The sequence below is a fragment of the Oenanthe melanoleuca genome, chromosome 2 (genome assembly GCF_029582105.1).
Source record: "Oenanthe melanoleuca isolate GR-GAL-2019-014 chromosome 2, OMel1.0, whole genome shotgun sequence".
NCBI classification, from domain to species: Eukaryota; Metazoa; Chordata; class Aves; order Passeriformes; family Muscicapidae; genus Oenanthe; species Oenanthe melanoleuca.
Window position 1 is genome coordinate 44,907,059 of NC_079335.1, and position 137,441 is coordinate 45,044,499.

Genomic DNA, 137,441 nt, shown 5'->3' on the forward strand with positions numbered 1-137,441 from the left:
AATCTTATGGCCCCACATGACCCATCTTGCACGGTCTCACCTAAAAAGTAAGGGCTGTGCCACGTTCCCCTTCAAGCAGCTTTCCCTGGCTGTGGGCCACAGTGAAGGGAGCAGAACCACCAATGTGACTGCTGTGTCCATTCAGTTCTGTCCATGGCAATACCAGCAGACCTCTGTTCCAGCCCCCAGCCCCCTTCCTCTCCCCACCTGCTGGGTACTGTGAGCGAGGGAAAGGCAAGCTGGGGGTATTTCCTTTGCCAAAGCACGTGGGAAGCAGCAGCAGACTGCAGCACCAGCATTCACAGCCTCCCAGGCTGCTCTTTGGATACCACAGCCATGTGCCCCTGACCTGGGGCAAAGTCATGGTTGAGCCCTTATTTCCCTTATTATTAATTAAAACATTGGAGGAGATCCTCAGCTGCAGTAAATATTCATTGCTCCTGGCTCTCGCCCACTGGTTTCTGAAAGCACACAGAAGTAGTCACATTTATGCTCTTAACACTGATCTTGGCTCACATTTCTGTGGTCAAATAAATAAATATCACTGCATCCCATTTAGCTCTGTTAATGCCACATTAAGAATGGCATGTGTTTTGACATAACCACCCCTTCCCACATTTTTTTAAACACCATAAATGAAGCATTAAAACTCCCAATCCATCACAGTGACATCAGAGCAGTGGACTGTGACTTTTATGACATCAGAACAATTGATTATGTGACTCTTTTATGTGTAGCTTGCTATGTGATGATTGCTCTTCTCTCCATATATTACATCCTAACATCTTGGAAAAATCTCAAGAGATAAAAAGGAATCACTGTGAAGCAGTGATGTACAGTAGTTACAGAATTGCCATAAAACTGTCATAAAAATTGTAGAAACAAAAATGCCTTTAAAGATGGCACTTTTCCATTATGGGTCCCTAGCTAATGGTCTGCAGTTGCCCTATGCATTCCTTACCATATTTACTCCTTTTGGATACTTCTGTACCTTTCTCCCAGAAGCTTATATAGTTATCAAGACATGCTGGTTTCCCTGAATACTTTAAGTCTCTTTACCTATATCACCTCTACCAAATCAAGTGATGTTTTTACCAGGCAAAATTCAGGGTTTCTTTTCAAGTAGCCCAAAAAATGAATGAAAAATAAGAAAAAAAAAAACTGAAAAGGAAAGGGAGGTATAGCCTGCTTGTTTTTACAAGATTGCTGAAAGAAAACAGATATTCTGTAGTGCTTATAAAGAAAGGTATTGTTAAAATTAGAATCAAGGTACAGAATAAGCAGCTCTCTCCTGCTGAGGGGTGACACAGAAAGCTCTGCCCAGAAGAAAGACATCCAATTGGATTTTTGATTTTTACTGTAAACCCACAGGTGCCTGGGTCCAGTTAACATGCAGGGTGCTGTGCCATGTAGCTGTAGGTTTTCTTGTGCTCTCCAGATTATCCACACAATGCTGCTACCAGGATGAGCAAGCCAGTGCTTCTCTTTTTCAGATACAGATGTGGCTTCTGTTGCTCCGTGGGATGATAAGCCAAATGGGCAAAAGCAAAATGTTTGGGGTTTTTTTTTATTTTATCTTTTGTTTTAATTTCAAGGCAATTCAATGTAAACAGAAAGGTGCTACAGTCATAAGTAAGATGTAAGTCATAGTAGAAGTTAGTGCCTTGGGGCCCTGAATGATGAGCTCCAGCAAACCTCATCCCTGCTGCTGCAGATTTGCATGTTCCTGTCCCTCCTCTAGCAGGGTCACAGAAAGCATCATGTGCCAGTGCCCTCCCTGATCCATCTCTCTGTGCTTTCCTGGAGGACCAGGATGGAAGTGCACCATTGCTCCAGCACCCACAGGAGCCACAGACACAAGGGCAGGCATCTGTCTCACTACCTCTGCTGCTGCAAGGGGTGACTTCTGGTAGGGGAGATGGGCCACCAGCCAGAGCAAGGCTGCTCCACCTGTGAGTGGGCACCCATAGCTCCTCCCCAGGGTGTCTGCCTCACTAGAACAGTACAGCAGCTTCAAGAAACACCTTAACATCTTTAAAATACTTTGGCATCCTTACACAGAAGGCACTAGAGAAAAATTCCTAGTAAAGTCTTGATGGGGAGCCAGGTGTGCCAACACCTTCTAGTCACTCTCAGAAATTATGCAGTGGAAGAAAAGCAGCTCTCCAGCTGGGTTTTTTTTCAGCCCCTCCAGCACACCTACACACAGAGACATACACACACCTGGGAGCTCCAAACCACAGCTGGACAGGACATTTGCCATGGGGAGTAAACACAGACTGTTGGCCCTCCAGTCAAAATTGCCAAGCAAGCAAAGCTGCAGAGTTCAGCAGCCTAAAAACCAGCCTCCAGGTATGATGGCACCTCTGGGAAAACCCTGGTACTGTGCAGGGAGGGGAGCTTCACCAGACACTCCCAGCCTGGCTTGGTACTCACATGAAGCAGAGACCTGGATAAATTTAACCCTGGATAAATTATGCCTTTTTTCTTTTTCTTCCTCTGTCCCTCCCAAACCAGCATATTCTGGGAGGCTGAGAGAAACTCTAAGCTATCTAGGATGATGAGTGATTACTACTTATCCCTCTTTCAAGGATCTGCACTCCCTTTTATGGGGGTGAGAGGGGAAGAGATGTGTGCCTGGGACCTTTACAAGGGCCCTTTGCAGACTCCAGGGTGATTTCAAGGGCAGCTTATGGCACAGGATATTGACAACAACAGAGCCCATCTTGAACACACACCCTTAACTCATTCTTAATTTATATGCAGACCAAGCAGCAACGTTATTGTTCAGCTGGGGGCATATTTAATTGCTGAATGTTCTGCAGATGTCTTGCAGGCTGTATAGATAAAGGCATTTTAAGTTGCTGACTTATAACAGCACATCTTTCTTCTTTTAACATAAAAATTCCTACCTTCTTTGATGGATGTGGAATTTTTAAGACTGAAATCCTGTGCTAGTCCTTGAGAATATTTTAGCAAGTGTTAAAGTCCCTGACACTGGTAGAGAGCAGCACAACACTGATGCCTTTTCACTGGGGAAAAAATTATCTTCATTACTGTAAAAGCAGTGTTTTCCCATGAAATGAAATTGAGGAAGGCCCATTATTGTTTCCTTAAACCCAGCAGTGTGACTTGCCAGGCTCTAGCCAGACGCTGGAGTGATGGCAGTTTGAGTGCAAGCAGCCTGCTCAGTGCTCAATAAGGCACAAAGGAGCCCAGAGCCCTGCCCCAAGGTGGCTGTAACCCAAGGGCAGCTCTGCAAAGCACTGCTGGTGCCAATGGTCCAGCACAGATGCAGGGTCAGCCCCATGAACTTAAGGCCCTTGCCTGTTGTGAGTTCCTACCTTACACTTAAGGACTAAACTGCATATCGTGTCTGGGTTTTGGGGTGTTTTAAACCTCCCCCAACCTCCAAGACTAATCAGACTTACAAAGGGCTGTCCCATATAAATTTTTTAATCATACCTGCAATGTCCTTTTTGGCTTGTGCTACACTAGGACACCTCTGTCCTAGTGACATAGGTGTCTGACAATTTGTCAAGGAGATAGCCATAAATTAGGCAGAAAACCGGACTCCATTAAAAAAAAAAAAAAAAAAAAAAAAGGAAAAGCTGGGAGGAGGCAACTTGATGTGGCATGGCTCCTGGCAATGAGGAAGCATGAGTGCATACTGAAGCTTAGAAATAGAAAGTGATGTCCTCATAAAAATATGGCTCTAGGCTGGTGTGCCACTAGAAATTCTTCTGTCAGTTTAGAATATTTAGCTCTAAGGGATCTCTACTTTCAAATGGATCTTTTGATGCAAAATAGGCTGCACAGACAGAGATAGTGTTGAAGAAGGGAGAGTTGCATTTGCTCCCAGTTATGCTTGGTAAACTGGAGATTTTTAGATAGGCTTTTTGATCCCAAAGTATTGAAAGGGCAGGTGGGTTACCTTACCAGTGCATTGGGTCTCTGGGTTCTTCTGACTGAAAACTGATACTGATACCAGGGCAGCTAAATAATACTGAAAGCTTCAACACTGCTGGTTATCAGGGGAACCTCTTTAGCCTAATTTGAAAGCTCAAAGCTTCAGGCAACTGCTTTTTTTCTCGTTACAGGCTCTTTTGTGTGATGTTCCAATGCAGTATATCCAATCAATGATGCCATATCACGCATGGTACCATCATGTGGATGTTTACTCCCCCTGTGTTTTGTATTTGACTTGTTAAACTGCAAGAAGAGTTCAGGGAACAAACGGGGGAAAAAAAAATAAAATAAAAAGCAAACTCCTCAGCTCCCCTACTGCAGAAATTTGAAACTGGTGAATACACAAGGCTCAGCGCTCCAAGAGAAATGAAAAGAAGCGGAAAGTGAAAATATATACATATGTATACACATGAACAAAACATGAGCCACAGTCATGGCAATCTGGGCTCCAATGTGCCAAACAAAAAGGGGTTATTCCTTCAAGCAATCTTTGTGTCGTAAAATTTAGGACACGGCAAGGCTGGTTTGTGATCACACTGTAGATTCCACTATAAAACTACAGTTCCTGTACAGTAAATTCCACTGGATAATTAGAGCAGGCTGCTTTGGAAGATTTTAATATTGCATCTTCTAAAAAAGGGATGTTAAGGATAGTCTGGCTGAAGAGAAGGGGACAAGACTGATTATTAAGATATTCGTTCTTCCTTTCTTCTGTACTTTTTTTCACACACACACACTTCATTATTTAGGTTCACTTGAGGAAATGACAAGAATTGTGAGGATTCTTTCCACATAGAGTCTCTTAATGTAAATAATAATGGGCCAGATCTTCAGATTAAATAAATCAGACTATTTCATTTACAGTGTGCCTGTGTAAATAATGTTAAATTGATTTTACTTATAAGGATGCCCAAAATAAAAATAAAAGCAGGCTCCATGATGAGTGATTAATTTGCAGAGGGTGCTGATGCCTTCTGAGGTTTTGGCCTGGAAGACCTTAAAGAAACTCCATTGTTTCATAACACTTTTGATTTAATTTCTTGTGAGCTTGCTCACTTTGGAACAAAGATCTCAGCTCAAGTAAAACCAGTGCTTATATTAACTGCATTTTTTACTGTGTTTTCAAGACTTGACTTTCAATCTTGTTTCTCTTTCCCCTCTGTTCTGAAGCAAGCCACAATTCTGCATTGTTGGTGCTGTAGTCCCTGGTCAGTGAGATAACTATGAGACAGCCATTTTCTCATTGTCTTTTCACACAATTACTCTCAATTAGGAACTAATATTTGTATCTTAATATCAGCAACAATGGGACAAGCAGGCAATCAAAAGTGTCAGGCATCCAACAGAGATACACTGAGCTGTTTTCTTAGACCAGGAGAAGAATCTCTTCTTTCATTGGCTTGATGGTGCTCAGTGATAGAGCTGATGGTGCTGATAACCTTGTGCTGTCATTGACACAAGCCAGGCATGAGGCTGCTCCATCCTGCAGGAACATCCTGAATTTGCCTTTACCCTGAAGCACTTACCAGGTAGCTGGATCTTGCTTTTTTTTTTTTTTTTAATGTGAAATATAAGATCATCTAACCACTATTTATACATTTCCATGAATGCAGAGTGTCTGTGGACACACACTGGCCTTGAGTTCAACCAGTGCTGCTGTCCCTTTCCTACATTTCCTCAACCCTGCCATATGAATCTCCACGGTAAATCCAAGATGATTTTTGTTGATTCCTGGAAGATGTCATCAATGCAGTTGTGACAGTGAGAGATGAAGCAACACTTACACATTCACAGTGGGTGTATTAATCTCATTTACAAGAGAGGTGTTATCCAAAATTAAAGGAATTGTCAATTTAGTAAACAAATCACTGCTGGAGTCAGCTGGGTGTAATTAGACGAGACCTCTTTTCTTCCTTAAAGGCTTTGGTGTCAGAATAACAAATCAAACAGCAAATTGATCAAATTCATGAAAGAAGAGCATAATTTTCCTTCTTACACCTACCTGTCTTACTCTGTATCCACACAGTTCTGATGTGTTTGCCCACCTTTCAGTATTTTCAGTTCGTATCATTTGTAAGCAGGAGTTAAGAAGGTCAACCAAAGGAGAAGGCTATGTCTGCCACTCAGGATAAATAGTTAAATAGTGAGGATAAATAGTTAAAGAGTGAGAAAATAGCACTCCAGCTAGGAAGCACAGCAGAAAAGCAAAGAAATGCATTATTAGGAAGCAAGGTAAGCCAACACCTAAGCTCTCAATCCTCTCAATCTGCCAGTGAGGCAGAAACAATGGAAAGGCCCTCCCATGTCTGCAGGGGAACTGCAGTCCCCTGGAAATTGTGCCAGCACCTGCCAAAATGTGCCTGGGGTGGCACAACATCACCTACCTTCTGGAGTTCTCTCAAATCTGAAATGAAGCTCAGCAAACCAAAGCCAAATACAACTATAGGGTTTGGGCATTTACCCTGTGTAAAATGAATGCACAGGGAATAATCTTGCATTGAGAAACTGAAAAAAAAACAAAACAAACTCCCAAGAAACCAAACCAACAACAACAAAACCCTTGAATGTGTAGGGACTGTGTTTATTTAAACATCATGGGTAAGAGATGTAAGAACCCAGGTGTGTTACAAACATTATGCTCAAATGATGTAGCAAGTGACATTAGAAGGAATGCTTACCACACAGGCAAAGGCAACCAGGTACAGAATTACCTGAAGAATTCAGCATGGCAAGGACAGAAACTATTTTACCTATTGCTAGCTTATTTTGTACGACTGGCTGGGAGCAGCTTTTTTCTGAAATATCATGACTCAGACATTCTGGAAGCACCAGCATCCCCACAAGCAAGGGTTTTCCCTTTTGGTCCTGTTTATTTTCACTTTGTGCTGGAAGAACAAAACATGCATTTCTGTCAAGTCATACGGTAGTAAATATGCTTAAATGATTGTCCATTCTAACAGTAATGTCAAAGACAACCCATTTTTCAAACACCAAATTGCCACCTCAATCAGTATAATAATCTGTGCAATACGGAGAGTTTAGGCCCCAGTTCATCAAAGCATTTAAACATGTGCTAAGTATCATTGCACTTGTGCAGAGTGCAAGAGGATAAGCAGGGCTGAAGGATGAAATGCAACTCTTAAAACCAGTGAATGAACTTGTTGCTATTATAGAATCATGGAACAGAATCATTTTGGTTGGAAAAGACCTTTAAGAGCATTGAGTCCAACAAATTATCCAAGTCCACCACTAAACCCTATGTGCCACATCTATACATCTCTTAAACACCTCCAGGGATGGTGATTCAACTGCTTCCCTGGACTACCTGCTCCAGTGTTTGGCAACCCTTTTGGTGAAGAAATTTTTCCTAGAATCCAATCTAATCCTCCCCTGGTGCAACTTGAGATAAGGTCTCCCTTTTTTAATCTCCTTTTCTCCAGACACCCCAGTTCTCTCAGCTACTCCTCATCAGAGTGCTGCTCTAAACTCTCCATCAGCTCCATTGCCCTTCTCTGGACACACTCCAGCACCTCAATGTCTTGTAGTGAGGGGCCCAACACTGAGCACAGCATTCAGGTATTGTAAGGAATCTCTCTAAGGAGGATCCGATTGGCACTTCCACAATAAAAAGGATTAGTAAAAAGAAATCAAATTTTAGTACCCTGCAGAACGCAGCAAGTCAAATTCAGAAAAGACCCTTTGAAAAGGTAAGATCATGTCCAAATAGTGATCAGGGAACAGGTCCCCTGCCATGACTGGTGATCCCATTGTGTGCAGGGGTGGCTGCCATCTGCAGTCACCCAGGAGCACCCAGGGGCTGAGCAGGGTAATGAGCACCTGGACCTCGAGAGAGCCTCCAGGCAGCCTGAGATCCAGCTCAGCAGTTTAAGACTATGGTATTTACACTTCTTCCTGGTGTGGGATTCTGCTGGGAACCAGGGAGAAAGCAGCCTTGAAGACTTGGGTTTCTTAGGCTGCACAAGGATAAGAAATTATAACAATGGTTATACACCTGCAAGGTGTGTGAGAGCTGTATGAGGGTCTTGTGAAATTTTGCAGAAAGCATGTTTTCAAAGAGGTGTTGCCTTCTAGGATCAATGAGCCTTTTCTATTCTGTTTTCCACATATTACCCTATATATATGTGTAGTGTTTCTTTAAATAAAGCTCTCTTCTCTTTTGCTTCTCCATTGCATGAGGAACTATGTTGCATTATCCTATTCGCCACTCACCTATAACCTAAAATGCAACATCTTCCTGCAATTCATTACACAGTCTGCCCAGCAGAATTTCTGATTGTCTCATCTTTCTTTAAAAATATTTTACAGAATTCAGTTGGAAAAAGCCATTATGAATAAAGCATTGAGAGTATAACTCATAATTTTAAAAATTAGGAAATGAAGGGTGTTGGTTCATAGCTTTGACTCTGCTGCTCTCAGATAGATATGTGTGTGTTTATACACACATACAGATATACAGATACAGAAGAGTATTCAGTATTACAACTCCTCTAAAGGACTTCTCATAAGCCAAGTAATTTCTAAAACCTGAAAGAAAAGGTAACACAACATATTTGTTCCCAGTGCCAAAAGTAATATGAAATTGCAGTATGTTTGTTTCCACAAGCTTACACAGTGGATCTGTGAAATGATCCCCACAGTAAAATTCATTTAGAGATCAAGATAGGAATGAGAAGTACAAACCTGGGGTATTTAAATCCACAGGAACTTTTCTATTTACTTCAGTTTGACAAGGAGTACAGTTGCCGTTAAAATTATTTTTTCTTGGGATATACAAAGCCCTGAAGAACCAAGTATCCAAAAAATCCAGAAGGGTATTGTGTAGTACACATCTATTTGTAAGTTACTCATTCCCTGAAGTGCTGTGATAAAAGGAAGTTTGCAACTTACATCTTTTACTTAGTAAAGTTTTGCAACTAAGTTAGTTAAGAAGACTGAAAACGCATACATAAAAAGAAATCCTGCAGCTGTATAGCCAAGACCATAGAGGGAAGTTGTTGTATTAATTTTACTTGAGAAATAAATTGTTCCTTTGTGATCTTACAACATCATTTCTCACTGAACTCTGGCAAGTACGTAAATTCCTTTCACAAACAGAAGTCATCCACACCAATATAGTAGAATTAAGATGATTTATTTGGATTTCCGTCAAGCTTTTGACAAGATCCTTTCCTTAAAAAAAATCCTGTGAAAGCTATACAGTAGAAAAGTAGTGTTGTTCTCTGTTGTGAAAAGCAGACTGGGAGACAGGAACTCCTGAGTGCTCATTGTATTTCCTTTGATCTGTATGCCCTGTTCATAATACGCCTGACACTTATTCCTCCTGTGGCTTTGGGCAAGTCATATAATCTCTCTGCCTCGTTTTCCTATCTCCAGGGGTATTGCATGGATTAGTTAGTCAATGTTTGCAAAGCAGCTGAAAGAGTATTCACCGGATTCTCACAGGGAAGCAAGGACACTTCGCTTCTTGGGAAGTCGTGACCAATAAATTCTAAGGCATGCTACAGAAAATAAAAACCAGAAATAAAACGAACCCAGATTTGACACAGACTCCACCTAGTTTAATTCAGCTTGTTCCTGAAAAAGTCTGTACACACCAACTCCCTTTCCCTTAAGAGATCCCAGGTCATGCCCAGGTCCTTCAGGTTTTGAGCGTGGCTGCTGTTGAGAAAGGACAGTGAAGGGCTCCCAAAGGGGACACCAAAACCTCTATCAGTGGGTGTTTGCACTAGTGAGCTGGCAGAGGAGAGTAAATAACGAGTGAGTGGCACTTGCTGATACTCGTTGTCCTATGCCATTGAAGAGAACTGTGAGAATACTGAGAGGAATTGAAAAGCACTGCTGCATCCTGGATTTGGGGATGACTGATGATGAAATGAAATTTATCTTGGATGACTATAAGGGAATAAACATTGGCAGGGTTTTCTCATAGCTTTTTTTGGCAGGAGATCTCATAGCTTTTACTTTGATTTAAGTTTGGCTTGAATTTGCTGCACAGTCACAACCAGTAGATTTTAATGTCTATCTGCATGATAGCACAGAGAAATAACTGAGGATCATTCCTAGACATCAGTGTGGATGGTTTAGCTGACCACTGAATTTAAAAGGCAAATTGAAAACAAAGCTAGGAGAGAAATCAAAAGAGACAATATCACAGCCAAGCCATTGATAAGTGGCAGGAAATCACCAGGCATTGGCAAATGAGTATTTTCTCAACATTTGTTATCCTTCCTGATCATTTTGGGAACTGCTTTCCTCTGCTGGCTGTCATAAGAGCAAAGGTGGCTGCCACTGCACTAGCAGCATTTTCTCCCACAGAAGATAAGCTCAGAACACGGAGAGATAAGCCACCTTTGGCAGTGTGGGTGCATCTGCAGTAGTTGTTTTCCACTTTGGAGTAGCTATCAGTGCACACAGGTAGTGTTACTGCAGGGAGAGGAGAAGGCAATCAGCTGCCTTGGCACAAGCCCTTCTCCTTTCCTTGCACCAGCAACTAAGCCAACCACAACAAGCCACTGACTCTTTGCCAGCACCATTTGCTTTTATATTTGTCAGGTGACTGTTCCTAGCATAGATGTCACCTTGGCAGCAATGCTTTCCTGCTGATGTGTTCTTACTTTCGAGATGCCTCTTTTGTGCCACCTTCCTTGAATTGTCTCTGGATTTATATTTGGTAATCATCATGTTCTTTCTCTTCTAGAGCGCCCCTTACCTGTGTAGTCTCTATGGTTCTGCTGCTCACTGGAAGGCTGAAGACTGGAAGAAATACCACAAAAAACAAACAAACAAAAAAAAATAATAATAAAAAAAAAAACAGAGCAGCCTAGCAGGAGGGACTTCTCTCAACATCTGTCTTCTGCTGGTCTGGATGGAGAAAGGTTGCCTGAAGGTATGTATGGCAGTATTGCCTTTGCATGAACTAGCACAGCAATTTTCATTGACTGTGGCATGAGAGGGAAAGTTTTGCCAGATGGACATTTTTCCCTGGCAGACATTTTCAGCCTCTGCCTTAGGAGATGTGACTGTGTTTATTTTCACAGGCAGTCAACTAAAATCCTCTTTAACTTCTCTTCATGTAGGTCTCTTCATGTCCCTCTAGCAGCTGTGATAGGACCAGCAGGGCATGGATTAAAATATCGACGTGCTTCTGGTAAGCCACTGGTTTTGACCAAGAAATTAACAAATATGGATTGTGATGAGGCCTCAAGGTTCATAACCCTGACTGCTATCATTATCCAAAAAACTACTGTTGTCTATCACCACTACTATATATTTTTTCTTATATAAAAAGAGGTAGTGAGATATCAATAAAACATGAAAATTACTCTTATAACTGCAGCTGGGATATATACACTATATATGGAACCAAGAAGGAGACACACAGTACCTTAGCATTTAAGCAGCTTCCCTCCCTTGCATAAACTCCTCCACCAAATATGGCCAGAGTAGCCCAGGACCTGAATCTCCCTGCAAACCCAGAAAATTACAGTGATATAAAATCAGTATGTGGAAAACTGTTGCTTTTCAGGAAGTGGCTGGGAGAAAAACAGTATTGATTTAAAAGTGGATTTCTCCAAGTTATTCGAACCAGAAAAGTACCACTGCTTTCCACAGATTCTTGTTTCTACGAAGAAGTAACAGGAGGTGCTAGCAATATCAGTTTTTCAAAGCTCACGTATAATTTTGAAAGCATAACATAGTTTCTGTCACACATAAATATAATACAAATAATAACATGCTTTTGCTTTGGAAAGGGATTTTTTCAGACACTTGCTGCTTCTTTAGTATCTCCTTCAAATATCCTTGTAATAAGATACACTTACTCTACAATGAGTCTAGAAAATTAATCTGGTTCCAAAGTCTGCAGGTCACTACTTACAAGCAGTAATTGTAAGTCTAAAGCCTTGCTGCTTTTAAACACTTTTCTGAAGGGTGGATGAAGCAACAGCCCTGTTCACATTCCGTGATCTGCCCCTTTCTTTATCCAGATCAGCTCCTTGAAAATCCCAGATCATAATACCCACTCCCAGACTTTGGGCTATTCAAAACATAGACACAAATCCAGATTTCACAGCCTGAGTTTCTCTTGCAGCTGTATTGTGAATCACTCTGAAATACTTCCCCCGTTCAGTAGGATGGTTTCTTGGGTCGAAATTCATACTTCAAATAATGATCTCAATGTATTTCCATATTATGCTGAATCACACATTTTCTGGAAGAGAGTGTTCAGAAATATATCTCTGTTAAAAAACTGCAACATCAACGTCAATTTCCTTTCTGAAATCTCAAGGTACAGTTGAGTAACACTTCTGAGAATGGTGGTTTTAATGTTAAAAATCCACAAGGGAAGGTTGTTGGTGTGTTTTATTATTTAACAACACCAAATACCTCTGCTCATTGTGTCTGTGTATATAGGTGTGCTCAGGGAATCATTTTTGTAGGTAGGAATGCAGAGAGATTGTGACACCCAAAGGATGCACAAAGAGATACACTAACATAAATTCCTATGGTGCCCTGAAGGTACTTCCATTGTATTATAGGGCTTCTCATGAGCAGTTCTGGCTCAAGCAATAGGATCACAAAGTAAAACTGAGTGGTTTTAGACTAGATGAACTGAGAATGAGGCAGATTATACTACCTGTAGAAACCATGTTTTCTGTTACAGGCTAATGAAATATGAAACAGCAAAACAATTTAATCAAATGCTTATTTTTCTCCTTACCAATTTCCCTTCTCCCCCAACATACACACACATACCCACCAAAGTACATTTTACCCATTTTTCCTCAGTGTAGTCTTTAATTAGAACGAGTTGAGCAGTTAAATTGGAATGATCTTGGAGCAATTTGTACAATCTCAGGAGACACATTATCAGTTATGCCCTGAATTCTGCACGGTCTCTCTGAACAGGGAGACCAACTGAAGCTCCTTCCACGTTCAACCCTGCTGGTGTTTCACATGATCCAGCCCAGAAAAGCTTACAGTAACCATAAGAGTGCATTAATCCTTTTGCAAAAGGGTATTGACTAATCTGCCTTGCAGTGAGGGGTAGAGGTTTCCAATGTGTGTTGGGGAAATCCAGTCAGAGTAAAAGACAGCAGAAGCAGAGGTAAACTTTAACTTGCCTCTGCCTTCAGAAGTCTTACAGAATGGGTCCTTTCTCACCTACTTTGCAGAAGAGAGAGGTTTTCTGAACAGAAATGTCTGAAAGCAGGAAACTGAACCAGAGTGGCACTATCCTATTGTGACCCCCAGAAAGCCTCTGCAATCACCAAGCAAGCAGAGGAGCTGCTTCTCAGGGGAAAGAATAACTGGGGAGGGAAGAGAAATACAGAGAACATAACAGAAATGCAAAGAATTCCCCAAAGTTAATTATAAATGCATATGCACATAGGAGGCAATGACACCAGGGTTCACATTTTCAACCCTACAGGCTCAAAGGCAATACTCTAACCTTTTTAATCCATCGACACTGTGATTTGCTAGAAGTTTTAGCACCTCTAGCCCCTATTGCTGGCAGAAGGATTTAGAGGTGCTGAAGGCTTTCAAAAGACACTTACAGAGCAGCCCCCAAAACCTGAAGAGAGGCTTTCTGTGAAACTACTCTGTGATCCCTTGATGACCCATCCAGGCTGTAAGATTATCCATAGCTTCATAAGGGAGCAAGAAGCTCCCAGGAGAGTTTTGTACACTCCTTCTGTAAAAATTTATGTTTCTGGAGAAGGGAGTTCACTCTGGTAGTTTTCATACCAATGATAAAATTTTAAAAATTGAGCTTCATGTCCCATTCTAGTGATGCTATTTAAAACACCTTAAAACAGTGATTCAACAAGTCTGTGATATTCTCAGACAACTGAAGGAGCTTGCAGCACAAGAGATTTTGGTGCTGGGATGCAGAGAGAGATATCATCCCCTCTCACAGTGACTGGCAGGCAGAACTGCCATATCTGGTCATGACATGAGGCCAGAGCTAAGGGATTCACAAGGAAATTCACCACTCCTGTTTCTGTATGGATTTGCATTTCCTAACAGAGGTTCAACCACATAACCAGGAAGTGTAGTGAAAGTAGTTTTGTTCAAGTTCATCTTTTTTAACAAGCAGCAAAAGGACATAAGTGCAAGCAGTACACAAGGACTATGTAGAAATATGGTAAATGTAAATATGTAGAAACTTGTTGCTGTTCAGTTCCCTTCCTAGAAGATCTAACACCCCCTCATTCTCACAAATGCAGAAGGGATGATGTTGCTTAGGCTACTTCACTGTTTGAGAGTGTTCATACTGTTCAATCCATTTCATGGCTAAATAACAAAATCTATTTCTTCAAATACTGCATTAAAATGTTACTGGTAATAAAGAAAAAGATATGTTATTTTTAACACTCCTTGGGGAAAACAAATCTAGGAAAACTGTGTTTATAAATCTCCCCGGTTCAAATGCAATGTAATCTTTCTATTTCTATATGTAAATGTATCTTTCTATTTTTCTCAAAGGAAAAAAGAGCCACTGACAAAATATCTAGTGCAGGCAACAGTTGCTAGCTTTATATTTCCACACTAATCTGCTCGTCACAGTATTTTTGAAACAAGACTGCAGCACACATGAAGTCCATGAACTGCAGGAGGGAACTTTTAAAAGAAGGTCAAGCTGACAAGAGGGCCTTCCTGAAAAAGCCAATGTACTTGTTTCCAGATAGGATTATAGCTAAATCAGAAATAATGCCCTTTAGCAAGTGAACACATATGATCTGCAGCCGTTGGAAAACTTGCCTGTTCAAAAGCTGCAATTTTCCAAACTGTTAACATTGACAATGATATGGAAAAACTACTGCAGTTTTCCAGAGGCTAATTATGAACAGGTGATGATTTGGGGAAAAATTCAGAAGTCAAATATTGAGCTCAGTTTGAGCTCATTAAGGTTGCTATTCAGCATCAGTAAAATATTCATAATGCACAAACATGCTGTAGTTTATATAAATCTGTTTAAAAAAAGATAACTCCAAGTAAAATGGAACATAATTTGGTTTAATGTGTTCTCCTTTGTATGCAAATTACCTCTCAGCAGTTAATAAAGGTAAACACTGCTATCTTATTTAGATATATGTGGCAGCCTGTATGGGTTATATTTATAGCTAGTGAACATTACCAATGTCAAAATACAACCCTAGATCAGAGTTTGGCCTCATCAGTAGCAAACTCAGGCCTGAGTTTAGACAGTGAAGGCTGAGGATACTTCAAACTGTGAGAAGAAAGAATAACCAGAGCCAGGGTCTCTCTCCTCTTCTGGGGACTTACAATGGAAATGTTTAATTTGCATGTGAAAAGAGATGCAGATAGTACTTCAGTGGAGCAGTCACTTCTTTGAGCAAATCTCCATTTTATTCATGTGCCTTTATATTTTGGATTCCCGTGTAGAGGGGAAGAACCGAGCTGCAGTCCCATCTTGGTGTGATAGTGGACAAACTGAGGCAGCAATATCTACCCAAAAGGCCTGCAGCTGTCCCTGTGGGCATTTATCCTATCCCATTTCAACCCATGATTTTCTGTCTTGGAGAAGAAAGTTTTACCAAATAAGCCTCCTTAAGATAAAAAATAAAATGATTTTTTATATAATGAGAAAATATACCTTTTCTTATCTAGTGCTGACATCATTTGATAAACATTTTGCTGCAGGTAAAATAAGGTACAAGGATATTTTTCATATTTTTAAAGGATGCTATATTGCTGTATTTCTTCACCTTTCACCATAATAGCCATTTGCTAGCTTGGAATTAAAGTTGGTTCCTTTACTGATTATTTTTCTCTGTGTTATGCAGGTCGCTAATGAGTGCCAGGCTGCTGGCATGGCTTTATTTATTTATTAGAAAGAGAAGAGCAGTGAAGCATTTAAAAGTCACATACACAGGCCATAAAAATTTTTTTGTGTTGACACATTGTAATACAGGAATAAAGTTAGGTCATGACACAGGTGTATTGGACTTTATGTAAGGTTTTATTTCATCTGGATGGAAAACTGAAATTTTTCTTTACTGTGAACTGACAAACCATGAGAACCTTTAAATTGTTGAACCAGCTTTAAGTACTTAAAAATGACTGTGCTCAAGCTGCATAACATTAGTAAGGGTTGCAATGATCCTGTTTCATACAAACCCAGTTGGGGAAGGCGCACATGGCTGAGGGGAGTTTTTCCTCCTGTGTGCTACTAGTTTTTGGAAAAATATTAAAAATAGTATTTGAAGATGAAGCCACGTTTCTTGGGGCATGTAAGCGTGTGATTACTCTAGCTTTTCCTTTTAATTTCTGTCAGCCATTCCTGGTTAATTTACCTATTTGTTCTCATTGCAACAGAATGACAAAGCATTCGCAAATTGTGTGAGATTCCTACACGAGAAGTCCTACCATGTTATTAGGCTTATCACTTAAAGAAAAGAGGAAAACCAAAAAGAATGCATTGGGTTGTGTGTGTTTTTAAGCAAGAGAATTAGTCATTCCTTAGGCTGCAACAGCTGCCGTAGGAGAAAAGGCGATTGTTATATTTTGCATTACTTTCTCTAAAATACTAAGAACATATTAAAAAAAAAAAAAAAAAAAAAAAAAAAAAAAAAAAAAAAAAAAAAGCTAATTGCAGATATTCTCTGGAAATGTCTGGTTCTATTCAGGGGATTTTACTGGGCAGTTTTGGCCTCGTAGCCTGGTCTTTCTCCTAAGAAATGTCAGCAAAGTCCCTGAATTAATGGACTGTGAAGTGCTTAGAAACATACCGTTTCACAAAAGTATACAGCGAGGATGTGACACTAATGGGAGGTGACCCGTGGGTTTATGACAAAATAGTCCACTCTAACAAGAACAACAACAAATTAATACAGCTTCTATGCACAGTAGCTTTGAACAAAGCAATATACAGTGGAGTGGGAGGCGAAGAAAGGTAGAATCAGGGAAAAGTGACCAAGAATAAGATTTGTGAATTATTTGTCTGTTCACGGTTTCGTTATCTTCAGGAGAACGCAGCTGCAAACTGCAGGGTAAAGAAAATTAAAAAGGCAAGGCTCCATTGTAATTGGGTAATTGGAGAAGGAAAGTTAGTAGCATTTAGGAGATGTCACATGAACCTAAGTGGTGAATTCCTGGATTTGCTTACACGGATTTGTTTTCTTTTAATTTTGCTGCTTAAAAAAAATAAATATAGATAGACACATATATAAAAATTTTAAAAATGCAGTGCAACTCCCTCAATCTTTTTGCAATTCTGCATGGTTGAACATTTGAAATGAGTTTGTGTATCACCCCCAGGCACTGATTCAGACTTGACTGGGGCAAAGCAGACTCCATGTGCTTATTTTTATACACGTCATTTGGGAAGTTATATAGCCAAGGGAACAGAAAATGTGTTGCTCCACTGCCAAATTATCCCATATCCCTCGATCAAAACGGGAGGTGATCCTAATCAACAAGTTGTGCGACCTTAGTGCAATGGCAATGTCAGGTCATCTCGGGAAAGTGAAGAGACTGATCTAAGTACAAATAAAACGAAAGAGAGAGACAGAAAGAAAGAAAGAAACAACCAACAATCCTTATAATTATCATCATCTGCTGCTTTTCCCTCTTCTGGCAAAGAAACACTCCATCCATTTGCAGAAATCGCCCGCGGAAACGTTACATCAAAACTAATCACAACGATTAAAATCAGCTTTTCTGTGCAAGAGGAGAGTAAAAAGCAAGTTGTAGGCTGGAATGAGACTGTTTTTTCCACCAAAAAAATCCGAAAAAAATTACACGCGATATATATATATATCTTTCTATATGCACGTTTCGAAGGAGATCAATTTTATGCCCGTGTGATCAGTTAATTTAATTTAACTTTTATTTCGGAGATTGATTCAGACTGGAGGTAGAGACATGAGCTAATTGTATCCTGATCCTTGCCTTGAGGGGTTTCAAAGCCCTGGAGCAACTATTCTCTGTATTTTGCTCTGTCTACCTTAGCCAAGCTATTGCATTTCTCTCTGGTGTAGCGAGGAGAGCAGACCGCTGCCGGGAGAGAGAAATATCGGAAGTGTGAGTTGTGGGGGGGAAAAGGGGAAAAAGAAGGGGGGAAGGAGAAAAAAAAAAAAAAAAAAGGAAGGGGGGGAAAAAAAATAGAAAAAAAAATAGAGGGACACTTTGTCGGCTCGGATGTTCCAGGTAAGGGCTGCTCGGGATTGTTGTTGTTTGCAGGGGGTGCGGAGGGAGTCGGGCGCTTCTCTTCCACGCATGTGCCGGGCGCTCGCAGCCCGCGCGGGGACGCGGCCGCTCCCGCTCCGCTCCCGCTCCGCTCCCGCTCCCGCTCCCGCTCCCGCTCCGCTCCCGCTCCCGCACCCGCGCAGCGCCGCGGGGAGGCGGCGGGGAGCGGCGCCGGCCGGGGCGAGGGAGCGAGCGGAGCGGGGAGGGAGCGGGGAGGGAGGGAGGGAGGGATGGAGAGAGGGGGCGCCTCCTCTCCGCGCCGCTGCCATGGGGGGACTCGAGCGGCGGCGTGTGCGGGGCGGGGGATGTTTGATGCAAACGGGAGTGTTTCCGCGCTGGGCTGCGCGCCTGGCATTGTTCTCCTGGGCTGCAGGAGGGGGCCGCCATTGTGTGTGTGTGTGTGTGTGTGTGTGCGAGGGCGGGAGGCGCCTTCCCCCGTGCCCGCGCCCCCTCCGGAGCCCCCCGCGGCGCCCTTTGTTACAGGGAAGGGAAGGGAAGGGAAGGGAAGGGAAGGGAAGGGAAGGGAAGGGAAGGGTTCGGTTCCGTTCTCCCCCCCGGGGCAGCAGCGGCCGCGCTCCGTCCGCGCCAGCACCGCGGGTTCCCCCCGGGGCCGGCAGCGCTGCCCCGTCCCCCGTGTCCGATGCCGGCCCAGATGAGGGAGCCGGTCTGCCGGCTAAAAAAAAAAAAAAAAAATTAAAGAAAAAGGAAGAAGAAAGCGAGCTCCCGCCGCCTGTTTCCAATCAGCGCGGTACAAGTTTATGTGAGCGTGCCCCGCGGGCACCGAGCGTGCTTGGACTGCTCGGGAGAATTAAAGATGGGCGAAACGCTTCCCTCTGCCGAGCGGCGGGGCTGCCGGGGAGCGCGGCTCCTCCCGGGAAGGGAAGGGAAGGGAAGGGAAGGGAAGGGAAGGGAAGGGAAGGGAAGGGGCAGCACCCCCAGGTGCCTGCGGGCAGTGCCCGGTGCGGGGGGGGCGCGGTGCGACTGGCGGCTCCCGTAATTGTTGTTCCCGATCACGAGCCCGGAGGAAAGGCTGGGGCTGGATCGCAACTTTCCAGCTTCAGCTGCCCCCGAGCGCCGGGGGCGGTGGGCCGGGGGCCGTGAAGGGGAGCGGGGCGCTGCGGGAATGGGGAAACTCCGGGGTGACATGGGGAAGTTGGTTCCTGGCGCACGCCGAGCCTGGCTTGTAAAAAAAAAAAAAAAAAAAAAAAAAAAAAAAAAAAAAAAAAAAAAAAAGAGGAAAAAAAGTGTCAGTTTAATAGTTGCGAGTGGGGTTCGGCAGCGCCCGAGAAGGATGCTCGCCCGCGGAAGGATGCAGGCCCCGAGGGTCGGAGGCACTTGGCGAAACTTCCCTTTTCCTATTCAAAATGACTGCGGTGATTTTGGTGTATTAATTGCGCCCGAAGCACGACACAAAATGTTCTAGCACACGCTAGAGGTCCCTCTCAGAGCTGTCAGACGTTTGGGTGTTTCAGGTTGGGTTGTTCTTCGTTATTTATTTTTCCCCGCTTTAACTGTTTGAACAAAACCGGCTGTCCCTTCAAATGCCAGCGCAGCGTGCCTTGCTCAAATAAGGGTGAAGTAGGATTTGCGGTTTTCTTGTTGGTACCCTGGTTGTTTGGGCATCAGGTAATAAACTGCAGTCTTGAAAAAATGATCCTGAACAGTATTAATTTCATGCTGTGATTTACAAGTTTTGTTTGAAATAGCCTCAGCGTTTGTTGCTGGGGCCAATTCCAAATTTTGCTCTCGGTTTTCTCACGTGAATCCTGCCATGGAAGTAAACAGCATAAAACTTGAATAAGGATACCAGGCTATGGCTTGTGGTTTTTAAGAGAGAAACATGCAAGCAAGCGAAAAGCCAAGTATTATGATTATAAAGAGTCAATAAAGATGATGGAGGTGACTAAAAATCATTGATCCTGAGAAATTTCCATATCTAGACCGTGTTAGAGAACTAATTGTGTGTCGTCCCCGCCCCCAATCTTCATGTATTACAGCAATATTATCACCATTTTACGGATGGAGAAACTGAGAAATAAAAAGAAGGTCACTGACTTGCCTGAAGCCATATAGCAAATAAAAGATAGATCAGGAATCAGCTAGGACAGATTTAGATCTCTTGCTGATTTGCTCTGCTGTAACCATTGATTTCAGTGGAATTCTTCTGGATTTAAGTCAAGTTTGGGCCTTATATGTTCCTCTGTCCCTTAGAAACACTGGCTTAATGTAAATTCCATTTTGACCATGAGTGAATCAGATGCAAGATTTTAGGGGGATTATTTGATGTACATCCACATTTTGGAAGACAAATTACTGTGAAACTTTGGGATTCAGTTGGGTTTATTCTTATTTTTTTCCCCATGACAATTTCATTTGTCACCTCAGCGTAATTCCTTAGTTGAGTTTTGATATAGTGGGGGTTTTTAAATGAGTGATTTCCTCATGTCTAGTGCAGGGGATTTTTTTGCTGGATTCTGAAAAGCATTTCTTGCTAGCTGTCTCTGAATTAAACCTTTAGTTTTATGTTGGAACACTCTAAGATTTTGTGTGAGGAAAGCTTCCATTCATTGCAGATCTCACTCAGGAAGAAATGAAAAATTGCATGAACATTGTATGCAAAAACAGCCAGGCTTTCCCCTGCATAGTGGAAAGGCTGCATGTAGAAAACTTGCACTCATAGGCTCTTTATTGGATTATGGTAAGTTTATGTATGAAGAAAATGCGATGTGAGGGGAAATATTCACTGATCATAACAAATGTTTGTACATTATTCAAAGTGGGGTCTCTCACAATTAACAAAATACCAAATCTGCCAGTCACAGTCAGATAGCATTTCACATGATTCTAGCTGGGAAAGAATGATAATTTCTGCTTTCTGTATTCCAACAACTTTAGAAATATTTTCAGGATGCCATAAAGCAGACACAGATGTACAGATTGTGGTTGTGGTGCTTTACTCTTCATTTTTTAATGTGTGTTGGTATATACAAACTACCACCACTAAAGCACAAGATAAAGTTCCTGCTTTCATGTCATCAGATGAATTTAGTAAGGTGCAGGTTACTTCAGGGAGCTGACAGTGCCTCGGTGTTGCTGCAGTGAGGGTCTGACCTGACATCCTCATGTGTGGGGAAGCAGGCATAGAATTTGGGTGCAATTAGGACTATTCCACCCCCCTCCAATTTGAATTTATATGTCTGAAATAGAAAGCATTTAGTTGGGAATTAGCTCCACAGAGTGCATATGGTTTGTTTAAGACCTTGTACTGTCTCCCTGGCCGAGCAGAGTTTTGAATGCCAGAGCTTTAGCCTCCTTTCTCATGTTCTGTGCAGTGAACTACTGTGCCTCATTTGCAGTACGTGTTCAACCCTTCTCTTGTACCAGAGGAAAAATAATGTTGATCAGAAGCAAATTTTAGTGGAGATGCCTGCTGTTACTTATTTTGGATCCTTTTACGCTGTTGCAGCGGAGCCAAGTTGGATCTCCTTCCAGGAAATAAATTTAGTTAGTTGATGGTTTTTTTCTGACAGAAACATAATTCTTACTCTAAATGGAATCTTTTCTGTTGGTCTGTGTTGCATTTATGTTTTCTTTTTACAGCCTGGGTAAAATTCATCTCTGGTATAGTGCCATTGACTTCTGTGTTGTTTCACAAAGCATTAATTTGTTTTTTCTGTGTTAAAATACAGATTTCTGTTGTCCCACTTTCCACAGAACACGTTTTTATTATAAGAAAGAAGTTTGGTTCTAGAAGGAGACAAATATAAAATGTACATATTTATTTTTATTTTACCCACCTTTACTACTCGTGCAGGCAGAGATTTCTTCTTTCTCTATTTCTTTGGTAAATTAAGTTGAGTATGTATGTTTAGAGAATGTTTAGCAGCAGGAGAAGGGAGTAGCTACCATCTTCCTAGCTGATAACACCTTAAAAAAAAAAAAATCTTGAATTGAAAGCCATTAGCACATTCCATATTGATGATGTATGCTGTAGCTTTAATAATCTTGGGTTCTCTAATGTTTTAATCATGCTTTTAATCCAAAAATCAAGTGAACAACATCCCATATGCGAACGAGCCAAAGCTGATGCTGTGGGAAGTTCAGCTGTAATCCCGTGTTTATGGAGTGAGTGGCTCACCTGATAACCTCTTCCTGACAGCTCCTCATCTGGCTGCCTTCCCCCAGTGGCTGTGGAAGTCAGGGTTTGATGTTTGATGTGGTTGGCAGGTTTGTGCAGACTTTGCAGGTGGTTTCTAGCAGCCGAAGTCTGAGGGTGAGGGATACAAAGTTTGGGAGTGCTTGCTGGGGCAAAGGACAGCTCATCCTGACAAACTATTTAGTGGCTTTTACTCAACTAGTCTTCTTTGCCCAGTGTGCTCATGGATAAGAAACAGCCTTAAAAAAAAAACAAAACTAAAAAAACACCTCTCAACAGCAGGGTTGCTCAATGATGCTCAAGGAAGAAGAGTTCTGTCTCACACAGGTTAATGGCTCTCTTTCTGCTTCTCGTTCTCAAACAAGATCTTTACATCTGTGCTTGTTCCCCCTCAGCCAGTGTTTATGACTCAGTTCTGCCTCAAACCTCATGTTCAGTATGGGCATCTATGGGTTTTCCCTGATTTTCCCTGGTATAATTCAGGATGATTTGCTGGACAGAGTCACAGGCATGTGCATTCCACTTCTGACTCTGTGATTGTGGCTGCCTCTCTTAATCGGCTGCTGGTGTGGGAACAAAACTGCTGTCCTAGGCTTTGTCACACCTCACCTGCCAGCTTTTAGTTCTCACAGGTGATCTCTGAAGCCACATCATGATTGGATCAGGAAGAAATGATGAGTGGTTGTCTCAGGGAAAATGTCTCCAGCAGACATGAGGAAATGTTTAATATTTCTCCGTCACAGGTGAAACAATCTATAGCACAGTGTGCATCTTCATCTTTGAGGAAGGTGAGCTTAAGCTGGAACCACAGCTAGAAGGATGGCTGGGGAATGGACAGTCTGTCTTTTGAAAGGAAGAGGCTTGAATGTCTTTTTTAGCAATGTGTAGTCTGTAAAGTGATATGAAAATTCCCTGTGAAGTCACACATGTAGTGAATCCCAGAGAGGAGAGAAGCAGCTATTCAAGCTAAATGACAATAAGCATGGATATCAACTGGGCCTGTTTAGGCAGTAGTTTCCAAGAACACTTCTGGATGCATTATCTAGAAGATGCAGCATTGAAAGTGAGACCTTAAATTTGATAATACCATGTTCTGTACATGCCTTTAAAATCTGGGCTACTTGGAGAATATTTCCAAAAAGGTACCTTAGATGTGACCAATGGGCTATGAGTAAGTGTTTTTCATCAACATTTCTGGCAGTGGATAAAATAGTTTACTTTTTTTTAAGAATATACACGTTTATATGTGTGTGTGTGTGTGTGATCAATCAATTTCCATTTACCTGAAAACCACTATTTATTTTGAATGTTCCTTAGAAATTTGAAAAACGCTGACAGAAACATTTTTAAAAACAATGAATTTTTCACAGAAAAAAAAAAAATCAGTATCTGTTTTTATAATCAGTGAAAATTTTGCATAAGTTTTGTCAATGGGAGGAATTTCTGATTTTCTCTTCACATAGGATCCTTAGTTTATTTTAGTTCCAGCTGCAAAACTATTTATCTTTCTATAGTTCTTGAGTTTTTGGAGGGGAGAGGAATTAGGAGGAAGAGAGGATGATAGAGCTGGCAAGGGAAGGATGGAGGAGCACCCGGTTTGCCAGGACCTAGGGAACAGGATGAAATGGGGGTCTCTAGCTAAAACACCAATGAGGTTCTCCCTGAGATGTACTGCTTTCTAAAGAAAGCAAGACTCACCTCGAGGTTTAGTTAAGTTGCCCTTAACAGAGATTGATGGGCCATTCGTTCAGCACGGGGGACCAGTGCTGAATAATTCACAGATCGTTATCATTTCTGTAGCCCATTATGTACCCATTACACCAAATCCTTTCTAAACACTAAAGAGAGATAATCCCTGCGCTAAGGACCACTCACACAAAGTAAACAGATATTCCTGGCTTGCAACAGGCAGGTTTGACCCATTTATCTATAGCAGCCTGTTCTGCTCTAAGGGGATGGCAGGAAAGGGGTTTGACAGGCTTAACATCTGTATGAGAGAGGGCCTGTAGTGATGCCAGGGCAGCTGTCCCAGCTGGTGGCTGTAGGTGAAGGCATGAAGAGCATTACAGGAGAAAATGAGGAAAAGGCTGGCTGAATCAGCAGAGGACAATCACCCTGGTTAGCAAAGGGGGCTCACAGAAGCTAAAAAAAGCCTTCAAGACTGGTGGACCATTGGAGGAATTCAGAGTCCTACCTGGGGCAGGTAGGACTCCATTCTGTGTGGACAAACAAAAGGCCAGTGTGTTTTCTCTAGGCTTTCAAGAGATGGTCACTGATGAGATCCAGGTGGAATCAATCTCTCTTGGATCTGCAGCTTGGCTCTGGAGAAGGGGGAAAGAAGCAGTGGAGTTCAAGATGTCTGCAGATGTGAGCTGAGAGACAAAATGAGAAAGTTCAACCTTCCATATCCTCCAGCTTTTCCTTACAGTGGCCTCTGTAGTACAAAAATAGCTTGGGATTCCTGGAGGCAAAATGAGGACATGATTTTTGCTATTAGCAGAAAACTGAATTTCTAAGGCTGGTAATGCTGCTTCAAGGAAGAGATTTCCTGAGAAACAAGTAGGCAGGAGAGTTCCTGTTGATTATGTTGATTTATTCCTGATCAGTTAGCTCTTTCTCAGGGAGAGAGTTGTTTCTTTCAGGGTAAACTGTGGCTTTGAAGAAGCATTTTCTTTAACTCAAAAATCTGTATTTATTACTGGCTGCATACAGTCTTTCCTTTTTTCTTTCATCTTCCTCAAGTATTTGCATCAATGTCCTGCAACTGAGAGTTCCACAGGTTGCTGAGACATACCCTTATTCATTTGTAAGCTAATGCCTTTTTTAATTCCATTAGGTGCCTTCTTGTTTTCTGAAGGGCATCTGATTTCTCCTTCACACCATTCATTATTTTATACACCTCAATTCTATCGTCTTTTACTGTTTTCCTTTCTAAATGAAATAGTTCTGGTTTTAATCTTTTTGTTTAGAAATACCCCCACATGTCTCTAATCTTTTTCGTTGCCTTTGGCTATCTGGTGTAGCTATCTATCACTCCCATCTTGCTTCTCACTGGATCTTTTAAAGCTAGTTCCAAAGTCATCAGCGTGAAAGAGACTGAAGGATGGTCTTGTGGTTAAAGTCTATTACCGAGACTCCAAAGTTCTCCTTCCAGATCTGCTGCCCTATGACCTTAGACTAATCACTTGGCTGCAGACTTTCACAGTTTCCCTTTTAGTTCCAGAAAATATAAGGGGGAAATCTCAACAAAATATGCTAAGTGTTTCTCCATGTCTAGATGGAAATTATTCTAGATGCATAGCCATATTAAATGTAGTGGTTTTGATTGCTTTTCCACAGGGCAGCTGCATGTGTGTTGAAATTTGTAACTTCTCTCTAACTCTTTGATTGTATGGTGCTTGGCTGTTTCCTATTTGTTACACTCCTCTGATATTAAGTTCCAAATATATTCAATTAAGTAATTTATTTTTGTTATTTTATGGTGAGCTTCATATGGAAAGTATGAGTTGCTAACAGTTTGAGTCAAACAGACTTTCATGTATCCTTGAGGACTTGGAAAGTCAGCACAGTCCTCATGAAAGTAAAAAACAGCAACAAATTCTGACTTTTTACATGTAGGACACAGCCTGCTCCTGGGAGACACAAGGTACCCCTAGCTCCCACTCATACTTCCCACAAGTGGGATCTAGACCAAGGTATTGCTGGCTTGCCTCCAGTCTACACGAACTAATTATCCACAACCTGTCAAGGCTCTTAGAAGGAGCATAAGACTCGCCCATCTGCTTCCCTCCTCTGACATTTTCAGCAAGGCCTGGCTGTTACATATTTCCAGCACCTCCATCACTCTCCAAAAGCCCACGTCAGGTCTGGGGCACCTTGCTGCCTGGGTGTGTCATTTGGTGCCTCATTTCTGGCACACAGGAGCCAGGAGCACTCTGGCTGTGTGTACACTGCTGTCACAGCCCCACACTCCAAGGACTCTCCCAAGCACACACCTTCCCAAGTGTTATTGCTTGCTGCAGAAAGGTCATGTGGGAGGAGAGATCTATGAGGTGTCTGAACTATAAAGCCTTTCTTTTTAAATCTTCGTGTGCCACAAGAGATGTTGGAAAAATACACTTTAGTAGGATGCTATTCTAGCAGAATGACAAAAGCAAGCTACTTAGATACTTGTAAAAAAAAACTAAAGAAAACTACATTGTCCTTTAAACTGCTTTTTTTTTTTTTTTTTTTTTTTTTTTTGCCTGCTTGTTTTCCCCCTAGCTCCATAGCTCCTTTTTTTTGCCTTGATGTCTTTTTTTCCCTTTGTAAACAGAGAGTCAGCTCTTGGTTTCTTGAGACCCTCAGACAACACTGTCTGCTCCTGCCACTGGAGCTCAAGCCTCTGTACATATTCCTGTGCAAGCCCCAGGAAATTTGGTGCTCTTCTGGTCTCTGTGAAAAGAGGGCAAATCCTGGAAGGCTCCTGATAACCCCAGTCAGGTCAATAGGCTTGTTTGTGTGATTAAGGATTACACATAAGGATACTCAGGGGTGTTGAGACATCAAGAATGTTTGCAGCTTTAAAAGAGAAAAAGGATGGTTTGGATTTTAGTGGGGTTTGGAGTGTTTTGTTTCTCTTATGCCTTATAGCTGGCATTTTGTCATAGCCTGCTGCTCACTAGCATGCCCATGACACATGAACATGCTAAAAAAAATTTCCTGTGAGAAGTCAGTGGGCTTCGTTAAATTTTCAAAGTTTAGAGCTGTGATCCTCTTTGCCCCTCTCCATGGGCAGCTGGCCCTGCCAGATTCTGATTGCTTATGTGAACATTTGATAAATCTCACTGTGGACTACATTTGCTCTTTCACCCAAGCAGTCATCACACACATTTTCCTAACACTTTAAAATTACGCCTGCCAAACATTTTCTGATGTAAAGTTAAAAGCCATCTATTACTGAAGTGATTTTTCAGCCCTTGTGGGCATGTTTTTCTTTCTTTTTTTTTCTTGTGTAGTTCAGATAGTTTCAAGCTCTTTTAAACAGTCTGCCAAGGGTCAGTTTCAAAAAAAGTGCTCTCCTTTCATTTTCTCCTAAAAAGTATGGTGGTGCTATTACTTTCTTTTATGCAACTCCTTTCAAAGCTGAATTCCAGTGAATGTAATGTTGTCTTACTGCCATGGCCACAGAGAACTTAATATAAAGCTGGATATTTCTGTTTCTTCTCTGTAAAGGTGTCAGTCCTGCAGTTACATCAGGAAGATTTTCCCATTGACTCCAGCCAGCCACAGCCAAAGAGCCCCACCCCACTGTGCTGAAGTCAGTGACACTCTCTGGAGTGGCCTCCACCGTGTGCAGTGACATTTATGCCCTGCTGTGCTCCTGGGACACCCAAACTGGTGATGTGGCTGGAAGGGTGCACAGCTCCCACCAGGCTGCCATGCTCACTCACAGGGGAGGGAGCTGGGATGGAGCTGGATCAGTCATCCAGACCTGGAACACTCCCAGGCCCCCCATCTAAGCTGGACCTGTGTGGGTTTGGTTGTATTTTTGCAGTCCTGTGATCTGGTGTCATTATAGCCATGCAAACCATTTGTTCATATTCAGAGCTTTGCCTGACCCTTCCCTAATTTTTGCTTCCTGTACAGATCATATTCCTCCTGACAGTGTGTGAGCAGAAGGCAATATGTCACTTCTTTCCTCCCTGATCCTCTTTCCTCCCCTTCTCAGTGCTCTGGGCATTTTCCTTTAAATGCCTCTATTTTTCCTCTGGGTCCCAGAGCTGTGCATGGTTTTTTGAAACTGATTAAAGCTGTTTGTCCTACCATGGCAGAGAGATGCTAAAACAAAGCATGTGTGTCTCTTGGTCTTAAACCAGGATTTTTCTTACTCATTTTTTTCCCCAGTTTCTTGTTTAACAAAAATGGTTAAACAGGATCATGGTGTTTAAAAAAAAAAAAAAAAAAAAAAAAAGCAACTCTTACCTTTCTAGAGAGCACCAGCCTGATAACACACTCAGTTTTTTCAAAAGCCTGCCAGTGCCCTTGAGCTCTCTGAAGCCTGCTCCAGCATCAAATGGTCTGACCAGTCTGAATTTATCATTTCCCTTCAAAGCGCCTTGGCAGGACCTTTATTTGAAATTGTATTTGTTGCTTGTTTGTGTCACAACTGCAGTTCATGCAGTTTCTAGAAGTGTAGAGACTTGGGTCTGGGCCAGTCCTAAATAAAGAAGCTAATATACAATTGCCCCCCCAGCCTGGTGAAACATAAGAAATACAAAACATCATATAAAGCCTCCTGGGGTGCAGATAGAAGCCTAATAACAATACAACCCTTAAGCTGTACTGCAATTAAAATATAATCCTTTAAATTTCTTGCATTTGGAGGGAGGAGAGGGGTTGGAAAGAAGTGCAGAGAGTGAGTCAGAATTGCAGGCATTACAATCTTTACCCTCAACATGGAACTACTTAAACATACCATAATTGCATCACAGAAGGTATGCATACCCTGAAACCAAAAAGGAAGCAGGAAGGCTAGAAAAAACAAACACAGCATGATGAACCAAACAGGTAACCTTCAGGAAAAGGAAATCAAGCCCTGACTAACCCAAAAGACAGGAACATAGTAAACTGGCAAAGGGAACGGGAGGACTGAGGGGATATTTCAAATGCAAAGAGACACATTTCTATAAACAAATGAGAAATTTAAATATCTAAAACAGAATTAGTGGATTTGCTGGATCAAAGGGGTAGTTAAAAATGACAAGATACAATTACAGGGACTACATTATATCCTCCCATCAGTCTTTACCAATTGAAAATACAGTCAGTCTCTAGCTATTCTATTTAATTACTGTAGATGGGTGCCTGTCAAACACTGAGGTATCAGAAGAGAAACTGCAGGATTGACATGCTAAAGTAACAAACCTCCCAGAGCAGATGGCATCAATCAAGACTGATAGCTGTTAAAAAAATCATGCAAGTTTCCCTTAAAAATAGGCTATTCTGCTATACCAAAGCAATGGAACGTTGCATGTATTTTCCTTTAAAATCAAGATCATCTCAACCAAATGAAAATGAAAGAAATACTGAAATATAAGCTAGCAAACTAAAAAATCTGCTTAATATTAAGCATGGCTGATCGTGTAACAGTGACACATGCCTTTTATAACTTCCTAAAAAAATCTTGAAGATCTCAGTGATTACAAAGAACCAATTAGTATACATTTTTAAGGAAATTTCAGAAAGTCTTTGATAATTTATCTCAAAAGATGTTAAGAAAATCTAGTAATCATGAAGTGAGATGTGCAATTCTGCCCTAGATCTGTTTTACAAAACAAAGCTAGTGTTGCAGGAATGAAGCATAAAAGGTTGGCAGGGCAGGCAGTAGAATCCTTTGATGAATTATCAGAACAATAAGGTGGGACATATAAATGTAACAACACTGGGAAAATTACCTGGCTCCTTGGTCACCAGGGTGAGACGACTCTGAAAAACTTGGGAACCCAAATAAACTGTGATGAAGAGGAAGGTGACATTAATTTTATTGCTTTGCCAACACAGAAAGTGCCAAATAAGAGAGGAAATATTTTGTGTTCTCTGTAAACACTCTCAGTTTATGAAAAACCTCTATAAAAAAACCTCTTAAACCCTGTTATTTTTTAATTATGTAATTAATACAGTTGGGGAAATAAATTCAATCTTTCACTCTGCCACAGTATTAGGAAATTTTTTGTGTAGCAGTGTTAGTTTGTAGAAAAGAAACCAGTGTTATTCCTGGAGGACAGCTTTTCTAAATTCTTGGCTAGAACTAGCTGTAGATCACTCCTGCCTATTTCCATGTTGATTTCCCTGCCTTTGCATTCTGAGGCAGCCAGGGCAATGGTCTCACAAAGATCAGAAATGCAAAAGGAAACACAAAGCCAGAAAGTCTAAAGCTGATAAGAGGAATTATATTTTTATGCTAAGTGGAAACTCCCTGGTGCAGGATGAACCAGATTATCTTTAATGGTCCCTTCCAACCCAAACCATTCTATGATTTGAAGATTCTACAACTTACAGCAAATATCATTCAGCTCAGCATGGGCTGGCACAGTGAGGTTCACCCAGGGCTGATCCCTGGGAGAGAGACAGAAGAGAAGACTGTACAAAAATGGGGCTTAGTGCCTTACAACAAAGCTGTGATCCAGTTTTAAGGAGAGCTGTACTGGAGCTTTCAAATTGTTTTTCTATAAAAATTACTGAATTTTGTAATCAAAAGGTTCCTTTCACTGCTCCTGTGCATTTTCCTTCCCTTACTCCTGCAGTGATCATGTTCTGCTGCAAAAAGTGTTCAGTTTGCTATGAGTTATTTAAAATTTTGTCAGTCCTGGAGTGGGTAAGAAAGAAGTGGAGAGATACTTGAATAAAGTGAAATCCTAGTTTAGAGAAATGAATAGGACATGATTAAAGCAGTGAATAAGTTCCTTTCATCTCATACCAAATACAGTATTTGTGGGATGTCAAGATTATGAATTTCTTGTGAATGACTGAAGTTCAAAATACTCCTATCTGTAATTTTGCAGCTAGTGGCACTTCAGGGTCCAGGAGTCACCAGAGGAAATTACAGAGAGGGAAATAATTTAGAGAAGAAACTTAAAGTTTATTATGACACAAATCACAGTAGAGAAATGAAGATGAATTTAGTTCTAACATACAGTACATGCTTTAGTCTTCAAGCTAAGAAATAATAATATGAAACTTCTCTGCCTAACCTGATCTTCAAATAAAATCCATTTAATTCCTCCTTCTTTCCCTGGCAAAGAGTAACATTACAGGTGAAATGGTAGATACCTTCAGGGTGATATTACCAACACTGAGTTTTTTTACTATCCAAAACAAAACAAAACAAAACAAAACAAAACAAAACAAAACAAAACAAATTGCATTTCATTCTTCTTAATTAGTGTCCCCAGTGGATGCTTCTGATCTCTCTAACAGAGCATTTTAGAAGAAACTGCATTTGAAAACCCAGGATTTGACTTCTGTTTTTTGTAACAGGACTGATAATCTGAGGTGCAAAGTTGTGAAACTCTGAGAGTGCTGAGATTCCAGGCTTTAGAGGCCACCAGAAAATACAAAGCTTTCAATATCCAATGCCCAAACTCTTTTACTCCACTCCTAGGCTAACACCTCTCACTGTGCATACACCAGAAGGGGAAGGAGGAAAGTGAAAAGCCACATCACACAAGTACAGACTATGTAATCTCCATAGCTCAGTGCACATCTTTAAATGTATTCTGGGATTAATGAATGTGGCATTCAGATCTGCCTGTCACAAAATAGCAATTTGCAAGCTGCTCCAAGCATCTCTGCCTGTGCCAGGTTTTCATGGAGGTGGTCAGAACCTCACAGGATTAGACATGCTGGACAAAAATTACTATATTTAGCTATGCATAGGGAATTCCCCTGTTTCCTTGGTTATCTAGTACATTTGCAAATAGATGTTCCACTGAAAGCATTTTCCAGTGTCATCAATAACTTCATTCAATCCATAAACTGATCACAGAGCAGGGTAAAACTGATTTCTAAATAGAAAGCACAACTACATCCTACCAGACTGGCAAACAGAACAGCAGGAGTCACTGTCCCAAGGCAAAGAAATGAATAGCAAGATCTGTCCAGAACTTAAAACAGAGCAGGTGGAACATTCCCTACTCACTCACAAGGAAGGACGTGGTTGCTTGGTGCACCATGCATTTGTGAATGGTGGGAAGATTATGACCAGGCAGTTAAATGAGGAGAAGAATTTTCATTGCTCTGGTCTGAGTGAAATGAGAGAAACAAATTCCCAAAAGACACAGAGAGTCAGCCATAGAAGTTGTGGATTTGTTTTCACTGTGCTCAGATCCCTTCTTTTGCTATGAGCAGATGACAGCAGAGGTTAATTTAAAATTATGATTATTTGAATAGAATAACCACAAGTTAATATAATGGCAGTAATGATGTTGGCCACCTGTCTTACTGCATTTTTTATCAGCAAATTTCAAAGTTTATGAAAAAGAGGTGTTTTACTTTGGATGCATTTTCCAGAGAGGGAAACTGCTGCACAAAAGATGGAATGACCTATTCAAATTCAGCCAGGAGGCAATTGGCTGAGTCAGGAGTAGAAACCAAAGTGCCAGCCCAATGGAGAAGGCATCCTAAAACAAAAGGAACCAAGCAGAAATGGGAGCAATGGCCCCACATTTCAGCAGTGAGAAGTGCCAGCTGCCTTATTTACCATTTCTTTAGAATATTAGCACACACTTTTTTCTTTTTTTTTTTTTTTTTTTGTTTTAGATGAGTATTTAATTAAATACTGAACTGGCTCTGCCATTCCTCTACAGGATAAAAACAAACACTTAAACAAATCTCTCCTGCCAACCCCACCCAACACCTACTCAGTTACAACAGATGGATGAATGCCACAGACCAAATGATCCCAAATTTGACGCTGCACAAGAGACTGTAGCATGCTGCAGAAAAAAACCTCTCCCACGGTAATATTACTAAAATGCCAGGTTGCACTGATCCCTGTTAGAAGTGATGTGCACAAAACCCAGACAGCAAAGGCTGTTGTTGCTGCCACAGCCTCCTGAAATCTCTCCATCTCTTTTAGTAGTGTTGCCTAAATTTTGTTGTCTTCTGAGAGTGGGAAGGTTTGCTGGAAAAGGATATAGAAATACCTGGCTGGAGTCCAAGAGGGATGAGATGAGTGTCTCCTCTCCTTGGAGCAGCTTTGATTACACCTGCTTTTGTAGTGCCTAGTAAATAGGCTGCTTAGGATGCTTCTTGCTGCCCTTGGACATCAGCCTTGGGTGGACAGGTGACCTCTCTTCTGAGACACTGTCTTCTCCTTAGAGATTAAGAGATTCAGATGTGGTGTGGACAGGAATGTATGTATGAGAAGAAGGTATAAAGCTTTGATATTTACACAGGTACCAGCTTCATTCAAATGGTTTACATAATGTTGTATCCATTGACTACTTTAAGCCTGAAGCAGTGTAGCCTTCTGGGCAAACCTGAGGGCCTTAAGGTTGGATAGACTGCCCAGAGTTACCAAGGAAGTTACCACTGGACTTACCAAGGAAATTGGTCACCCTCTGTGTCTGTAGCATGGCATGATGACCTGAGCCAGGAGAGGCTCCCCTGGAACTGTGGAGCATCTGTAGCTGATACAGAAGAGTTCAGATGAACTTCAGACATGCCTTTGCAAGCCTAGTTTGACTTTTCCCAGGGCAACAACTCTGGAAAACAAAGAACTTGTACAGTGGGACTGGCACACTCATCCCAGAGTCCTGCCATAGTCTCAGCAGTTCAGACAATGAAATATGTACAAAACAGTTGTCTGACAAGGAAAGGTCTGTCAAAACTGAAAGGTTTTGCTGGAATTTTTCAGTTTTAATTAAATCATGAAGGTCAAAGCCTTCTTGGTTAAACTGAGTGGACAAATGATGTAGAAGTACCAAAAGTCTGCTAATTTGAGCATCTACATAGGAGAGCCTAAACACCTGGAACCTGTATGAGACAGAGGTCCAGCCTTCTGAGCTGAGAATGGTTTTCCTTTTGTCCTAATGGGGATTTGAAACCTCAAAACTACCATTTCCCAGATATGTTCTTGTCACTGTCACACTGTTCCTGTGCTGGAAGAAGTATTTTAGATACAGGAAAGGGAGTCCAGGAAGATCATGGGTGACACTGTTTTTGAACCTCTGAGTGTCTCTCTCTTTTTCAGAGTATTTAGCATTTTGCAGCATTATGCTCCAGTTGCATGTAATGAGCACTTACCTCTTTCACAAATGAGATCTCAAGTCATTACAGTCAGACACCCACAGCAAAAAAAAAAAAAAAAAAAAAAAAAAAAAAAAAAAAAGAGGGTTTTTGTGCCCGCTTTGTTTGGTTTAAGTGACTCGTCCAGCACCCTAACACAGAAACTTTGCAGCAGAGCCAGGGATATAATCAAAGGATGTATCTTCAGCTCCAGGCAAATCTGAGACAAACTGTCAGACTACAGATGCCTATTCAATGAGTCGCATCCATCCTGGGCACTGAATGAGGCAAAGCCCTGTAGAAAAAGGAGGATGTGATTAGATCATTAAGTGCAAAAGGAAATGTGGCACTAGGAGAAGCAACATAGCTATGCTGGCTTTAAGCTAATTAGTGGGTAAACAGATTTATTTTAGCTGTGGTTGTATGGAAGACTCTAGTGTTGGGTAACTTGTATTAATGTCACACCTCTAGTTTGCTGAGCAGACTTACCATATTCTCTTTGGTGCCCACAAACTCTCAGCAGCATAAGAGTCAGGATTCTTTTTCAGATCAAAGCTTAATGATGTTTCTGCTGCCTTATCACGTTCTCTTTGTTTCCAGCACATGTGTGGGATCACACAAGGCAGGCATGGCCTGAAATACCAAGGCACTACATGTAAAATGATGGCTGATTCTTGGCAGCAGAGTCAGGAATTCAACACATTTCTAATATTCTGTGAGATCTCTGCTTTCCAACACTATGTAATCTTAAAGAATAGAATCTATTCCAAAATCCCTACAGTGTCTCTGTGTACCCTTACATTTTTGAGAAACCCTGATATTATGTCCATAAGGCAGAAATGAATCCATGTTAATCATTGACAGACTCCAGAACAATAACTTGTGAGTGCAAGTTCTTTGTGGATATTGGACCTCATTACTGTGCTCCTTTTGGAGCAGTGACCTCACCATTTTGGCTTGTATTGCATCAACACCATCCAACACTGTAGCAATGGAAGTACCAGAGGGTTATATACATGGTTATTGAATTCTGTGTGCTTTAGTAGGGGTTTTTTATGTCACATAATTTTGCAAGACAAAATTTTGCAGCTCTGATCCCCAAGATGGAAAGCAGTTTCTGTGATCTAACCAAGATCAAAGAGGTGATGCCTACATGTATCTTCACATCAATGCAACTGTGCTAAGAGTGATGAGACTCTATCAGTACAATTGTTGGTCAAAATAAAATGAAAACTTCCCCATTAATCAGCCACATTAGTAAAACTGTCAACAGTGAGGTCCTGATATTGTGAAGGAAGCCTAGTAACAGATGACAGTAAGGGACATGGAAGATCTTTTAGAGTTCTGTAGTTGATTATTTTGTACTAGTTGATTAGCAGATCCCTGAAACTTTTTTGGAACAAATATTTTCTTTGTGACAATTATGTTTGATAAAGTGTTGGAGAGAGCAAGCAATAGTAAAGAAGAGCACCAAGCAACACATATAAGCTCTCTAGGTGAGGATGAAAGAGGAGTCAGAGAAGAAAGGATGTCTGAAAAAGAAAGAAGGAAGAAAAGGCAATGGAAATGTGAAGCATAAGAGAGCAATTGAGGGAGTTACTTGACAGCTGAAAAGTGCCAAATACGTGTCTCTGGACTGCTCTGAGTTCCCAGTGAAGCCCCCAAGTAAGGGTGCAAACCAGAGCTTGAAATGTTTTCCATCAATGCACTTTCCATCCCATAGTGGGTTACCAGACCCAGTTACCTACCCCTAAACATCCAACAGCCCTTCAGGAGCCCTGGCTGAAGGCAAAGGGAAGGAGCAGCTGAGGCCATGGTTTCTGTGGCTCAGAAGGCTGATTTCCCTTCATTTGAGGATTAATGTTTTTCACAGTTCTAAGGATGACTGCTCAAATGTCCTTAATCGTGTGTGTGCTTGCGTGATGGGAAATGTGCAAGAGCATTTGGGGACTGTGGCATTGGTACATGGCAAATGGCAATTAACAGAACAAACTCTGCCTCTGGCAAATTAACTTTGCCCAGAATTCTAGAGGGGTTTTGTAGTGGTGGTGGTGGTAGTGGGTTTGTTTCAAAGTGAACTTATTTGATGAAATAAAGGAAATTGAAGTTATAATTTCAAAAATTTTGTGAGGATGGAATCCTTCTTCCCTGACACGTGCAATTATTTTTCAGTTCTGCTTTCCCACTTCTGTTTGCCTAGGCATTGGTCTGCATCCTTTCATGTGTATTGCCTCTGATGTCTGACTCATTATGGCAACAGAAATGTTGATGCCAGACCCAGAAGCAGTACTTAAAAACCTGCTATTCTCTCTCCTTCAAGCTCAAAGCTAACCCAGTTTGTGGCAAATGAATGAAATGCAATCATTTGGCACCTTGTCCATGCATCAGTTTGGAAACATAGGACCTTTCTCCTCTGCTTTCTGTGTCTTTTTCTATTTGACTAGGCTGCCATAAAGACTAGTAACTCTAGGGTGTGGAGTTTAATGATTGGAAAAGAAATAACTGGTTTATTGCATTCACTTTTGTGCTGCCAAGCCTCTTCTCTCACCTCCTAGTATGTTTCCCATTGTCTCACATCCCAGGATTACTGGGAGATTCCAGGAATTTCCAAGAGATTCCTGGATTTAAAAGGGTAAAAACAATCATCCTTATCCTTTATGTTTGGGATGGAGGATAAGTAGCCTATATGTTTGAGGTGGAGGATAGATGGATAAGGCAGTAAGAGAAGGGAAATTAGAACAGGACTTGAAAATTACTGCAGCCTGAAAATTCAAACCCAGAAGTTAAGTGACTACTCCCAAATACATTGTTAAAAAAATAACCCAGGCTAAATCTCTTTCTTCATGCTTTGTTTTGGAACATCATGTGGTCATGAATATGGAGATTAGGAAGAGCTGGGCACTGTTTCACCCAAACACCAGCAAGGACACGTGGCTGAAAGCACAGAGATTCCCCCACACATGGCCAGGGAGGATTGCAGTGCTTGGTGTCACCCTGAGTAGAGCATCACAATTGCTGGGCAAGGTGTGTCAAAGTGAGGAGCTGGAACCTCCTGAGGAGGCAGGCAGGGTTACAGAAAAATGCAGAAACTTGGAGGAAGAGGGGTGGAATCATCCTGTCTTTCCCACAGATATTATTGCTGTTTGTTCAGCTGTTTGTGTGGCCCCATAGGAGCAAGAGAGCAGCCAGGAATTCTCCCAGAGAAGTGTGGGAAGTCATCTATGGTGAGATGTAATCACAGCTCAGAGAGGAAGGGCTTTTTCTTTTCTCCTTCTCTGAAGCTGACAAACCATGAAGTGTTTTTTTTCCTTGTTTCCTCCTAGTTTCCACAGGATTGCAAAGGAGAAGAGATAAAGCAGAAGGAGGAGATTGTAGAAGACATGTTCAGTGTAGTATCACATATAATTTAATGTATTTTTTCCCTTTTCCCTGTCTCTCATCTTCCCAATTTCTCCTAGCAGAAATGGAAGAAACAGTTAAGGCAGATGGGTGTGTAATTCTGCTCATCTCAAAGGAAGAACAGGTGATGAAGGAGAGAGCATGGGAGAAAGTGTGGCATGATTTGGAGAGAGCAGAGGATGAATGAGGAGGGGGAGCACTGTCCAAGCTGGGACTGATGTGTAGCATTTCAGTTACTGGGTGTGATGCACAAGGAAGAGGGGAAAAAACTGAGAAGTTTATCTTAGAAAAATAAGAAAGAAGAGTCCCAGGCCCAAGATAATTATCAGCCAGATTTACCAGCCCAAGACTGAACTGTTGACAGTAGCAGCAAAATTAAATTTCTAGTTTCTTTCAACTGGAGTGAACAAAGAGAAACTACTAGGTTTTGTACCCCTTAGAGAGTTGTGAAAATGGCAAATGAGAAAACCCTTGGTGTACCTTACAACCCAACATTTTGTTCACTTTCAGCCACCTTTGTGGTGAAGTGGTCCTGTCTGATGAAGGTAGCTGCAAGATATGTGCTGCTTGGCACCACTGCTTGGAGCCCTTACCAGGTGTCCCAGGAGAAATCCTGTACAAAAAAAGAAATCTGTGGGCACAGCAAATTGACTTAGGCTTCACCTGTGACTGCAGGAGTTTGTGTTGAGAGAGGTTGCTGGATTTGAACAGAGCTGACCTGAGGCTCTAGCAACACAGAAGCTGCTGAGGGCAGCAGATTGCCTTGAGGATAAAATCAGCTCTGGTCCCAAGTCTGTGTTATCTGTGCCAGAGCCCTAGAAAATGAGACTTGCTCCTGCTGCTGCCTCCACCAAGGGAGGGAAAAGAGGCAAATCCCATCTCTTGTCAGCTGTGGGATGAAGAAAATCTGGCTCTACAGCATCCTTTTATGTCTGTCAGATCTGTCCCATATCTTTTTTATGTCAAATGTACTCTTGCCCTGAACACAAATGTCCACCACTGCCCTTCACTAGGACAACAGAGTTCAGATTTAGTTGTGCTGCTGAGAATAATTCACCTGTTTTGGATGTACAGCTCATGAATATGCCTGCATGTGCCAAAGGAACATAAATGGATCAGGGCTACAGGAATGCTCCTACAGGGACTCTTTCTATCCACTGTGTCTGCTGATGGGAAAAGCTGCAGGCAACCAGACCACATCTTCCTCTGTTAAATGCTTCTCTCAGCAAAATTTAGGAGAATTGTAGAAGTTTGACAATAGGATGGCTTTAGGGCTCTAAAGGTTTGGCTAACTGCCTACTAACTTTGAGGGCACACAGAGATTGTTGGAGGAAATCACAACCTGAGTGGGAGTAATTTCAGAATTATTTCAAATTCTTTTGTAGTACAACTCCATCCCCCCACCTTTTCTTGTTGTTCACTGTTGTTCCATCTTATGTGGCTTGGTTAACTCAGCCCAGCCCTGATATGCCAGTATCAAATATTCTCTGATACAGCAGTGGCAGTGGTTCAAAAGGAGCAAGACAGGATGCTAATGGAGGAAAGAGCCATCTGTTTGTCTGAATTTCTGTGGGGTTTGGTTGAGGTTCTTTTTGGCAGAGGGGTGGTCTTTAGTCAAGAGGAATGACCATGTTGAAATTTTACTTCTCTGTGTTATGACTTTGCAAGTTACCATGGGTCAGACCAGTTGTCATGAGTCCAAGAGGAGTTCCCCTCAACATTGCTAATTTTGCTAATGTGGTGGTAGATTTTCTAGAGTTCCTGCTCTCTCCTAGAAAATCTTCATGACCCTGAGCTGTGTATCAACATTAAGGTCTCACATATATCATTAGGGCACAGCAGCAGTCTTGGCATCCTTGCAGTTTACTGAGAATGTCATTTAAAAAAATAATAGTTAGTTGAATGACGGTTGATTTCACGGAGCAAGGGGACTTTCTATTTCTTCCATCAGGAAACTAAGCCAACTATGCAATTCAGATTATTCTACCGGAAAGTTTTTAGCTCTTGTGCCCAGATTACTAATATTTTCCCCCAAGGTGTATGCATTTTGCAGCAACACAAACAGAGTGGTGTGGATCACCAGAAGCTCTCAGATGACTGCAAACAGCTGAGACTGAATTCTCCTTCCCCCAGTCTATTTGCTAATCCTTATTCTGTTGGCAGGTTCAACAGAGTCAACCCAGGCAGTGTCAGCCCAGAACAGAAGGATGTTCTTCATGGCTGGATGCAAAAGGACAGGTGCAACCAGTGGACTTAGATTCTCTTTTCTTGCTTTTGGAGTGTTTCTTGAAGTACTTTGCAGGGTTAGGTAATAGGTGCTTTATAGTAATATGTCATTTCCACACAATAGGAAGGTTGTTCTCCATTATCCAGCTGAGTATCTTCAAACTTGTTATGCCAATACAATAAAATCCCTGTCCATTTCTGCACACTATTCTGTGATTTGGCAATATTTTACACACACTTGAGAGATGCACTCTTTTAGCACTGTGTAAAACAATTGTGTCATCAAAGCCAGAAGTTTTGTCAACTGTTTTTGATTGTTTCCTTATTGACATTAGTCTTTTTTCAACTGAAGTGGTTTTTGGCTTTGGTTTATTTTTTTATTCCAGTTGAAATTGTAGAACATTCACAATATTTTCTGTTTGTTTCATGTCTTTTCTGCAAAGCAGAAGAAATTGAGAGGAATGATTCTCTCTCTGAGGTTAAAATGAAGGATAAATCTTTCAAACAGGCAAGTGATAGCTTGCCTACTGCCTACTAAAATAATCATTTATGCATAGGACCTTGAGAAACTACTACTGTAGGGCCAGTATTTGCCACCACAGTGCTTACGTTCACATTGTGATGGAAAATGTTGCTTTACTTTTCTGAAGCTTTCAAATCATGAAAACTTTTCTTATTTCTTAATTTCAAAATTGTTCTTTTGACCAGCAGATAAAACAGTATAAGCTTTCCAATATTACTCCACTAATTTACCCAAAAATACTGAAAAAGTATTGGACTTATGTATATTTGTTGTTTTATCAGCAGTCACCCAGCTCTAGAGAAAGCTTAAGAGATGGAGCAGTCCTTCAGAGAGCATGAACAAAACCAGAATTCAGCAGCCTGTGCCTCAGGTGGGTTTCTGAGCAGCACAGAGAAGGGAGGTAGTGGCATTTGTCCATGGCACTGGGGAGAAGCTTCATGAAAGCTCACAGTTCATGGACAGAAAGTATAAAGAAATTAAGGCCTGGCAAAATTCCCCAACGTGGAAGCAGTTTGTAGCTTCTGTGTGCTTCTGGTGCTCCTGCAGAGAGCTGGAATTCTCACCATGACTTCCTAGAACAGAACCAGGCTTCTTGGACTTCACAGAGCTTAGGAGCCAGGCAGGCAGGTACTCCTGCAAGGGTCAAACTTGTTCTGTTGAGCAGCCAAAAGGCCTCTGGGTTTGTATCCTCCACACAACAAAATTTCAGCCACCCCAGTGAGAAAGAATGATTATAGAAGTCCTGGGTGGCCAGGCTAGCCCATGAGCATCCCACCATGTGCTTCTGGCATGATACAGCATCAGAATCATTTCCCTGTATGGCTTTGGATGTGACCAAAGCCAGGAAGCAAAGCAGGCAGGTTCAAACAGATTTCCTGTCTGTGGGTGCTAATTAGTGCTTCTGACCTCAGTGGGACATCAGGATTTTTCTAGTTTATTCAGCTGTGTGTCCAGTTCTCTCTACCCATCCCATTCCAAACTGGAATTCAGTAGCCAAAATCCTGTCCCTCCCTATTTGGGACCTGACAAACTCATTTGAAGCAATGGGTTAACAAAATGAATCTACAACTTCCTTTGAAATACAGTGCCTGCCCAAAAAAACCATTAAAAATTGTTCCAGATACTTTGATCCATTTAGCTTTACAAGCAAAGTTCCTATAATTCATCCTCTACACTTTAGATATGACTGGCATTCCTAAGTACTTAAACTCCATCACTTTGATTGAATAAAACTAGTTCTTAGAGAGTATTATGAAATATTTTAGTGTAAGCCAAGCCCAACATATCTTGCTGGACAAAAGAAAAGCTTAAAAAATCAGGAACTCCAGTGAAAATAGAAGAACTAAGATGATTAAATGCTCTGTCCAGAGCTGTGCAGAACAATCCAAGGGTAACTGTTGAAAATACCATGAAATAGTAAGAGATTTTGGAAAAATATCCAGAAAGTCACATCCAGCTAGTCTTAAGGAAAAGAAAAATGTGGTACAGGAAATATAAACCATAGAAAGAATGTATTTCCCTTCACTCTACTACCAGTGTGCCAGAAATACTGAAGGTCAGCTGTTCAGAAGAACACTGTGTTCACTAACTCTAATTTAATTATCTACATAAGCAGCCATGTTTGCAAATGGCTGAGGACCAAGCAGCTCCCATGGAAACCATATCAGGTGCAAGCCTGTTTAAAAGTACAGCTGGCTTAAATATCTATACAACCATTTCTGAGTGCACAGACCTTCTGATAATCAGAACAAAAAGAGTTCATGGTTCTGAGAACTGAAAGAAATCTGGGTATGAATTTCTTGAAGTAGTTCTTTGGGATTCTTTGACTCTTCTAAACATACTGCCAAAGAGGTAGCAAAAATGGCTTGTGTAGGATTTGGATGGTGATTTTTTTATTAAGAAATTATGTGAGGCAAAGAACTCAGTAATTTAAAGACTTGTCCAGAAAACCAATTCAAGTTGTCAGCTCAGTTCTCAGAGGCAATATTATCTGGGAAATCCCAGGAGTTCCAACCACCAGTGCTCAGAATAAAATCTTAATAATATCTTAAAATTGCAGGGATTTCTTCTTCCTAAAATTACAAAACTGTGGCTCGCCACCTGATTTCCAAGTATTTACAGACCAGTAATCCAAGGATTCAAAGTTGTCTGCCAATGACTAATTTTAAACCTCTCAGTTCCAGCATATGGAGGAGGAAACTCCAACCAAGTATTATGATGCTCTGAGATTTGGCAACCCCTGTTATCAAGATGCTACTGCCGAGGCCAAATCCATAGGAATGGAATTGAAAGAAAGACCCTATTATCTCTCACTAGCTCTTCAAACTATCCACCCCCCCAAGAAACTCTCAATTGGAATAGGATGCTGAGCTGTTTGGAGAGAGATTAAATTGTTCACAGCTGCTTGGGAATTAATAAACCTCCTCCTCTTTAAGGTGCAACACAGTGTATTTCTGAGCCAGGTGGAGGATGCTGTGTGAGGTTCTTGTAGGACCTGGAGTTGGCACAAAGCACAAGGTTTTCAAGTCTGCACATATATCTGAGTTACCAGGGCTCAATAATAATTTTCTGGCAGATTAGTCCTGCCCTACAGCAGGTTTCTATGATCACTAAAGCCAGAATGAAAGCAATGGGTCTGGATTTCACACTTTATATCCTTCCACACTGAAGCTTTGATTTTAAACGCTGCTTTATTTTTTTTTTCTTTTGACGCCCATCAGCAAGAACGAGTGTGACAATTCACAGGTAAACAGCAGAGTAAACTGAAGGAACAGGTCCATAACAGACCAAGTGGCACACTCATAACTTGAAGGAAATTATTCAGAATAACTTGATAAACCTTTGCCAAGATTGCTAACAGAGAGTTCAAGCACTGCAAATTGCAAATGTGACCTTGTTTTGTCCAAGGCAAAGGAAGACCTTGTAATTTTTCTCTTGCTTATTTTAACAATGCTCATTTCTACTAAAAGCAGGGTCTTTGCTGGCAAATAACTACCTGCTTGTAGTTGTATAACTCAGTTCATGAATGTGCAGTCTTGGCTCTAGGATTTTTTAGATTATTTTAATTTATTTGATGATACCTTTCATTCTGTAAAGAGAAATTGGGTTTTAGCCTTGATCTTCAAATAAGAAAACTTTGATTCATTCCTAGCTTAACCTTTCATAGGTAGAAAAAGTAAGGTTATTCAAAGCACAGTATAATTCAGGGATGGACAAAAAAAGCTTTGCAGTTAAGCATTCTCAACAGTGGCAGAAGTGGTTTGTTGGGGTTTTTTAATGCCAAACTCTTACAAAATACTGATGCTTACCAGATGCTAGAAGGTGTTTTTCATCTGTTTTATTACCTGATGCTGAAAAAAAAGAGGCACATCCAATACATCCAGTTTTTTCACTAAATTTTATCAATTTTCTTTGTATTTTCTCTGAATCATTTCAGGTTTTCTACTTTTCCAGGCTTTATTCTCTATAACTTAAAATGCAGCAAAACGCAGGTGCAAACTGAAAGGTCCTTTATGGCCCCCAGCTTTAAACCTCAAACAAAAGTCCTGACAGTACCCTGAGGCTTTTCCCCCAGTTTCATCTGAAGACAGATTCAGGAGGAACATTTAATTCATGCAAGTGGTTTTGCATAAAGAACTTTCATTATTTTTTAATATTCTGCCACATGCTCTACTGTTTTTTTCTTGGTATGAATTAAATCACCCTGATAAAGGAGGTGATTTGGTCTGGCAGTAAACATTGCTGTACTTTTTTTATTCCAGTACTCTTGTTTCATATGACCTATGAATTTATTCCCTTCTACTCGAATGCTGCTTTACAAGTTAGTGTAACTTAAAATTCAACAGCAATGGAAAGGTGGGTCTGGGTGACAGCCTGAGCAGGGCTCTGACACAGTTTAGCAGTATGTTTACACCCTCTGTGGGCTTCCTTTGAACTCTCACAACTCAAAAGTTGCTTAAATTGGGTTTGTGTCAACACAGCTGAGATAACTCAATTGAGAAAAGAAAATCCAAGAAGACAGACCATTGGTACTGGGGTTTTTGCTACATAAATACCTGAAAGGGAATTTCCAAATTCATGATGACACAGACATAATACTGGTGGAAAAGGGGAATAATCAGTTTATTTCAGTCACTAAATCAAAACAAAAGTATATTGACAGTGAATTCATGGTATAAAGAGGCATTAGAGCCACTAGTTGACGGTCAAAAGAAGATTCCCTTTTCCATGCTGGGCTGTAGGCCAGCTGCTGTCCTGTCCCTTGAGGACCCCATGCTCTGAGAAAAGCCTGGTATGAATAAGTTGCATGGGTGTAAAGCTCTGCCTGTGGCCCTGTGCAGGAATCAGTGCTCAGCACAGCTCATGGCAACACAGAAACTTTGGGTCATGCAATGGGGATGGTAAAAGGAACCAAGATAAAATCCATATGGTACAGAAACAAGTTGGAAAGTGCACTTCTTCAGAGCCTCATTATATTACATTCTTGTTTGGATTTGTTGGGTTTTTTCCCCCTTTTTTCTTATAGGAATGTTTAAGGAGTTTTCTTAGCCAGACCTTATTATCATATAACTAGTTGTCCTTCCCTGCATTTCTAGACCTCATCCAGCCCAGCATGACTTCCAGCCTGAACTCACAGTTCAAAATAAACTTTTACTGGAAGATTATGATTAGAAAATGGGATTTCAAGAACTCCACATAGCATAAAGCTGTGTTCTATTACATAGTGCTTAAAACACTGCATGAAGTGAAAACTTGTACTTAGACTTACAACAAATAAGCTTTGTAGTTTCACAGGGATCTCTCTCTTTAGAGAGCTCCCTTTCTTAAGTTACTGGCTTGTTGCTTCTAAATTTCCCTCACCTTCATGTAGAATGTAAGGACTCAGTTGAGAAGGAATAAAAACTAACCAATTATCAGCCTGTATAGAAAGAAATCTTTCTCCCTCTTTGGAGAGCAAACTTTGTGCCACTAACACAGCAGGTTGCTTGGTGTCAGTAGTTCATAGAAATGATCAGACAACCACTAGAGCAACTTTAACCAGCTACCACTGTGCCACACAGACTGGCCAATTTGTTCTGAGTGCCCTCAACACCAGACAAGAAAAGACAAACACAAACTGAAATACAGATAAATAAAAGCATTAATGTATCTCCTGGCAACTTACCTCCAGCACATTTTAAAAGACCCTTAAAACCTTTATGCAGCACAATGCAATTTATTATTACCTGCCTCTCTCCAGGCTGTCTGACTCTTCTATATTTTTGGAAGCAAAAATGCTCCAGCTGCTTGACACTGAAAATAAAGGTGATTTGCGAAGTCCTGCCTTGTAATTTGCCAAGAACTGAATGTGTGCTTTCTTACAAAGATGATGACTCGGGTTTTCTCTGGTTTACTTGGAAAACAAAGCAATTGGGAAACAAACTGTGTCCTCGGCAGCAGAAATATTGCTTTTGTAAAAGGATAAAAAAAATCAAACCGAAACAAAACAGTGAGAGAGTAACGGCAAAAGGAAGGGAAAAAAATAAAAATAGGAGCATACTGGGGAAATAGGCTTTCAATTGGCACAGGGGAGCTCCAAAAGGGCCTGGCTTGATGCTGCCTTCATGTTTCACAAAGTTTGGGTGGTAGCTGGTGCTTTGATATGCGCAACTACTACTAACATTTCATAATATGACAATCTAAGAGGTGAAATAGCTTTTGTATTTTAAAATCCATTAAGAACAGCTGCAACTTAGTGCTGATGGATACATCCTCACTTTACTAAATCAACGTCTCCTTTGTTGAGTTATATGAAGCTGTTTCATTGCCACACAGATGGGGGATGCTTAAAAAAGGGGGAAAAAGAAAATAAAGGCGATTTAAAGTCTGTTATAGCACACTACATGTTAGCATTAGCTGTCCCTAGTATGAAGAAGCAATGAAACAACTATAATGAAACAACTATATCGTATACAAAAATAACAGAGTAAAATAAAAACGGAATTAGCATTTGAAGTGACAGTTCTGAAATGCTAAAAAAGCTTATCTCAAAACTGCATGTTTCTGGGTGGGAGAAGGATTTCTAGGACATGCTTTTTCCCTAAGTGAATTTTCCAAGAGTCCCAAGTGTTATTTGCCTTCTAGTTCTGTAGTGTCAATATGGATTTCTCATACCAATTTCCACATAGCCTGCCTCTACAGTGAAAACATCTTGTGTTTAGAAAACGTATTAAGACATTTAAAGAAAATGTTTATTGTATTTAAACTAACAGTAAAAGTGTACATGGAGAAAAAGTTATTTTCTTTAAAAAATGCCAGGTGGCCAGCATTAGGGTTAACCCACAAGCTTGTTTTCAGCACTGTTTTTTAAATAAACTTTTCTAGATGCCTAGACAGGATCCTAAGAAGCAAACGGACCCAATCGTTTTTATTTGTTCCTTGGCTTTTGGGGGTATTCCAGTTTAGTTCCTCGTGAAGCCTCATGATGAAACATGCACCAACACTCACCGAAGCATGAAGGTTTAGGTGTCTGTAAGTGAAATAACCACTTGCAGAGGCTACGGGAGAAGTAGATCGTGTTAGTCTGAAGGAGAATTAGGCAGTGGAAAGCTTTAGCACAATAGCCGATTGTCAGAGAACACAACTCTAGCAAGCTCTCTGCTTGCCAGGAGTGAGGCTAGGGGCAGGAGTAGCTTAAAAAAAGAAGTGAAGAAAGACCTGAAACTATTTGCTAATGTGGAAACAAGCACTACCTTTATTGTAAACCAACTGACTCATGGAGAAGGTTGTTTTGGTTTTTAAACTGGCACGCTCATTCTGTGGCATATGAACTGATCTCCAAGTACACATAATGATGATCCTTAGTGAGGCCAGTCCATTATTAGTGTTCTGTGGGTACCACATCTTCTTTACTGACAGCAGGAATAAAATGTATCCTCCAAGTGCGGACTATTTGAGAATCAGCCTCAAACCTTGAGTCCTAGGGGAGAATGCAGAATGCTGTCTGTGCCTGCACAGAGCTCTCAGCAGGGTAAACCTCTGATTAGTGACATGGAGGGTGGAGTGGATGTAAGTTTAATGTTATACGCCAGCTCACATTAGACAACCTTGTGCAACTCTGTCAGTTTTGGAATGCAGTTTGATTACCTTATCTAACTGGAGAGCTCGAACAATAGGATTTAAACTTTTGGAATACAACTGGCTGGGCTAAATGCTATTTTTAGGAACACAGACAGATAGGCAAGGTAACATATATGTATGTGATTAACTTACCTATATGCATATAGATTGTACAGGTATATAACTTATGCATGTTATGGGCACCTGCAGCACTCTGAACACCTCACTTGCCACTCTCTGAATTCCCCCTGGCTGCTGAGGTGCTTCCAGCTGATGTGTGTAATACAGATGCTCCGTATACATTTTCCCCTCCAACCACACTGCAAGTTCTTTATGTCCTTTATACTTACTATTCGTATACTGGGCTGCATATACATCTGCAAGTCTGTCAGCATAGTTCACCTCCTGTAATCAGAAAATGGTGATTAAATGAACATCCAAGTACAGAAGCTGTCAACCTGGTGTTCGTCTTTTTTAAAGTTAAAAAAATATTCAATTACCTTTTGCACTCATATGGCTCTGAAAAGGCCTTTTAAAAAAAAAGTGGCATCTACAGTCTTAAGACAGAATCAAAGCTCAATGCCGATCAAGTAATTTTTATAATTTACGGGAACAATAAAGAAAAATAATCTCTGTAAAAAAGTTTAAGCTGCAAGCCCTGAAGTTTTCTGTCTTCGTGGGTATGTTTAATAGCTCCTAAAATGAGCTTGTCTGGGGCATTTACCTTTTTACCACAACAAGGTATTGTTTATTTTAGCTATCTGTTTCAGCATCTGCTCCATCTCATGGGAAGGTCTTTGAGACTTTGTTTCAGGATTAGGTTACAAATATGACAAGGGAGAACACCCCTAATTTATATCCTCTTACGTGCATAGGAAAAAAAAAAAAAGCAGAATTTTATATATGTGCCATCGAGCTAAGAGGGAACATAATCCGCTCTCAAACTACAGAGTGAGCACAACTTCTGTACTGCGTGCAACAACTTTGACCTCCGTGTAATTACTCCAGGCTTACATCAATATAACAGTGCCGGCTTTCTCTTCAATTATTTCCCGGGAGTGGCAGGCTCTCTCCCCGCAGTGCTTATTTATTTCGAATTGGCCTAATTTGCTCAACAATTTGCACATCCCTTCTTTGGCATCCCACGTTTCCCCGGACGGCGGCGGCTGGGGCTGTCCGGGCCGCCCCGTCCGCGGCCGTCGGTCCCTGCCCCAGGGGAGCGGCCTCGGGGCTCGGCACCGCCCAGCACCGGGGGGCACCGAGCCCCCCCAAAGGGAACCACCGCGGCTGGGGCCCGGCTGAGCCATTCTTACGGATGAGTAAGCAGCAAATGTGGTAACTCAGGCCAACAGCTCTGCAATTAGGGCTATAATTTCAGGTGCAGCCAGCAGTCGTAATGAATATTTATTTCATCGTCCCGAATAAAAGAAATGGCCCGGCTAAATAATAGCACGGGGAGTTCAGTGGGGTAGTTTGGTTTGGCGAGTGGGGGTGCTACCAGCGGGGACGCAGCTCGTCCCGAGTGGGACAGGCTCCCTCTCCCTGCTGTGCGCGGCCCTAGGCTTATGCCCGAGCCCAGCCCGGCCAAGCGCCCTTCCCGGGAAGGAAGGGTAAGGAAGGCAGCGTGCAGCCGGCCGCCTTCCCGGGGCAGAGCGGGGCGGGGGGCTCGGGGCTGTGGGGGCAGGGCTGAGCCGAGCCGGGGCTCCGCGCCCCCGCCGCGCTGCGCCGCTCCGGGGCTCCCCTCTGCCACAGCACCCGCAAAGTGGCCCTGCGGAGTCCGGGGCTCCGCGGTTGCGGGAGCGCCCTCGGGTTTTGCTCCGTGGCTGAAGAGGGTGGCAGAGGCAGAACGAGGGCGCGGTGGGAGGCAGCGGCGGCACGGGGGGGCCGCGGCCCCTCCGGCTGCCCTGAGGTCTGCAGCCCCAGCGAGCAAGAGGGCGGCCCGGAGCGCCCGTCAGCCCCCGAGTCCTTATTGCTCCCTCTCCGCAGCCAACCTCGCCGGGGCTCCCGCAAGCCAAGCGAGCGCCGCGGCTGCCGACTGGCTGTTCCCGGGCGCACTCCGAGCCGCACGGATGCAATGCCCCGAGCGTCCGTCTCCTCCCGAGCCCCTCGACCGAAATCCGGGCGGCCGATTAAAGGTGCGAGCTCGGCGGCAGGCGATGTCGCGGCAGCACGGCGGGCGGGGAGCGGGGCCGGGTCCTCCGCCCGCTTCCCGGGAGCATCCTAGCGAGGTCTGAGCCGTGCTGCGGACAAGCACAGCCTGAGTCTTTTGTGTGTGTGTGTGTGTGTTTCGGTTTTGATTGGTTTTTGGTTTTTTCTTTTCTTCGCTTTGCGGGTTGTTGGGATTTTTTTTGGTTTGGTTTTTTTTTTGTTGTTTTTTTGGTTTTTTTTTCTTCTTTTTGGTCTGTGTATAAGTTACTGTGGAATGAGGAGGTGCGAAGCGTCGTAGCAGCTCGGTGGCGGCCCGTCCCTACCGAAAGAGCCGCTCCTCAGGCGGAGCGCTTTCTTTTTCGGGGATGGGGAGGTGGGACGGGCGCCGGGGTTGGCGGGGGAACCTCCGGGCCGGGGCGCACCTGCCCGGCGGCTCCCCCCCGCGCCCGGCGCCCATCAGCGCTGCTCGACGGGACGGACCCGAGGTGAGCGGCGGGCGCGGTAAGTACCGCTCCCTTTCCCCGCGGAACCCCCTGAGCGCGGCTCAGCCTCCTCCCCATCCACCCCAGCCTCGCCCGCCCCTTCCCCGGCGCCGCCAGTGGGAGCGCGGCCCCTTTAAGAGCCCGGCTTTGCCTCCCGGTAGCTGAAGGTCATTAAAACACAAAAGCGCTCCAGCGCTGCGGTCCAATATAGCGCATGCGCCCTGCCCGAGGACTGGCAGGGAGACGGCAATATGGCGAGAATGCCTGGCAGCGGCGGCGGCGGCGGCGAGTGGAGCGGCGGCGGCGGAGGGGGCGGCGGGCGCGGCGGAGGCGGCGGCGGCAGCGCGGGGGACCGGCCGTCCGGCCGCGGCGTCGCCCCCCGCCCGCACCGCTACTGCAGCGCCGGCGAGGAGGAGGAGGGCGAGGAGGAGGATGAGATCCAGGAGGTGCAGATAACGGGGGACGAGGAGGAGGAGGACGGAGCCGATGGGGGGCTGCTGCTGGACGAGGAGGAGGAGGAAGAGGAGATGGGTCTGGAGTGGGACGGCGAGGAGGAGACGGAGCCGCTGCCGCCCGCCCCGGGCCGTACGCCGGGCGGCGGCAGCGGCGGCGTCGGGGCTGCCCCGGGGGGCACGGCGGCGGCTGCCCCGGGGGGCGGCGGCGGCCCCGGCCCCGGGGGGGCGGCGGAGGACGCGGAGCTGGAGGCGGCCCTGCTGCTGCAGCGGCCGGAGCGGGCGCGGCTGAGCGAGAACACGCGGCTGGCCACCCGCTACGCCGTGCGCATCTTCCGCGAGTACCTGAGCGAGAAGGCGCAGAGCCCCGACTTCGAGACCATGGACAAGGGGGCGCTCTGCCGGGTCCTGCGCTCCTTCTACGCCGAGGCGCGCTCCAAGAGCGGGCAGCTCTACTCCAAGTCCTCCCTCATCAGCATCCGCAGCTCCCTCAACCGCTACCTCAACGAGCCGCCCTACTGCCGCACCCTCGACCTCACCAAGGACCCCGAGCTCCGCGCCGCCAACCTGACGCTGGCCGCGGTCATCCGCAAGCTGGAGGAGCAGGGCGCCGGGCCGGTGGTGCAGAAGCAGGCCATCACCCGCGCCGACCTCCGCAAGCTCTACACGTGCAGCGTCTTCAGCACCCAGAGCCCCTTCGGGCTCCTCAACAAGGTCTGGTTTGAGACCTGCATGTACTTCTGCACCCGGGGCCGGGAGAACCAGCGGGAGCTGGAGGAGGACTCCTTTGGGCTGGCCGTGGATGAGGATGGACGCAAGTTCGTCTACTTCAAGGCTCTGGGGCCCTACCACAAGTCGCGCTCGTCCTCCTGGAGCAAGAAGCGGGCAGAGAGCAGCGACGAGGAGAACCTGCCTCGTATGTATGAGACTGGCACAGAGTTCTGCCCCTACGCCAGCTTTGTCAAGTACCTCTCCAAGCGCAACCCCTTGTGCAAGGCCTTCTTCCAGCGCCCGCGGGACCACTGCAGCGAGGGTGACATCACCTGGTACGAGAACAAGGCCATCGGGAAGAACCTCCTGGGCACCCGCATGCAGATGCTCTCCAAGGCGGCCAAGCTCTCCAAGACCTACACCAACCACTGCATTGGTGCCGTCTCCATTGCCACCCTCAACAGTATCGCTGGCATTGGCACCAAGCTGGGAGGACCGCAGCCGCCCCACCACCACCACCCCCCTCCCCACCACCACCACCTCCTCCACCACCCCGCTGGCGGGGGCTGCTACACCCCTGCCGCCCTCAATGGGGGCCCTCGGCCGCGGGCCCCAGCTGCCAACCCCTACGTGCTGCCCAAAGACGGTGACGCCGCGCCGGTGAAGGCAGAAGCGGCCGCGGTGGCCCCGGCCAAGCGGGCGCTCTACGAGGCAGTGTTCCCGGCAGGGGCTGCGGCCGGCGGCGACGCGTGCGGGCCCTCCGCCTCCCCCAAAAGACTCTGCCGCCGCCCCGCCGAGCCCCTGGATGCCGCTGCGCCCGCCGTGGTGGTGGTCTCAGTGAAACATGACCCCTTGCCTCACCTCCTCCCCGAAGCAAATGGGCACAGAAGCACCACCTCACCCACAGTAGTTTCACCTGCTATTGTTTCCCCCACACAGGTAACCGGAAAAAGAAAAAGAAAAAAAAAAAACCAAACGTGGCAACCCCTCACTTGCCCCACATAGTCTGCACTGCCCCCTCCTTTTTCCCCCAAGGCTGGGCACTGAGGCACACTGCCAGCGTTGGGGTGGCTCTTGGGGTCACTCTTCAGGCACCCTTCACTGTTCACCCAAAGAGCTCGGATGCGAGTTATCCAACTTACTTGTCCCCCCCCCCAATCTCTTCATGCCCTGCCACTGGTCCAGTGGCCACTCACTGTGTGCCTGAGTGTTGGACTTGAATGGTGCCTGGGTGCTGCCGTGCTCCCTCCTCAGCAGCAGCACCAACAGCTCAGCCCTATGGGCTCCCCTTTTCCTCCTTTTTATTTATTTTCCCCATCTTTTATTTCTCTTCTTGCGGGAGATGTGACTTCTGAAAGTCGGGCCAGAATAGTAGATAGGGGCATCAGGTATCATTAGTGTGTGTGGTGTTCTTGATGTGCTAATGAACTATTTGAATAACCTCAAATGCAGGAAACAGCCGGGAGAATACTCAATTACACACTAGTAATGAGGGTGTAATTTTAAACTTCAGAAGTTAACAAGAGGGTTAATATGGCAATTGCATTCATCTTGTATTTGTTTATTTAAAATAGCTCTGTTTCCTGGCAGGGATCCTTTTTATTTTTTTTTTTTAAGGCAAATTGTCTTTAGTTGCATTAGTTACCATAGTGGTGAAATATACAGTAAGAGCACAATTAAACGGGTTTAGGTGCAGCTTAGCTGTGGAATGAGCCCAGATTCGTTAGATGCGTTTCTTTGAGGTAAAACGGTGTTGTCGAAAACGCTGCTGAGCTGTGCCTTAATGTGCGCCTTGCAGAGCCCCCTCTGCTGTGTGCCAGCACGTGCTGGTGCCTGCTCCCCATCCCCTCCAAAAGTGCTTTCCTCTCGGGTGTTTCAGCGCCGGAGCTAAATTACTTCAATTAAAGACTCGCTGCACCTCTGCAATTGGCTTGAAGTTTGGAAGTCATTCTAACTAAATCTGTAAAGCGCACGCAGTTACGTTGTGCCCCATAAAATACCGCGTTTCAGGCAAGAACTTTACTGCTGGCTGCCCTACATGATTACAAAACCCCTCTGACATTCTTGTGTCAAGTAATAACAGGGATCGCAGCCGCCAGCCAGAGAGCGCGGCGCTGGGCAAGCACAGGTATACGACATGCCTGAGCTGTTTCCCGAGTGGAAATACCAGTTCTGGACAGACTGACCCTTTCAAAGAGTTTGCCAGCTAATCAACCAGCCTGAAGGCTAATTGGGGTGGGGAAGGGGAGGGCAGGGCTCCCGGGGAATGCCTGCATAAGCATCTGTGTTAAGATACCTGTGACCTCTCCTTTCTTTCAGGGAGGCTTTTTTTGGACCACTTCAGTGGAGTACTGTAGCTTGATCTCCTGCTGTGTGTATCTGGTGTCTCTGAATGGCTTAGAGGCTTGATTATGTGCAGATAATGTTTTTGTTCTAGCTCATTATTTCAGGTAAAAGCTAATGCTCCTCGCTGTCTTTAACCGTAGATTCCTCTTCCCCGTGCTTTTAATGATATTGAAAGTAATTTTAAAACTTCGAGCATAGTTTAGTTTTTTAGGAGAAACACCGCACGTGCGTCTGGGAAGGGGAAGAGGGAACTGGGCAGAGCAGTCAGTGGTCACGGAGTGTGCGTGTCTTTAACCTGTCAAATGAGGTGCCTTGGTGCTTTCAGTCGTCAGACTAGAGAACTCGATCTCTACCCTAGCCCACAAATCCCTTCACACTTGCATAAGGCTTAGGCGAGGAGAAATCCAGCTGCTGTCGCGTTTGCTGCAAAGCTGCGCTTCCTACGGGAAGCGTTCGGAGCTGTAATTCTCATTAACAGCGGGCTGTGGGGAGAAAGGGAGAAACAGCTAAACGAGAGTACGCAGGCATCTGCTGTTTTCCTAAGTGTATCAAGATAGAAAATGAGCAATCAGCAAGGGTACTAGAACTAGATAGTGTGGGGTTTTTTCAGTAATTATATGGAAATGTTCACCTCCATTCACAATTTCATGAGTTAAACGAGGTGCCCAGTCACTTTTGTAGCTGAATCTTGCCTTTGCTACAAATCTCATTAATTTAAATATTTAAAAGAAAGAAAGAAAGAAAAAAGTACCTCTTTTTTTTTTTTTTTTCTTCCCCCTTTTCATCACCAATTTTTCTGTGTCAGTTTTAACTTATGCACTCCTGGGATGTGACAAAATGAAAAAATACTGGTTGTGGAATGGATTTCCTTGGGAGAATGTTAATGCTAAACTTTTTCTCTCTAGCTACCTTTTATGATACTTACACTAATCGAGGTCCAGGGCATTTCCTTGGGAAATTAATGACTGGCTGAGGTTAATGGCCCAAGGCACTGCCTCAAGCCATTGACTCTCCCAGCCGGTCATTAATCCCCAGGAAATGCCCTGGCCCTCAATCGTTATTGCTTAATTATAAACAAAGAGTTTCTAGGCCTTTTTACTGAATATATCTCATCAAGTACCATGACATTAAATTCCACTGTTGACAAATATTACTGATTCCTTGAAAACATGAAGGTCATAAGTTTGTGGTTTATTGGTTGTCTTTGTAGTTAGTCCTCCAGGGGACAGATTCTGCTGAACTCATGGATTTGTGCAATACTCTGGTGAAAAAGTGGTGGCATAAAGTGTGGATTTCTTCGCATCTTTATACTGTGCTTTTTGTTGGGGTTTTTTAGTAGCATTAAGCAAACTGTGGAAAATGAAAGTACTGAATGGGGTGTTTTCAATTTGCATTGACTATCTGAGCAAGAATGTTAATTTTATGCTTTTGTGTTGTAGCTCCCATTTTTCGTTTAGCCCCAAGTTGTCTTTTCAACACCGAGTTTGTAGGAGCCTCTTCCAGAGATCAGGAAAGGTACATTAAGTTTTCATCTTGATCCAGCTATTGCTTTAGGTTTTAGCCTTAAGAGCAGCATTTATAGTGTGTTTTAAGCATACAGCACTGCCATCATGGCAAAACTTTCCTTTCAGTCCTTATTTGTTCTGAAGTGTAGCAATTTTCCTGCCACTGACAGCAGTACTTCAGTTCAAGTTGATGACAGAGAGATGTAATTTGGCTGTTGTTCATCTCCTATGTTGCTGAAAGATGAACAATAGCTAAAGCTTAAACTTTTGATGCTACAATGTGGTGGTAGCTTTTGGGTTTTATAGATCTGGTACATGCTGAACTTGCTACAGTAGTAATACCCAGAAATAGGTGTAGGGAAATAGTTTGGCCTCTGCCATGGGGGAGGAGAGTTGCCTGTCACTTGCAAATGCTTTGGTTACATTTGTTCTGTCAGTCGGTTGGGTTTCTCTGGCCTGTTTGTGAAGAATTTATTGGCTATTAAGATATCCATCAAAAGCTTAGTCATTAAAACCTGAGCCACGTGCATTTGTTTTAGCTGTTTGGGGGAATCCTGAAATGCCTCTTTTTTTCTTCCCTTTTCTTCTTTAAATTCAGAGTTGCCCTTTTTGCTGTCTTTTGATCTTTTCATTGCCTTACATTCTCTTTGAAAGGCTTACTTTGACCCGAACCAAAATCTAGTTCTGGCTGCACGTTTTGCAACAGAAGGCAGAACAATAGCACTGAGGAACATGAGTAGGCAGTAGGCACAACCAGGAGCAAATCAAAAGTAGCTAACAAGTCTAGCCCATTTTACCCTTGGATTTTGGAGGAGGTGGATGAGAATCTGTCTGCTTGATCTTTGATCGGGGAACATCCTGCACGTTCCATAAATGGCCACAAAAAAGACTTGTGTTTTGTACAAATATCTCTGGTACTCTGACCAGAATCGTTGCTAGGTGCTTTCCCAGTAGGCAGGGCTGGAGAATTCATCAGGTAGCTTCAGGGAAGGGTGCTTGGGATAGTGGTGTAAAGATGCTAGGCTTTATTTCTACCGGGGTAAGAGATGAAGCAATATCCCTATCTTAAGGTCTTGAAGTACACTGGCTATTAAGACTGATGACTGCTAAATACCTTGTTAGTTCTTGTGACAGTACTACTATTGATCAGGTTTCAGAGGTTAGTGCTGGCTGCCCTACTGCGTAGTTAGTGCTCTTCTCTTTGATTACTGGATTATCCCAGGTTGCAAGAAAAATCCACAGTTTGCTAGGTATCTTTTTAAAGAGAAACCCTGAGGTTACAATCGTAGAAGGTAAGGGTTAAAGAAACTTTAATTTGTGGTTTAAGAGACTGTATCTACCTTAGAAGCTACTGTTTGTTACTTTATTACTCATGGGTTTTTTACTGGGGAAGATTTTTCGTCTTCTGCTGATTTACAGATGTGGAAAGCAGATCTGTAGAAGGGACTATGATACCTGATAGTCATCAAAATTGCTCTGAAATCGTTGGAGTGCAGGGGAATAAGGCAGAGGAATAAGGGGAATGAGTAGTGGTGTCAAGTATGGTCCCCAAAGCTTTCTTATGAGCCTCCAGAGTGAAACGCAGGAGTCCTGGCTATTGCTCCTTTGGGTGGAAGTCAGTGTTGCTTGTAACTGAGTGCTTCTGAAGATTGTTGAAGAGAGATATCTTACTTTCTTAAAAAGAAAAAACCTATCCGAGGCTGTGTTCCTTATAATGAACATGAAGGCTGGTAGGTGTGTGAATGTTTCCCAAGATGAGTACAAGGCAAGCAGAATAGAGACCAGGCTTGGTGGTCTCATATACAGCTTTGGGGGGCAGTACATGCACCGAAAGGAATGAAGGGAATTAGTTTTTCTCTCCTAGACTGGGGTTGGTCCATGTGGAATCGTCCATTAGGGAGGGAGTGGATTTAAGGTGACTTGGGAGAGTGTTTCAGAGCAGACCCAAGAATGGTGTTTTGATACATGCATTTAGAGTGGTGGCTGTGGAGCTAAAGGTCCAGAACTGTCTTTGTAGGTTCTCTTGATTGCATTGGCATGATATGTTAGAGGTATTAAATCATGCAACTATTTCAGCTGGTGATTTCGACTAATTTCACTTATTTTTCCAGAATAATTTTCATTTTTAGAAGTTAGATTCATTTTATTCCATTGTATCACATGAGCTGGTCTGAGAACTTGCTTTGTCCAGCCTTCAGTGATGGCAGGAATGCAAGAGGTGACCAAGAGTTCCTTGTAGCTCAAATGAATATGACCTTTGTAATACAATCAGGAGAATAAAACATCACTGAAGTGCTGCTGTATTTTGACACTCTTTTACATCCTATAGAATCTGAAATGACTATGTTGGTACTCTATGCACATCAAAGATAAAATGCACAAGCTTAAAGGCAGCAGAGAGCTGATTTTTTTTTTTTTTTATTTTAATAAAAAAGTATTCTGTGATTATCCTGTAAAAGATTTCCCATTGCCCACTGCTCTGTTTCTAGAGAGCAAGAGATCAGAAACTGCTCAGTCTAATTGGTGAGTCTGTGTGACAGGGAGCTGCCTTATTTCATGTATGGTGTAGAAATAAATGAGTGCTTAAACCCTTTGAAACACACCACTACTGCAAAAGCCATAGGCTGTAATTAAATTGAATGTGGGGTTGTATTGTCTTGTGCCCTTGGCTATAAACTCGATAACAGGCCATGGTACCCCCACTATTGTGTTCCAAGCTGGAACCTAATTAGAGATGTTGTAGATTTTCAGTCACTTTCGAAGCCCTTCTGTGCATCTTTTTCCCTGTGTCCTTTCTTATTATTTTGCTTTTCTGTTTCTGAAGCAACAAATGCACCCTCCTTTTCAGAAGGAGATTGTTAAGGGCATGAAGCCAAATATGTATGTGCAAGATAATTTTTTTATCATATTTTGTATTCAAGGGGCAAGTGTTGGTAACTGCATTTTATCTGATATGGAAGAGATTTATTAGTGTTGAGACAGTAAAAATATATAATCATGTTTCCAGGGAATGCTCTCAGATTCTTCCAGGCGTTAGAATGGGGAATAAGGAAGGGATTGGAACTTCTCGTAATACCTTGATCTAAAAGTAACATTGGAAGACATACAATTGAATTCTGTTCTGGTTGTTTTTTGGGGATTATCAACAAGGAAAAATGGCATTTCTGGGCTTTTAGAAATTTGCATGCTTTGCACTCAGCAGTTTTAGTTGATCTAAAAACCTTCAAACTTGCTAAGGACTTAATCCCCAATGAGAACAAGTACCTTTGATGTGTTCTTAATGCAACTTTTAGTTTCAAAAATAATCAAAATTGCAGTGCACAAATGTTTTATTAGCATTTCCAGTAAATTTTTAGTTCATTGATAAGCTTACCTATTGTATGCACCTGTACACTTCTGTGGCTAAGACAGATCATTTTAATGAAATGGAAATTGAATGACATTTTAAAGCCCCATTCACTTTACCAATGTATGGATTTTTAATTTTTTTTTCACTATATGTTTAGCATACATCTGCTCCATATAGCACAGTTCTGATCTAGCACCTCCTTGGGACTTCTGACTTGCTTCAAATCCTGAGTGTTCTCATGTGGTTTGCAGTGTTCTTGGTACTTAAAATAGGTCATGTAGTGTGGATATAATGCATTATTGTGTGACTTCTAGAAAGAGGTAATCACTTCTCTTCAAACAGTGTCACCAGCTGTAGGAAACCACTCCTTCCCCCAGGAGGGTGTAGGAGATTAGGACTGAGTGGAGCTTTTCTGGGTAGTGGGGGTAGTTTGTGGTGGGAGGGAAGTTGTTTGGTAGGTGCTGTTCAGGTGACACAGGCTGGAACACTTGTCTGTGCAAAGGGAAGAGAACAGAAAACTCTTTACAGGAGGCAAGGTGTGAAGCTAAAATTTGCCTTTCCTTTCCAAAGGAATTTTGGCTTTCCCTTTTCTCATTTCCTTATCCAAAAAGTCTTGTGGAGGTGTTGCGGTGATTTCTGAGCTGAACTTATCTCTACCACAGTGCTTCACTTCCCACTCTCCTCTGAAAAGTGCCCAGGGACCAGGTCTGATCATGCTGTGTTCATTTCAGTTTGATTTTTGATATCAGGAGTGGGAGGAAGAGGAGCCTGTGTAGTTGAGACTCTCATTCTTGGTAGCTCTAATGAAGGAGCCACAGCTCTCAGGCTCCCTTGCAAACTGGAACCTGCATACTCTGTTACTACTTCTGTGTCAGCCTGTCAGAAGTGTAATGTATAGATGAACAACTTCCCTAAAATACCTTTATTTTAAGCCTTTTCTATGTGTGTGTATGTGTCCACTTATGTTTATTCAATATTAAAGATGGCTGGAAAAATTTCAAAAGTGATTTCTCAACACCCTTCAGCTGAATGCTGAGCTTTTACTCACCACAGTGATATTTTTATCTGCTCCTTTTGCTGCTGTTGATTTGGTCTAGTAGGCTTCAAAAGTGGCAGAAGGAGGCTGGTCTGCAGTAAGGGCAGCATAGTGTGTCTGGTGCCTTGGCTTTGAGTCATTCAAGTCCAGAGCAGTCATACTGAGCTCTGGCTCTAGTGCAGGCTGGCTGGATGGGGAGCTTGTCCTCACCTTGCTGGTGAGAGCTCTGTTTCATGGGTGAGCTGACTGCAGTGCACACGAAGGGACAGCACTGAAACTTCAGTGTTGAATCAGCAGCACCAGTGGTTAATTACTGAGCATCCTCTGGCTGAAAGCTCCCCTGGAGAAGTGGCAGCAGAAGTGTGTGGTGTGTCTGGCCAGTGTGGGTGTGTGGGTTTAGCATGAAAGAGAAGGGGAAACCCACTCGTGCTGCCCTCCCCACTTCATTTCTACTTGGGGTGGCTTGAGACTCTCTTGACCTTTTGCCTGAAATGTGAGGAAGAGAAGGTGAAGCAGGCTTAAATAGCTTCCTTCCTTCCTTCCTTCCTTCCTTCCTTCCTTCCTTCCTTCCTTCCTTCCTTCCTTCCTTCCTTCCTTCCTTCCTTCCTTCCTTCCTTCCTTCCTTCCTTCCTTCCTTCCTTCCTTCCTTCCTTCCTTCCTTCCTTCCTTCCTTCCTCCTTCCTTCCTTCCTTCCTCCTTCCTTCCTTCCTTCCAACAAGGGCTGGCTGTCTCACCTGTGGCATGCTGATAAATTCCTTCCCTTGTACTGAAATCACCCCGTTCAGAAGAATTCGAGTCATCTGAAGTGCTGTAATTAACCCATCTACTTTTGATGCCAAATTGGGAGGATCTAGCTGAGAGTTGGGTTGACAAGTTGGAAAGTGTAAATGGGAGCACAGATGTCCTAACAGAATCCTATGGCTGTAGTACAAACTCTGTTTGAAATTCAGATAAAGAGGGAGCCTGCTTCAACTGATTGCCTTTTTGAGGGTTTCCCTGTGTTTCTAATGATTTTATAACTAGCAGCACTGGCTAGTCACAAAAAAAGCTTTTGTGCTATTCCTCCTTATCTCAGATGTGACAGCGATACTGGTTGTTTGTGGTGACACTTTTTGTAGGCTTTTATCAAGTTGATCAGTGTTAGTTTCCATCTTGGGTGTAAAAAATGTCTTTCTTGTCATGATACAGTAGTTCCTGGAAGCTCTCCCTTACACTGTTGTGAACCAGGTTCACATTTTGCTCAAGTTTTTAAAATGGTTTTTAAGGGATGGGGGAAATAATAAGATGCTCTAAGCTTGTGCTGTTTGGTTAATCAGCTCTTCAGAAAGAACTGTTGAGCTTTTTGGTTTATCTTCTCCTGTCTCTTAATTTAGAAATGCTGAAGTATGCATCTTGCTGATTATCTCTTTGAAAATACAGTTTCTCAGAAAAAAACCCAACACTCTCTCTGAAAACACAAATTGATCAGTAACTGACAGACTTGGAGTGGGAAGGTAATTGTTCTTTGAGGAAGAACAGATAAGGCAAAGTTATGTGGTTCATGAAACCATGTGAGGAAAACCTAAATTCTCTAGGGCTGACTGAGTTTGGTAAGTTTAGATTTTTTTTTTTTTCCTCAGCACAAACACTTGAAAAAGTTGCATTCCTTAGCAGAGATGGCAATGCAAAATTCCTCAGCCTTTGCATCTGCTTCTTCCCCCCCCCCCCCAAGTACCATTTGAAAATAAAACAGGCAGAATGGGACTAATGTGGTTTCTGTGTCAGCCTCAAACTGCTGCAAAAGTGGCTTTCTGAAGCTGCTGCCAATCCAAAGCAGTATGTGTAATACAGTTACAGTTTGATTTTTGAAAAGCAGAAACAACTTTAATGTCCTTTCAGAACTTTGTAGTTTCGCCTTCCTTTTAGGATATTTGACACACTTCCTTATTACTGGGTTTATCTTTTAGAAGTCTTTTTAAGTTACCTTTTTCAGGAGACTTTTAGTGTGTTACTTTTGAGATGTGCTTGAATACAATTTTTTTGTTTCCACTGAAAGTACTCTAGATACAAGCAGTTCTGTTCAGTTTTAGGCATTAGAAAGTATCAAAAGCAAGAAATTTTAAAAAAGCCAAGGAAAATAATGCTTATTCTAACTAGGAAGTACAAATGTGTAAAAATGGCATGTAGAATGTACAGTGACTCAATACTAAATATAGTTCAGTTGAGTTGCTAATGCATTGTATTGATGTGTGGAAGTAGCACTACATTACTGTGCAACTGGCAAAATTATCCCCCGGGTACAGAAGAGAAGAATTCAGCACTTCTGAGTTTACTGTGGCAATTCATTAAGAAAAGATCTCCTTCTTGTGCTAAAGTAGAATTTTAACCCCTCAGTTTTTCTCAGTACTGTATATTCACTTCCAGGCTGCCAGTGGATATAATAGGGATTGTGAATGTAATAGTAGGCTGGATTTCCAGTACAGGATAATGATGTGGTAATAACTGTGATTGTCATGTAAAGCATTCAGAAACTTTTGTATGTTGTTTTAATTGTTGAGAGATACAAAGGCATCAGGTCAAATCTATATCTTTCCAGGAAAAAAAAAATTTAATAGATGAGAACTTTTTTTTTAATTTCTGTAAAGTGCTGGACTGATTTGATCAGACACTTCTATTGCTACAGGGTTATGATCTCAGCAGTGTTAGTGGCTGTGAAATGCTCTGGTGTGGTGTTCTGGCATTGTTCTGTGCAGATTTCCAGCAGCAGAGCTGCCAGAGCTACCCAGCTACTCTACCCCTCTCAGCAGCTGCTCCTTGCCTGGCACAGGGGGGTGGCAGTGCATCCATGGCCCTGTACTCCTGCAGGGAGCTGGTTCAGGCACTAGCCTAGTTCTAGGAGCAGTGGCCATGCACCCCTGCCTGTGGCTCAGGGTTCTGCAGGTCTTCTCAGGCTCTCCTTCCAAAAAGACAACTAACTCTGTAAGGAAAAACTAAAATGTCTTCCCACCCCAATATTTATAAAATCAAAAAGCTCCAAAAAACCTCACCCTAAAAAGTTTTAATAGTCTTTAATGGTAGTGGTTTGAAATAACTGTTACTTACTTTATCTGAAGGGACTAGATTTTTAGGAGGGGAAAGGAGCAGATGTGAGCTTTCCAACCTATCTGGAGGCCAGAAAGGGTTAAATAACTGAGCTAGCAGGATTTTGAAGGCAGAGCATGATTACTTTGTGAGAAGAAAGAGATGGAAGGAATAAGTTGAAATAGAAAATAAGAAGGAGAAGAAGAGCAGGGTGAGAATATCATATCAACTATCTTGTTGCAGCATATCAGTTTAGGAACTAGATTAATTTCTGTAAACCAGTGTACTTCTGCTGGATTAGTTTAATGGATTCAAGGAGCAAAAAATAATGTCTCTGTTTGGAGAGAGGCTAAAATTGGAGGAAGAAATTAGGGGGAAAAACATCTTTCTTTCCTAATGCTAAATAACAAATGTAGTAGGTGCACTGAAACAAAATCTGATCAAGGAAAAGATATACCCAGAGGGATGGCAAAGAAGGACTATGCACTTTTTTTTCTTTAAAGTAGAAAAACTGAAGGAAAATACAAAGGAACAGTTAAGGGGCAGGGAGGGAAGTCTGGGTTTTCTTCAGCTTTAGAGTGAGTTAAAAAAAGTGAGTGGAACTTAATTTAAGTGCACTGTATTATTGCCTCTTAGGGGAACTAAAATCTAAAGGGTTTTTGCCCTTAACCATAAAAATGTGAAATTTAAAAGAGTGGTTTCCTGTAGAGTTCTGTGTTGGAGTAAGAGCTGGTCTTGGGTAAATATTCTGAAAGAAAACTGCTGTCAGCAGGGTGGTAAAATGGCCTGTAAGTATTGTGTTTGGTTTTATGCCTAATGGACAATAAAGTAGTTTCCTCAAGCTACTTGAAATACTCTTTGTAAACTAAAGTGTCCAGATCAGTTTCTCATTCACATCTTATTAAAGCTCACTGAGGAGCTGGGAAAACACGTTTTTGATCAGATTGCGGCAGAAGTTAGTCATATACTCTCTTAATCCTTCAGCTACTTCATAAAATTCCTGTCTTGCTTTCAAAGACAGCTTCATCCCACCTGGATGCCAAACAGAGAGAGCAGCTCCACTGTATGGGAAGTGTATGGGTTCAAGGGGAGACTGTTGGAGTGTCTCGTTTTCCCCATGTTCACCTGACCCACCTGTTCCTAGTGGAACACTAGGATTGTTGAATTATTTGCATGAATAGCTGTCTGCATTCAAAATGACTTGTGCATGCCAGTCTATTCTGTGTATGCTAATGCCTGAATTTCTCTTGTGTAGTCAGTTCATGTTGCATGACAACTTTAAATGCTTCAGTAGTGTGCTTGATCAAAACTCCTTTTTTTCCCCTAAGGAAACACATGGTGTCACAGCTCTGAAAAGTCAAGAATTTCTTGTTGGTAGGTAGATGGCTGGGTGTTAGCTTTCAGCAACCCATTCTTGAGAAGAAGTCAAATTCTGTCATACTGTACCCCACTTTTTTTCATAAATATATTTTAGACTTTTATGATCTCTTCTATCAAGTTTCTGCCCATGCATCTGCATGAGTAGGAGGCTCAAATCAATATTTACAGGGTTGGCTTTTATGCTTTATATATGCAGCTCTATCAAGATACATGGTTATGCATTTTAGAAGACATTTATTCAAGAGGAAGTGTTCATCAGATCAGCAATATCTGCTTTTTTAACAATGATAGGAGGATGCTTTGAGCATGGTTGTCTAAGGGAATGTGCTTTGGAGAAACTCTCAAGTATGTTTTGTTATGACTTGAAAATTGTGTTTAACTGTGGAGGAAAGTGGCCACCACAACATCAAGCCTCCCTGGAGCAAAAAATGTGCTGCCTCTGTGCCAGTGGGACAGTGCCACAAAAGTAAGTTGTGTTTCTAGGCATAGGAGATGACAATGTTGGAGATGCTGTAGCAGCTAATGAAAGGCTGTCAGCAGGATGCATGGCAGGGATGTTGTTCTGGCTGCACTAGTGTGAAGGAGTCAAAAAAAAAGGAGGTGGGGGAAAAGGTTCCCCATCTGTAAAAATGGAAAGCTTGTTAGCTATTCCTAAAGAGCATTTTTTGGTGACTTATGGGAAAATTAGCAGTCTCAGTCTGAGTTTAATGGGCAAGTATCCTTGCAGTGGAAGCTACTGTACTCATGCTGGTTGTCCCTGCTGTTGGCTCTTGCCCCAGAGGTGAGCTCCTGACCAGCAGGGCAGGGTGACAGACACAAGAGAAAGCTCTCTCTGCTGTCTGGATGGGCTGCTAGGCTATTGATGTGATGTTACCTCAAAGCAGCAGACTCCTGTACCAATTTAAGTGGAAAAACAAGACTAATGGCCAAATTTCTGCACTCTGTGTCTCTCACTAATCGTGAAAAATAGCATTTTGCTTCTCCATCCTCCTGGCTTCACCATCTTTTTCATATATGTCACTGACTCTTACTTATGGCTTCTTGTCTCTAATAATTTCTTAATGAAGCAGACAATTATATTTTATTTTATCCTGTGTGAGCTGCTTCTCATCATTTATTCTTGTTTCCCTCTACTCCATTTCCACTCCAGGCAAAAATTATTTCCAGTGAAGAAGGGCTGGATGCGTGTCATTCCAGCACTATTGTAAATGACCCTATAGATTTGCTTGCATACCCCATTTTCTCCCCTAGAATGCATGCAAGGAAGGTCATAAGGGGCCTGCCCCCATACCCCATCCCCACATCAGTGGCCAAGAGCAGAGATCTGTAGAAGAGAACAAAAATGGACAGATAGGTGATGGTTTTCATGTGAGTGTTATAAAGATGTTTGCCACTTCTCCCTCTGAGGTGTGACATATCAGAAGCACATTAATCATTAAAAAGTAGATATTAACAGAGTCACATTGGGCCTGTGGGATGTATGGACCCCTTTACATTTTCCTCTCAAACTATTTTGATGGGAACGTTGATTACAGACAAGGTAAACTTGTTTGTACTTCATTCATTAATAGCAAACTATAAACTGCCCTGCCTCCCCTCCCCACAGGCAAGGCACTTGAGGAGATGCCAGGCAATTAAAGTACTTAAGACAGTAATTACAGTCAAATATACAACAAAAATAAAATCAGTGCACATGATTTTTTTTATGCTTGGTTTTGTTCTGTGCTTTTATTAAACCGCAATTCTTGCCTCACGATGGAACAGGAATCTCTCAACTGGTAATACCAAAGTGTTTGACAAGCTTTCTTTGGTTCATCTGGGTATTTAGTAAACTCTTTGATGGTCTTCCTACCGAATTCATCATCTCTCAGATTCCTTTTTAGATGTATCTTGCTACATAAAGCTGGTGTACCTCTGAGCCTTAGCACTGATAGGGAGGTCATACCAATGCTATCTTGAAGCTCTTCCTTTCTTACTTTTCTTGCTGGATTTCTTACTGTACAAGGAGTAGCATCTCGAGTTATCATGATGCTTAGGAGGGGAAGACTGAGTTAGGCTGAGGTGTTCAGTTGGCTTCAGATATTTTAATTGTACCTGATGTGTTTTAAACTCCTTAAACCAGTGTCCACAGGTTTGATTTGTGATCTTATTTACTGAGTTAGCATCCTGCAGTAGAAAGTTGTGTGTATGTCAGCTCAGTACTTTTAAGTGAAATTCTAAGGGACTTTAATGTTCCAGATAAAGTACACTTTAAAAAGACAGAAACTTAGCTGTAATGAGATCCAGCTGGTGTGCATAAACCTTTCACATTGCATTACATAGTTAAGTTGGTAAGTAATGTATGGGGAAAAGTTCTGGTGGCTTATTCTTTTGTACTGGAGTTTTATGAGGCTGTATAAATGCTGTAAGTATTTAATGGGGGAAATGCAGAATTAAAAGTGAGCAGCTGATGACGTACGGTACAGAAATGTCATGGAGCAAATGTATCATCAGTAAATATTAAATGACTGAAACTTAACAGTGTTCACCTGTGTTAAAATAGCTTTCATAAGAACAATTTCCAATTGATTGGTTTGATTAATTTGCCTATTTCAGAAGTAGGTCTTTTTATGCTAGATGAAGTGTAGATTCTCTCTGACTAATGTTTTGACTGGTCTTTTTATTCGGTAAAATCTACATCGCTGTGGTATTCAAAGCAGAGGACAGGCTCATGGGCTCCTTACCATAACTTAACAACCTGTTCTCCTTTTAACAAACTGTAATTACAGAAACAAAAACTACATCTTCATTTACTTCAACAGTAAGAGCATGGGAGAAGAATGTGGGAAGGCATTCTTTGTGCCGCCATCAATTTACTTGCCTACCCTGCAGTTGTTTCATAAACATCCTAGAAAGCTCCTGAAAATACCGAATGTGGAATGTGCCAAAAGTGGTTAAAATGCAAAACTTTGTCCTCTGACAGACAAGCCCTGGCAAATCTTAGCTTGACGTTACTGCCCTCGGCTGCCCTCCTCCTTTGTGGAAGGCTTTTGCTCCCTTGTGGAGTCAGCAAAAGGAGCTGTGTGCCTGCACTTCAGCAGCTGCAACAAACCTTGGTCAAGGGATTAGTATTTTTTGGTGCCATCATTGTCACTGGTAAATTGAGTTGCCACATTTAGTCTGTGAACTGGAACAGAGGCAGGGGCATGTAGTCTGTTTTGCCAGCTCTGCTATGGGGGTGGTAGCCCTGGGGAGAGGACTGTTAAAAAAGAGTTGTCCGAAATTGCACAGCTATTTGCTGCATGATGATGTCTGAGCCCTCAGCTATCCTCATTTAAAGGGAATGGTCAGGGAGGTATCATAACATATTTAAAGCTTAGGTAGCTGCTCTTATGGAGAGTATAATTTACAATAATTGCCACTTTTAATAGTGAACCAATCTATTTGAGATGGCTCAATGCCTGCTAAACAGTTAAAATGACAACCTAATTTTAAGATGCTGTTACCAATGTAGGTATATTGACCTCAAGCTGTTCAGAGGGTTATTGTGGGGTGATTTTTCCATAGCAAAGGTATATTATGCCTAGGCACCCTTCTACAAACGGGAAGCTGAATTTCAAACTAGAACTAAATCTTCACTTTCTCAAGATTCATTCAATGAAAGGTGAAAGGAACATTCAGAACATGAGTGAATAATAAAAATCTTCTGGTTATGTGGGTTTGTAAGTTCTCGTAAATCAGTCGGCAAGTTCCCAGTCATGACAACCACGTCCCATATTCTGACATTGCAGCCACCACAAAGCTCAGGAGAGGGATGAAATCAACCCCTAATAAAAGTGGCGAGCCAAATGAGCAGCAAGAAAGAAAACAAGGTGCTGCAATCTTGCAGATTTCTGACTTAATCTTTTGCAGGCTGTCAGTATGCTGACACACTTTCAATCTTCCTCCCTTTCCTCTTTCTGCTTGGTAGAGAAGCAAGCAAAAATCACATATGGAACTTCATGCAGGGAAAATGGGCTGGAGACTTTTAATGGCTTATGCATAAGGATTTGATATGGCTCAGTTCTGTGATCCTTGTTTTTAAGGAAATGCTCATGAAAAATATGGAAAAGAAGTAAGTTAAAAGTCAAAGCAGTGATAATGAGTGCTCCTCTTTTTCTCACTGCTCTGGGGGCTGAGTCCCCACTGCTTCTGGTGATGCCAGCATGAGGAGTGGGGCTGCACTGCTGGGCATCAGCCCTGACTCAGGAATTCCAGCAAGGGTGAGCTCTGGGCACGCAGCACCGTGTCACCCACATGTCCTGGGTTAAAAAATGAGGATAAGAGGCACTGCTGCTCAGCAGCCTTGGATCACTTGGCAGGGCTGTGCTTCTAAGGTGCTGCTAGGGATGACTGAGTTCCCAACACCATGTGTGCTCCCCTGTGTGAATTGGCTGGAAGCAGGACGTGAGCTTGCTTCCACCTCGGAATGGCTGATTCCAGTGCTCTGCCAGCCTCTAGCCAAAAGCTGGCCTGAGCTGACCCTGCTTGGCTTGAGATCCGGTGGGATCACTGCAGTGGGAATAAGAGGCACTTTGTTCTCCATCGTAGATACACTGTGATTAAACTTGGTAGTCATGAGGGCAGATTTACTGCTGTGCTCTCCCTGCTTTGTGTTGCACAACAGCACAGACACCCAGAGAGGGAGCAAATTTGATCCGTGTTTCCTAAGGATTGTGAAATTCTCCTTCTCTACAAATTTGCTGGCTGAATTTAAAGCATGATTTATAAAAAGCGCCTTTCCTCTTAGAGTAAATGTGATTGCCCTTTCTGTAGGGCTGCAAGATAAATGTTTTTAGTCTTCAAGGGAACTTTTTTGGCATGCTATCCTTAACATGGTTTTGGCTCATCCTCCCTGCTGCACACTTTGCTAACTTAAAGCTATTCAACTGAGATGCAAAAGAAAAATAATGTTTCTTCAGCATTTGGACTTGGTGATGGTATACAAGAAATGCAGAGTAAGGCAGGCATTTGTTTTGTACGGTTCAGAGGCTTTTTTAAATCCTCCAAAGTCTGCTGAGGTTCTTAATTTTGGTCAGTTTCCTCTGACTGCCATTACAAGTAGACTTTCTCTTGCTAATCTGCTGCCTGAAATACTCTTTGTTCAGGAAAGCAAGTCTCTTTCTGTTGTAATCAGGGCTAGGAATTCAGCTGCAGGGTCACTCTTTGTGCAGTAGAGTTCACTGACCATGTTTTGCTTCTGGCAGTCCTAGCTTTGGCCCCTTTACACAGATCAATGCCAGGCTAACCCCATTTATTGCTACTACTGAATCAAAACTCTGCTTCTCCTATTTAATTTAGCTCAAAATAGATGTAATGCAAACAAGCGTCAGCATGGAAAAAGAGCCAGAAGAAGGGGGAGAAGGAACAACCATGCTCAGAGCTCTTTTGGATTAAATATACACTAAATGGTGCCAGGCTGCAGGTGGGAAGAATTATTTGGCATTGTATCGTTAAACCCTTTATAAAAATCAATCATCATCATTGATTCTAATTTGCATGTGAGTATTAGAGTTTGTGTGCTTGTCTTTTGTTCATTTTTTAATGTAACTGCTGCTGCTTAAGCTCAGCCATGCATTCACATTTCTCCTGGGTTTCTGAGTCCTGGATGAACCTCCTGGCTTGCTTCACTGTGCCCTCACAAACTGAACCTTTATCTGTCCCCTACTGGATTCCACAGTGTCAGCATCCTAGAAACTTCCAAACTTGTTCTGGTCAAGTGAGGCTGCTGTTGGCAGGAGTGTGTTATTCTCTGTGAAGCTGCTCAATGCTGAGCTCCTTGTAAGACTCATCTGTGAAATGGGTTAAGAGGTTTTATTGAAGCATGTGGCAGGCAAGACTCCTGTGGCTATCAAACCCTGTGAGTCTAATATAAGTTTTTTTTCTGTGTCTGTGGCACACCTCAGTATGAGAAAGTGTTGGGCACCTCAGGACTTACTTGAATTTTAGATGACAAGACCTTCATGGCGTGGTTGGCATCCAGCCACCTTTTCTGGCCAGGGCTGGAGTTAGGAATTCCACTTGCCACACCTCATTCCATGCTGCTTTTCAAATATGTGGAATAAGACACACACATACCCTCACCCGTTGTTGATTTGTGCATTGAAGTTCTGTTCATTGTGCTAGGCAGTGTGGGTGGAAATCATGAGGTCTGGTTTTTCTCCTGAAAAACAAAATCTAGCCATTCATCCTTCCACTCAACCCTCTTTCCCCACAGATAAACTTCTCCCCAAGCTATTCCCTTTTGCTTCTTCAACTCTAACATGGTGCTCATCAGAAATCAAGTGTTCAGTAGACTATATTTATAATGGGATGGAAGATAGCTGACACAATATACAACTTTGGAATTGTCACTGGAGTTAAAATCTCTTATGTTCTACTGGGTGATCACCACAAGGCTCCTGAAACCCTTCCTCTTTGTTTCAAATGCTCCTTTATTTCTGTCATTACAAATCTTCTGTTTTTGAAGCCAGACTTCTCAAATATTTTTTCTGGAGGAGAGACCTATCAAATGTTTGGCATACAGTTTTTTCCCCCACTCCTAGTAATTTAATGCCTCTTCCTTCTTCTATCTGCTTTTACCTTTTCTTCACAGGGGTTTGGTGTTTCAAAAGGGGATACTTTGGTTTCCCATTCCCAGCATGTGTCTCATGTCTCTGTTGCACCCTGTCCTTGCCCTTTTCAGGAATGCTGGTGCTTCAGCCTCTGCTTTCTTCCTTTTCCACACCAGGGAGAGCTGATGGTTTTCTCCACTGCTCCTGAGTGGGATGTAAGCATGAAGTGAGATGCAAGCTGTAAGGCCTTTCAGATATATCCCTCAAATTTACCTGGTTTCAGATAAAATCCCTTGCAGTTATCTCCCATACTTTATCTGAGATCAGTTTTTAAACTGAGAGCTCCCTGAACAGCATGGTCTTACTGGTTATTACACTCAAGATACTCAGTGAGTTTCTTTTCTCTAGCTTTAGTTAAATGAAGTCTTTCCCTGCTTCCCTATAAACACAACAAAAGATTTCTTCAAGTATTATTCTGAATGAGGGTAAGTTCATGTAAAGCTTACTGCCTCAATAGCAGTTGAAGTGAGCTGAGCTGAGCTTCTGGCCAGTGCCAGCTTCTCTGAGAGCCCTGTTACAGAGCAGCCTGACAGGAGAGACATTTATTTCATAGCTAAATGCCTATTACCCCTTGGTGGCTGGTCCAGCTGTGGAAGTGACAGCCTGTGTCCAGGGTTGTCTCACTTAACTTCTGTGTGTTTTGAAAATAATGTATCTTTTTATTTTCTTGATGAAGCTGCTGTTTGCTGGTTTGAGCTGTCCCTTGGAACCATCTAAGGATGTGATTCTTCTCTGTGCATTGACATAGATATGTTGGCTATTGGTTTATGCCAGTGTGTTTTTATTTTCAATTTTATTGAAATGTGTTGTACATTAGAGGTAATAAAAGCTAGTAGCTAGAGAAAGTGAGATAGGCATTTATCTTTGATTGACAGACATAGATTTTTCTGCTTCTTTAAACATTTTCAGGTCCTTTTGTTGCCCAACCACTGGTGTTTTCTGTTTAAATAATGACCAGAGAATATTACTACAGACTCAGAAGCAGGCTATGCTATCCAAAAAAGTTAATATTGTATATAATGTAGATTTCATCCACTCTTCTAAGGTTGTGTGCTGGTCTGATTTGGTGTTGGATCAAGTAAAAGCCTTTTAATATAAAATTAAGAGTTTGCTAAGCTATTTAGCAGACACTGTCCACAACTAAATAGTAGATTGCTGCTTCATGAGGTTGGCACAGGCAATGATGGTGCTATTAGCAAATAGCACAGGGTTATATACATTCAGGGTTAATCACCCCTGTGGATAAAAAATAAGGTAAAATAAGCTGCCAAATGGATGTTTTTATCATATGAGCTACAATGACTACTTGGAGAAATCCCTACAGGTCTGAAAACAATAACCAAAATTGTGTTTCTTAGCCATGGATCTTAGAGTATCTTTTACATATAATGGAATCAAATGAACCAAATCTAAAATGTGCTTTGTTCATGTGCCATATGGTCGTTGTCTTGCCAAGCACTCCTTTTGCCTGCCAGAGCAGACTCCTGTGATCTCCTTTCCTTGAATCTGCCCTTCCAACTAACAAAACAGAATTGCTGTTTGACCTGCATAGGGAATGGTGGGCTATGACTTTCTCCTTTCATTCCTGAATACATTTCCAGCATTTAAGAAAACTCCAAACACCAGAAAAGAGGGAAAGTGAAGCAAAAACCCTTCATGCACTGCTGCATTGGAGGAGCCTTTTGAATTTAGTCACAGCTGTATTAACTTAGTTCGAGACTTCAGCCTCTTCTTACCAAAACAAACCCTGTTTCTCTAAGGGATTTAAAATCCAGAGATGGACAGATTTTAGAGTGGGACAGGGGTGGGGAAGTATCTGTGTCACCAATGGGTTTGAGTGCAGGATTCATGTGTTTCTGTCCCCATACTGTCACACCTTGGTGCTGTTATGCTGCCTGTCCCAAGGTATTAGGTAACCCACAGGCATTTTGAAATAGTTAATCAGAATACGATTTCTCTCACGATAATATTTGTGTTTTTTTCATTCTCCTGCTTGTTATGAAATCTGTAGGCTGATAATTTTAATGGGAGTTACAAGAGGAGAGGAAGAAGTCCCAGCTAGCCCTGGAAATGCATGGGATTGTGGTATAGGAAGGTGAATTCTCCCTATTGCAGTCCAGCTTGACAGGAACTTCCAAAAAGCCTCAGTCATCTCAGTAAGTTCAACTCTTACCCTTTCCTTGCACTGTTCTCCCTCTTGGCAGTCTCTGTCCCTCTAGTGGGGTTTTGGTAGATTATCATTTTGGTGAGACTGGGATGTTGCTTTGCTAAATTCAGCTTTAGAGACTTGTTGGAAGGGGAACAGATGAGAAAGAGAGGAAGAAAGGAAGAAAACTGAGTGACACAGGGGTCCTAAAGGTCAGCAGGGATTTTTTGCTCATGGTGTTTCATTGATACTGGAGTCAGGAATGTATAATTTAAAATTACAATTTCACACCCTGTTTCTAATTCCCTACGAGACTGAGGCTCTCAGAATTGTGGTTCTGTTTACATTTTTATCATAAATTAGATGATTACAAATGTGTGGCTTCAAAGCACTTTCATGCCTTTTTCCTGCAGTCAGGTTATAGATGAAGCTGTCTGTTTTACTGGCTACTGCCATAATTACCAAGTCGATTCAATGTTTTCAAAATTTCAGTTCCAGCAGAGAATATTTTATTACTGATTGCTTCAAGAAACATCTGGAGAGTGCTTAGAGCTCTTGTGTCTTACATTTCAAAGATGTGGTTTTATCAGATCCTTCTATTTTGTCCCTTACCTTTTTCCTCTTCATATGGCCAGGAGACCTAATAAAGACTTTCTTGTATTTTTCTTAAGCGTGCTAAACGTGGTTCTAGATACAGAATTCTTCAGACAGTCCACAAGTGGGGGTGGTTTTTGTTTTCCTGTTCGGTCTGGAGTAGATATCTTCTCTAGATGGGTCAGTGTTATTTCTTTCTGCTCCTAGGCAAATTAATAAACCAAATTTAAAAGTGCAAAGGAAAGCAGGCAGCTGGCTGATTCAAAGGGAGAGGCTATGTTTTTCATCACCACCCTTTCAAAGCCTCTCTGAATCAAAAGAACCATTGGATTGCGAAGGCAAGACCTATGCCACACCAGAAGCTCCCAGTTCAGCAATTTTCCCAGGGTAAAATTATAACTCATGTTTCCTCAGCACAGGCTGTAACTGGCAGCGTTCCTTCTACTTCTAAGGGTGAAATTGCTGGGGGGAGAACAGACATCTAATGTGCCTCTGGAAGTTTTACAATGGGTGTTAGCCTCCCTTTGTGGAAAGGTAGATGTTCTTCTGGAACATACCCAAGGGCAGGTGCTATTCAAACTGGAGTGTAAACTGACTTCAAATAAGGCAGTACAGGCTTATTTTTGTTCAGTTTGTGAGCCAAATCTAAAGAAGAAAAACCCATTTCTCAAATTCTGAGAATTCATGACAGTCTTCCAGTTATCTCACTGCAGTCTACATTTTTATGGGTCTTTAAAAACTTCAGATACAACTGCAATTCAAGACATTAATCTTTATTCATGTACTGCTGATAGGATCTTACCTTGCAAACAAAACAGATTTTAACAATGCTTGTTTTTTAGTGTTACTTCTCACCAGAAGATTATTGGACAGATTGCAAATTTGGTCCAAGAAGAATGTAACCAGTTGGTTTCTTTCCCACTCAAATCTTGACACCATTTGTAAGGATTTGTTTGACTTTGCATTCAAATATACCAGCATGGTTCTGGCAAAGAGAAGTCCTTTCCTTCTAAACCCAAGAGAGAGTGTTTGTTGTTGTTTTTCCCTTATCTTCCCTAAGAGTGAAGACTCTTGCAAAATATGTGTAGAGTGCCTGCTAGAAATGGATAAAAGGCAACAGCACTTGAGTGAAAAGTTTGGTTAAAAATTACATTATTAATAAATCTCAATCTACAAGTAGTCTACTTGGGAGCTGTTGAAAGATGGATTCCAGTGTTCAGAGTTCCCCTGCTCCTTCCCTTAGCTGTTCCTGGCCCAAACCCCGTGTACATGTGGTGGAGGTGGCTGTCAGGTCCCTGCCTTCACTGGTGCAGGAGAGGAGCTGGCAGATGCTGCATCCCTCCAGAGGCAGTGGGATCTATTGGCTGCTCTGTGCTGGGCTATTCCCTGGGACTGGGGAGAGCTGGCTGAGTGGCTGCCTCTTTCAGGGAGGAGATGTAGACTCTGAATGGAGCCCCAGAGTATTTAGGTGTGCTATCTGCAAAGTAGCTGGCATGTCAAACCTCTTGCAGCAGGGATGAAGTGGTACAAGATATTTGGATCAATGCTTCTCACTGGAATGAGTGAAGCCTTGTGTGGTGGGGAAGTAGTCTGTCATCTCTGCCCTTTGCAAAAGGTGAAGCTCCCTTTGTGTGTGCTTGCTTTCCTGTGAAGTACAAGTAAATTCACATTGTCTCTCCTACCTGAGGTTTGATAGAGGTATGAGAAGAAAAGCGACCTATTTTCCAGGTTTAAAGGCAAGTAAATGAAACTGTCCTCAGGGCAGCAGAAGCAAAGACTTTTGTATCAAGCTGTAGTGTTGTGGGCAGGGCTGCCAGGCTGCTAAGGGCTCTTCAGACCTGGAAGCCTTTCCCAGGGACTGCTTATCTTTTAATAGAGTTTCCTCCTCTTTTTTTTTTTTTTTTTTTTTTTTTAAAGTGTCCACAATGACTGCAGTCATTCTCTGCTCAGACCAAGGGATCACTTCATACTTACTGGCTTGTTTCTGCAGTATCTGACAGGATAGTTGTCCCCTCTTGCAAGTGAGAATAAAGAAGTTTGAGTGAAGGTGACTGAAGCACTGCATTGTGTACCTCATGAAATATTTTGGACTGGTCATGTCCAGCTCAGGCTGAGGAGTTACACTTTCATTTGGTCACTCCTAATTCGGTTTCATTGCTAATTTGAGTAGATGCTGGTGCAGAACAGACAAGCCCTTGGTGGAGCAAGTGGCCTGAAATGCTGGCTGTCCAGTCTGCCCCTATCATAGGACACCCTCAGCATGTCATGGCAAGTCTGTTACCTTTGGTCCAATGTCCTCCTGCACCTAAACACTGTGTCCTCCAGCACGGTTAGGGGATGTTTTTGCCTGCTGCATCCTGAACACCCTGTGATTACAGTGTCAGGTGGGCAGTGATGTGCTGAGCACTAATTGGGAGCAGCTTTCAAATCCGGTTTTGCTTGTAAATTAAATGGACGCTTTTGCTGAGTGAGAATTGAATTGGCACCTCTGAAGGCTGTACAAGTTCTGTTTCCATCGTGGAAGCCAAAGTGTTTGTGTTTAGGGGTAGTGAATCTGGGCTGGACCCCCAAATTTGTTTTGTTTGTTTTTTAATAGAGTGGGTTGGATATATTCCAAAGATCTGCTTATGTAAGGGGCTTCAGTCAGATTCTGTGCTGGCCAAGTTTGCCACTTACCTGGCCCAAGCACAGCAAGTGTGTGCATCAGCCACCTCCAGCAGAAGGGCTGTGCTTGACCCAAGGAAGAAATGGCATGTAATAAATGAGAACATTTGGGCTGACCTCAGCACTACTCACCCAAACAAGAAAGGGGCTGAGTTAATCTTCCATAAAGAGTGCAAACTTATAAAATATTTTGAGACAGGTATTAAACTTTTGTCTGCAGTTTCGAGGCTTAGGGAAGTTTTCAGAGAAATTTTATAAGTGCTTGAGAAGATACATCCCATCTCTGTAAACTTTGCTAGGTTTTTGGACTCACCTTTGCTGCTGTACTAGTGTAAGCACAGGCCCTCATTTAACTTCTGCCATGATCCATGAATTCTTTTTCTCCATTTAAAGATTTTTCTTAAGTGCTCAGTGGCAAGTTTCTGATGAAGGTGTGGTTAGAGCTGTTCTGCTCAGGCTAGTTGTGTGCTATAGACTTGGCTCCTGGGCTCTGGAATTATCAAGGTGCCTCCAAGCTCTTGTCCAAGGGTGGTTTTTAAGTGTCCTGTGTCTCCAGGTAGGCAGCTTTCTCCACCCAGCACAAACAAATACCTTCAGCCCCTTGCCTTGCATTTGGTTCTCTGCACCTGTGTCATTTATTCTAGGTCCTGGTCAGCTCTGAAATCCCAGCAAGGCTCATTTTACCAAGGAAAAGCCAGCCCATCTCTCCAGCACTTGCAGCACTTAGCGTGTGTGCATGCCCAGCAGTGCCAGCATCTCAAGGAGGAGGAGGCTGTAGGCAGCCAGCATTTGGGATGTGCTGCAAGTGATCCCCCTGCTGAGGGGCCAGACCAGCTCTCCACTGCAGGGCCAGTGACTCTGGGACAAGGAGAGTGTGCCAGTTAGAGCTGTCCCATCAGGTAAGTGCTCCAGTCACCACTGCTGTAGCCACTCGGTGTGACCAGAGGTGTGTTTATCACCTTTGTAGGCTTCATTTGCATTTGGACTGTTTCAGGGTACAGACAGGACAGCCTAATACTGTTCCTGACACACAATGTACCCTACACCCTGGCTATGAGGGACCCTTCTGGTATCTCTGTCCCCTCTCTCAGGTGGCCTTGTGACACCCACCTTTCTAAAATGCATTGCTGCATGTATTTCTGCAAATAATGCTGAGTGCCCCAGGCATGGCACTTGTGTGAGGGGTGAGCAGCTGCTTGGCATAGTAGATCTTCTGCAGTTTGGTGGCTCAGCATATCCAGAAAACCTTCCTGCTTCTCAAGTTCTCCATTGTATTTGACAGTCTTGCATAGGATAATGTGACCTTCTGTCATATGTTGACAGACATTCAGGATTTTAAATGAAGCTTTAGAGATTCAGAATAATAAATCTAGTAGTACTATTGAGTCTCAGTGGACCTGGTGTCTTAGCTTGCTGTGGCATTGAATTGCAGCTGATTGTGTTTTTGGGCTCATTTCTCCTGTGACGCTCAAACACAATTGTTCTGGAGTTTTGCCTTATAAACATAATTCCTAATGTTCAGAGTCAGCAATCCTAAACCTTGCAGCTGTGAGAGAAAGGGCAGTTGGATTATATTGATGAAAGGCAAAACATGACAGTGCAATTGGCATATTTTCGCTGGGGAAAACAATGGGCTGTTTCTTTGTTTTGCAGACCCAGTGGCAGCAGTAAAGCCCAGCCATGTCCTCAGGGAACTACCGACCACTGGTGTCAGGGTGAAGAAGCAGAAGAAAAGGATGGATGTGCTTACATGTAAAGACTTTTTGACAAAGATCTGAGCAATTTCTTTGTGCTTCTGGGCTCTTCAGGATGAAGGTGAAGAGAAGGCACCATGATGGCATGCACACCTTGAGATCAAAATGCAGTTTGCCTGCTCTGTGTGGTGCACTTGGTCATCTTTGACCACCTTGCAGGGCTCTGTCTGAGGGGCCAGCACAGTTTGGTGTCATCTGTGGATGCTGAGTACCAGAGCCACAGCCAGAGAATTTGGTGTGAGGACATCACCAGCCCATAGAGGTAGCCAGGCTGGGATTTTCCCCTTCCAGCAGGATAAGCTCCTGGGTTTGTTGAACACATAGCTTTGTATCTCTGCCTGCTGGCTGCACCTTCCAAAAGTGCTGTTTGTACTATACTGATATTGTTTATGTTGAATAAATACTTTCTCCAGCCTCTTTGTTGTGGCAACTCTTTTTGCTGAATTCAAAAAAATGGGGGGGGTACTTGTTTAAGCATTGTGGTGAGACATGATCATGATTATTTTTTTAATCTTTAATGAAATGTTTGTTTTGAAAAAGTGCATCTTCAAAATGGGGACACTTGTGCAGAAGCCAAATTCTAGAGCAGTCCTAATGTTCCTGGTTTGGATGAGGTTCTTGAGCTTTCTCCCATCCCACAAGCAGCCCAGAGCATCAGCCTGCTGTTTATTTCAGAGTGCAGGCACACAGATGTCCCTGACACTTGAGTGATTTCTGCTCTGCACTGGAGGAAAAGAGATTTGATGCCAGCTTCTGAAGTTTGTCTGCTGTTTGCATTCATTCCCTATACAGTGGGATAGATATGTTCAGACTCTTCTGCTGGAGATGGCTGATGTGGATGTGTTAACTGCAGTTTCCAGTTGTTCCTGGGCACCAAGTTTTTGTGAGGAGAGGCATCTGTCTCATGTCTCTGTGTTGTGAAAAAGGACAATGAACACAGACTGATTTGATACTTTAGAATAAACTGCTGCATGATTATTCTTTCTAATGTCTAGAACAGATAAGACAAGATTGCCCTCACCTCCCCCCAAGAAATCCAAGGGAGTTAGGAATGTGTAAATTTGAGTTTCTCAGCAGTAATAATTGCTGGGGATTTGACAGGTAGTATATATGCTACTGAGAAGCATATTCACTTCTGCTTGAGCTGGGCTGGCTTACAGGGAAGACATTGCCTAAAATAATTCCAGCCAGCAGTGTCTTGACCTGCAAACTGAAATGATCCTCACAGCTCAGTGAGTCAAGCAGACAGTGTGTACATGAATGCCTGGTCCTTCTGTGCCTGAGCTTGGGTTGTCTTGTAGTGGCATTTGGTTTCTGTCTTAAGAAGGGAACCAACATGACTTTACTCAAGACCACAGAGTGTGAATGAATAACACTTAGGACCCCAGTGTTAACATTTTGAAGGGAGGAGTAAGCCTCCCATCTCCCTGATTTTTGTGCACTTAGCACATTGTAATGACTCATGTTCTTCAGATATCTCCCATTCCTTCCACTTGCTACCAGAACATTGACATGGTTCCTGTGTTATTGTCATGGTAGACCAGTTGCATGAGTGCACATCTCAGCCCTGCAGCTGCTGTGTATTTTTATAACCCAGGTGAAAAGGCTTATTCTTTAACAGTGCTTTTGAGTGGAGCTGGGGAGAAGATGGTGTAGAAGAAAAGGCAGGGAGAGGAGTTGGGATTTGTGAGCTCCTGTCCATGATCCTTGGCCCCCTTTGGTAGGAAGACTTCTAAATTATAAGTATTTTTGTAAATCCTAGGCAGAGTAGTTAAGGCAGGGCTGCTTTTGCTTTTCTTGAGCCTACAGGAGGGCTTGTCTAGAGCAGAAAATGTGAAGCAGGTTCAGATATACTCTAAAGACCTGTGCCTATGAGCTGCTTCTTGTGGAATGACTCCTTTGAATATCAGCAAGGAAGTAGAGGAGCCCCAAACTGCTCTAAGAGCAGTGGTTTTGTGTGCTGAACCAAAACTGAAAAGTTTTAGACAACCTAAATGCCTTTAGCCTGCCTAGCACACAGATTTTGGAACTTTTGATTACACGGTTTGTCATGTATTCATTCTGAGTGAAAGTGGGAACTATTTTTTATGAAAGGTTGTGGGAGGGGGGAGAATCATCTGGATATTAATAATGATAAATGCTTTACAGGGTACTTGAATTATTTTCTGTTCTTACTTAGATTTTTGTAGGATAAATAATAAAATGTTTGAGAAGGAAAGCTTTGAAGGGTCAGAGTGTTGACAGGTCAGGAGGGTCACTGCCCATCCAGCCAGTGCAGGTGGTGCCACGCTTTGTGCCCCACTCATGAACAAAGCTGATGCAGCTCCCAAGGCAGGCAACAACCTCTGTGATCTCCTGTGTGGGAACAACCAGGCTGAGCTCTGAACCTATTCCTGGGTTCATGTCTCACCTGCCTGACACCAAGAAAGGCTTCTGAAGAGCTTTTTGATTCTCTTTGTTGTCAGCTGTTCCAGATAGCTTGCTGGAGCCCGTTAAGTTTAGTTTCTCTGACTCCCTTCTCTCCACCTGTAATTCTTTCTAAGGAATTGTATTTGTAATCACATTAGGTGGTAGAAGCTTAGCTTACCACCTGTGCCTTGTTTTAACTACTTTTTAGCAAAGTTTGTTCTTTTCCATGTCTGCAATAATCCAACACAAGCCATTAATTTCTTCAGATATGTTTGCCCCTCTGTTATCCTTTCCATAGCTGAACAATACAGTGATTTAACAAATGCAATTATATAACTGATCTGTTAAATGCTGTACCCATTGGATGGTGTTCTGTGCTCTGACAGTGCTATTGAGTTGTGCCACATTAAAAAAAAAGGGATTTTTTTAAAGTACCTGCTTCTCTGAATCCCATTTCTGCTTTAGTTTCTCTGGGACAACTACAGTACAATTACCTAATTTCAAAGTGTCTCCACAATGGTACCAAACTGTTTTTATGTAGGGACATGTGCTTTGTGGGCTAGGACTGGAACAAGGTTAGCATTGTTGTGCTTGATATCAGCCATTGAGAAGGACTTTGTTTCATGAGACACAATAAACACAGGTAACTGGAAGAGGAAATGTTGAAAAGGAGAAGGGTGAAATAAAAGAGCAAAAGGTTTTACTGTAAAGCATTTTTATTTCTTGGGAGTTTTAGTTGGTAAACTGTGTAAACGGCCGCTTGGTTTATGACTTGGGTTTGGAAACTGGTTCCCTTTTCTTTTGTTTTGTGAGTTCTTTTGCCTTTTAAAACGCCCACGGTCCTCCAACCTATCTCCCATCCTGGCAGTGATGTTTTTACTACACATTCTTCTACTGTGTTGTGCAGCCAGTGCTATCACAGCTACACTGAATGAGGTTCCAGCCTAACTACAATATTAACCCTGCAAATCTGTTCATTTTCTCTCGAGCAGCCCGAGGCAGGGTATACAGGAGAATGTGTCCAATTGAAAAACTATGACAGACTAGGTGGTGCTGCACTGTGCTAAATTGCAAGAGAGCTATGTTTTTCTGCCAGAGAAGATCCTGTGAAGGGACATGCTGGAGTCCGTCTCATAAAAGTTACAGAATTTGTTTTTCTTTTTAATCTCAGCTTTCATTGATAATTTATCTTTATTTCTGCCAAACTGTTTGTCTGCTTTTAAGCACTGAAATGGGTTTCTCAGACCTGCTGCTTCCCTCTTGCTAATTGTCCAGCACATGCTCCCCCCACCCCCAGTTTGTATCAGTCCCTGACTTCTTACTTTCACCTTTGTAGTTGTTTTTTTTAATTTTTTCTTCATTATTTTACTAAATCCCGCTCTGCAGATCAGTAGCATCTTGGGTGGTGGTTGTACCACATAGCATTTGTAGCAGACATTAGTTTTGCATAGCGTGTGTACCTTATTTTGTCTGGACTTGTCTTCTTTGTGCTGCAGGCACCTCCTCCAGCAATTGTAGTGATTAAGCCTGGTATTTCTGCAGATTTATATTAACTTCTGCTTATAAAGAAAGAGAAGAAACCCAACCCTTTCTCCCTCCAAGATCTAAACTAGATGTTTTTCTTCATTCCCTTAGTTTTTATCCGTATTAGACCTAAGCTCGCTTTTGTGTATGAAAGAAAATTAGTTAAGCACCTTGTGGTTTATAGATGCCTTTTGTTACATATTACTCGGATTTATTGTGCAACGTCGGCCTGTAAATCATTTCAGCCAGACGATTACCTGGCTCATGTTGCCTTTATGGTTTGAGTCTTTTAGGAGCCATGAAAAACGGAGAAATGCTGGTTTTGGTGCCCCGTAACTCTCTCACGGCCGCGCTCCGCTTTGCTGAGGTTTCGCTGCCCGGCTCCGAGGAGATGTTTACAAGGAGCCCATTACTTTGTGCAGCCGAAAGACGGTGTTGAAAGAACAAAGGGAGTTTTGTGATGAAGTGTATCTGACTTCTCGCTGCTTTGCTTACCTTTTAAATGTAAAACTCAGTCATTTGCAAGGGCTTTTAGTTCTCAGGGCATCCCTATAAGATTCCGCCCCGTGTGGAGCTGTGCTCCAGTCGAAAGCGGGGCTGTCTCCAAACCGCTCTCGGACGCGTTTCTATTTTAATCCGCAGCTCTGCCTGCCGCCTGCCTCGCTGGCTCCGGCTCAGCGCCCTGCCCTGCCCTGCCCTGCCCTGCCCTGCCCTGCCCCACCCGCAGCGCGCAGGGCTGCTCGCTCCGTGCGGGCGCGGCGCTCCCTCCGCCACCGAAATTTCCCTTGGCCAGCCGAGCACCGGCTCCGCCACCGAAATTTGGCTTGGCCAGCCGAGCACGGGCTCCCTCTGGAAGTTGGCTTGGCCAGCCGAGCCCCGGCTCCCACCGAAATTTGGCTCGGCCAGCCCAGCCCCGGCTCCCGCTCCGCTCCGCGCCCGCCGGCCCCGGCAGCCTCGCAGCACCTGAGCGCCACTCGCGGGGGCAGCTGTCGCCAAACGCACAACTTTTAAATGGAAAATGTCTTTCTCAAAGGCTGCCGATGTCCAGTGGTCTGCAGTCCATGAGCAGTTGACTAGTCCAGGTGTTTCTGCTTCTGTTCCTGTGCTATGTGAATTGGGAGTTCCAGAGAAGAGTGTGCAGGATGGAGGAGTTGAGGGTTTGTATTTCTGTTCTGGTGGTACGGCACTGACGGAGGGCTTGGGAAGGAGCAGAAAGTCTACCTGGGGTCGTCTTAATTAAGAAAGATATTGTTCTCAGTCTTTTTGTCTGTATCTCTTTCATCAACTCTTAAAAATGCGAATGACCCTTTTTGCTGGTATGGATTGACATGTCGCTAGTAGTGTTCAGGAAAAACTTGTTTTATTGAGTGGTTTCTTCTTTGTGGATTTTATCAGTGCGTTTTGCCCCACTTATTTAAAATGTAACCGTTTCAAACTCTCGGAGCTGGATTAATTTCAAAAACTGCCGAATACTTGTCTGTGCTTTACTAAAAGTCATAATCTGAGGCTATGAGACAGTCCTATTGATTCAAGGCTGATTCGGTGAGGTTTTTCAGGAGATCATTAACCCAGGTCTATCTTTTCACAGGACAGTCGGCCCAATATGTCAAGACCTCTGATCACTAGATCCCCTGCATCACCATTGAACAATCAAGGCATCCCCACTCCAGCACAGCTCACAAAATCCAACGCACCAGTTCACATTGATGTGGGTGGGCACATGTATACCAGCAGCTTGGCCACGCTTACAAAATACCCCGACTCCAGGTAACTTTAAAAAGCTTCTTCTGCATGTCTTTGGCAAACTCCTTTTCTTCCTTTTCGCACTTGGACATCCTGGGGCTGTCTCAGAATGATGAATTTAGCTCCTTTTGTTTCAAAATTAAATTAGGTTTCTTTGTTAGTAGGCAGTTAGAGACTTACTTTTCTTTCCCTGCTCCACTGTGTTTCTGACAAATGGCACTTCTGCAAATCCTGATGTGTGTGTTCTGAAACAAAGCTGATAGAAAAGAGCACTTACTTTCTACTACCTAGGATCCTGGGTTTATGCCAGGGCACCCATGCTGTGGTTTGTTACATTCAAAAACTGTAGTGATACTGCATTTAAGCCCAAACGTGGGGGTGTCAGAGTATTTGTTTTGTTTCTTTTGGAACAGTAACCACTCTGCTGTTCTGTCAACACACCATCTCGGATGTGTCACTTGTGGCAAAGGCAAGGTTGAATGAAGCAAACTGTAGGACAGTATTAACTGAATACTTTTTATAGAATCTTAGGACTTTTCAATTAATTAGGCTCTTAACTCGCACATACCATTTGAGTGAAGTATTTGTGACTCTCGTAGCACACTGGTGCTAAGCAGTCAGAAAACTGCTGTGTGTGTGAGCAAAAGGTGCCTGTAGAGTAGGTGAAACAAGAGTGTATCTCTAAGAAATCAAGAATGCATTTAACTGTGTGTGTGGGCATTACCTGGTGGTGCTTTCAGACAAGCAGTGTATTGGTACTGTAACTCTAAGGGTTGGTTCAGAGACAGCAGGAATTCACTGTGTGCTCTGTATAAACCTATACCCTGCCCTTCGCTGCCCAGTCCTGCTCTGGAGGGAAGGCAGTGCTCCCATTGTGCTCTCTCCAGTCTGAGGGGGCAGATTTTCAGGTTCTTGATCCCACAGCTCTTGCCTTTTCAAAGGGCAAAGCATACTTCATGGGATGTGATCCCTTCAAAGCCTGGGCTTCACTTGATCCTGCACCCTGTGCATCGTCAGCTCACAGTGTTGGGTGATGGAAGCAGTGCTCCAGCAGGGCTGGAGGAAGAGAGCTGTGCACACAGCAAGGCACATGGCCTTCCTTATGACAGCCTCCTCAAGGAAGGCCCACAGAGGGGAGCAAAAGAAGCCATGCCAAAGCCTGGTCTGCCAGGAGAGATTGAAGTAATGTCTGGGAAAACTTGAACTGTTCTTCAAAAACCAAATCTGTTCTTTTGGGTTTTTTTTTAGAAGTTGCTTGTGTTCAGCTCCTGGTAGTTGTGATTATGTAGTGGGTTTTTTAGTAGTTGGAGCAGTGATGGTGTCTGACACTTGTGTATGGAGAAGGAGAGGCTGCTGCTTCTGTTTTCATGTCAAATTCACAGAGAAAGTATATTAATTCAAGTAAAGAAATGAAAATGTTGTTCAAAAATGTGTATGGTGGCAGTGGAATTTAAGCATAATGTATTCTGTGCTCAATTGAGCCATTGTAGCACTTGAAAGTGAAAGCTATGCCTGTAGTATCAAAGCCAGTTTAATAAATTAAACATTTTAAAAGCTCTTCAAACATAATTTAAAGAAAACCCAAACTCTGCGTTATAGTAATTCTGTTTCAAGTCGTTCTGACATGTGTTTGTGTTTCAGTTCTGACAGTGTCTTTTGAACCTCTTGATGAGTGAATATTTCCAGCCTAGTTGTTAGAACCTGGAATTCCCAGCCACTTCCAGAACTTGAGAGGTTTTTTTAACATTAGCAGCTTCAAAAGAGCAATTACTAAACTCGTTTGAATGTCAAGACAATGGCATGAAGCAGTATGCCAGTAATCATGATATAGTTGTTTGGGTTTTGTCTGAGATTTTGCCATCAGGCTTTTTTCCAGTGGAAGGTTGGGATGTATATATATGTGTATATATATCTATACATATTTATATAGAAGGAGTGCTAGGTAAAAAGTATCCAGCAATATTTGGACATTAATACAAATTGTTTCTTGGAGCCTGACCTGGTCAGTTTATATCTAGCTAAACTCTAACTTTGTCACTCAACTTTGGCACAAGGTTTTTGTCAGCATTGCTTATATGTTTTTTTCTGCCAATATCATGTGTGTGAATGATATCAAAACTGAGGATATTTTTGGGCCGGTTGAAACCTCCTGCAACTTACTGTTGTATGAAGCATTGTCTATGAAAAATAAGGTCTTGATTATCTTGCCTGAAAGAGCAGTGCTCCAGGGATGAGTCAAGGCATCGGTTGCAGGCTCCAGCATGTAACAGGTTGAGACACGAAAGTCATTAGGTTTCTGACTCATATTACATGTAGTCTAAGGGCCAGAAGCCTAAAATGAACCTTTCATCTGTGGGCCAGGTACCAGAGTCATCTTTCTTTGTGAGATTGAAAGGGTGATATTCAAACCGGCAGCTTTGGAGTCAATCTGCCTTGCTGGTGTGAAGGAGACCTGTTCTGATAGAGCAGTCTCTGCTCTGGAGCAAGTGTGCTCTTCCTTCTCCTTTTGGGGTCAAGAGCATCTCATCTTGTGCCTTGCTGTTTAATTCTTCCTGCACAGTAGAGTACGAATTGGAAAGAGCACTTTAAAAAAGAGTTCCTTAAATTATATCAGGTAAAGACTTGTAGCTTGAAGGGATCATTTTCCATAATACTTCTGTTAGGTTCCCCAACCTGGTTTGTGCCTTGACATGTAAAATGCCTACTGACAGATATCTATTCATTCCTCCAAAGAAACCTTGGTGTGACTGTAAAAGTGTCTTGCTACTGTTGCTGGATCCCTGCCCTTTGCTTTGGAAAAACCATTGTGGATTTCTCTCAAATGCTCTTGAGCTTGAAAAAGCCAAAGAATCAGAGGAGATCTGTGTTTTGGGCAAAAGCTGGCTCAGTGAAGCAATCTGACAGACAAGCAGCTTATCTAATAGATGGTTTGAATTGAGTAATCCTAGAATTATAAATTCTGAAGCTAAAATAATGCTTTAAAAAAGCCCTCAAAATTAACTTTAAAGTCTAGTCTCATATAATTTCAAAGAGCCCATTTATAATCCAGATTAGGGAGAGCACATTGTTTCCACAAGGAAAATCCTCTATGAATACTTTAGTTCATCAACAGGCTTCAGGTTCTTCCAAGAAAACAGTGAGACCATGCCTCAGACATGGTCTCATGAAACTCAGTAACACAATTTGCCAGACTTAGGCTTCAGGAGGAGGCAGTTTGAATCAGCCTGTCTGCCAAGAAGACCTAATGTGAGGCCTCTCTGCTGAAATAAATAGCAATTTTCTTTTAAAATCTGAGGAGGGAGCAGGTGTCCTTCTATGTACCTCTCTCCACCAAGACTGTATACCTTGGGGCAGTCACTCCTGCACAGATTGAACAATATTTGGTCTACTTGAAGCTACCAGATCTTCAGGTTGGTATCTGGCAACAGAGAGCTCTCTGTTAAAGTCTTGGGTGTAAATTTTTTTTTTTTAATTGCTTGGTTTTTGCAAAGGAAGATTTTTTAAAAAATTGTTTTCTTTCCACTGCCCAGGGAAAAAAAATATTCCAGGAAAGGAGCCTTTCTGCCCCAAGAGCTCAGGCACATGCAGGCAGTGCCATTGTTCCCTGTGGTCACCAGAAAGCCTGAGGAGAACAGGTTGAGGTGTTAGGATTTGTGATTGTGAGGAGAGGAAGCACTGGCTGGTTAGTTCTGATACTTTAACCCAAGCTGCCTACTCTCCTTCCAGTGCCTTGTCATCTTGCAGTGGGATTGAACCCTTTGCTTGCAGTTGGCATTCCTACACCTCCCAGCCTTAATGCTGTCTGCATGGCATCTACCAAAAGTTATTGTGCACCAGGCTAAGACAACCTCAACTGAGTATTGGAGCTAAATGGGAGGGTGTTTGACTTTGATCATACAAGCATCAACTGTCTGATATCTCTGATATCAGCAATATCAGCAGTGTTGTCTATCTGGTATGTTCAAAGCATCTGAACTTCTAATTAGCTCTATCCAAGTTATCTGGTTCAAATATTTGCATAACACCATGGCATTGGATTGCCACATCCTATATTCCCACTACAGAATGGGAAAAATTCACTTTAAACCTTGTATATAACTTTGTAGAACCTTTTTGAGTATCTATTTGTGTTACTACATCTCCCATCTTGAGTTACTCCCTGCATATGAAGATGGATTCTTCTTATACAGTATTTCACAATCCTTCCAAATTTCTGCCCAGGGCTATTTCAGGTTTTCATATGAACCAATCCATTCGTGTCCCAGTTTTCTTACCCAATCTTCACTCTCAGCCCTCAGGGAAATTAAATTTCACACACTTGGATCCAGTTAGGACACTGGCATTTTTTATTTTTTTTTTATCAGTAAGGGTTTCTTTTGCATCAAGAGCACAGAATTACTTAAGAGAATGTCCAGACTGTCCTTGGCCTTTTTTTGACAGTTTGTAAGGAAGACTTATCCTTTACAAGTTGTGTAGGTAAACTTCCAAGGATGTGCTGTGAATCAGGCAGCACTGCTTGCCTGTTTTAGAGCTCTGGCAGTTTCTGTTGTCAGTCCCCAGGTCCAGAACAAACTGACATGGCCCTTAGTTCAAACTCCTGCAAATTGCAGCACCATGCTGGAGACTCCTGTCTTGGTGGGAGACCTGCTGAAGTGAGGGTGGTCTGCACTTGGCACAGACCTTCCTCTGTAACACCTCCATGAGAGCAGCCCTGTCACAACTTTCCTACTCACTTTGGAAAGTGAGTAGGAAATTCTCAAACTGCTCTAAGTTATGCTTAACTTTAAATACAAAACTTTCTAACTAATGAGCATTTGGTGATTTGGGTTTTTTAAGGAAGTTTTGAGAGAGCGGGTGTTACTGCATCTTTATTTCCACTCTCCTTATTTGGATTTATCTTCCTGAGAGGTACATCTCTATCTGTGTCTTTCTAGAATAGCAATATCAAGAGCAAGCTTCTGTGAAAGTTTTCAGTATTGCTGCAACCATCTTTGTCTGCTGTGTTAACATGAATGGTCCAGATCACAGCTTTTTAATGTTTTGTAACATTCCTAGTAGGAGGGAAATAGGCAGAAGAAGTTGGCAGAGGGTCAGTTCAGTCTTTGTTATTTATCCTTTCTTACTTATCTCGTTATTCATCTTTTATATTTCATCATTTGATTGCTGCATGGTCTTGTGGCAAGAAAAGGTGAGGGCTTGGGGTAGGGAAATGCATTGACTCTCACTGACCTGTTCTGTGACCCAAGATAACTCATTTAACTTTGAGCTTAGCTTGCTTCCTACCAAGGTTAACAAAAAAGCAATTTGTTGAGTGCTTTGGGATGATGATTGAAAGTGTAAAAGATTACTATCTCTAAGCATAAATATTTATAGATCCAGTACCTGAGATAGTGGTTGATGATGTTGTTATCATCAGTAACATGTATTAAAAAAAAATTTTAAATTAACTGTTGATTCATGAGGACCAGACTCAACACAGTCGGGCAATACAGTTGTGTTGGTCAGTGTAAGCACATATAGAGACTTGGAAAGAAAATAGAAATAGAACTATGAATGATACTATACTTTATGCCTATTTAAAGAAATGAAGAGAATCTACACAACTGATATTTTAAAGAGAACTCTCTTGCAACACACATCTGTCAATAAAGAGCTCAAGGGGTATTTTCTGGTCCTGGCTGAACCAAGATTAATTGTAGCTCTAGGTAAGTATATTGAACTTAGGCTATATATTGACCTCATTTTGCCTCAATTAATGATCACCACAGGTCAGTCATCACTGTTGCCTCTGTAGAAGTAAGTATTTTTCAAATTGTAGTCCTGTAATATATTTAACTTGCAAGGTCAGCAAGTTGCTGCTGTTGCTTGTGGCTGGTGAGTGGTGCAAGAAATAGCACCATCAGATTAGCAGGTTCTCATATCATGTGGTCACTGAAAGGGGCCACAAAATTGATGTCTGTCTTCCTGTTCTAAATATCAGTAAAAGTGGGCTTAAATGTATTTACTTGGAGTGTAAAAAGCAGGGTCCTGTACTTGTTCCATGCTTTTACACTCAAATGTTTAAAATTACAGTAAAATCAAGATAGTGGATTGTTGGAGAGCTCTTTGCACATGTGCAGAGCCAGAGAAAGTAGATGTGCAGCCTTGATGCTACAGAGGTTCATGCCATGCTTGTCTCTGGCTGCCTGGCTATGACAGTGTATAAGGAAATATGTTCAGAGGAGTATGTGTCTCCATTCAGGAGTGTTGGAAAGCTAAAGGCTTCTGCTCCTTATTTCTGAGGCTACTAATCCTCAGAAATAACAATCATTTTCCTTGAGGTGAAAGAAGAAAATCCATAGTCATATCATCAGTGTAGAGATTCCTTTGCCAGTTGGCTCATGTGGGTTTGTAGGGGTTGGATCAACCTGTAAACCAGCAGAGGCTGTCAATAACTAGTGCTTTGAGAAATCATGTGATTACAAAGGCTGCTTGGAATCCTCGGTGGATGGAAATTCGTGGATGGGAAACAAAATTTTTGTATATTTCTGCCCAATAGTGTGGTTTCATTAGCTAGACTGAAGGCACCCAAGCAGTATTTCTCATTTTGCCTGACTAATACCTGGGAAGATGAAACAATATTCTGAGTCTCTGGGTCTCACTGACCTAATAAGAAAAATCCCTTTAAAAACTGAGATGGCTCTGAATATTCTGCTTATTGATCACTTCTGATAGAGCCCAGGTTGGAGCAATGGTGGTTTGTTTTGCCTTTTGCTGTACTTACAGAGGTTCCTGATGGCAAGGAGTATGTTAGCACAAGGTTCTCATTCTGCTCCCACATAAACTGTTTGTACTTCACTAGTGTTTCATAAATTGCAATATAGTTGCTAAGCAAATTGGCATCTAGTGCATACATAATTGCAGAAGCAAACATTTGGCTTCCAGTTTTGCCGTCAACACCCGGCCACCTCTTGGGTGTGTTTGAAGCTTTAGGATATAGATTCCAACTTCTGGCTTACTTCTTTCTGGTGATGATCAACCTTCTGGCTGGGTTTCATGTATATCAGTATGCTTGCCACTTGGGGATGTGTTTGCAGAGGTTGCATAGGAAATGGTGAAAACTGCTCAGGACTCAATGGTTATCTGCAGTCATTTTAATGCAAATAAGGCACAAATGCTGTGTTGGCCAAGGGAATGTCACCAGTTCCTTTAATGTGAACTTTTCCTCTAACTTAACTGGTCTGCAGTTTATTCAAATATCATAACCAGACGACTGTCATCTGGCAAGCTTTATTCTCCTTTTGTTTTTTGTCCTTAACCTTTTTTTTGCCTTTATCTACGCCATGCAAGATGTTGATGTCTCTTTGACTCTTGCCTTTCAGTATTTTTTTTCTGTCCCTGTTCTACTCTGAGCATTGACCCTATTTCTGTCAACTAGTCCCTCATTGCTTTGTCTTGATTTCTTTTTCATACACACTTTTCTATCTCTTTTGGAAGGAGTCAGAGCTCACAGAGATCACAAGTGATCTTTACCTGACCAGATCAAAGCACATTGCTTGCTTTCTTGTCCTTTCCCCCCACCACACGTATGGTTTTCTGGCTCTTGTTAATAATGAGCTGTCTTAGAGTAGGTAAGCAGCCAGTGCATTTTATAGATATCTCAGATGATGCTTTTGCTCTTGGTGACATCAGTTCAGGGATGCTCTGAGACTCATTCACATTGATCTCTTTCATTGAGTCTTTGAATCAGTAATCAAATAAATTGTTCCCAGCCCTGATGTGTTCATTAGCCCGGGTCTGAGAGCCAGGACTGTTCCAGCACATTGTGTGTGCAGCTCATGTGGGCCCTTTTCCAGGCACTTTCAAGGCACTTTCTGCCTGCTTCAGAGAACCAACGGGCTCCTGCAACCGTTTGAAAGCATTTAAGCTGAGCTTGTAGCTGCTACTTGTGGATTGCTTTGTGGGGACATGCCTTTAGGAAAGCAGTGGGCTCACAGTCACTTTCCTATCCAGTCCTTCCACTGTGCAGCTCGGTGTGTGCAGACACTGGGGTAGCTCAGGTGCTCAATGCAATATAGTGCCTGGACTCGTTTTTCCTGCTTCCAGCAAACTCAGCTGTGCCACGTCTGGTACCCAAGCTAATTACTGAAGACCTATCTTTCCTATTTCTTCACACTGCTGCATTTTGCAGAACAGGCATTTGGTGAAGGAGAGCAACACTGGCAACTCGGTTTCTGTGAATTAAAAACTTTCTTTTGCAAAGGATTAGAAGAGGAAAAGGGGGAGAGTAATAGAAAGAGGCAAGGGTTTTGTTCAGAAGATGAGACAGTTGGGCAAAGTAGTGTTAAATGCAATGCGGTTTGTTTCAGCTGTTCAGCAACTTATAAATTCTCACTCCTAGACCGCAATGGGATTCTCATGATAAATGTGCAAAGCCTGTCAATCAAATGGAAGACATAATTGTTCTTTAAGTGACCTATTAACATCCCATTCCTTTTAATTAAAAATGATATTTATGTTCTCGTTCAGGCTGTATTTGAATGGTGAAAACTCTTTCCATGTGAGGCATGTTGCAGGTGAAAGGCTGTCACAAGCTGTGTGACACATGTAAAACAGGAGTGATTGAAGTCCCAGTGCAGCAACATGTGGCTTGCCTTTGGCTGCCTGCTGACACAGGGGGAGATGGAGGGATAAGCAGTATCTCACAGAACCACACCCAAACCCTTTGCATTCCTTGCCTAAGAAGTTGCTTGTAGCTGCTTACTGTGGCATAGAAAGTTATAATATACAGCATTTGCCATAAGTGTGTCACTTCAGAGCAAATGATGGATTACGTCCTTCCACACCCCAAAAGTTGTTCTTCGTTCTGTAATTTAAAAATAAATGTTGCAATGTTGAATTGGAAATATTTTGTGCCATACAATGAATTTGTTTTGTTAGGTTGCCTGGATGTAATTGCAACAATGTCACTGCATTAAACCAGTGTCATGGGGTAATGGTTTCCTGCTGCTGCAGCAGCGCCAAGCCCTGCTTTGCTTAGCAGCTCTACTGCTGTTTATCTCTGTCAACCCCTGATTATTTTGCTTCTGCGAAACTTTTCTCCCATTTTGTTCCATGCTTACTATAAATTATAGTTCTGCTGGAGTGCTAACCGCAGATCCCAAGCAGTGGGAGGCGCTGCCATGGCAGGGTGGCTGGCTGGGGCTGGTTTTAGGTTTGCCCCAGCTTGCCGGCGGTACGGGGGAAGGACGCGCTCCAAACCGTGCCGCTCCGCTGGGCCCCTTCCACCCGTCTGAAAATTGATCCCTCTTAAACACTTCAGAGGACCCTCGGGGTCTTGCAGCTTACATAAAAAATGAAAGCCCTTCCTGTCTTAGAGCAGTGCAAGCAGTCAATACAAAGGAGAAAAATGATCTTTTAAGTGTATCCCATTGAATCCATTATCTCGAGGGCCAGCGCTTGATGCTTCATCAAAACATCATCGTCTTGGTGATATATGGGGGAGAGGGTGGGGGGCATTCGGGGGATTTCAGAGAAAATGCTGCAGTACTCCAGTGCCACAGGACAGGCTAAATATGATACAAGCCAGAAAATGAGAGCTGCAGAAAAACTGATACGTTCCTCCTTATAACATATTGAATTTTGCATGTTTGAAACAAGCAAATCTTTCAGGAAAAGTTTTGAATGTTTCTTTTTGTGGTGTGAAAGTCCTGTTGGGCAGCTTGTGCAGTTATTTCTTTGCTTTCAACGAGAATGTAAATTTGCAGGGTCTTTTTTTTTTTTTTCCCATTACAATGATATAGAAAATAAAGGAGCAATAAAATCAGTATTTGTACCATCAATACGTTCTACCCTTGTTGTGAGAGGTAGTGATAGGGTTGAACTATCACTAGGGTTGAACTCTATCATTACCTGAATTGATGTTGAATTTCTGGTTCTTGTGAGCAAGTGTCAGGATTGTTAGTTTTTAAATGCTGGAATTTTAAAAATCTTTTGCATGCCTGTAGTAATGATTTGTACATTTTTCTTAGATGAGCATGAAAGGAAAATCATTGGTTTCTGTTGTTCTGGGTTTGAAGTATTTACAATGGCACAGTGGAATTTTTTACCAGATTACAGGGGTAGGAGAGCTGATCTTTTGCCATCAATTTCCTTACTGGAAGTAGTAAGAATGTTGCTGTTTTGGTAGGTTATAAACAGTAAAACAGAAGAACTGGAGTTTGTTTTCAATAACCAGTAGCATCAGCAATTCAGACATACTGTTGAAAAAAGGTGTATTTTTGGAAGACAGAACAACAAAGAAGCACTATTTCTGAATGTAACTGAGCTGTCAAACACACATCCTTTAGGGTGTCCTCCATTTCCTTTGGTGAAAGCCTAGCTTAAATAAACTGAGTAGTAGGCAGTGGGTGTGTGCCTTTGCACAACAACATACACCCAGGTGCTTTGTTGGCCAGGGTGATCCCAAAGGCAGAGCGCTGTCAACATTCCTAATTGGTTATTACCCAATAACACACACCCTCCAGTGTCTTGGGACTACAAAACACTTTTTACCTAGCCTTCCTACATGAATAATGAAGCACTTCAAATATTCATCCAATTATAGTCAGCCTCTCTCTTGGCTAAGGATTGCCAAATGCAATTGGACATACTTCTGACATAGAATTTCAGGCTATATCTATGTTGGAAGGGTTTAGTCATAATTCTTGACTTCTGGGGAGAGATTAGATAACACCATGATGGTAATTTCTCCAGCCTCAAAAGCTATTGTTTATTCACTTTTGCTATGAAATTCTAGTTTACTAGCGGTATAATGTGAGAGTTTTAGGAATATTTTTTTCATTTCATACTTGGAGCTTGTCACATGAAACTGCTCATGTTTGTTTGAAACAATGAGATGTTTTGCTTTTTCTCTAAGTGCTGTGGCTACAGGACTGAAGTTGCCATAAAGCATGTGAAAAGCTGTTAAAGTGTACTTTTCAAACATGTTGACTATTTTTTATTCATCTTATATTTTTTCTGAATATTTTGCTGCCCAGCACGATTGACTCCTGATGTGCCAGTGGCTGACTTTTAAATATATTTTTCTTGTGCCTTGCTAACATTTTCAAAAACAATGTCCTTATCCTCTGCAGAATATTAAGGTTTAATTTTGCTTTACTAGCTTCTCCTGTGTATAAGCTCCCCTGAGTGATAATCTTCCCTCTGGCCTTTCAAAACCTGATGAGGAGGGTGTTTGATACCCCTGCTCATGGCAGCTTCCAGCTCTGCTGTAGTAATGCCATAGGGAGCCACACTGGCTCCATCGTGCTGCCACAGAGACAAGTCCAGTGTCCATCATTGTTGTGAAAAGGATGAAGTGGTGGCAAATGTTATTCTAGGGAGATACCAGCTGGCAAAACAGTGGCAGGTAGGATACCTGCCTGCTTATTTCCCCTTTGGAAGACCCTATGGGAAAGGGAAAGGAGAAAAACTGCTGCTTTGCTGTAGCTAAAGCGCATTTGGAGGCTCCACTTTTCATCAGGCATTCTCATTTTCCCAGTTTCTAATATTGCTGTCTCATAAAGCTGGGCCTTGGGCCATGCCTCTCACACTGGCCTTCCCTTGCTTAGTAGCTAACCTCGATAAACTCATCAGCAGAGCTACAATTGTACTTTCCCACTTCCACTTTGGATTAATGGTGCAGCTCTCCAAAACTGAATGGATGCTGCTCTCCAGACCACAGAGGTCTGATTCTAGGTGAGCATTTAATTCCCCTCTTGGGAAGTAGAAATAAAAGCCCTAATCAGGTATGTTTCATGCTTCTCTCTTGGGTAGGCTCAACAAAATGAAGGATGAAAAAGATGCTATTGGAAGTTGCTGCTGTCTGCTATCATTGCAAGGCATAAAGCAGTGGTTTGAAAATAGAAATAGCTGCTATGGCTGCAACTTTCAGTTGTATTTAGCTTTCACGTGGGTCAGTTTATTATTTCCTATTAAAACACAAAGTAGTTCAATCAGAGGCATAAGCCCTTCTTCCTTTTGTTTATTAATGAAATCTTGGAAACGTGATAAACATGAATGGCCCTGGGAGTGATGAAGAGCATATAACAGGTTTGGTACTGTGTAAAAAACAAAGCTGGCAGTGCAGTTCTTATTCAGAGAAGAAAAATGAGTCATGTTGTTCTGCAAACCTGAACCTGAGCCTGCAGAAACTCTGTGGGACTGTGCCAGGCTGTTTCACATTGGGACAGCTCATCTGCAGCTCTTCTGGGAGTATTTCTAACACCTTTCTGGTGCTGTGAAGGACCACAGAAAGGGTTCTGTCCCTTGACCTTGCATGCCAGAATATGTTTCTTTCCAGTGTGCTTCCACTGGGAAAGGTGATGAAAGCTTTATCAGCTGGAAATTGCTGTAGACAGAATAAAATAAATGGGGTGAGGTCCCTCAAAAAGTAGTCAGTGAAATCTAGTCCTGATAAAGGTCAAGCTTGTTGTAGCACATTGCTGACTAAGTGCACATCCATCATAACAGAGTTTTTTCCCTTACTGCTGTCCTAATATTATTCTGCTGTAGTAACGAAACACTGGCAGTGGTAGGGCAGGTAGTGTGGAGAGAGCTGATGCCCCTGCTCAGAGGTGATTCCACATGCTTCAGCCAGAATGTGTTCCTGTCAGCTTTCCCTGCTTCAGAGCTGAGGTGAAGCTCCTTCTTTGTTTCATTTGAATGTCTATTTGTAATAAATAATAAGCCAGTGATGTTCTCCCGGAATTAGATGTGCAATTTAATTTTGCCTGTGTTCACAGACTCAGAGGAGCAAACATGCTTTGTCTGACTTTGATCCTGCAAAGTAGCCTGAGCTGCTGTCCACAGTCATAGGCTGGCTGTTTCTGTGCCCCTCAGTGTTTGTTTAGCAGAGGATTTTCCTTGCAGATCAAACCACCCTTGAAGCACAGTGGAGAAATGCCCCTTCCATTTGTCATGTGTTGTGAGGCTCAGTTCTTAGGAAACATTTGTCAGGGACCCCTGCAAAGCTGTTGCTGCCTTTGTTTCCAGTGTGAATATGGCAGCCAGGTTCTTTATTGCAGTGTAAATCCCTAGGGCAGATCCCTGCCAAAGGTCTTCTGACATCAAAGCACATAGATAGTGTTGGTGGCAATTAGAGGCAGCAAAGATGGATTGTGTGCTTGCACCACTGTGGCTGGAGCTCTGGGTGGGCTGCAGCATTCAGAGATGGAGTGGGCACAGCTGCTGAGCTGGGTAGGGCGTGGGGAAAGCATCTGGTCTGAGGGGCAGCTGCAAGTGAGACCTGTGGTCTTGCTGCTCTTGTGGACTGCGCTGCTGCAGTATCAGTGGTGACATTACAGAGCCCAGTCTGACCTCAGAGCCTTCTCCCTCCTGTCAAATCCTATCCTGGTGCCCAGCTGGCCAGCCAGGTCCATTTCACCTCCTGCCATTATTTGTGGGTAGTCATCTTCTGGTATACACTGAGGGAAGAAAAGCCGTGTAAAAGTGAGGGGCCAAGGACTGCACTATGGTTTCCATCACAGGACTGTGAGGTTAAAACAAATAAATACAGACTCTTGTGCATAGGGTGGTTAGCAATATATAATTTGGTGATCTGACTTCCTAGTCAAAGTTGATTGTTTTAACACATTATCTTTCTCCAGACTTCTTCATGGTGCTAATTGGCTTCTGCCTGCCATGAAAAGAGGAAGTTTTTAGGAAGGTAATGGAAAATAATCAAAATCAAACTATAGCCCCAAACTGTTTGTTGCAACACCAGTGGCTTCTGGAGAGATGGGGTTTTGATGAAACAGTGCAGGTCTTGATTACCCCAAACTATTTTCAGTCTTCTGCACCTTTTGATAACGTGGTTCTGTAGATCTCCTGTAAAGATAGCAGAAAACAATTTATATCTATGCCTTGGGGTGATGAAAGAAAGAAAAAAAATCTGAAATCTACCAAGACACCTGGATTTCTGCTAATTTAAAATTTTATTACATTCACATATAAAGCAAAAAGCATTGGTATTAACTAAGTACACAAGTGGAGGAAATAATTCAAGGTGGTTTTAATGTATTTTATTTTCAACTTTTTGAAACAGTTTTCTATCCCCAAAAACACCTGTACCAGACTTGCATTGTGCTAAAAATCTGTAGGTTTGAAATTCAATATTTTTCTCAGTAAATTCTTATTCTTAGCTTTTTTTTCTTCTTGGTGTTTAGGGAATCCTAGTCCTTTGGCATATTTACCTGTGTGGTTCTTGATCAGATTTTTTTTTTCAAGTTTTAGTGCAAGCTGCAACTTAATTTATTGGTAGGACAGTTGTGTGGTTTTACCAGCATCTGGGGAAAAGGGCAGATGCAATATAGAGAGACCTTTAGGAAATGTTTTTTTTCCCCTTCTATTGCTCCAAGTGTAAAAGCTTCACAGTTAAGTGAATGAAATAATGAAACCTACAAACTCAAGCAGTAGTCTGCTTCATCAGTAGCATATTTCTACTAGTTTAAAAGCAGTGCTCAGCTTAATAGTAATCATGTTTATTAACAGCCTGCAACCACCCCAGGAAGATTTTCACTGTTGGGTTGTGCTGTTTCCACCAGGAAGATCACAGTGGATGTAAAACACATATCCTCACTGTTGTAAATGCTCCAGACTGATGGAGTTATGCTTGTTTGAGTGTTTCTTGACAGATCATTTCCCACCTGTCTGCCTGCACTCAGCATTTATAAGTTGCTATATGACAGAGCTGTTGCAATCTTTGGGGTGCACAGTCACTGCTGCAGGGGTGCACAGTGGTGCACATGTGGATCCATGGGAATCTGTCTGTCCATGGGCTGCAGTTTAATTCTGGAGTCAGCTTCCTTCAGCACCCTGCTAAAATACCTGAGACTGCCTGCATTTAGGAAGAGGGGCTCCTAACACACTTTGCAGTGTAATATGACTGTGGATGTCACTCTTCTCTATTTCCTGCAGTGAAGATGTAGCTCAGGACCTGTAGCTCTGTGTGAGAGTGACCTGAGCTGCTGGGTAAAAGAGCTCCTAAATGAAAAATGTTACAAATTCCTATACAATTTAGAAGCACCACGAAGTTTTGCTCTGAATTTAATATCATATAAATTTGTATTTTTTTATTCAATAGAGCCTGACTTTTTAAAAATTGAAATGAGTGTCTAGGAAGAATGTTAGATTTTGTTCAATGTATGAATTTGGTACAGTTAGTTTCTGGTCATTTTTGTGAGTGGGATACACTCACCTTGACATGGGAAATTAATGTCTGTGCACAGTACCTGCTTGGACTCTGTGGCTGCTCCAGCAGTCCCTGTGCCATCACCCAGCACTTTGGGATGCCCTAGAGTATCTCAAGTAGCAATAGGCAGATGAATCACATCCTGAATGTTGTTTATTAAAGGAACCATGTTGTAACATTTACTTTTGTCATGTGGTATTTTTTCAGATTTTGCTTTCTACACTTATGGCATCTGTTTTCACATCCATGGATTAATTGTTCCTTGCATCACTAGTTTATGGGGCTGTATTGCTTCTGTGCTGTGCCTCAGTTCTCTTCCTTCTCTCTCTGCCTCCTCCAGAGGATTGCATCTGACCTGCTGTTGGGTTTGGTATTGCTGCAGGGATGATTACACCATGGCAGCATCTAATTTAATAAACAATAAAGCCACTGTTTTGTATATGTAAAGTTTGTCAATGGAAATAATGTTATCTGTGTGTTTTTTTATCACCCCACCAGCAGCAAAGTGTTCAGGTGTGGCTTTGGCATTTCTAACCTGTGCAATAAGCATTATTTATTGCTCAGAGCCACTGTCTAAGATGTTTCAGGTGGACTTTCCTGTCCTCTTAACTGATTAGCACACAGGTTTTGTACGAACTGATTTGGTTAATGGTGTGATTTTTCTAGTTACTGAAGTGCATAAATCATTTCAACCTCTAGCATGGAAGTGATTAAACATGTAAATGTGTGGGAATGAGTTATACAGGTATAAACACGTTTCTCTGTGCAGACACTTGTGTGTGTCCACACTAGGAATCACAGCAATGTAACTGTGCTCTATGTGAGTTAACCAAAAAAAGAGAAGTGTACAGTCCTGTGTTTCTCATACTAAATTCTGTGCTCCTAACACCCATCTCTTCCTTGCCTCTGTTGTGTATGCTCTTATACTATATGGATTGCCCTTCTAGAAGAATTTGTAATCCAGGGTGTTAGTCTGAAACTACTGCTTTCAGTCTAGTAGAGGAATCTCTGAGCAGGTGGGCTGAGTAAGTAAGGGAGAACACTAATATTTGAAGTATAATAAATGTGTTGTTGGGTAGCTGGCCTTGCAGCTTCCCTCATTTGCAATTAAAGTAAGCTTTATAGGAAAAGAGCATTATTTGGGCAGTCAGGGTGACCTTTGTGGTTTTCATAGTATATATGTAATAATACTATCTCAAATACATTTGCCTGCCTCAGTGCAGAGAGATGTGTTGCTTATTTACTAGACATGTCATCAGCATCTCCTGTTCCTCCTCAGTTCAGCATGTGTCCCTTGGGCTGTATTTTCTGCATATTATTTGAGTCCTGTTCTGAAGAGTCATTCTTGCATGTTTTCTTTACAACATTCCTTAGTCTGATGCCTTCTTGCTTCACTCAAAGGAGCTAAAAAAATTAAGGCAAAGTGTGCTTAGTGGTGGCATCACAGAGGAAATCTGGCACACTCTCGGACAGAGCTCATTTTTCAAGGTCAGCCCCCATCTACCTTACCCATTTTCCCTTCCTGCAGTCCCTTCCTCATCCATTAGAGCTCCAGTGGATTGAGCTGGGCAGCAGCCTGGTTTATCCCTGGCTTAGGTGCCAAGTTCAGGATGCTGTGAGAAAAGACTGGATGATTAAAGACAGTCTAAAATCTTTCATACAGAGGGAGGTTTGCAAACATGACTTGCAGGAGCGTCTCTAATATCTGACATATCTTAACTTGTGAAGCTTGTTTTGACTGCCTTAATAGTGTTCTTTGTATGTGTATTTTTTTCTCCTTTGTCTATTTGTGTAGGGGTTTTAAAAAGCAGACTGAATATCTTTTCCACCTTCCCTGGCAAATTTGTCTTCTGACAGTCCAAGCCCAAGTTCAGCAGCTCAGCTGAGACCTGGTAATGTGTTTTACAGGCTTCTGCTGCACAAGCTAACAGCAGCAAATTGGTGTCCTCTGTATGTGACTTCCATGGGTATTTATTGAAAGCAGAAGATTGATGGTGTTTGGGAATACTTCATTCTGGGCTCTGGAGGATGGTGTTTTTGGGACACGGGCACAGACATAGTTAATATCTAAAAGTTATAGAAGCCTTTGTCTCTCTGGATTTTATTCATTTTTATTAATTCACTTTTATTTATTAATAGGAAGCTTTTACTTAGGCTTTAATGCAGTAGTAGCCTCTTTCTCTCTCTCAGGAAGCAGTTCCTGTAGAATGCCCCACAGAGCACACAGAGGTTAATTGTGCATTCTCCTGTCTTTATGGGCTGCAATGCAGGAGGAACTTGTGCAACTCTTGCAGAGGGAAAGGCAAGTGTGTTCTTGTCCTGTCTATGGAAACGTGTTGTCCTTTCTCTTAGAGAAGGCAGCAGTTAACAAAACAACATAGATGTGATTTCTGGCTGAGTGGTCAAAATTGTGGAGATCTTGGAAAGCTTAATTCATTATGGTTTCATTGCCATGGTTGTCATTTATAGGGAAAGAGGTCCCAGGCAAGTGAAGTGGGATGCCAGGTTCTCAAAGTAACATCCTGGAAAGGGGCAGAATTAGCAACACCTTAGAGCTTCTACAAAGCATACATGTGCTCTAGTGGGATCTATTGGTTTGGGTGTAGAACTTGTTTTGCTGCTACTTTTCTAAAGCAGAATTTTCATGGAGAATCTCAGAGTGTTTCCTGATTTCCAGTGATTCGTATGTGGAATTTTGATGCTGAGTCTTCTCAAGGATATGGAGGAAATACTGAGAGCTAATAGTGGTTTGAATGAAATTCATGAAAGCTGAGGGGCAAGCTTGATGTACAAAGGAATACATCAAAGGATTTCCCCTATTCTGAGAAGGTTTTTTTTTTGTTGGTTGGTTGGTTTTTCTTGAATATCATGAGTTTTGAAAGGGAAATGTCTCTGGTAGTTTTTTTCCAAGCTGCTTTAACAGTGTCCTCTCTTTGTGGAATCCTCATGAACAGGTTTATCAACAGGGATTTGAAGATGGGTATTGTTGACAATCTTTTTATTAAAAAAAAACCAAAAAAACGTTGACAAGCTCAAAATAGGCTGAGTTGAAACTGATATATTTTTCCTTTTTACTTAAATGTGATCCTAAACACAAGTTGCAGCTTTTTACATTGCTGCCTGTGAAGGAGTTCAGTGTTCTGAATATATAGATTATATATCCCTTTGGGATGTTATGCATCCACCTGTTTACCTACTTTCTGGCTTTTGGTATTGAATGATAAACACTCCTGTTCTGCTCCTATCCTCCATTATCTGTACTCACAGCCAACCTGACCATCTTAAACATGATTAAAATATAATTCAAAAGTTATTAGCTAATTATGACGCAAAGTACTTAATTTGCCATTGCACCCTAATAACTTAGAGGTACTCCTGATAGCTCAGTAATAACCATATCACAAGCAAAAGGACACGGTTGCTACTAACTTAATAGGCAGCTTCCCTCAAGATAAAACAAATAACATACCTCAATGAAATCGGATTCAAGCTTAGTAAAATCATCTTGGCAAGCAAAGAGAGTATTTGTTAATTTTTCTGTGAAATGTTATCATTGCCAAGAAAAACTTGGTTACAAAAAACAGAGATGGCAAAAGTATTTGCATGAATAATTGATTTAACATTTCATTGGTTTAAGTGATTTTAGGAAAAGTGGTTTTGATATGCTCTGGAAAACTAGAAAGTTTTTAAGGACTTAATTGCAAGATACCAAACACTGTAGGAGATGTGGGGCTTAAAGGCTTGTAGACAGTTCTTCAGTATATCCAGTGCATGCACAAGCCTGAAAACAAAGAGTAGAGATGGCATTTTAAAAGATGAAATCCTGGTGCTCAAGCTGTGGCTATGGACCCGTGGGTGTGCAGGGAAGGCCATGTGTACAGTTCCTTCTTGCCTGGTGTCCTCACTAATACCTGGAGTGAATTCCCCCTGTGATGAAAGGGATGAATGCAGGGATCTGCAGCCTCCTGCCTGCTCTGAACTCCATGATCTGGCAGGTGGGTCACTCAGGGTGCTGGCTGGTCCCAGAGGTGTCTCAAAGTCCCAGAGGAAGAGAGGGGCTGTGGCACAGGTCTGTAGACAATGGTTTGGCTGAAGAAACACCTATTTGGGGATTGCAAGGCTGAGGTTTTCTGGAGACATATCTGTATGGTAGCAAAGGGCTTGAAGGTGTATCTGAAGACAAAAAAACTGTGAGGATCAGGGATATTTTTAGAATATTCTGAGTTGGAAGGGATCTGCAAGGATCATTGAGTCCAGTTTGTAAATGAATGGCCCATACACGTCTTGGGAAGTGTCAGTGACTTCAGTGTCTGTCAGATGATGAAAAGTGATGGGGTTTGTGGGGTAAAGATCCTGGTTTGGGGTGGGAGAACAGCTGGTGAGCAGAGGATAGACCCCTCTCAGCCACATCTGAAGCCTGCAATTCAGCCTGAAGATTCAGCAGGTTTGGCTGACACGGTATTGAAATTGCTTTTAAAACACTTACCTGCCCAGCCTTGTGTGAAAAAATGCAGATTAAGGTTTCAGCCTGTTCCTCTTATCAGTCTGCATCTCCCTGGTGCACCAAAGCAGAGAGAGAAGGAATATGGTAAACAGAAACTGCCTGGCCCATGCACGGTGTGGGGTAGTGCTCTGCTGGCCTCACCCTTGTTGCCATCTTGCAGTGTGGGAGATGGTTTCCATCCACCTGCACAAACTGTTCTCTGGTCATGACTCAACAGCCCTCAACATCCCATCCCAACTACTTATTCCTTTCTATTCTAAAGTGTCAGCATTTCTACAAGTGCCAGTTGTGTCTGGGTAGATAGTCCTGAGTTTGGGAATGAGGGTTTGAAGATCCCAAGAGAAGGCTGTGACAGAGACTACGTTTGGACTGGCTTCTGTTGAACATTTGGGCACCCCACACCCACCAGGGTGACTGACTGTCAACCAGTGTGTTCTGTACACCCAGGGAGTTGCTGAATTAGCTCTATTTCATGGTGTAATCATTAGTTCTGGTGTGAAACTCCTAGGTAGCTAGGTCACCTCTTTAGCAGGGGAAATACAGGTTTTTTATTTTATTTTGGAAAAATTTCCTTTTTGGGCAAGCACAAGCTAGGGTGCTTCTACTGACTTGTGGAGCCTTCCTTGGCTGTCCATTTTTCTGTGCTTACTGTGTTCTCTGTGTGTTCTGTGTTTCTGTGTTCCCTGTGACCCGTGTCTCCACGTTTGTTCTGCTGTCATTTGGACACATCTCCCGTTCTCCACGCTCATCTGTGGCGTGGAAAGACGTAGTTTGCTCTCGTGTCAGCAGCATTCCTGCAACATGACTACACCATGTTGAGCAATTTATACTTTTCCAGTTAATGTGTCAGTTTGTCCATCTGGATTGCATCCAACCACTATTAGTTCATTTTGTAATATGTCTGATTTGCTTTCATCTCTGCTTCTGATGCTGCCTCTGATCAGGCAGGTTGGAGCAAATCCCATGTTTCTCTCTTTTTTCTTGGGTTTTTTTTTATGTCTCTGGTGTGTTCCCTCATGATACCATGTCACTCATCATTTCAGATCCTTCCCATCTGCTCCTCACATGCTTTGCTCTGCCTTTAAGATTATTCACCATTTTTTGTCTATCTCACTTCCTTCTAAATGCATGATGAGCCCTCTGAGCTTTCCCCTACCTTTTATTTTATTGTCATGCTGAAGTAACAATCTTAAGATGTTTGAAATCTTCTCCATGTAAATGATTCAGCTCCTTAATCTTTAGCAAATATTTTCACAAAGGTTTGACATCCTTTTACTCAGTATTTGGCATTTATCTTTTCTTTAAAATGCCATGTAACTTTTTTTTTTTTTTTTAAATCTCGTAAGAACTGGTGTTTTAATACCTCTTCCTGTACATTCTTCTTCTCTGTCATTTTGGCTTCTATATAAGTACTTTTTCTATAGAAGGTTTAATGAGCTTTTAGGTTTTAATACATGTTTCCCCTGTTACCTTTGCTTTATAATTATATGTATTCATGCATCTTCTCATAATGTAGGAACTGTATGAGCCAAGGAATTCCTGAGACTCATGGACACGAAACTTTAAATGTAAGAAGAAAAAGATAAGAACAAATTATAATAGCAGTGAGAGCAAGAGATTACAGCAGTGTATTTGGTTAAAATGCGGTTTTTTTAATATATGTTCCTGAAAATTGCAAATGTATTCTGTTATGTTTATAAGCCAACTTTTGTTATGCAGAGTTATAAAGCTTGCTCTGTATTCAGTCTCTATGGATCCAAATGATGTGAGTTATTCAAAAAAGAAAAGGAGGTTGATACTGTCAAAGTGGTTCTCTGAAAAAAAAATAATAGCAACCTCATCATTCTCCACTTGGGTAGGATAACATTTCTCACTGGCATGGACACCTCTTCAACTGTACTAGCTGCTAGGGGACAGTGCAAAATTATATAATTTAGACATACGAGGAACTAAAATTAAATAGCCATGAGATGAGCATGCCATTAAACAGATCTAATTTATAATGGACTCTTATGCAAATTGCCTTTGAGCACTCAGTAAAAGAAAATGAAAAGATATTAATAAGGACAGCTCGGACTAAAAAGTTGCAGAGAAAAAAAAAAAAAGTGAAAGCCTGTTCCAGCTCACTCTCCACACACTCCAGAGTGTTAAATAAGCATTCCCATTAGCCACATAAATATAATGATGTGATAATAAAACTTGCACTTAACTTTTAAGGACCAAACTCCTAATCCCTTTGCTGCAGTGGCTCCAACCAGATGACTAAGATTTCAAATAAAATACATTTACTTTGTCATGTGATTCGCTATTGGAGGGAGAGAGATGTGTTTTCTCGATCATTTTGCTCTTTGCTAGTTGCTGAATATCCACCCTGGTGAAATCCAGGCAGAAATCCTGCCATTGGTGTGGGATTGCAGATTCCAGGGCATCACTGATGCTCCTCCTGCTGCACAGCCCCCTCTGATGGGTTAAGAAAAGGACTTCTCACCAGTTTTCCTCCCTTTTTGTTGTTCTGTGAAAGACATGGGGAGCAGGGAACTCTGACAGCTCAGAACTATTAAAAGTAGTTTATTGAAAAAGATTTTCCATTAGTTTGGAGTTTGTAGTGTCCTCTGATAAAGATAATATGAGAAATTATATACTGAATATATAAGAATTATAAGAAACCTGTATTTTCTCAGAGAAAAAAAAAGTTTATTTCTACCTTAATTTGAAAGTGATGTAATATTCTGCATGTTTGCAAACATCAAGGCTTGCAGCTTTTCCCTGTTCCCTGTATCCTTGTGATTACAGAAAGGAAGAATTTTAGCTCTGTCCAGCGAAGCCATTAAAACAATCTGCAGAACACTGTCATTTTTCCTGGCATTAAGAGAGTTTTGCAATAGTTGACTTGTTTAATTAGTACTGGCCATCTTGTTCCTAATTATTGCTGCTTTCCCACATTTCCAGCTGAGGCAGAATATGCTAAAGTGAAGTCTTTTCTCTTTGTGTTTATAATAATAATATATTTAAATATTTATGCAATAAGAGAGCAAGGCTATAAACACACTATGTACACCGTTTTGCTGCAGACAGTATATTTTTATACTTGACAAGCAGGACTTTTTTCTGAAGAATTTGAGAAATCCTGCAAGTAATACCATTTTCCTGTGCTAGCTTTTTGGTATAGAAATGCTGTTGCAGGAGTGCTGATCTGTGGGAAGAAAAATCCATCCCTGTACTATTTAATGGAATTAAAACAATGATATTTTCCATTCCCTGTTGTTTTTTCCCCAGTAAACAAGGGCTCATCTATACCTAGTTTGTGTCCTTTAAGTAAAACCAAATTCTCTGATGGAACCAGTGGTTTCCACTGGTTGTATTTTCAACCCTTGAAGCATTTGATTTCTGACAGTGGAATATGATACTTAAAGCCACAGACATTAATTATTACCCATTGGAGGTCGCACTTTCAACCCATGGGACATTAATTTTCCTGATATATGGAAAATTCCAGCCTGTTAGTTTTAATTAAATATTTCAGAAGCACATTTTCTTGTAAATGGACTACAGTTTCTTATCCTTTACCCTTGATATTTGGCTAATTCTACATATAATTATCATCTTATTTTGCAAGCCTCCTTCAAAGCACTTTCCTGTCTCGAAACTCCATTCAGCTGTTATGTATTTCTCACTTAAAAAAGAAAGCTGTCTTTGCCAATCATCAGCCAACATTGTCAAGGAGATGGGGAAAAACATCTTTCAGGTTTTCTTGGGAAGTGAAATTATGACTTACTTTATTGTAAGTAAAGTATTGTAATGACTTACCTTATTAAAGACCCTTCTTGTGCCAGCAGACTGGTGTCACTTAAGCATGCATATTCCCAGTGTGAGACCAAGCAGGAGTGCCAGCAGAGCTGTGGGTGGCAGGCAGGATGGTTATCAAATAGTATTGTACAGAGGAGGTGACAAGTGAGGCATGACAGAGTGCTTCCCACTGTGCCCCCAGGAGCCCAAGAGCTCCTGGTGAGGCTGGAAGGTGAGGATGCTGGCTGTTCCCCAGCCCAGTCTCCTCTCCTGATGTGTGTTGCAAATGCAATAATAAGGAACAGGACCATGCCACCAGATTTGGATCCCACAGTATCCCAATATTATCCCTGAAGGACATATGAAGGAAGCTGGAATCTACATTTTTCTATCTTAAAAGGAAAAATGTTTTAATTTTCTTTACAGAAGTCTCTTTGCTGGGGATCTTTCCTTCCAATGCTGTATTAATATTTGAAAGTGCAGTTGTGTATTGCAGAATGGTCCTGGGAGGGGAGTTGGGAGGGAATATGGACTTTGCAGTTCCTGGGATTTTGCTGCTGCTGCAGAGCAGCAGAGCACTAAGGCAGTGCTTTCTGTTAATGCTTCCAGCCCATTCCCAAAGCTATTCAGGTCCCAGGTAGAACTCCCAGTGGCTGAGCACTCTCCTCAGCATTATGGTTTTGTTAGAAGGCTCCATCCTCTGATACTATCTTGCTCTTCTCTAAACAATTAATAAAATGGAGACAAAAAGCCTAGAGGTTTAAAATATGTAATTATATAAGTAATTTAGAACTAGGAAAATGCTGCAGAAACCAATTACAATTATACATTTCAGTAATGACTGACTTGGCCAAATACATGTTTTGTGTGTGAATTCCGTGATAAATTTGAAGATGACATGCTTGAGTATAAGGGAAAATTAATTCTAAATGCTGAGTACTTCCATATTAGACATAAAATGTGGCTCATACACCAAGTGAACAGGAGCCTCTGTTATATGGGCTGTCACAGCTTAAATTTTGAGCAGCAGGGCAGGCAGTAACAAGTCTTTGAGGAAGAAAGCTTGAATAGTTCAAGGGATAGCTTTGAAAAAAAAAGTGTTCTCTACCTGCTCATGATGCAAAATATATTTAATTCCTTATATGTTACAGATTTCATGCAACTTGAATTGATTCAGGCATTTATTACAGAATTGTAAATGGCCAGCTGGGGTTAATGGAGTTTTATTTCTTTCCTGGTCTCCTCCCAGCTGGTGGGAAACTATAGATGAGATTTGTATTCTGTTCACAACCTATATATATACACCTGCTCCAGGCACAGACATCATTCCAAACTCAATTTGGGTTGCCTGTGCCATTTTCAAAGAGAGGATATTTGGCTGTTGATGCAACACAGTGTATGGTCACCTGAAGCCTTGCCCCTCTGCAGTTACCTGGGACCCAGCTGCAAGCCCTGCTGCCTCCCCTTCTGCTGGCCAGTGGATGGGGCATCTCTCAGCCTGGGGTGCTTCATGCAGCCTGGAGGGCTGATCATCTCTGAGTATTTGGTGGCTTGTTTTTTATTGCTGCTGCTGGGGGTTCATTGCTTTTTCACTGCTTTTAAAACAAAACAAAAATAGTGTGCTATGTTGACTGTTTGTTGTCAAAAAGTGCTTCCATATTGCACGTACAGACATAGGAACAGGCACACAAAATCAGACCTGCCAGTCACTCCTGCTCGTTTCATTGGGAAACCACCAGTGACTCAGGAGTGTTTTGCAAATGCCCCAGTGCAGAAAGAAAACATTTATTTGGTGTTACTCTGAGGGTTTTGTTATGCATTTTCAGCCCTTCTTATTGCCCTAACTTAAGCTGGTTTGGGAGACCCACATCCAGAACTGTGAGTGCACCCAGTGGTTGATGTTGCCAAGCAAAGGCTCTCTAGGTGGCTGCATGGTTCTGGTGGTCAGTGGATGGTGTCTAAAAGCTGAGACATTTTTGTGTATTATTTCAGTGTTCTGACTGACACCTGCCACAAGCATTTAACTTTTACATTAAAGCATTACCTCACATTGAAATGTTATCAACTTTGTACTCCCATCTTTATAGTACCATAAAGTGCTGCACCTCACCTCAACTGTGCCTGGTTTAGTTTTGGTTGCAGTAAATGGTATCCAAAAAAGGACCTGGGTTTAAAAAACAAATGAAAACCAAGCAAAAAGCCAAATCAAACTATTCCCTAGGTGCAGTTTCCAAACTAAATCAAGTTCCCTGTGCAGTGCCCTAGAATGGGTCAGTCTGGGGCATTGGAGCATCCAGAGGGGATGGGCTCTGCTGAAGGGGACTTTCAAAAGAGGTGTCCAAAATAATTGAGGGCTGTCATCTTCTGAGATACAGACTGGGGCAGTGAGGTGGGTGGGAGAGGCTGCTGGCTTGGCTTCTTCCCTTCCACCTCCCCAGCTGTGCTGCTTGGAACTTAATGAGGCCATGCTGGAAAATACGTGGCTTACGCAGTGGTTTGAAACCATCCCTTTTCTAATGAAACAAAGCCACAGAGCTGCTTCAGTGAAGTTTGCATGGCAGGGTTTTGTAGCACTGGGCCATCTGGGCAGCTCTTGAGCTGAGCTTGGTCTGACTGTGCTCCTTGTCTCTTGTTTCCTCTCCAGAATTGGCCGGCTTTTCGATGGCACGGAGCCCATTGTCCTCGACAGTCTCAAGCAGCATTATTTCATCGACAGAGATGGGCAGATGTTCAGATATATCTTGAATTTCTTAAGGACATCAAAACTCCTCATTCCTGATGATTTCAAGGTGAGATTTCAAGGGACTTGGGTGTTTTGCATGTACCTTGGTAAAGCAGGTATCTGGTCTGTAGTCCAAACAAAGCCCTGGATAGGGAAGGGCAACTTAACGAGTGTGGTGTTTGATTTGTGGTACATGGCAAAAGTAAGAATGGGGTTGCTAAAGTGGTATTTTCCTTTCCTAGAGTGGCATTAATATTAAACTTTCCCCTCCTGGCTATAGTGGTAATAAAGCAGCCTTGCCATATTTGACCTAGGGAAATTAAATATTGTATCATACCCATGGAAACAGAAGCAATGTTACAATCTGCAACTGACTGCTCATGAGCTTTGCTGATTACTTGTCCTTTCATCTATTTTCATGCTTCCCCAGTGATTGCAGTAGCTCCAGTTTCCACTCCCACACTGAAATTCAAAAAATGGTGTGTGAATCACAATATTGACAAAATAAACAGCACACATGGTAATATTTGAGCATTAATTCATAGAATCTTTTCTCCCTCAGACTCTTGAATGCATACTGCAAGTTTAATTTTGGAGTTTTACAGAAGTCGGGAATTAATAGTTTTATGTTTATTGTTTAATAGAGAGCCTAGTTGTTGGTTTTGTTGGGGTTTTTTTTGGTTTTTTTTTTTGGTTTTTAGTAATAAATCAGTGGTAGTTCACTGTCAGACAAAGCCTATTGAGGCAGAGCTTCAGAATCCATGTGACGATCCATGTGATCTACTGGTAGGTATGAGGTTGTATATGTGGTGTCTTCAATAGAACAGACCCTAATCTTTACTTAATGATCACACATCAGTGCATCTGGTTCACAGCAGCAAATGCAGCAACTGGGACTGAACAGGAGAGGGGATGGGTGATGGGGCAGGGATGGAGCAGCTCACACTGGTATGCAATCCTTCTCTCCTCATAGCTGAGACAGTTTTTCAGGAGTTTGGGGCTAATAGCTGTGAGGCTGAGTTCAAGAGCTGTATTTCAGCAACTTTTAAATCATCTGGTCTAGACATATCCTTGCTGCTCCCATAGGTGACAAGGGTAGATCTCCCTGAATAATGTGGGAGTTTGGAGCTAATAGATAAGCATCATTTCCTTCTTTTGAAGCCTTAGCATGGCTTTGTGCTGCTCTCGGCACTTCTGCAGGTAATCAGAAATACAGAAGAAGGGAAAGTCACCTTTCATGGAATATTAAGAAATTACATATGTAGAGCCTTTTAAAGACATAAATATACTGTAGCTGTGCTGAAATTAAAAATGTAACTCCTGGCAAGTTCACCCAGCTGTGATGTTCAAAGGGGTGTCCTCCCCAGTTATGCTTTAAGGTGTACCAAAAAACAGTTATTAAAATGAACAGTGTTTCTTGCTTCTTAGAAATACATAGGTTGCATTACTTTTTTGATACACAGTAAATGTAAGAAGTATTTTTTATTTTTGCCATGATTTAGGTGTCCTCATCAAGTATTTGGTTTCTAGTTCAAATTCAGGACCATATTGACTGTTAGCAGGCTTCTCTGGTTGTCATTCTGTTTCTCTCTCTTCCCTAATTCTCATGTATCTTTTTTCTCTGTAAAAATATTTTCCAAATGGTTTTATGCTCTTACACCTAGAAAAACAAGATTTTTTTAAAAATGTTTTTTAAATTTAAAAAATGGCAGTAGGCAGACTCCACATCATCAGTTCTAAATTACTTCAGCAGTGGCTATGCCTAAAAATGCTTTCCCTCTGCTCTGACATTTGAGATGATGTAGTAAACAATACTAGTGGCAAAATAGGGAAGTATTAAAAAATACTTAATTTTTAAAATGCACTAATATGTGAAAACATTATGCAAATATCTGAATCATTTTACACTAACAACCATTGCAGGCTCCCTCATTTACATTCTTATACCTGTTACAATGCCTGCTAGTATTGCTGTAAGACACAATGGATCCTAGTGATGAATTTTCTGAATCCTGATTGAATTCTGTTCCATCTGTTCAATGAGATCATTATTATATGACATCACTGTGGGGATGAAATATGGAGAAAAGTGTGATTTTTTTTTTTTTTTTTTTTATTGCAGAAAGGAGTTGAGCAAGCATAGCCTTTCCCTATTCTTACAAGTGCTGCTACACTCTTTGTGTTTCAAGTGGCTGATGGTTGTTTTTTGCTTGCACTGTTACTTTATTCCACCTTCCTACACAGTAATTAGGAGCTGCCTGAAGGGCTCCAGACCTAGAGCACCACATCAGCAATGCCTCCCTTAACTGTGCACAGCCATGTACGTGTCTTTCAGGACTACAGCTTGCTATATGAAGAAGCCAAGTACTTCCAGCTTCAGCCCATGCTGGGCGAGATGGAGCGGTGGAAGCAGGACCGGGAGAGCGGGCGCTTCTCCAAGTCCTGCGAGTGCCTGGTGGTGCGGGTGGCCCCAGACCTCGGCGAGAGGATCACTCTGAGCGGGGACAAGTCCTTGATAGAGGAGGTGTTCCCGGAGATCGGGGACGTGATGTGCAATTCCGTCAACGCCGGCTGGAACCACGACTCCACGCACGTCATCCGCTTCCCGCTCAACGGATACTGCCACCTCAACTCAGTTCAGGTAGGAGGCCACCTCTGCACCCTCTGAAAGGGAGCCCTTGGAAAGGGCTGACCCTGGTCTGTGTCACTGGAGCGCTTTGGGGAGCAGAATCAGCTGGAGGCTTTCGGCAAGTTATTTACTTCTGTGGGTCGAGTGGTCCTTCTCCATTTAATGTATCAATTCATGTATCAATTTAATTCATCTATCAATTTAATTCACGTATCACGTGTATCATGTTTGCAAACAAACTACAGTAGAGTTAGAATTTTCTGTGGTCACAGGGAAAACCTTTCAGTGTTTTTTCCTGACTTTTTATAGCATAGTAGAAGCCTGTTGCGATTGATAGGACAAAGGGATTGATAGGACAAAATTTAAACTAAATTTAAACTAAAATACGGTAGATTTTTACTAGATAAAAGGATGGAAATTTTTCAGTGAGGGTGATGAAACACTGGAACAGGTTGCTCAGAGAGGTGTTGGATGTCCCATCCATGGGAATATTCATGAGTCAGGCTGGACAGGGCTCTGAGCAACCTGATTTAGTTAAAGATGTCCCTGCTCATTGCAGAGGGGTTGAACTGGATGATCTTTAAAGGTCTCTTTCAACCCAAAGTATTCTATGATGAAATGTAGCAATGTTTAAATCAGTAGATGTTATGAAATGGATAAGAAAAAAAAACTGGGAGACAAATTCAGGTAGTTCCTGCAATAATTATAATCAACTTCAGCGTTAGTGTTATATTTTTATCTTTTGTTGGTTAAAAGTAACCAACCTCATAGCCAGCACTTCCCATGTGGAATCATCAATAGCACAATCAATGCTGTTCAGTTTAAACACACCTCCTAAGTGCTGCAGGCTTATGAGTGAATTCTTGTACAGAACAGGCTTGCAAGCTGAGCTTGGCACCTTTTCATCTGCCAGGTCCCATTGTCCAGGTGGAGAATCACAGAGTCATTAATGCTGGAAACGATCTCCAATTCAACAAGTTCAGCCTTTGATCAAACACCACCACTAAACCACAGCACTAAGTGCCACATCCAGTCAATTCTTGAATATTTCCAGGGATGCTGACTCCACCACTGCCCTGGATAGTCCATTCCAATGCTTAATCACCCTCAGAGTGACGAAATTCTTTCTGATGTCCAATCCAACCTGAATGTCCCCTGGTGCATCCTGAGGCCATTTCCTCTTGACCTGCTGCTGGTTTCCTGGCAGAAGAGCCTGACACTGCCTTGCTACACCCTCCTTTCAGGTAGTTGTAGGAGGTCACCCCTTCTGAGCCTCTTTTTCTCCAGATGAAGCAAGCTGAGCGCTGGGGCACACTCTGAAGGCTGGCTAGGCACTGCACTTGTGCTAGCACTTAACACAAGGGTCTAGATAGACCTATCTAGACATATCTAACCCATGTTATGCTTGGGCAGTTGTCTCTCACTGGCCTTGACTGTCATGCTGAATAGAGGGTCCCACATCCTGTGGGGTCTGGGAGCATCAGCCCCTTCCTTGGCCCTGGTGGCTGCCAGGCTGACCCTGGTACATCCCAGGAAGTCTCACAGGTGAGGCAAAGGAAGCCCAGAACAGGTAAAGATGATGATAAAAGTAACAAAGAATTGGATTTTAAGTCTCTAGTAAATATCATGGTAGGTTTTCTGAAACTGTGGCAGTTTTACCTACACTGTCACCATTTCATTGAGGTGTTTGCTCAGCATCTGCTGTGCAATCATGTATTTGCCCTTTTGTGTTGCAAATTCTGTGAAGCAGAGAATGTGTTTTTCTAGTCATGTTTCTGTGGCCAGAAGAAGACTGGATTTGTTGGCAGCACCAAAAACATAAAATAAATTTTTCTTCATTTTTAATTTTTCACTGCTCAGTGGCCATAGTCAGCAGAAATCAATCCAGTACAGTTAAGCTACATAACCACTACTTTTTTCCTCTAGCTGAATCCATTTGAAACTGAAGTTATTATAATTGGAGGGTGAATAGTCTGTTTATTTACTAATACATTGGTGTTTGTTTCCTCTTTTTTGCAGGTACTTGAGAGGTTACAGCAAAGAGGGTTTGAGATTGTTGGCTCATGTGGAGGTGGGGTGGACTCTTCCCAATTCAGTGAATACGTACTGAGACGAGAACTCAGAAGGACATCTCGTGCACCCTCTGTCATTCGAATAAAGCAAGAGCCTCTGGACTAAAATGGACATGTTTCTTTATGCAAAAAAAAAAAAAAAAAAAAAAAAAAAAGGAAAACAAAGAGGTAAAAAAAAAAAATGGGGACATTTCATGTGCAGTTTGGACTCCAAACAAGTCCTGGAACTAAAATTGAATAAAAGACACATTTATATCAAATATAGAGACCACACCTGAATTCATATGGGAACACTTGGAATAGTAGTGATAATAATAATAACCTCAAGGTATAAAATAAAACACACACACACACACACACACACACACACACACATAAAAAAATATGTATGTATATGTATGTCTGTACATATATATATGTATGTATATGTCAAAGGGTAGGAAATGCAATGACAAAATGTGGTAGATGAGGTTGGTGCTGTGATGGCCATTAAGTGTCCTAGGCCATTCCCAGGCCCACTTAACAGTGTACAAGCCATTGCCAGGGGGGGATTCATAGACTACTCTTCACCCATTTTCATTGCCAAACAGCCATCCACTTTTTAATGTGTACACACCTTGACTCGACTTTATTTGCATATGGAGGTTTATGTCTGTCTTTTTTAGAGGTGGATGGGCAGGTGTTCAGGAGACAACCATCCATTGCATTGGAAAGCTGAAATTTTAAATGTAGTTTGTACAGAAGTCGCACACTTTTTGTCTGCCCTCACAGATGTGAAAGGTTAACTTTTCTTTTGAATGAGTTTTTTTGTTGTTTTGTTTTGTGTTTTTCAAAGGGGGCCAGAATAATTAATATTTGGTAGAGATGCTCTGGTTTGAATCTGCTGCTTTCCTACAATTTTTTCAAATTTTATAATGTATTAAATACAATAAACTCCTGTTTAAAATAACAAGGGTGTGGTTTAAGCCAACAGAAGCAGAGAGATGGGATTGCACTGCACTCCAGTGTGCACAGGGGTGAGGCAGTAGCAGGGTGGAGTGAGTTAAAGGCAGCAGAGGCTTTTGAGGGATCTTCTGGTGTGGTGCATGTGCTGTTTCTTCAGTGCTGTCCCTTTTAAGCTTTGTCCCAGATAGAAGAGAAGCTGTTGGTTAGACATGAAAATAACACCAGCTCAGCCCAGGGAAACCCATCAAAAAATGACACCTGGTTCTGTAACCTTCAGTGTAACATCATTCCCTCTTGATTAAGGAGTTGGCAGCTTTGACTCTCCAAGCCCTGCCCTGCTGAGTGTTAGTCAGCCGGTTTGGTTTTCAGGTTGCTCATCTCCCTCCTCTCAAGCCATTGCTCTGCCTAGAGAGTGGCATAGCCAGTCTTGTGTTACCCAGTGGCTGCTGTCCCTTGGTAGCAGGCAGTAAATGCACACTCTGTGTTAGATGTCCTGTGAGCTGCCCTCTTGCAGTCTCACTGAGGCTTCCTCTGCAGGCACCAGCTCCAGGCCTGTGACATTTGCAGAGGCACCACATCCCAGTGCCACTGCACACACTGCTCTTGGGTTGATGCACCAGCAAGCACCACCTTTCCTCTAAAGTCTCTTTTTATGCACTGTCACAGAATATGACCGTGTGTTCGTCCTAGTGTGGCAATTTCTATCAACACAATGGTGCTGGTGTTCCATTGGTCATTTTGGTCACACTTTGCTATTTATTTAAGAAAAGAAAAAAAGAAACTGTTAGATACATGTAACAAGGTTTTTAATATACTCTGATAACCAAAAAAGACAAATCACATTTTTTCTGGTTTTTATTAAAAGATGTCAGAGGACATCGTTAAGTAACTGGCAGCACATATCAATGGTTTGGAATTGCTGAAATGTGAAAATGGGTGAGGGAGGGGGCTCTAAAAATTAAGGTTCATTAGTGGGTTATTAGATCTTCAATGTGATGCTGATCTGTCTATTCACAGTACTGAAACAGCTGCCTCATTGAAAATGCTTGTTTTCAATTAGCAGCAAGAACCTCTTACAAAATAAACAAATGCTTGCTCTTACTGCCCACAATTTGGTTGTTAGTCTGCATAGAAATTGGAAAGCTAAAACCCAGGGAAATAAATATTTTTAACAGATCTTCAAAATGTTGGAAGTGATGAAATTTGTGGTGTCCAAAAAGATGCTGGATCCCATGGGTGCCAGTGCACGTGATGTGATTCTTCAGAGACAAAGCATCTGGGTGAAGCTGCACTTTCTGGGGTCTCCATAGTGTCCCCAGGGATGTGTTTGCCCTCTCTGCTCAGCCCAAAGGTATTCCCACATGCAGACCTGCCTGCTGGCCCCATCTGTGCATGTGGGCATATGCTCCAGCGCAGGCTGGAGCTGGGGGGAGTGCAGCCCCTTTCCCTGCTCCTTGGGGAGCAGGCACCCTAAGCTTGCCTGGCCAGGAGCATCAGCAGCCCCAAAAGTGTCCCCCCCAGTGCTGGCAGGGCCGACAGTCCTGCAGCCTGTGCACAGGCAGGGTGTGGAAGGCAAGGAGCTTTGCCTCTGATGCTTTCCAGCATCTGGCTCCCAAAGCCAGCAGATTATGCTCTGCTGGAGGTTTTGCTTGCTCAGCGTGTACCTGTCCAAGTCAATGACCTTGAAGATACCACTGTGCTCCTCCCAAATCCTCAGCTGGCTGGTCACCCTCACACCAAGCCTGCTTTTGTTGTTGATGGAGCCAAAAATCACTCTGAGACCCTGAATGTAAATGTCTCTGCAGTTACAGTGTGCTCATGGAGTAAGAGGTCATGAATATTCAAAGTAATGGCTGATGAAAAATATATGCAGGAATAAACTGGCTGTAGATTTTTAGAGAGTAGATGAGATTAGTCCTGTTTGCAATTGAGGTTTATAACCATGTGTTTTTAAAATGTTCTTTAGAAAAATGATCAACAAACAAATGAGCAATTTCTCCAGAAAAGTGGGGGGAGTGGGGGGAACTAAGAAGGACCAGATTACTGTCAGCTTGTCTCTGGAGGTTAGTAATTTTTACATCTATATTTATCTAATTTTTTATCAGAAAGTGTTAGCTCCATTTTGTGCCATCAGTGGTGCTGTGTTTAACAACAAGAGGCAGAGCTGCAGTGAGCAGAAGCTGCCAATGTTGTACTTCAGCAAGTTGGTTAAGCAGCTGCCAGGAGAACTCCTGCAGACATGCAGAGATTGCAGATGGCACCAACTCCCCTTCCCACAGAGAGACGCAGGCAGAGGAATTTGGCCCTCACCTTTTCTTTGGGTAATGTGAATGCTGGATTTCTGCACTAACCATCAACCCAGGGTTTAGTTCTTCCCATCTCCTCCTTAATGTTCCAAACAGCAGCAATGTAAGTATGGATCCTGGCATGCTTGGATGAACCTTAAAACTGAGTGTCCCTTTGAAGACTGAGCTAATTTACTCTGTGCTGGACAAAGTGAAGTCCTGCTTTGACAGTGGGCTAATCTCCCACTGTGGGCTAGTGCCAGTGGGTTAATCTCCCTTTCCAGAAGCAGTACTGGTAAATAGATGCTGCTAATTTATTCTGTCATACTAGCCAGGCAGTCTGGCCCAATGAATGTGCTTCCTCTCCATTGCCACATGTCTATAGAAGGAAGCTGATCATCTCAGTGCTTGTCTGGAACAAGCAAGTAGAGTTGATTCATTGTTTTACCATGTCTGCTAAAATGCATAACAAAAACCAGTGGGGAAAACTTAGTAAACTCTGAAAACATGAAAGTTGAGCCACCCATTCAATTATTTTCCTTTATGCTGAACAGGCACTGAATTCAATTTGAAGTAAAACATTTTGTTCATAAGCATAATTTTTTGCAGCAAGCTTTAAAAATTGATTTCTATACTAATTACAGGGTTTTTACTGCCACCCAAATGACTTGTCAAGGAATTTTTCTTTAATGTTTCCATTGCATTATTTGGGGGGAAGGGTTGGATTTTGGGGGGTGAGAAAAGCATTTTTATTGACCGATGGTCAGTTTTTCAGAGAAATCAAACCATTTATTTCCATCTGTCATTTCTTCACTGTGGAATTCTATATTATGAATTATTTCTACGGACAACTGGTATTTGTATGTTGGCATTCAAGCTGCCTGAGGTTTATTTACAGTGGAAATGAAACCAAGACATCCTTAGGGCCTGTAGACCAGTTGCTTTTTCTCAGACTTCTGTTTGAATGGTTTATTATTTCTTGAGGGTCTGGAGGGATCGCCACCACCAAAAATCAATATGTTGCACCAGGTCCCAGTGTTGGCTTTGGCTGCTGCCCCATTGATCTGTTTTTTTGAAGACCCCAAAACTGACTTAGCATATGGAATCCTCTATTTGAGACTGAAACTGCTAAAATCATAGCCCTAACTCCTCTTAAAAAGAAAAAATGCAGGCACATAATGCACATGTTCATCTTCCTGTAAGCTGAGCTAGCTCTGCTAGCTGGCAACCAAGATGTTAACATCAATGCTGTGGGGAAATCCTAGTGCTAGTCTGCTGAAACATCTTCTATTTGCACAAGTAAGATCTCCTCTGACAAATGGAGAAAACACACTTCTCCTTCAATCTGGTTTTTTTTTTTTTTTTTTTTTTTTTGGTTTTGTTTTGTCTTTTTCCCCAAAATTTTTTGACTAGGGACCTAATAGGAGTCCTGTGCCTCTAAAATAATAGGGGTGTAATAGTTTTCAGGTGATGTCAGAGATTATGGGCCAGATCCCATCTTCTGCCCTCCATACTCATGGTGAACTTGCTTCACACTCCAGTCAGAAGCTGAAGAAGTGCAGTGTGGTCATGGGCTGTCAGTGTTGTTGCACCCACAGCAATAGTATGTCATCTCTGTTCCTTCTAAAAATACAGTATTTTCCACTATACATCATGGGTTGATGAGACTCTTCTCTCTCAGCCTCATTAAAGCTCTATATAGATGAGTTCTCCTCTCTGGAGAGGCTGTTGCTAGTCTGAGCAGGCTGGATCTGTGCTTCCTGGGGAGCATGGAGTGCTGGTGCCCTAGCCCAGCCCATTGATTCCTGTCCTGTGGTCCTCAGAGCACAGCTCTGGTCTGAGGAGACATGGAGAGAGGGAGATTTGTCTCTGTGCTCTGGAGTTTGGACTGATAAATTATCTCATCTACAGCCCTAAATGGTCTTGTGGCTTCTGTTATGTAGCTTGTCAGTGTTGTTATTAATTTTCCTGAGGAAAATGAGAAGCATGGGATGGCTGGCCTTGCCTCCTTACCATTAGGATGCAGTCTAAAAGACAGGGTGACATTGTCTTAAAAACTGCATGTGGTGAAGTCCCCTAAACTCATGTGCTGCATTCATTCTGACTTCAGGTCAAACCAGAGGGCTCAGTGGATGTTTGATACTTCGTTTGATTAACCGCCAAGAAATTGCAAAAACAAAAGGCAAAGCAAACAGAGCATGGATGCTTGTTCTGAAGATCTGGAGCCATGATTTCACTAATCCCTGCTGCTTCTGAATAAATTCTGGGTGGCTTACATTAAAACCAAAAGCAGCTGTGCATTTCTTTCCCTCTCTTTCTCCAGTTCAGGAGGTTTGTTTCTCTTCTGCTGGGGGCTGTGCCTGGGCAGCTCAAGAGTAATAACTTTGGCCCTAATGCAGTGCTTGGTCTCTTCAAAGCATTGTACAGACCTTCAATTAAGCATCTCTCTAGTTCTAAGAGAAGAAGGCAGTAATAACTCACCTTGCAGCTGTGGAGGCTGAAGAAGCTCACTGACACCCACTTGGGTGTCAAAGTGCACATCTGGAGTCCTGCTTAGCTGTCCTTTTCCACAAGCTCTCTTGCAGTACAGAAAGAGGTGGAAATCAAGGAAATGTGACATATTTTTTCTTTAAAGCTGAAAGTTAGAAGCTGTTCAAGCATGTAGAAGGAATTGTTGGGATGTTTGAATGAGCTTAAATTGCAACCATGTTGGCCTTGGCTCACTTTCTGATTCCTTTTTCTAATTCCTTCCAAAGTGAGAGAGATATAGATTAAATTAAATAAAATTTCCTTTAGCCTACATGTTTTAAGTGAAGTCTACTGATGGTCTACTTCATTTAATTTCTCTGGCTCTGTTCTTCAGTAGGGACTATCATTTTCTGTTTATGTTTGTTCCTTAACACAGAACTCAGGCACTAAAATGGGAGAAGGAGAAAGCTCCAGTGCAGTTGGTGAAAGAGCTTTGTTTGTTTGTACAGTGGTCACAACAAAATCCTGCTGCATGCCAGGATGGCAGGAATGTTTTTCAGGTGTGGTTGCTGAGATGGGGCAAGGCATGGCTGGCTCCCAGCTTCAAATGCTCCACAATAAAAATGACAACAGTGGGAAACTAGGGCTCAAACCCTCACGGATTATTTTCCTCCTTAAGCATCTGCTCATCTTTCTCACAGCTGTAGCCTTTAGATGAGTAGTTTAAAAGCTGTGCTATCATCTTTGCTGTAACCAGTGCAGCTATTCCAGAAGAAAGCTGCTTGGCTCAGGGACAGCTGTTCTGCAGAAAAATTCTCTTCTGATGCATTATTGATAGATGTAAGTTAAAGCCATAAAGCTCACAGCTTTATCGGGCAATATCTACTAAATCCTGGAAGCATGTAAGATAACCTAAATGTAATCTACTGCATACCAGCTTCTTCAGTGATGGATAGCACAACAAAAGCAGGACTAATGAAAAATTAATGAAAACAGTTACTTCCATAAGAAAAATGATCTGTTTTCTCCCACCTTTGTATTGATTTTAACTGGCCCTGTAATTGGAAGTGTATAATTTTTTCCTCAGGTAAAGAGGATTGAGGGTGAGGGAGAGCGAGTGTATAATTCTATTCATGTTTGTGACATACTTTCAGGCTACAAAAACAAAGCATTTTCCTTAGGATGTTGAAGCTGCCTGTGAATGCCGACTTCAAGCATATTTTCTCAGCTCAGGCAAACTGCCATGCTGGTTTGCCTGAAACCAGATATTGCATGAGCAGAGTACTTGGCATACTTTGAAGGCTAGCAAAGAAGTACAAAGAAACAATGTTAAGGAAAACCAAATACAGTGCATGTAACTTGGTGGGTTTAACATGTTTCATGCATTTAAGTTTATTCCTGATTGATCTGTTCCTTGATGAAAAGGAAAAATCCTCCATTGTTTTTTGGAGAGGGAAGGAATGTCCTCTGAGGAAGGATCTTCTCTGTGAGACCAAACCAGTTGTACCATGATGTTCACGTTCCAGCTTGGCAGAGAATTCATAGCCACAGTGAGTCTCAGCCTCTTCTCACTAACACATTTAAACACAACTGTCTTTTTCTCTAAATTTAATAGAGCATTTCTGCCTTTTTCAACATCCCATAGCAGAATTCAGTCAGATCTGCAACTGCTGTAAACTCTATTTTAAATTATTCCTAAGTCTTTACCTGTTTAATGTTAATAGACCCACTGAGCCCGAAGAGCAATGCTGAGATAATAAATCAGTCAGAACATCACATAGTTTGTTTTGCTAGGGTTAAAAAGTGCACATTTTTGAAGTGTTTAGGAAGTGCTGCTTCCCTGTTCCCTGTTGTATATGCTATGGGTCTTTTCCTAATCTCTTCCATCAAAGACAGGATATAGGGCTGTAGCATGATGAGGACCAGGATGTTCCTACACATTCATAGTAAATGTTATTCTTTATCTTTGCAGGATTTTCCCTCCTCATCTTTTAGCTAATATGCCTTCATTTAAAAAGTACATCCTTTTTATCAACTTGAGAGGTTTAGACATATCTTTGGTTGTTGCTTTTGTTCCTTGCTTTTCTTATAGGCCTGATAACAGCTGCAATTCAAGATGAACTGGAGATCAAAAAGCATCTGGACACAGTTCTGGGCAACGGGCTCAAGGTGGCTCTGCTTGTGCCAGGTGGGAAGGAACAAGATGATCCTTAGAGGCTTCTTCCAACTTCAACCATTGTATGTCTTCCGTAATTTCCAAGAAGACTGAACTGACTGAAATGTGAAAGATTCCTCAGGGGGTGTGAAGTATGGCCCTACCTCTTTACTTGATGCCATTGTCATATTATCTAGAGTTTTAATTCTGTCCTCTCTTTCTTGTCAGTCAAGAGATCTTTTACATTTTTTTCAGAAGGGAGAAGAATGTGGATTCTGTCCTAATGGGACTTGAAAGCCTTTGGGTGCAAGTGCTGGGCTTAATGCAATAAACTATATTTAAAGAATTACTCACAGAAATTCTGTGAACAGTGCAGCTGTATCTCAAAATTACATGTCATTGTTGCTGAAGAGCAAACAAAGAGCTCCTTCCTATCTTCCTTGTGGGGTCCTGATTTGGGGAGGTATTTCAGGGGGCCCTTAGCTTTTGGTACAGTAGACATTTAGTCTTTGTTTTATGGGACACTCACAGTACTGAAATTGTGTTTGTATTTTCACACCTCACCAAGTGAAGACACAGAGGGGCAAGAACACACCATAGAAAGCTTCCCCAAGTTCTTTCTTCCTGGTTTTTTCTGTTTGTTTTACTTATTGTAGGGCTAAATATTGATTTTTCAGATCTGAAAAACTGAAGACATAGCATCTTCTTCTGCCATGTTCTCAATATGCTTCAAATGAAAAAAGCACTCCATGACCACATTTTTCCCCTACAAAAATGTGAGCAATTAGCACAGCAGGTTCTCAGTTCAATATGTATAATTTATTGTAAAATGTATATAATTAGTTTGGCAGACAGCAAAAGTACCAACACAAGCATAAACCTTTTTATGAATCCATATGTAATACTGGATGTTGATGGATTATTACTACAGCAAGATGTCATGTTAAATAACTAATGCAGATGTACAGTAGCAAATTAGTGGTTTTGCCATTTTCATTTAAAAAGGAAACAAACAGAAAAAAAATCTTCACATCTTTATTATTTATTGAAGTTGGGGGCTTTTTATACACTCACTGCTGGAGCATCTGGGTGTATTAAACAGCTGAATTCAATATCACATTAAGCTAAATTGCCCACAATGGGCAGCTGCCTCATTTCACTCTTCTTAAAAGTCCAAAATGTGTTTTCTGAACCTGAGGCATTTGTTTTCTTGCCGAAGTGGTGTGCTGGTTAGTATTTCACCAAAGGGAGAAGCAGTGGGGGACATGTCCTTCTGCTGCTAAGACCCTGGCCAAAACATTCTCAGTGCAGGAGGACAGGGACAGGAGAATGGTCAAAACAGTGCTCCCAGCTTTGTCTGGGTGGACCTGGTTTAAAACCTGGTAGACAGGGGGCATCACTTACACTCACTGTGGGGCTGGGTCTGTGGGAAGAGCCACCTTCCTGGACAAACTCAGAAGCCTCCCCAAAAGCCAGAATCCTCTGGCTCCCAAATATCTATGAGCCATGTAGGAGTGTAGAGCAGCACAGGCTGCATCCCTCTGGCTTCCTGCTCAGGTCTTGGGTAGCCTTGCAGTGCTGGATCGTGGGCTGGGAGCAGCAGGGTGGTGCAAAGAGGGATGTGGGGTGGGTGTGGGTGTGTGTCTGGGCAGGGGGATGTGCTGGAGGAGCCAACTGGGTTTGCCTTGCTCACCACTTGGACCACATCCCTGACCTGGGCTTCTCAGTCCTACCAGAAACTCTGAAGCACCTCAGGTAAAGCAGGAGCTCCTGCAGCACCTCTCCATGCTTGGTCTTTGGGGCACATCCAGCAAGGTGGGCCAGACAGACAAGGAACCCCTCTCCATTCCTTCCCTGCTCCATTTTCCCCTATCTCTTTTTCCATAGAGACCACAAAGAGCTCAGACATTTTCCAGCCTCTCTGGAGGCGCCCATACTCCTCCAGGTGTTTCTTCCTGTCATCTGTGAGGCTCACACCCAGATGTAATAGCCCCCATGTCAGTGCCTGCACCCAGAACTGCCTGTGTTTCACATCAACCTTCCTATACTTGTGGTCTCCTTCTACATCTTCTTCAGCCTTTCTCTCATCCTCAAGTGGATTTTCCAATTAATTTCCCACCTTTTTTATCTTCCTCCTCCCTCAGCTCATTTTTCATCATCTCTTTCCAGTTCTGTTTTCTTTCTTCTCCTATAATCCTGTATATTTGGATAATTTTCATTTGGACTGTTTAACATAACCACCAGATTTGTGTTTTAGCCTTGTTTAGCAGGTTGGAGGCTCTTTTTTCTATCTTATGTTCTGCATTTTCTTCTCCCTCTTAATATGTCAGCATTAACACACTGGGATCCAGCTCCACTTCAGTGGGAAGTTTCACCAGTGATTTCCATAGGAGAAGAGGGAAAACATTCAAAATGTGAGAGGCTAAACCCAAGTGTCTGTGTTAGTCTGATGCCAGATTTCCCAAGCTTCCCCATGCTTCCAGCATCTCCCAGCTCCAAAGGGACCTATAATTAGAAAGAACAATGTTTCTGAAAAGCAAGCCACACTTCCTTAAGTTACAGAGATGGAGGCAGCATCCCACTGGTTTGAGCCAATGTGTGAGGGTAGAAACCTTATCCCCAGCACCTCCCTGCTGGCATGGTGCCCAGTCCTTTTGCCACATTTATACCTACCAGTAGCATATTTGAAAGAAAGGAAGGAGAAAATATTTTTTTGTTTTCCAGCTTCTTTCCAGGGGGAGTTTATAGAGGTTCATATGTTGCAAACAAGCCAGAAATCTCTGTCCAATCCCCCAGATTAGCCAGTCACACATTACCTGGCTGTGGTGCTGCCCCACAGTAGTGTTCTGAGCACGTGTATCCTGCAGACATGCAGTGGCCATCCCTAAACAACAGCTGCGATGGGTGAAGTCACTTATCCACACAGACAATCCAACAAAACCGCCAGTAACATACATTCAGTGACATGCTAGAAAATACAGTTTTGCTGGCAGGATTCATTCCATGACCCTGCTCTCTTCAGAGAGCAAAGCAGGCAGAGATGTGAGGGATGCCCGCAGGAAGCCTGCCCAACCTCTGCATAGCCTGGGATAGCTGCGCTGCCAAAGCACTGCTCATGCAGCCCTAGGAATAGGCAGCCCTGGTTGTTTTCAGCCTTGGCATGTAGAAAGATTCCCACATTGTGCTCTGATCACATTCAGGTGGGTTTTACTCTGCAGTTGCAAAACACCTCAGAAAAAGAATCCAAACTCATCTCAGAAGCAAAAGAAAAATGGAAGGGCAGCTGGTTTTGAGAGAGGCTCCTTTGTCAGAGGGTGTCTGTTCCAACCCCTCCTGTTCAGGAACAGTCCCACTAGAAAAAGCCCCCCTTTCCAGCTTATCCTTTCTGCAGCTGTCACTGCACTGCTCTTTGTTCGTGAAGTTACCGGCACCTGTCTCTCCTGATGTGATCTAGAGGCTCCCACTGTTTATTTCAATGTAAATATTTTTTTTTTGTCGAGAAACAAAAGGGGCTGGAAAAAGGGAGGTTATGGGAATATTCAGGATGAGATAAGGAATCTGAGGCAGAAAAGAACACACCAATTACTTCAGCTCACATGCTCATCTGCCAGATGAAACCAGTTTTACCGGCTGTTGCCCAAAGGCAAAACACCACAGGGCTTCTGATGTCATGTTGGCCTTTGGTTATGAGCCCGGGTAAATGGGTACCTGGCAGAGAGAGAAAAAGGGCTGTGCTGCTTAATGCCAGCTCCATCTATTTGTGTTCCTCTAGCATAAATTAAAAATATCTCTGTCTCATTCTGTCTGCCTGCCTGCCTGCTACTGTGGTATTTGTTTTCTTTCCATAGCACTGCAGATTGCCTTGCCTTACAGTTTACAACAGTGAGAGCTGGCACTTGCCTCTGGCAGGGCAGAGGATGAGAAACCATTTCACTTTTCCTCCACTCTGTCTTCATGTGGAGCCACAAAGGTGTTTGATGGGCTGGTTGTTGTGAAGGGGTGATGTACAAGGCCAGGGCTGTTGTTAATTTGCAGTGCTTCAATAGCATTACCTTTTTCCTTAGGATTTAAATTGAATTGGTGGCATTGCTGGGACAATATAGTGCTGTAGATCTGAAGTGTGTTCTATGTACTCATCTGTCTTTTTTTCTTTATTATATTAACCCTCTTTTTCTTCCTCTTTTTTTTTTTTTTCCCTTTTTTTTATCACCAAGACCCAGTGAAGTAGATTTTATGTTGCAATAATTCTGCGTGCTTTGGTTATAAATATCCCAAAGCAAAGTTAAGGGTTTTTGGTTTTTTTTTTTTTCATATAACTATCAAAGCAAGTGTCTGCTTCAGCCCAAATTTAAAGGGACATTTTACACATAAAAGTTCATCAGTGGGTAGTAAACGGCTTCTGTCCTAATACATGTTGCAAATATTCTGCTGCACCACAGACCAACAGCTTTGGTGAAACTGGTGGTATCTGACCTAAACACAACTGTTCCTGTGCTAACTGTTGTCCCTGGAACTTAAACAGGGTCTGAGCACCCAAGAAATCCCAGGAAAATCAAGTCTTTTGCCCACAGCAGTATAAAACGTGCTTCCAGTCTCCAGTTTCTCCTTGCATTCCTAGCTCTCTCTTCAAGAGCAAATAATGCCGCAAAGTAATTTAAAAACAGAGGAGGTAAAAATCAGTAACTTCAGCAAGAGCAGCACAGACAGCTTCTTCCATCACAATCTCCCATCTAGATTTTTCCGAGCAGATTTGCAATTTCAGTGGTTGCCTTGGCAGGTGCCCAGCACAATACACCTGAAAGCAGCCAGGCTGTCTGAGAGCAGATGTGCAATGATTTTGAAAAATCAGGGTTCTTCAAGAGTTCTCAAGTTGATCGTCAAAAACTACTAAATATTTCACATTTTTCTTCTTCCTCAGAGTTACACACCCTCAGAATGGCAACTGCTTCATGATCTGAAGCCAGCACAACAGCATTGGTGTATCACTGGCTTGCAACATCTATTTGAAGGGATGTTTTAAAGCAGTTTGCAGTGCTGGAAGGCGGCTTTTTCTGTACTGCTTCTAGCTAGGATGTGCTGATCTGAGCACTCAGCAGCATAATTTATTTATTAGGACTTCATACCATTTTTTTCCCCATTGACACAGGATTAAAATTAAACATCCCTAACTGCACAAGATGAAAGTATAGCTCAGCTCATCCAGGTATGTCCGCATTAGATACGTGTGTAAGCAATTGCTCTCCGCTAGCCTGATCTTGCTTTCGTGCACAGGCAAAACTCCCCTGAGACAGCTCACCTGAGTCCAATGTTCAGCTGAACCCTGACTGTGCTCACAGGTGGCAGTGATTGGAACCTACCAGAGCAAACCTTCACAGCCTTTGATGCTCCAAAGACTCCATCAAAAGCTGCCCTTGATACTAAGGGGAGCTGTCATTAGGGCCAAGATCCTTGGGAATGCATCGATTCCTCAGCCCCATCATTTCACCTGCTGAGCACAGTGCTGCACCCACATGCAGTGAAGTTCAGTAAGTCACCACTTCACAAGCTGCTGCACAGGAGATGTGTTCCCAAGCCATGCAGCTGTCTGGCTGCTAAGCACTGGAGGCACAAGATAGCCACCATCAACATTGCCTGTGGTCACTTGGGCTAGCTTCACTTCAAGACTTTGCTCATACCAGTTACCAGGTTTGAGGCTAAGAGAAATGGTGGTACCATGCATTGGTCTGATCCCTTGATGCTGCCTCTCCCAGAGACAGCCCTGGCAGACAGAAAATGTCTGGCTTAGTGTCCTGCTGCCAGTGCATAGCAACATCTCGCAGTGTGGCACTGTGGGGAGCCAAAACACTAAGAGCAGCCCTTGAGACCCACAGGAACCAGGAGAGGGAAAAGAAAAGTGTCCCCCACCAAAGGTCCATTGTCAGGGAGACAGCAGTACCTGCTGTGGGTGCTGGGAAAAGATCAAGTGCCTGCAAAAACTCAGCTGTTAGGGAAGGCACCAGATACAGAATAAAAGGTCTCTGCATTCAGCCACGGCTATGGGGACCTGGTTGACCCAGCCCTGAAAAACCCTGCTGGGCCAGACCCTGCTCCTGCAAGCAGGTTGTAGTCTGCTTCTATGTCAAAAAAGTTTATCCTGCTCCATCAAGCACTTTTATCCCAATGTCTGGGCTGACAGGCATGAGTTTGGGGTTCCAACAGACCAGATGGGGAGAAAGGACACCAGAAGATACTACCAGGTTTTCAGGGAAAGGGGTTTGACTGCACATCTTCTTCCCTTGGGGTCTTTGCTGCCCTTGCACCTGGGAGAAGAGTGGTGGCCACAGGGCAAGGGGCCTTGTGGTCCTTTGCTGGTGGATGTGGTAAAGAGAAGTCCAAGCCAGGCAGCTGATTTGGTGTTTTGTGGCATACTAGGAGCATGCCTGGTGCAGACTTGCTTGAACTGAGTGGACTCTGTAAGGGCCTTGTCAGGGATGAAAGGGGTTTTTTCAGGAGAAAAGTGCTGCCTATGAGGGTCCCTAAGCATTGCAAATCATGGAAGTGAGCACAGTGCTCTGAAAGAAATGGGATGGACTGTGGTGGACTACTCTGCCAGCGCAGAGGTGAGTTTTCAGGGAAAACAATTCTGAGTGTTATCTGAAAGCTGAATGTTTCCCTGGGAAAGATCATGAAGGAGAGATTAAATATACCTGGGATATCATTGCTGGAAATGCAGAATTGTTGCCTTTTACACCATCTACTTTGAAACACAACTTTATCCTGCAAGGCCTGCTCTGTCCTTCAGACTCCCTCCTTTTGTGATAAGCAGCATGTGTACTACCTTGTCCATTGATTCGTGTGCATACATTATGTGGTGACATATGATGTGGTGATGACACTGAAACCACCTGCTGATTGCCCAAGGTTTGAGAAGGTGCCCTGGAATGGGAACTATTGTCACAAAGACCTTCACACATGGGTTGGTTGGTTGGCTGCTTGCTTGCTTGGTGATTACAGACTATGAAGGGATGAGTGAGTAGAGCCTGGGTAGTTTTGCTGCAAATACTGTGGTCCAAAATTATGCTGTAGATGTTGAGGTGTCCTCATTCATGGAGATTAAAGCACACGATAGGAGAAGCCACCATGTTGCTAATGCTTGCAGAAGCATAACATATATGAAAGTACTTCCAGTGCTTCCATCTCCCCAGAAGTAAACAGAAATTAAAATTAAACTCCAAGTTTGCACACACAGAATCATTAACTTTGTATAGTTAGGGACTAGAGAGAGGGAGGGAAGGGGGATTTTTGGTAGGATTTTTTTTTTTGCCATGGGCAAAATTTTCAACATTAACTAATTAATGTTTATAAAGCACTTTGCATATATAGTGCCTTTCATCAGGGGATCTCCAAGTATTAGATTATATTATCTTGAAGGCCCCAGGCCTGTGCATACTAGCCCTATAAAGTATTAGCCTTATAAACTTTAGTAATTCACTTCAGGATTTTTCCTGGGGTTTTTTTGGTTTGGGTTTTTTGTTGTTGTTGTTGTTGTTTTGGGTTTTTTGGGTTTTTTTAGTTGGGTTTTTAATCTTCTCTCTCCTGAAAATGTGCCAAGTATTTTGGCTGTGTATGTAAAATGTGGTAAAAAGTGTGGTGTCAGCCAGAATGACCATATGAAAACTTAGGGCTCCGTAATGAACTTCTCAAATCCTCTAATTGCCAGAGTTGGGGAGTAGCAACTGTGCCAAACTAAAATTCAACTATAAACCCCGTTCATCAGGTAGGGGTGAGGGGGAGACATCATCACTAGTGAGGGAAGCAGCTTTGACATTTGCTCTGGTAATGACAGTGGGGATAGGGAGAAAAGGAGAAGAAAGGGATACCTCTGATCTCCAGCAGCATCAGGAGAAAACCCTTTGCTCCAGCTTGGGTGCAAGCTGGTGGCTCTTCTGTATTGCATTAAGTTATTGTTACTGGTGGCTGGAGGCTGAGAAAGCAAGGATGGGCATGAAATGGCCCATCTGGAGTGTGTTCATTGCTGCTATCCTCCTGGGCAGAGGCATGAGGTAGGGTACCTCAAAGCCATGCCAACAGCAGTGAATCTCCCATGTGCTAAGTCTGAAAAGTCTGCTTGGGTGTGGGCTCAGTGGATGACTCAAACAATTACTTAACAATAGCTGCTTGCGTGAGCTGGCAGGGATGAAGCCAGGTTCACAATGGAAAAAATGTGTGGGCATCTTGGCTTGAGCGAAACACACGGGGAGCAGACTTGCTGCTGCATGCAGGGACTACCAACAGAGAAAGCAAGGCCTTGGGGAGCAGAAACCTGACAGGGACAAGGCAAAGGATGTCTTTGCCCTTACTTGCACATCTTACAGGTGGAATTCCCCCAGCTGAATTTAGCTGGATAAGGGTTGCTAGTCTGAGGGAAAGGCTGAGCAGCAAATCCAGTCTTTTGAAGAGTCAGCGGTATTCAGAACTCCAGAATGGAGCCATCCCTTGTGAGGCTGTCTTGTCTACACTGAAGTGTTCTTTCATAGGTGAAAGTTCACAGCAAGGATGGGAAATCCCTCCCCTTTCAAAAGAAAGGAGAGTTCAGCAGAGTAATGGCACATGTAGCTCATAGAAACAACCTAATAGCACTTCAGAGCCTGCACACACTGAAGAACTTTATGGGAAGATTGGAACGGGTAAAAGTGCTCACTTGCTGCTTGTGGACATTCCAAATCTCAAAATATCCACTCTGCATATGACTCCCAAGAGAGAGACAGCTGGGAGAAGTGTACAAGGGGGTTGTGGGGAATGGCTCTCCAGACAGGCTGTGGGCAGCATCTGGACATGGAAAAACATATCAGGAAACCCAGCAAGTAGGAATCACTCACCAGGCTTGCAATGTGGATAAGAGCTTGGTATGCTAAGCCTTGCAAGCTGCACTGTGCACTCCTGGTCCCAAGGAAGAGTGGGAACTCCACAGAGATCTGGAGGGTGCTCACTGTGTGGACCTAGGGCAGCATGCAGACAGAGATTCAACTGTAACAGAGCTCTTGCTGGGAGTGAGCAAGTGGAGACATCTTTGTAGTGTCCACATGTTTATCCCTGGAGCCAGAGCTGTGGGAGAGCAGGAGACTCAAATCTTGTGTTGGTAGATGTCCTAGGAAGCATGGCCCACATAGGTTGCTCTGTTGTTGCAAACAAGGGAGGGCTGTGAGGGCCAGCTGTACTTTGAGAGTGAAAGAAGAGAGCAAACATTCCTGCTCTGGAAACACCCAATGTAGAGAGCTGGCCTGGGAGCAGCCAAAGGTCCCATTGCCTTGCTCCTACTAACAGCGTGGGTGATGTACTCTATGTGATTGCTGCGAGCATTGAGAGGAACTTCTGAATTTTTTGTCTTCCCTTCAGGCAGTTGTGGTTATAGAGACTGGGGGAAGAGGAATCAAAGAAGGAACTATGCCGTGATACGGCTGGGTTTGTTCTCCTGGGCTCCAACAGTGCTTTTCTCCTGGCATTGCCATGTATGCTGGATGCATTTTGCTCTTCCAGCTTCTCCAGCACTTTGTGCACTGTGTTTGACCCCTGCTGGCAAGTGTGTATTTATATTGGCAAATGAGTCCATCTACCAGATAAAGGGCCTCTAATGAGGCAAGCAGGCAAAGTTACGAAGGGTTGAAGGGTCACTGCCACGAGCTGTCCATGTACATGTTAATCTCATGTCCTGTTTGATGCAGATGCTTCATTTATGGGTCAGGCTAATATGTCTGGTCCTTCAGGCCAGGATACTCCCACACTTGATATGCAGCAGGAGTGCTTGGTGCTATTGGTATTACCTCCAACCTAGGGCAAGCATGAATTAATCCACAATCGTCATCAACATGGAGCAAGGTACCTTTTCCCTTTCACTGAACTCAGGAAGCAGACGTTGCTGCACCAGGCCCTGGGGAGCTCGGAGCTGGGATGACGACTCACAGGTAATCACAGATGGGCTGTGAGTCATTCCTGCCCTGGAAACCGACCAGCTTCTGCTCATCAGCTACCACTGCAAGAGCTGCAGCTCCTGTTAGATGTGAGTGGTTTCGCTGGCTGCTGGTTGCTGTCCATCCAGTTGGAAGTCACCAGTACTCCTCTTCCACAGGTGGGTGGTACAAGTGCTTTGGAGCAAAATATGATGCTTGGCTTTGAAGGAGAAAGGCTGTGAGGTTTATGCATTGCACAGCCACAGCTCCACCCCTCACTGAAGCAGGTGCACTGCCAACTGCAGTCTTCAGCCTCAGCAGATCTGGGAGAACTGGGGCTCTTTGGTTGCTCTTCCCATTTGCATGCAATTCCCTCTAACTCCTGATCCTCTCCCTGTGACAGGTAATTTGCCTAGCCAACAAGAGCTCAGGAAGAGCCATGCAGCCTGGGATTTCCCAACATTTCACACCAATGAGTCCTGACTGGTACAAGTTGAGATGTAAGAGCAACAAGGAGGCAACACACAAGGATGAAAGTGGCTTCTCCTGAAACAGAGTTCAGCACAGGGAAGCAACACTACCATGCTGGGCTTGGGTAGAGCATCTCATGGTGCTGTGCTATGAGTCAGTCACCTAGGGAGTCCTCTCCCATGGAGGTCATGCTGCTCCTTTGGTGGGGACAGCTGTAACTGAGCAGTTGTAGCATGACCAAAGAGCTTGCAAGGACCAATATTGTGGTGCTGATGGAAACTGAGGGACTCCAGAGGGAAACAAGAATGGACTTGCAGCAAAGCTGACTCTGCAAGGCCAAGTTGGGCAACTGCAGTTTAGATCAGTTATAGATCTAGAGGCCCTCAAGTGAGGCAGGAGACAGAGGAAGCTTCCCTCTCCTGCCAGCACATCCATATTTGGAGGTGTGGGTGAAGGCTGCTCCCTGCCTGGGGGCTCAGGCGCCAACAAATTGGGCCACTTAGTCTGGTACAGAGGAAGTTTGGCACAGCACTCTTCTCAGGTTTTTGGGTGGTTTGGGTAACTTTGGGGGAGGAGGTATTAATTTGTACCCCCAGATAGAAAAGTTTCAGCTTTGTCTTAAAGCAAGCTCCTGCATAGTACAGAAAAACAATTCATGTCCCTCCAGAACAGGTGCTGCTGGCAACTCTCCCTACCTCAGGCAGTGCTGAGCTGGTTTTATGGCTCTGCCTAGGTACATCTTTGGACTATTGAAAGCTGCATCCATCTTATTAAAGTCTGAGGGCTAAATAAAGGTGCTTCTTCCTCACCACCTATCCACAGGGAGGAGAAAACCCTGGTGCAAGCAGCTGTTGCTCCCTACTGTGGCGAGGTGGGCACTGGGGCTTGGCTGTCCTTCCAGGCAGCTCCTCAGGGATATGAGGGAGCAGCAGCAATGCCCCACAGTGGGGGAGAGAACTGCAACAAGGCAGGCTTAGGGGATTTGGGGGGGCATGACGACCATCTCAGGCTCCAGCACAGGGAGGATGGATTTATAAGCATGTGTAAGCCTCAACTCCAGCCCACCAACATTCTTTCTCCAAGGGAGTGCATACAGCTTCCCCTAGGAGCATGGAGGGAAATAGCCTTCAGGAACTGCCCAGAGTTCATACATGGAATTCAGACCACCAGTCTTGTGATTTTTGGAGATCTGATTCATGCTGTTTGAACGTGTGGGTTTGGCAATCCTGTGCTTACACTTACAGCCATTTCCCAACCCCTTATTTTCCCCAGAGGTACTCTTACTTTTTCTTTTTTTTTACTCTTGTACATATGAAATAAAGTGCTTGGGGGTTAGGGGGGTTGTTACTGATAGGAAAACACATCTATTAAATTCACAGTGAGTTGCTCACTAAATAACACAAAAAAAAAAAAAAAAAATCCCCCACAATTTTATAGTCTAAACCAATCACAGCAGGTTGGAACGACTCCTTATGGCTTTTGCTTTGCCTTGGGGCAGGATATACTCGGCAAGGGTTTTTCTCCCCAAGGAGCAGCAGCAAAATGCTGTCCTCCCACTAGTGCAGCCATGCTGGGGGTGGCAGACAAGCCCTGTACCATTGTGATGGATGTGATCTATCTGTCCCCACACGTTTTTCTGGGAAAGGTGAGATCCTGTCCCCCCCAGCTGCTCTGGGGAGGGAGGTCTGGTTACATGCAGACACATAAGCCCCTAGGAGAGCATCTAAGGGCCTTTCCTGGGGTCATGAAAATAGGATGATTTTGCTCTGGGAGATTTAATGTGAGAGTTTTGGGCCCACATTAATTTGGACCAGCAAAAATTCAATTTTTTCCTCCCATATATTTCTTTTGTGCAGTCATAGAAGGGACTGTATCTTTATCACTGTAGATATCAACCAGAGGCATAAGTAATACCATAGCTCAAAGAAACAGTATTAATTATCCAAGCCCTGTGCTGAGCACCATTTGTATTCCCTCACACAGCCTGCTGCTGGCACAGTGGAAGGCAAAACCACGAACCCATGGGAGTGGAGACTGTTTTCCATTTTCTTTGAGAGCTCTCTGCCCATTTGAAGAGAGAGCAGAATCAGAAGCAAAAGGATGAGGGAGAGGGTTTGCAAAGTGTCACCCCCAAAGCTGCCCCACACGCTCTGAGGTGTTACAAGATGTGACTTTTCAGCTGGTTTAGGATTCACAGCTAATTTCAGAAAAGGCCTTGTTGTGGTAAATCTTAGGAAAGTATAATATAGTGCTGTCCTTGGTCTACATTGCCTCAAGCAATGGGCCATGGACACCCACAGAGGACAGTACACTGGCAAAAGGAACTACCAAAAAATAGATGGAGGGAAATCCCCAATGCAGGGCTTCAGCTGCTGAGAAGTGAGTGCTTCCTTCTCATGGCATTCTCCGTGATGCCGCAGAAGCCTAACACCAGCAAGTTTTTATTGGCATCACAGCAAAGCCCAACTTGAACAAGACATCAGAAACAGCTTAATAGCCTAAAAGCACTGCAGCTGCCTGGAACAGCGTGCCTTCTTTCTGCAGGAGGTGCACACAGGAATTTAGGGAAGGAAAACTGCTCCACCCCAGCTGTCCTTCCCTGAGGAAGGGGGAACGTGCTTCTCTGACACCTTGGTAAGGCAGAAATATCAGCAGAGACTTTTGCAGCCAGCACTCCTCAAGTCTCTCGAGAAGTTATATTCAAGGTTTGGAAGCTCCCAAGATCACAAATACCACAGGACTGACACTGCCTACTCTTCAACAAAGGTAATGGGAGAGAAAGTAACTGAGCCCTCTTTTAGCAATGTTCAAATTGATTTAATGTTTTGGCATGCCCACAGGGACCCTCAAGTGCTCACAATTCCTGCCTGGACAACTGCAAATTTCTTTTTTTTTTTTGCAATTAAGCTTTGTGAGCTCTCAGCTCAGACAAGGGGCAGCTGAGGAGTTGCTTGTGCAAGAGATGTCTCCTATGGAACACAATCAAAGCAGCAAACGAAGAAGGATGAGAAGCGATGGTAGTCATCCAAGGGAAACAAATTATTTGAGGTTTTGGGAGGAGAATCAGAGCAGCCATGGAAGCTGAAGAGGAAGGCAGGCTTTTGGGCAGAGCAGAAGGGCCCAACAGCTGTGAAAGATGAAGGTGGAAGCACCTGGTCTGGGTGCTGCTGGTCCATTTCACTTGGGTTTTGCTAAGCACAGAAGTTTAAGTCAGGCTGGAGGGTGCCTGGAGGAAGCAGACAGTTCCCCCCCAGTTCAGAATTCGCAGAATCATCACAGTGGAGTAGAGGGGCTGAATCACCTCCCTTGATCTTCTACCGTGCTGCTTTTGATGCTGCCCAGGACACAGCTGGTTTTCCAGGCTGCATGTTGCCTGCTCATGTCCAGCCTCTCACCCACCAGCATGCCCAAGTGCTTCTCAGCAGTGCTGCTCTCAGTGACTTCTTCCCCTTTCTGTACTCATGTCTGGGGGTGCCCCGACCCAGATGCAGCACTTGCACCTGGTCTTGTTAAACCTCATGAGGTTTCCATGGGCCTACTTCTTGAGTTTGTCCAGGTCCCTCTGGATAGCATCCTTCAGGTGTGTCAACGGCACCAATCAGCTTGGTGTCATCTGCAAACTTGCTGAAGGTGCACTTAATCCTTCTGTCTGTGCCATTAACGAAGATATTAACACCAGTCCCAATACAGACCCCTGAGGGACACCACTTGTCACTCACGTCCTTCAGGGCTCTGAGCCACTGACTACTATAATCCAAATATGATCATCCAACCAATTTCTTATCCTTCTAACAGTTCATCCATCTCATCAGATGGACTGTTCTTTCTCTAATTAAAAGAGAAGGATGTTGTAGGATATTGTGTCAAAGGCTTTATAATATTCAGTTAGATGACACCTGTAGCCTTTCCCTTGTCCACTGATGTAGTCATTCCATCCTAGAAGGCCGCTGGGCTGGTCAGGCAGGACTTGCCCTTGGGGAAGCTGTGCTGGCTGTCCCAAATCATGTCCCTGCCCTTCATGTGTCTTAGCACAGCTTCTGGGAGGACCTGTTCCATGATCTTCCCAGGCATGAAGCCGAGGCTGATAGGTCAGTAACTCCCAGGGTCCTCCATTCTACTCTTTCTAAAGATGGGTACAATGTCTCCCTTTTTCCAGTCACCTGGGTCTTCAGTTGATGGCATGACTTTCCAAATATCATCGAAAGTGGCTTGACAACTACATCAGCCAATTCCCTCAGGACTCTGGGAGGCATTTCTTTGGGTCCCAAAGACTTACATACATTCAGATTCCTCAGGTGGTCATGCCTACACAGTGGAAAACACTTTGCTCCCCAAGTCCTTATCCTGCTGTCCATCCACTTGAGAGATGTGGAAGAGAGGTTGCCATTGAAGACTGAAGCCAAAAATTGTTGAGTACCTCAGCCTTGTCCTCATCTGCTGTCACCACTATCCCAGCATTGCTTTATTAGTGGAATACACCTCATACTTTCAAAACATCATTCCCAGGCCTTAAAAACACTGAGAAAGGACAGTGCCAGGGAGAACAGTAAGGGAAGGCAGGCAGTGATACAGCAGGTTTGTGCAAGGCAGCTGCGGGGGTAAGGAACTGTTGGGAAGGAGATCCAACATCACAGAAAACAGGTGGAGGCGACAAGAGTGGGAAAGAGGAGCGGGGCCACCGCATCTTGGTCAGGTGTGCCTGGGGACGTTTGTTCCAAGGGCCAGGGAGTGTTTGTGCTGCATCCCGATGTGAGGAGCTCGAGCCCCTTGTGTACGGCTTACTGCCCGCGGTGCAGACGGGCTGCCCAAGGAGAGACCTCCTCAAGGAGAGACGTGCCTGAGGAGGCTGGTGCCGTGTCACAGGCACAGGGAGCCCTGGCTCAGGGAGGGCTCACAGCCCCGCACCAGGCCTCCCACCGCCGCCGGCCCACAGCCGCGGGCGCCCCTCGGGCTGGG

General features: G+C 42.9%; 1 protein-coding gene across 6 annotated transcripts; it reads left to right on the forward strand.

Moving 5' to 3' along the window:
• The first annotated feature begins 49,102 nt into the window (after positions 1–49,102).
• KCTD1 (potassium channel tetramerization domain containing 1) lies at positions 49,103–114,595 on the forward strand. 6 transcript variants are annotated; one of them, XM_056484747.1, is made up of 5 exons: positions 49,103–49,510; positions 83,156–83,334; positions 109,456–109,600; positions 111,869–112,174; positions 114,182–114,595. In XM_056484747.1, the coding sequence occupies exons 1-5, from the start codon at positions 49,445–49,447 to the stop codon at positions 114,338–114,340; spliced, it is 855 nt and encodes a 284-aa protein (XP_056340722.1). In that variant the 5' UTR covers positions 49,103–49,444; the 3' UTR covers positions 114,341–114,595. The 6 variants fall into 6 exon arrangements, with proteins under 6 accessions (XP_056340722.1, XP_056340721.1, XP_056340720.1 ...); XM_056484746.1 differs by lacking the exon at positions 49,103–49,510 and adding an exon at positions 49,520–49,603; XM_056484745.1 differs by lacking the exon at positions 49,103–49,510 and adding an exon at positions 49,816–50,008.
• Positions 114,596–137,441: the final 22,846 nt, after the last annotated feature.

What these genes read in the sequence shown, in the direction of transcription:
- KCTD1 (XM_056484744.1), top strand. Translation starts at nt 50,257, where the DNA reads ATGGCGAGAATGCCTGGCAGCGGCGGCGGCGGCGGCGAGTGGAGCGGC. An exon ending in CTATTGTTTCCCCCACACAG is followed by an intron (nt 52,108 to 83,155) that starts GTAACCGGAAAA and finishes ATCTTTTCACAG; the next exon opens with GACAGTCGGCCCAATATGTC. An exon ending in GCCACCTCAACTCAGTTCAG is followed by an intron (nt 112,175 to 114,181) that starts GTAGGAGGCCAC and finishes TCTTTTTTGCAG; the next exon opens with GTACTTGAGAGGTTACAGCA.